General features: G+C 35.6%; 7 protein-coding genes and 1 long non-coding RNA gene across 12 annotated transcripts; 3 read left to right on the top strand and 5 right to left on the bottom strand.

The window, feature by feature from the left end:
* The first annotated feature begins 6871 nt into the window (after positions 1 to 6871).
* On the top strand, positions 6872 to 9277 carry LOC127096624 (nudix hydrolase 25). Its single transcript, XM_051035172.1, has 6 exons — positions 6872 to 7396; positions 7838 to 7888; positions 8029 to 8121; positions 8396 to 8490; positions 8575 to 8686; positions 8779 to 9277. The coding sequence occupies exons 1-6, from the start codon at positions 7331 to 7333 to the stop codon at positions 8881 to 8883; spliced, it is 522 nt and encodes a 173-aa protein (XP_050891129.1). The 5' UTR covers positions 6872 to 7330; the 3' UTR covers positions 8884 to 9277.
* A 6052-nt stretch (positions 9278 to 15329) lies between these two features.
* On the top strand, positions 15330 to 50042 carry LOC127092445 (ATP-dependent DNA helicase homolog RECG, chloroplastic). 2 transcript variants are annotated; one of them, XM_051031317.1, is made up of 17 exons: positions 15330 to 15479; positions 15648 to 15730; positions 15828 to 15957; positions 16558 to 17100; positions 17205 to 17317; positions 18506 to 18734; positions 20246 to 20409; positions 20698 to 20779; positions 33526 to 33615; positions 34264 to 34497; positions 45474 to 45545; positions 46125 to 46277; positions 46389 to 46532; positions 48089 to 48250; positions 48468 to 48551; positions 49093 to 49665; positions 49781 to 50042. In XM_051031317.1, exons 1-17 carry the CDS (start codon positions 15477 to 15479, stop codon positions 49871 to 49873), a joined length of 2952 nt encoding a protein of 983 aa, XP_050887274.1. In that variant the 5' UTR covers positions 15330 to 15476; the 3' UTR covers positions 49874 to 50042. The 2 variants fall into 2 exon arrangements, with proteins under 2 accessions (XP_050887274.1, XP_050887273.1); XM_051031316.1 differs by having other exon boundaries at positions 15331 to 15479; positions 15639 to 15730.
* Positions 50043 to 52125: 2083 nt separating this feature from the next.
* Positions 52126 to 75102, bottom strand: LOC127092448 (pentatricopeptide repeat-containing protein At1g62350). Its single transcript, XM_051031320.1, has 3 exons — positions 75063 to 75102; positions 54256 to 54553; positions 52126 to 53070 (listed from the first exon to the last, which is right to left on the bottom strand). The coding sequence occupies exons 2-3, from the start codon at positions 54547 to 54549 to the stop codon at positions 52645 to 52647; spliced, it is 720 nt and encodes a 239-aa protein (XP_050887277.1). The 5' UTR covers positions 54550 to 54553; positions 75063 to 75102; the 3' UTR covers positions 52126 to 52644.
* On the top strand, positions 53966 to 75143 carry LOC127092449 (uncharacterized). Its single transcript, XR_007792182.1, has 2 exons — positions 53966 to 54369; positions 74879 to 75143. It is a non-coding gene; the product is annotated as an uncharacterized LOC127092449 (long non-coding RNA).
* Positions 57298 to 64103, bottom strand: LOC127092443 (protein HUA2-LIKE 2). Its single transcript, XM_051031314.1, has 9 exons — positions 62258 to 64103; positions 61429 to 61882; positions 59915 to 60023; positions 59689 to 59801; positions 59392 to 59576; positions 58798 to 59284; positions 58195 to 58645; positions 57903 to 58070; positions 57298 to 57791 (listed from the first exon to the last, which is right to left on the bottom strand). Exons 1-9 carry the CDS (start codon positions 63967 to 63969, stop codon positions 57766 to 57768), a joined length of 3705 nt encoding a protein of 1234 aa, XP_050887271.1. The 5' UTR covers positions 63970 to 64103; the 3' UTR covers positions 57298 to 57765.
* LOC127092447 (pentatricopeptide repeat-containing protein At1g62350) lies at positions 64184 to 93965 on the bottom strand. 4 transcript variants are annotated; one of them, XR_007792180.1, is made up of 5 exons: positions 86245 to 86633; positions 84421 to 85052; positions 72081 to 72177; positions 71415 to 71491; positions 64184 to 64246 (listed from the first exon to the last, which is right to left on the bottom strand). XR_007792180.1 is itself a non-coding variant. In XM_051031318.1 (3 exons), exons 2-3 carry the CDS (start codon positions 86536 to 86538, stop codon positions 84621 to 84623), a joined length of 726 nt encoding a protein of 241 aa, XP_050887275.1. In that variant the 5' UTR covers positions 86539 to 86542; positions 93877 to 93965; the 3' UTR covers positions 84115 to 84620. The 4 variants fall into 4 exon arrangements, 2 of the variants coding, with proteins under 2 accessions (XP_050887275.1, XP_050887276.1); XR_007792181.1 differs by lacking the exons at positions 64184 to 64246; positions 71415 to 71491 and adding an exon at positions 71857 to 71952; XM_051031318.1 differs by lacking the exons at positions 64184 to 64246; positions 71415 to 71491; positions 72081 to 72177 and adding an exon at positions 93877 to 93965 and having other exon boundaries at positions 84115 to 85052; positions 86245 to 86542.
* Positions 77799 to 84418, bottom strand: LOC127092444 (protein HUA2-LIKE 2). The gene is made up of 11 exons (XM_051031315.1): positions 84274 to 84418; positions 82706 to 83813; positions 81877 to 82330; positions 80382 to 80490; positions 80156 to 80268; positions 79859 to 80043; positions 79265 to 79751; positions 78674 to 79112; positions 78382 to 78549; positions 78222 to 78270; positions 77799 to 78139 (listed from the first exon to the last, which is right to left on the bottom strand). Exons 1-10 carry the CDS (start codon positions 84305 to 84307, stop codon positions 78245 to 78247), a joined length of 3123 nt encoding a protein of 1040 aa, XP_050887272.1. The 5' UTR covers positions 84308 to 84418; the 3' UTR covers positions 77799 to 78139; positions 78222 to 78244.
* On the bottom strand, positions 91500 to 92582 carry LOC127091242 (pentatricopeptide repeat-containing protein At1g62350). Its single transcript, XM_051029823.1, has 2 exons — positions 92547 to 92582; positions 91500 to 92390 (listed from the first exon to the last, which is right to left on the bottom strand). Exons 1-2 carry the CDS (start codon positions 92580 to 92582, stop codon positions 91935 to 91937), a joined length of 492 nt encoding a protein of 163 aa, XP_050885780.1. The 3' UTR covers positions 91500 to 91934.
* Positions 93966 to 114758: the final 20793 nt, after the last annotated feature.

Here is a 114758-nt window from a genome sequence, read left to right as displayed (position 1 = left end):
TAATGACAAATCAATTGGAGCTTCCCGACTGACATCTTGAGATAGTTTGGAAGAATATCAATAGCATATATTGAGAATTAGTTTGAAGGAGTCTCAAGAACAGACTTTAGTAATTACTCGACACCATATCGAGGAATGGTCTTCTAACAGACTCTAAATACTTAGAAGATTGAGGAAACTAAAGATGGAAGAGACTCGGTTCTTTTAGTAACTATATTCAACGAACAAGCAGTTAGAGGACGTGAGATAATTGTTTCAGCAATTCCAAAGCCTTTACGACGTGGCAAGATGTTGGAACAGGAGTTGCATGTATTTGAATGACGTGTCAATTTATGTAAATGTAAATTGTCGAAGGCAGTTATTATTAGTTTAGTATATATAGTAGACTCGTGTATTGTAATAATAGTCACCAATTTTCACATACATTCTCTATAGAACTGAAGTACTCAAGCCAAAGAACAAAATAATTTGTGAGAATTTATGTGAGCATGCGTCCCTTTTTCTTTGTACTTTTTATGTTTTCGTAAATGAAACACCTTTAATTTTTGTCATTTATTGTATTTCATTTAATGTTGTTTATTTCAAGTTATATTTACTTTAATTTAAGTTTTATTGTCATTAATGTCTACTTTCATAGTGTCTGCAACCAGACATTTCTAGTTACGATTTACACTTATGTCATACTAAAAGTTTTTGTACAAAACTGATTCCGAGATTTTTTTAGTTAATCTCAAAGACTTTCAAACTCGTGATTGCTCGCTAAAGTCACCTACAAAAAAAATTGGCACGCCCAATGAGACTTACGTGTTTTTGTGTGAAAAATCATTTTTCTTTTTTTGAAGAAATTGTCGTAGTATTTACTCTGTTATCATTTTCAATGTCCGTTAATGTATACGGTTAAGGAGTGGTAAGATTTTTAATGTCTGGGGTCACACTCGTATGAGGAGTGGTATGATTTTAGCAATAATGGTAAACCCAAAGAATATTTCTTGAGCCCGAAATGATATTCCAGAGTTTGAACCACCAGTTACTACGACTATTAGTACGACAGAGACAATGAACAATAATAGAGTCATGGGCCCTATTTTAACTCCGGTTCTGACTTCAACATCGCTGCCATGAGTGGTGGTTACTTTACCACCGGTAACAACGTACGAACCTCTCCCAAACCTACTACGAGAGTTATTGGGGATAATAACCCCTCATATGTCCCAAGTTTTACTATGTCTCTAGTTACTAGGGACTACCCTTATGGCATGCTAACTACCATGATGAAGGGCTTACACAACCATGCTTTGACGTTTGCAGACAATGCTGCAACAATAACGTTACCACTTAATCTATATTTGGTGTCAGGATCTATCATAAGCAACCATGGTCGCATAGGGAAACAACAAGGGGGATTCTAATATGCCCATCCCATAATGGCAGCTTTTACTACCGATTCTTTAGCGACCATGAGGAAACAAATGGATGAAAGTAACCATGACATGTTAAATATGCTGATACAACAAATAGGTATGGTGTTTAATCCTTTAATCCAAAACACCATATAAACTTACCAAATGTTAGTCCATCAAATGGGCATGATTGAAGACTTTTTTGAGGCGCCACCAGCGCCAGTTATGCCACCATATGTTAACCATGTTCCAGTAAAGCAACCTCCACCGGAGATAGTCGAAAGGAACCAGGCCCAGAATGGTCTTGAAATACTTTTGGTGCCCAGAAACCAGGATGCCGACCAAGTACTGAGAAATGTCCACCAAATTAATTTTGAGGGGCAGAATCATATAACGAACGTGGTCGAATAGATTTTGGCCCAAAATGGCCTTATCATTGGTCTTCATATGCCTAGTTACATATTCCCATTGGCAGAATATGTTCGACAAATAGAACTCCCCATGGGTTAGAAAGTCCCCAAATTTATTAAGTGTTTTGGTGAGATGAACGAGTCAACAGTCGATCATGTTGCTATACTAGACTGAGGCGGGGGATATAGATAATAATGAGAATTTAAAGATGAAATGTTTTCCAAATTCTCTTGCAAAAAATCTTTTTACGTGGTTCATAACACTCCCAGCTAATTCCATACATACCTGGAGTCAATTAGAGAGAGTGTTTCATGAACAATTTTTCATGGGCCAGTCAAAAATTAGCCTTAAGGAATTGGTCAATGTTATGCGTAAAATGCCTGAATCGATTGATGATTATTTGAACAGATTTAGACTTCTTAAGACAAGTTGTTTTACGCAAGTCCCTGAACATGAGTTGGTTGAAATGGTTGATTGAGGTATAGACTATTCCATTAGGAATAAGTTAAATACTCAATACATAAGGGGTGTGGTCCAATTATAAGATAGGGTACTAACACTTTGACATTATAAAACACATGTTGTTAAAAACCAATTCTACAAAGTAGAATAGGAAAATGGGATTTGTCCCTAATGGAATATTCTTTAACATATGCACCGTTAAGAGACATGAAAGGCCAATTCGTTGTAAATTTCATGGTAGATCACTCAATAGCAAAAGTAGCACAAAATCATGTCGAGCAATTGGCATGTAAGCTATATTTTGACGGTTTCAGTCACACTAAAGGAACCAGTGTTGGAATCCTAATTATCTCCCCTCAGGGGATCCCAATTAAGTATAAATTCAAAAGTAATGGTCGTTGCTTCAATAATGAGGCTGAATATGAAGCCTTAATAATTAACATTTCTATCTTGTTAGAACTGGGGGCAACAAGAGTCAAGATTAAGGGGGATTTAGAACCAGTGGTGACACAATTTACAAAAGAATATAAATGAATTAATGATAACTTACTAATGTATTTTGTGAAGCCAAACTCATTCTTGAAGAAGTTCTGAATGGTTGACATTAAACATGTGCCAAGAATTGAAAATCAAGAGGCCAGTGATTCTGCCCATTTTCTTTAGGGTATCGAGTATCAAAAGAAAGATTGGAAGAATTGATTGAGGTTAGAGACAAGTTAATCTCGAATAATGTATTATCTCCAGAATTGTCACACAAAAAACCGATGGGGGTAGAAGAACTAGGAGACCTAAATCCTTAAATTTTGAAACTTTCGCCATTGGCAATTTGTCAAATGACGATTGGAGGAAGTGAATGATAGAGTTCCTAAAGGATCCAACAGGAACAATAGATTGGAAGATTAGATACAAGGCGTTAAGCTACGTGATAATGGTAATTGAGTTGTTCAAAAAGACTCTTGAAGGAGTTTTGCTTAAATGCCTTAGCGAAAGTGAAACCTACCTAGCAATATTTAGTGCACATAACGAATCATGTGATGCTCATCAAGAAAACCACAATTGAAGTGTTTATTATTTAAACAAGGAGTCTATTGGCCTACCATATTAAAATACTGCATAGAATTTGCAAAGGGTGCTAGGAATGTCAAAAGAACGTAGGAATTCAGCATGTTCCAGCCAGTGACCTACGTGCAATAATTAAACCTTGGTCATTCAGAGGTTGGGCTTTTGATTTGATAGGTGAGATTAGACTGGCATCGTCTAAGGCTCACAAGAACAATTTGGTAAGCATAACTTATTTTACCAAGTGGGTTGAGGGGGTACCTTTGGTAAATGTTGACCAAGTTGAGGTGATCAATTTCATCTGAAGTAATATAATCTATAGATTCGGGATCCTTGAAACCATAACCACATATCAAGGATTGTTATTTACCGGAAGAAAGATGGTCGAGTTTACCTCAGGATCAGGGATCAAACTATTAACCTCTACCCTTTATTATGGTCAAGAAAATAACCAGGTTGAGGCTACAAACAAGGTTATAGTTAGCCTAATTAAGAAGCATGTAGGCCAAAAGCCAAAGAATTAGCATAAGACATTAGATCAGACACTTTGGGCTTATCGAACATCTCCTAAAGAGGCAACTAATGCCATATCTTTTAGGTTATCCTTTGGGCATGACACGATGTTATCTGCAGAGATACATTTGCAGTCAGTAAGAATTCAAAGGCAATGAGAAATCTCTGCAAATCATTATTGGAGCATAATGATGGATGAGCTAGTCGACCTAGACGAGGAAAGGTTAACCACATTAGATATTTTGATTATACAAAAAGAGTGTGTTGCTAAAGCTAATAATAAAAAGGTCAAATCAAAAGTCTTTTCGGTCGAAGATTATGTATGGAAAGTAATATTACATATGAATTGGAGAGACCATTTAAAAGTAATCAGACGTTTTCAAATAATGCATATGAAATTGAGGAGTTAAGTTCTGATGGTTGAATATTACGAGTAAATGGAAAATACTTAAAAAAAGTATAATCACATGTTGTAGGAAGTAAAGATATCGACATAAAATGTAAAAAAAGGTAGCCAAATTGGTATATTAGTAATGCCAAAAATAAGGCAGACCTTACAAAACTTAAGAGTGTATACAAATTATAAAACATTAATAGGCAACATCAAATAGAGGACTTCAGCTTCTCCCTCGACTCTTCAAAGCGTAGCTTTGTATGCTCGAGCTTTCTATCAATCTGGCGATCAATAGCCTTTAACTTCACCATTTTGGCTTCTAGTATTCTAACAGCCTTTGCTCATCCCATGCCTGTGTTGGCAGCCTCAACAAGCTTTTGATTGACAAAGTCCAGGTCAAAAGGCTTCAATTTCTCTCTCTCTTTCTTTGTTGCCTAAATTTTCAATTGCAACTAGTTTATTTGTTGAGTCCATGTTAAGATGCCAACCTCCAAGGTTGCTAATTTATCCTTGGCTTTAGCCTTTTCTTCTAACGCATCAAATTGAGCTTGAGAATCAGAAACCAAACCTCAGTGTTCATGCATAACACCGCTCATAGCTCGACACGGCTGCCACTTTCTTGTTTCCGCCTTACCACTTGGACATCTTGCTCAAGTAGAGGTTCAAGATCCAAGACAACATTAGCAATGAGGCTTGGTACTTCAGGCTTGCTCAGTTTCAAAACCAACCCCTGAGTCTCGAACAGGGTGAGGAGATCATCTTTGATAGTTTAGAGGAAATCTATGTCGACAAGTTTATACTTCAATTGCCCAAACAGTTCTCAAAATCATCGGGTTGACCACCAAGTAAGTTGAGAGATAAATCATATAAACCCTTTTGGAGGTCGACGAGTCTCTTAAAATCCTTGACGGGGTCCTCTTGATTATTAGCAGTTGTAGAGTCATTCAAGGTGGAGGCAGACACTTCACTAAAACTTTATAGGGAGCGAGACCCTAGGGTAGGGGAAGAATGAGTGTGCTCCTGAAAGCCATCATGAGCAAGAAACCCTACAAGTGGGTGCACTTGGTTAGGCGCGACAACATCATAAGCCTTCTCAACATGAGGACCCATACATGTTCCTTATTGAGGATTGGTTCTCATAAGAGCCTCCGACATCAGAATCTTAGCTTGTTAGTTTGAGGGAGAGGGTATAGTTATGTTTCGATTTTGTCTTTCAACTGAAGACTTAGTGGTTGGGTTATTAGAATTCACCATAATTTATTCTAGAATCCAACCACCAACTGACCTTTCCTAGTCGATTACCCCACCATTACCAGCGTCGTTGCACAAATTGTCAGAAAGGGTGGTCGACGAAGGTGTAGTCTATTTGATGCTTGAATCTTCAGATGATTGTTGGGTTCAGTTGGATGAGGTTGAGGGCCTTCAGGGTTAGTGTCGACCAGTTGTCAAAAACAAGTTGAATCAGTATGGATCAATATTAAAAAATGAAGAGTAAAAAGGTAAAGTTACATGTTGAGTTTTAGGTTGAGGATTTGAAGGCGTTGTTTCAGCTTCTTGAATGGGTTGTTGGGAGGTTTTTCTACTCTTTTTCTTTTTATTCAGAGGTGGCAGTACACTCTCTTCAGTATCATTATCTTTGAAAACTATTACAACCTCAGTCCTTACTCTCTTCTTCTTCTTCTTCTTCCCGACAGAAGCTTCACATGGAGTGGTGTTCACCTATGGTGGTGTAGCACTGACCTTAGCAGTGTGGATGCCCACATTTGTTGGTTGTGATGGCGGAATGTGAGGATTTTGTTGGCCATCACTAATGTCGAACTTGCTCTCTTTCTGGGGAGACTAACGAGGTTTGATAATATTAGTAAAGAATAAACTTAGTTAAAACAAATGATAGAGTAAAGAGTACAAACCAAAATTTCTTCATCTGAGAAATCGTCAACGTAAATCTCGGCCTCGATGGCCTTGCAAAAAGAAAATAAAAGCAGGTTTGGATCAGTAATGTCGACGAAAAAGAAAACATAAAAAAAAACTAAAGAAATGGTTTATCTTTTTACCCTTAAGCCCTTGAAGTATTGGTGTCTTAAGAGTTGGTGTCTTAAGAGTCCGTCGTGGAAGCCATTGGATTAGGTGGAATACCTTAAAAGGAACATAAAGAATGTGTTAGTCAAAAAAGATCCAAAGTAAGTAACAAATCATTTCAAGTTAATTTAGATGAAAAGATAAAATTAAAGATTTTGATTTTATAAGATATACATTTTGTGCACCATAAAATCATGCGTGACATTCATTAACTCAAAATTACTTTTTGATTGAACTGATATATAACTTCACAAAAAATTTAATTTAATGATTTCACCTTAAAATTTCCCATATTAAACTCAATATTGAACAGATGTATGACTTCACAAAAAAAATTAATTTAATGATTTCACCTTAAAATTTCCCATCTTAAAGTCTTGTACTTATTATAGTTAGAATTATTTAGGAGTCTTCTAGTTATTACTATATCTTGAAAATTTTCTTCACCGACGTGCATCACTCATTCACTCTCAATCTACTAGTGCTACACAGGAGCAGGTAAACTTTGTAGCCTTAAAAATGAAAGAGGCGTGTATCATACGCGCTGGAGTTGAACTTGAATGAACAACACACCTGACTTTCTTTCTTTATTGTACTAGTACTATACTGCGCTCGCTCGGTACCCACCCACTGTAAAGAGAAGAAGAAGAAAAAAACTGAAACTTTACTTTTCTTCTTTCTTGGATCTGACTCCATAAATAAATAATGTGATCAATCACAGATGTACAGAAAGTCAACTCCTAATATGGTGGACCCCATTGAAGCAGTTTTGTTGGTTAGTGGCATTTGTGGCGTAAAGCTCGCAAAACTCCACTCTCCCGTGTCTCTATAACTCAACTCAAATTATAGTCATTATCACAATTGCCTCCTTCTTTTCTTATTATTATTATTCTCAAACGCCAATTCCTCAACGCACTTTCACATTACAATAATAATCCTATACCACTTGCTTCCGTTTCTTCTATTCTTTCTTCATCTTCATCACTACTCCATCTCCTTCTCCTAACCGAAAATGGAGGATCTTCCACGAGGCTACCGTCCTAACGTTGGCGTCTGTCTCATCAACTCCGATGATCAGGTTTCTCTTCTCCTCTCTGTTTTGTTTTTTTTAACGCTAAAATATTAATGTAGTTAGTGTGTTTGTACTTTATTGTTGTTGTTTGTTGATTTTTGGTTCTGTTAAAGCTGAAAAATTACTTAGTTTTTGTTAATTTTGTAGTGTTTTGTTGGTTTTCTATTTTCGGATGTTAACTAGTTGGTATTTTTTGTTTCACTGGAGTGCATAATTGGTAATTCTTTTCGGTTTTCTGTTTTTGTATAATGTACACTAGAGTGCTTAATAGATCCAAATTTACTAGGCTTAAAGTAGGAATCCACTTCAAGTTAATTGTTTAAAAAGCAAAGTGTTTTTCTTGTCTAGATTTGGTAAGTAATATGGTAAAAGTTTATCATAAATGGGTTTGGTAGTAACTATTTTGTATGAGGAAGGGGAATCATGATTTGAATTTTGTTTTTCCAGATATTTGTGGCTTCTAGATTGAATGTTCCAGGAGCATGGCAAATGCCTCAGGTGACCTCACATTATGTACTATATGTATTCAAATTAGTTTGATAAACTTATAACTAAAAGGATTGGTTAAGTTGAAATAACCTTAATTATAAGAAAACTGTGGAAATCAAATTTTTTTACTGTACTTTTGGGATTCTCAGGGAGGTATTGAAGACGGTGAAGAACCCAAATCGGCTGCGATTAGAGAGCTTCGAGAAGAAACTGGAATAGTATCAGCCGTGATAATCGCCGAGGTTCGTGACAAACCTTTTCTTTTCTGGATTTAGTTTATTTAGTTTCTTATGCAAGAACAACAGTTGCAATACATATAGAGCTATAGATCAATGAGAGAGACACGTCTCTTTGAGTGTACCGTAAAAGGACTTCATAAAATATTTGTCAGTTTAAACCGTAGTTAACCTACATATAGTCTCCAAAAACTTACTAGACCTGAGAAATGAAATCTTCTAGAATTCACTAGGCGGATGTTAAGCTTTGTGAATGTTTGACAAAGTTTGTGCATTACAGGTTGGTAAATGGTTGACATATGACTTCCCTCCTGCTGTGAAGGCTAAGGTCAATCGCCTCTGGGGAGGCGAATGGCACGGACAGGCACAGAAATGGTGAGAGTTTTATTTTTATTTTCATTTCTCTTTCAGTCCGGTCATTTCAGTTGTTTTTCTGCTTCTGATTATGAACATTTATAGGTTTCTCATGAGATTAACAAAAGATGAAGGTGAAATCAACTTAGCTACCGGTGAAGCAGACCCGGAATTCGCAGAGTGGAAATGGGCAAATCCTGAAGAAGTTATTGAGCAGGTTTGTTACAAAAATGTGACTCGTAAATCGTAATGAGTATTTTGTTTTTCTTCATTTGTAAGACTAATCGTGAGGCCAATAACTGATTACAGGCTGTGGACTATAAAAGACCAACTTATGAAGAAGTTGTAAGAACCTTCAAGCCTTACTTTCAAGGAAATGCAACATCAGCGAAATGTAAATCGACGAAGTGGTGAATTTTATGAGTGTGCATTGTAGTTTAATCCATTTTCTTATCTAATTTTACTTGGATTTGGATTTGGATTTGCTTCAATAACAAATTTCGCGCATTCACGCAGTTACTCATCGATGAATCATCTGGTCTCGATCCAACCGTCATCGATGTGCTGACTACATGAATGCGCGAATTTGTAACCGCTGCAAATTCAAATTCATTTCACTTACTGAGGTTGGATATAACACTCAGCTATTTGTAAATGGATAGTAGTTAGAACTTGTCTTCTTGTAACAATAAGATGTGTGCAAATGCCATTTTTATTTTCTAAACATGGATGTGATGTGAGGATAATTGTGAATGTGCATAGATTTGTTTAGTAAAGTTGAAAGAATCATGCTGTATAATAGTGATAATGAGTTGGTGCCTAAGTAGAAAGGAGCAATTTTGTTGATGACTTTGTGTCTAAGTAAAAGGAGCAATTTTTAGGAGAAAGATTGATTGTGTGTCTAAAAGGCCTCTTAATAGAATCTTTGAAAAGACATTATGTTTGAGAAATTTCAACCCTATGTTATATGCTGTTTTTATAATGTTGAAAATTTGAAACTTAATACTTACTTTAGAATAAGATTCTTGACGACATTGCAGCAAAGTACTTGGATTTAAATTGTTTATTTATTTGCCTTTGTGTATTTGAAATGTATTATTAAATAACAAGTAAGATTATGGAATCAATTAAAGTGTGATATTAATTATTAAAAAAATAGAAATATTTTATTTTATTTTATTTTGAAAACTTTTACATAAATATAAATAGCATGTTTTGTTAAAGAAACCTTATTTAGGCAAACAAATATTAGTAATAATTAATGTTAGTTTCAAAATTTGACTTTCTAAAACTTTTTTGGTCTCTTTAAGATAACCACCTAGCTACCTAGATGAAGAAATATTTGTGTCTTAAAAAATAGGTAATAGAAACGGAAATAAGGGAGAGTGAGAGTTATGGTGATTAATTTGTTTGCGCATTACTTTTCCTTAAAAAATGAAAGACCATAAATGACATTTTGTGAGTTAAATGTATCAATTCCTACTCTATTTTGTGACTTTACAAGATGGCTCGAAAGCTAACTTAAGTAAATCTGAATTAGTTTCTAAGCAATAATTTTATGAATCTATGTGTTTGTATGTGTTTGTAGGTATAAGTGTCTACAATTGTCAAATAATTTTGGTAATTTTGATAATGACAACCCCTAATGTCAAACGAACGTTTGTTGAAGTCCATGATGATCTATGGTCCAACCACCCCTGATGATGACATATATCAAAGAAGTTATATCAAGTCTCGTCAATTAAAAGAATCAAGTCTCACATGAAGTGTTAAATTAAAGATGAATCAAGTCTCACATGAAGTGTTAAATTAATGATGAATCAAGCAAGATATTTTGAATGTTTATGGTTGTGAAAGAGAGAAAGTGTGAAAACTCGTTTGTTCTTGTGGATGCGTGATCAGTTAAAATGTAAAAGTATAAGAGTAACTCTTAAGATACTAAGCCCCCCCCCCCCCCCCTACGAGACTTTGATTCCTCTATGTCAAAACTTCGTCCGAGACCCTCATGAAAGAATTTTAAGATAAGTCTCTCGGGCCATAATTTGGTCGAGTCTCTTAGGCGAGACCTTGGCTAAACCTTATTTAAGAAGACTCTAAATCCCTCAGGCGAGACAGTTAGATGAACCTGTTTGATAGGACTTTAAGTCTTTCAGGAAAGATTATATGTTGAGCCTGTTCGGTGAAACTTCAAGTCTCTCAGGCAAGACTTTGATTGAGACTCTCATGTAAGACTTTAAGTTAAGTTTCTCAGACCAAACTTTAGTTTAGTCCCTTAGGTGGGACCTTAGGCTAGATCTTGTTTGAAGAGACTCTAAGTCCCTCGGACGAGGCAGTTAGACGAACATGTTTGATAGGTATCTAAGTCCTTTAGGCGAGACTATATGTTGAGCCTGTCTGATGAGACTTCAAGCCTCCCGGGCAAGACTTCGGTCGAGACCCTCAAGCAAGACTATTAAGTTAGGTCTCTCAAGAAAAACTCCAATTAAGTCCTTTAGGCGAGACATTAGGTTAAAACTCGTAAAAAAGGGAGATTCTAAGTCCCACATACGAGATTATGAACCTTTTTTATGCGGGCAATAAGTCCCTTAAGCGAGGCATTTGAGACTTTCAAGTAAGACTTTGTTCAAGACCCTCAGGCAAGAATTTAAAGTTAAGTATCTCATATCATGCTTTGGTCAAGTCCTTATAGCGAGACCTTAGGTTAAAAGTCGTTTGAGGCGATTCAAAGTCCCTCAGGCGAGACCTTAGGTTGGAACTCATATTAGAAGATTCTAAGTCTCTCAAGCAAGACCCTAGATTAAACCTCGTATGAGGAGATTCTAAGTCCCTCATATGAGACCTTAGATTAAAACTCATTTGAGGAGATTCTAAGTTCCTCAGGAGAGATCTTAGGTTAAAATTCGTCTGATGGGATTCTAAGTCCCTCAGGCGGGGCATTTAGATGAGGTAACCCATTTGTATTACCCTTGAGGGAGATAATGATATTTCTGTGGAACTCCCTCGTATTCATATTACCATGGGAGGCAGAAAGAATCTTCATGTAGAAGTATAATGTATTTGTATCGCATTGGGAGGTGACAATGATATTCTTGTGGAAGTTTAGCGTACTTGTGTTGCGTTAAGAGGCGACAAGGATCTTTATGTGAAAGTTCAACGTATTTAAGTCCCATGTACATAACAACAAAAGCTAAAATATTATCCTTGATCATAAATATTTAAAAATTTGTACATAGGTAGGTGTTATGACCCATTTGAAAATTCATAAATAACTTAACTGTAATAATATTTTAGGCGGATGAAATTTCAAGTCATAAAGATGATTCACCCATCCAATTCTTGCAACTTGTAGACTTCGTATGGCAGTTTTTGGAATATGCGACATGGTACTTCCCAGTTGTGTTTCAAATTTCCATGCTATGCAGGAAAAACCATTTGTCTTAGCACTAAGTCGCCCTTATGCATTTCTCTTGGAATTACCTTTGAGTTGTATATTCTACTCGCTCTTTGCTTAGTTGTGATCTTGAATGTGGGCGACATCTCTTACTTCTTCGATCAAATCAATAACGCACATGAGCCCCACATCATTTACTTCCTTCCAAAACTAATAGTGGCTGGATTGTGGCAATGCAAGAAAAACTGAATCAATTTTAAAGGAATGATATTTGGGATCTGGTATCCAAACCTCACTAGAAGAACATCATTATAACAAAATGGGTATTCAGAAACAAGCTTAATGAGCAAAGAGAAGTGGTAAGAAATAAAGTTAGACTTGTAGCTTAAGGCTATAGTCAACAAGAATGTATATATTTCTTTGAAACCTTTGGACGTGTTGCAATGGTGGAGGAAATCAAATTACTTCTCTCTTATGTTATTAATCATAATATTATTTTATATCAAATGGATGTTAAGAGTGCATTTTTAAAATGTGTGATTTTTGAAGAAGTATATGTCACACAATCACCTGGATCTGAGGATTCAATCCACCTAGATCAAGTGTTCAAACTTAAGAAATCACTCTATGGCCTCATATAACCTCCTAGAGCTTGGTATGAGAGACTGAGTAATTTTCTATTAGAAAATAGATTTCAAAAAGGGAAAGTTGACAGTACACTATTCAAAAAGAATTTGAAAATGATATCTTAATTGTCCAAGTGTATGTTGATGATATTATTTTTGGTTCAACTAATGCTACTTTTTACAAAGAGTTTTCTAAGTCAATGCAACCTGAGTTTGAAATGATTATGATGGGAGAACTGAGGTTTTTTCTTGGAATTCAAATCAACCAATGCAAGGATGGAGTCTATATTCATCATTCAGAACAAAGGTATTGCCTTTGAATAGTTTTTTTCCACTAGTGGTAAAGATGTCATTTGTTTGGGCAGTACTTGGTTTAGTTAGAAGTTTGAGTCTAGATGTTGAGCAGATAGATGTGAAGATTATATTTCTACATCGTGGTTTAGACGAATAAATTTACATGGAGCAACCATACGAGTTTAAAGTTAAAGGCAATGAAGATTTAGTTTGTTAGTTGAAAAAGAGTTTGTATGGACTTAAGAAAGCATCATGTTAATGGTACAATAAATCTGATTCCTTCATGATTGAACATGGATACCGAAGGACTACTTATGATTACTATGTGTGTATGAAAATATTTATTGATGGTGAGTTCATCATACTACTTTTGTATGCTGATGATATGTTGATCTTAAGTTAAAATATGAGAAGATCAAAAAGTTGAAGAGTGAAATGAAAAATATTTTGCTATGAAATACTTGGGACTCGCACAACATATTAATGGCATATCCATCCTTCAAGATCGAAAGGAAGGAAATGTGTGATTATCACAAGAAAAATATACCGAGAAAATATTAAAGTGGTTTCACATGGAGAAAACAAGGCCACATGCCACTCCTTTTGCCAATCACTTTATTCTTAGTTCTAAACAGAGTCCTACACGTAAATTTGAAAAGGAGGAGATGCAAAAGGTTCCATGTGCCTTAACTTTTGAAAGCTTAATGTATGTAATGGTATGCACACAAACAAATATAATATGAGTAGCTAGTATTATTAGCAGTTTTGTGGATTAACCAGGAAAATAACATTGGAATGTTGTGAAGTGAAACCTAAGATATCTTAGAGGAACCTTCAAAATGATTTTATGCTTTGGAATTAGAAGACCTAAACTATACACATTTGATAATATGACTAGAGACATTAATTCTAGAAAATAAACTTCTAGATTAATAATTACATTTTCAAAAGGGGTTGTATTGTGGTAGTCAAAGCTACAAACTGTGTTGCTTTGTCTAACAAAGAGGCATAATTCATTACAATAACATAAGCTTGCAAATAAATTTTATGAATGAAGTGATTCTTACATAAATTAGGGTAAGAACAATAAAAGTACACGTGCATGGTGATAGTAAGAGTAAATCCACTTAAGCAAAAACTTGAGTTTTCACTTGACGTCAAAACACATTGATGTCATATATAACTAGATACATGATATATTGGAATTCAAGAAATTATAACTTGAGAAAATTCATACTTAGAACAATTGTTCATATATGATGATCAAAATTTTACCTACAGAAAAATATGAATTATGCAGGAGAGCTGTTGAAGCTTCAACGTAAATCGAAAGAGGGGATTGACAAATTTTTTCTCTTTAAAATGATAAGAAATAAATTTTTAATAAATAAAAATCATTAAATATAACTAAATGAAACACCAATGCAAAAGAAAAAATCAGTATAAACTAAAATCGTTATTCAATATTTTTCCTTGTTATAAAAGTCATCATCTTTCTTCCTTTTATAATAACGCACAGAAAAAAAATCCTTTTAAAAAAAAATCTATACGAGAGTTTTAATCACAAATTTAAAAATTCACGTGAAGATTCACTTAATATTGTATCCTCACATAATCTCATATTTAGCCTCTCATAGGATTGAATACTATTGCAAGTTGATTGACAAAGTCTATTCATGGACATCCTATATTGCAAACATATCCATGAAGAGTATTGGACAATTTTTTTTCATGAACATGTTCTAACTAAATGCAAGCCATATAATGGTGAATAGGAGTATAGATAAGAAATTTTCAGTACCTCTTGATGTCTAGTAGGGAAGAGCGGTACATGACAAAAGAAGTAGAAATTAGGAGTGATAAGAAGTTGAAATGGGAACCATAAAAGAAGTGGAAACGGAGTGCTTGTTGAAGAAAAGAAAGAAAAATGATAATGGTAAGATCTGAATCACATTATGAAGTGCTTTGAAGAAAGGAAAGAAAATGATAATAGTAAGTTTTAAATCATATTGTCACATCTCAATAATATAAATCCGAAAAATGATAATCGTAAATTTTGAATTACATTATTACGTTGCGAGTTACCTATTTCATCTTATTAATGTAATTAATTATATTAGAAAAGAGCAAATTAATGTAATTAATTAAATCAGAAAAGAGCAAATCGATATCGGTAATGTGTTAAAATCTTCGAGTAAGTGATTTTTAAAATAGAGTGACATGACTCTAATAAAAAAGAGAGATCATTAGATAAAATCATCTTAATATTTTTTTATATGATAAATTTATACCGAATTATAATATTTTAGTATTTATTTTAAAATTAAATATATGATCATAATTTATTATCAATATGTAAAAATATTTTATATCATCGCATTTTTTTAATAAAATTTAAATTATTTTTTGAGATTAATTAATATACATCATAAATATAAAAAATTTTAAACTATCAATTCATCATGATTTAAATAAAAATTATAATTTTATGTATTACAATTAAATTCTTTATAAAAAATAAATTTTAGAGGATTAAAAACAAAACAATAAGAACACCACACAAAACCAAACTATTCTCCGACTAACAACCGCTCTCTCCGTCTCTGATTCTCTCACTCTCCGATCATCCCTACCACCACCACGCCCGACACTCACCTCACCGCCGCATCACTTTCAACGCCTACAGCAACATTACAATGGTAACTTCTTAACCAACTTCATTATTAACTAACCTAGATTAGATTATTTTCATGCAATGATTGATTATACTGTGTTGCTCAATTTGAGCTAGATGGTGTATTTACATACTTTCCCTCTCCATTTCAATGTTGTTCATATTTCCTGAAGTGAATCTTCAGTCTTTTCAGTGTGTGAGTTGCAAACAACTGAGAAGTGTTATAGTATTTCAAGGGAAGAGTGGTTATTCGAACATTTTCAACAGAGAAATGAGGTATAATGCATATTCTTCTTTTTTCATGCTTAATCTTATTATGTATTATTTAAGTGATGATAGTGAAAGTTGAAATGGAAAATATGTTTTATTTCAGGTGTTGTAATTTTCTCCCTTTTAAATTTTCGAAAATGTGTTACCGGATGAAGCATAAGGTTACGGATAAGAAGTTTATGGAAATAGATCAACATGGTGGAAAGAGCGCGATGAAGTTGCGTAAAAAGAAGGTAAACGAATGCTTTTGTGTATGATAGAAAACTGATGTAAGGGCCAAACTTTGAACACTTGCTTAGCTTATTCTTAGACTACGCTTTTCTATTGTTAATACTTACATGGATGATTTATCATTGTTCACAATTTACAATAGTACATTATGACGTAGTTAGTTGTTGTCGAGCCATATAGTTGACCCTAGCCAATGGGAAAGGATTTTGTTTTGTTGTTCCGTACTCAAATTTCTTGTATGAATGCATGAAGAAAAGTAACATTGACCTATATGTTAATGTAGGATTTAAGTTGACCGTGGATTGTTCTGGTTTACCTGGTTTATGAGTTAGTGTTCTAGTTTAGACCAGGATTGCCTCCTAATCTGTGTAGAGACTGATATTGTGCTTGACTTCTGATCCGGTAATAGTGTAGGAGTTGTGATTCAAGGATGAACGTTAAGTATTTGTAGTAAGATTGGCTCCAATGCAGCTTATAGCAGATTCATTGTGCTTCTCAATTGAGTTTGTGAAGTATGGAGAAATTTGTTTTGATATTTCTTTATTAATGCTTATAATTGCCCATATTAAGGTAATATTGATTGACGCTTATTTTACTTACAGGCATTTCCTCTTATGGATTATAACATCCCTGACCTAATTGGAAATAGAAGCGGTGAAATAAAATCTAAAATGAATCTGGAAGAGGGAGAGATCTCCTCGATATGTAAGCAATTTTCATCAATTTCTTTGGGTAGTGCTCCTAAATTGGATTTGTATGATGAGACTGCATCATATTCTGAAGCAACAATCAATTCGGCAACGAAAGATTTTGAACAGCCTTTTTATGATTCTTCAGAATTAAGGGAGGTGCAAAATACTCTCTCTGAAGCTCGGCCTTCTCTACCTGTCGATCTTTCTAGTCTAACAAACTTCACATTAAAAAAAGATGATTCTCTTCCTTGTCCTTTAACACCTCAATCAGTGTCTTCAATATATGAAGAAAAATTGGATCAAGTAGCTAGGGAGGATTCTCAAAAGAAAGTGGGGCTGCAATCACAATCAAACCTTACACTTAATGAGTTATTTCTTGACAAATCTGTCAATTACATTCCTGGATTAACTAAGAAGCAGTACGAGCAACTAGATAACTGTGGGTTTCACACGGTGGGTACCAAAACTGTGGCCTTTTGGAAAATATGTACTTCTTTGGATTTTCAGATTTAAAAAGATGGTTTGGATTCCACATTAATCCGATTCTTTACGTGTAGTTACGGAAATTGCTTCACCATTTTCCGCGATCATACACCAATCTACAGAATGCACATTCTAAAATTGATGACGGACAGTATATGATTTTTGTTGGAGAAGTCTTATCTTCAAGGTGCTATCCTGTGTATTATTTGTTTACATGTTTCTATCCTTTTATCTTGGTATATGCACTCTTTTACATTTACTTTTTCACTTGAATGAGGCTGCTGATAATATACTTCTAGGCACTGAATTTGCCATTTCCAACCTTTGCTATGTTACAAAACTGATATTACTGCTGCATTATATGGTTTATAAAGGATCACAAGTAATGGTAATCTTACGAAGCCTATAATGAGGCAAACTTAGGTACTTAATGTTCTCACTTTGAAAGATAAGGATGTCCCTACCCAACATATATTCGTCATTATCCATGTTTTTTGTATATTGTCATTGCAGAAGGTTAGGAACCATTCATTCACATCTCCCTCAATGCATGTTCTACATAAGTGGCTTATGCTTCTTCATACCTCTAAAATACCATTGCTTTCATTGCCTTTTTTTAGAAATAGAGAGATGTGTTAAGAGTTTCACATTGGATGAGATAAGATAAGGCTTGTAAAAGAGTTGATAATTGGGGACGATTTTTACCTTATAAGTTAGTTTTGTAAAGGTTGAGTTAGAACCAACCCAAATTGTAAGATAATACAAGAGCTTATCTGAGATTCATTGGGCTACCCGCTATCGAGTCACGCTTAAAATGTTCATTCCTGGGCATGAAAAGGGAGGGTGGTCGGTTTGTGTTAAAAGTCTCACGTTTGGTGAAATGAAATAAGGTTTGAAAAAGAGTTTATAAGTGAGAGCAATTCTCCCCTTATAAGCTAATTTTTGCAAGGGTTGAGTTAGGTACAACCTAAATTCTAAGAAGATGCAATATAACCATTTCTATGTTGTACCTAACAACATAAGCATTTTGGATTGGACTGTTGGTTCATATACAGTATTGAAGCCTCCTTGAACAAGTGGTTAAGTATTTGATCCTTGCCACTCCAGTCTTTATAATGATTTAATTTCAGCATAAGGTAAAAATGAGGTAGTAAATTGTCTATGCTTCAAGCCCCATGGTTTTTATGTGAGTGTGTGTTAGAGATATAGTAAAGCCATTCATGTGACATTCCCTAATAGCTTAAACTTTTGGGATAGTTGGTTCATGGCATTATTGGGCTTTGATGTAGATGTCACAATGTGTAGAATTACATTTTGCTGAAATCTTTTAAAACTAGGTAATTTATCATACCTTATTTTAGTATTTTTGTTGCAGGGGAGTCAAAGCTAGTTGTTCATTTTCATTTCTTGAGGTGATTATTGGTTGTCAAATTATAGACAGGGAATCAGCTAATGAGCATGTGGCCAACAAAGTTGAGGAAAAGAAGACAATTTATTTGCATTTGAAGAGATTTTTCCGTGGCACACGCTTTACTTTTAAACCTTTCCTTAATAGTATTGCAACCAAGTATCATTTGGGAGACATAGCATGTGTGAGTGGCAAGGTGAGTTTATGTTACTTCCCTTCCCCAACCCATTTTTATGTTGTACTGCAAGTTTTCATGTGGATGAATTGATTTTAACTCAAGTTCATAGATACTAGCCTAAATACGAGTGTTGAAGGCAATGACAGGCCTGCAACATAAATGAACTATGTGAACTAAGAAGCTGTGCTCCATTCGTAATGTGAAACCGAGTTTGAGCCAAATAAGAAACTTGCGTGCGGAGCCTTGATATTTTTATTATTTAGGTACCCTTCGAACTAATTGAACCACTAGAGAATGAATGAGCTAGACTTTTGCATAGTGGTCCAATTAGTTCAGTATTCTTAGCTATATTGGCTGTTGAATTGAACATGGCATCACCAAGTAATCAATCTGATAACCCAATTGTAAGGGGGGTGTTTTGATTCCAACGTTAAAGAGAGAAGAATGTTGAGGTATCCCAACTTCTCTCTAGTGCAAAATATCTAAAGCAAATTTCACACCACTATTGTATGTTCAAACAGGCTTTAGTAGTTGTGAGTGAGACTGCAAAGAATGTTGACATAATTGATTGGTTTACTTATTGTGCTTAATTAATAGAAGACTTTGGGGAGGGGATGTTGTTCCAGGTCAGGGCATGCTACAGTTCTTGCTAAAAACATTTGCATGTGCTTATAATGGTAATAAAATGACCTACAAATGAAATCCTGTCAAGAAGTCTTTGTTTCTAATAGTGAAGTAGTGCTAGTAGTAGTATAACTGTATAAGGACCTAAACTTAGAGTAATTTCATTCAATGCCTTCAGCTTTGGTTTGTAGCGATCAAGGACATTTAAATCTTCAATGCTAGTAAGATCTTTGATTTTGGACTTTAATCAGTCTCATAAAACCAATTCGTAAGATGATGATTGCCCAAGCTCTATTAAGGCCACATCTCCAGGCGATACAAAGCTTTGAGTTTTTCTCCAATACACTCTTCACAGCGAGGTTTATTGGGACTGGTTCGTGAACAATACAGGTGGCTCAACAACAAATCTAGGATCAGGTCTAACACCATCTTAGATTTTACCCCGAATTCAACCCCACAAAGTCAGGTTTTCTGCTTTATAAGCTCTATTTAGGCTATATCGCAATGTGGGACTATATATATATAGCTAATCACATTTTAAGGGAATTTATCCTTAAATACAAAGTTAATAATTGGTATCTTTTCACGATAAGATAAAATCCCTCAGAATAAGGTTCAAATAAGATAAGGTCCCTATAATTAAGGAAGCACAATTATCCCTGCCTAATAACATAAATTATGTTAATCTATTAGCCATTCTCTCCTTGTAAAATAATTTGAAGGTATTCTATTTGTTCGATGTTTGAAACTTTTATTTTATTTGTATTATTTAGTTTGTTTTGCTTCTTTCATACTTGATTCATGATTATACTAAGATAAACCATCCGCGCCTCATGTTATGCCTGAATATTCTTTTTTAATCTAAGAATTTTGTAACTGTACATGATTTTTGCTTTTTGAAGTAGGTTAGGACTATGCGTGCTATAGATCACTATGAGATGAGAGAATATAACATTGATGTGCTTGAAGATGGGAAAGATTTGTCACTCTGTGCTAAAGAGAGGCCATATTGTATCTACCCTTCAAAAGGGGGCTTAAACGCAACATTTCTTCGGGACATTATTGCAAGGTTTGTGCTTCCAAATTCTCGTGAGTCAAAATCTTATTTGTAAAACTAATCTTGAGAAAAAATTTATAGTTTAGGAACAGATCACGAGTAGCTACTCAATCAAATCAACTATTTGATTGGTTAGTTGTTCTCAAATTATATACAAATCATATAATATCTTGATGTTATGCACATTTACAAAATATAATGTAAATCATGTATGTGCTATTATCATCAAGTAATAATGTTCAATAAATTTCTTTCAAATCATGTAACAATTTATTAAATATATTATTTTATTTCTTCTAGAGCATTACATACCTTGCCAAACAACGTTGATCCAATTCCTAGGGATATTACAGAGGAATTTGGACTCTTAAGTCTTCATGATGTGAGTATCTCTTTTGAACTATTTATTCTATCGGTGAAGCCTACTTGCCGTATGAAACCTGACCATTGTCACATAATTGGTTGTATAAACTTTAACTATTGTGTGTGATATACGGCTGTATAAACTTTAATTATTGTGTGAGTTTACTATTTAGCCATTGTTTTTGTTTGAGTTTTCTCAGAATTTGGGTTGGGCCTAACTCATTTCTATTAAACCGGTTTGTACGGTGAGGATTATTAAAGATGTATGTAGAAATATATTGTATATTTCCTTATGTTTTATGAGAATTACAAATGCTGTATTTATAGACTGCATAAGGCAGGATTTGAATCAGGGGAATTAATTTCCCATGAATGCTAATTCTAATTACAGAAAAGAACAGGAAATAATAGCTAATTAATTACATTAATCCTAATCCTTAATGAGCTGTACAAACAGAATCATTTGATTCTGTATTGATTATTCCATACTCCCCCTCAATCTGGGTGGTAGATGTCTATCATACCCAGATTGGATCTGATATTCTCGTATATGTTCCTTGGAAGGGCTTTTGTTAGAATGTCTGCAGTTTGCTGGCATGATGGAATATGATTAACACTTATAATTTCATGATCAATTTTCTCCTTGATGAAGTGTCGGTCTATCTCCACCTGCTTTGTTCTATCATGCTGTACCGGGTTCTTAGCAATGCTAATAGCAGCCTTGTTATCACATAATATCTTCATGGGGTGATTGGTAGGAATTTTGATCTCATCTAGCATTCGCTTAAGCCAAATTCCTTCACAAATACCTTGTGACATAGCTCTGAATTCTGCTTCTGCGCTACTCCTAGCCACAACAGATTGTTTCTTGCTTCTCCAAGTTACCATATTACCCCATACAAATGTGCAGTAGCCTGTAGTTGATTTCCTGTCAGATAAACATCCTGCCCAATCAGAATCGGTGTAGACTTCAATGCCTCTGTTTGAGTTCTTTTGAAAATAAAGTCCTCGGCCTGGCGTACCTTTCAGGTACTGGAGAATTCTGTTCACATTTCTCATGTCAGTTTCAGTTGGATTTGACATATAACGACTAGCCATGCTTACAGCAAAACCAATGTCTGGTCTGGTGTGAGTTAGATAGATTAGTTTTCCGACTAGACTTTGATATCTATCTTTATTAGCTGGTACATTCTCATCTTCACTTCTTTTTACTTGTTCTATGGGAGTATTGGCAGCTTTGCATCCAAGCATACCCGTTTCTTGAAGTAAATCCAGAGTGTACTTCCTTTGAGAAACTGAAATACCATTCTTTGTTCGTGCAATTTCCATCCCTAGAAAATACTTGAGTTGTCCCAAGTCTTTGACTTCAAATTCGTTTGCTAGAAGTTTCTTTAACTGGTTGACCTGTTCATCATCGTCTCCCGTAATAACGATATCATCAACATAGACAATAAACAAAGCTATCTTCCCATCCAAAGAGTGCTTGACAAACATGGTATGGTCTGTTTGACATTGAACAAAACCATCTTGCTTGACAACTTTTGTTAGTCTATCAAACCATGCCCTTGGTGATTGTTTGAGGCCATATAGAGATTTGCGAAGTCGACACACCATGTTGGCAGTTTCAGGTGATTCAAGCCCCGGAGGAATTTGCATATATACCTCTTCTTCTAACTCTCCATTTAGAAATGCATTCTTTATGTCTAGTTGGTGTAGGGGCCAATCTAGATTTGCTGCCAGAGATAGTAGAACCCGGACAGAATTGAGCTTCGCAACAGGAGCAAAAGTCTCCTCATAATCCACCCCATATGATTGTGTGAACCCCTTTGCAACCAACCGAGCTTTGTACCTGTTTATACTCCCATCAGCATTGTGTTTAATTGAAAATATCCACTTGCATCCTACTGCTTTCTTCCCTTCTGGTATAGCAGTGATCTCCCATGTGCCATTTCTTACAAGTGCTTGAACTTCTTCTGTTACAGCTGCTGCCCATTCAGGTTTCTGCAATGCTTCTTGAATATTATTTGGAATTTCTATGTTGTCAACAGCTGCTACAAAGGCCCTGTAACTTTGTGATAGTTTTCCATAGGAGATATATTTTTCAATAGGGTGTTTAGTGCAAGTTCTAACCCCTTTTCTCATAGCAATAGGAATATCAATATCTATTGTATCAAGATGTTCAGAGTTAGGAAGAATATTACCTGTGGGAACTTCATTTTCTAGAGTTTGGTTTGACTCATGGCCTTGCATTGGAGCTTTGCTTGACTCTACCTCCTTCCTTTTATAACAAAAACCCTTCCACTTGCCTGTTTTTGGATCACAATCCTGTTGAGATGTGGTTGAAACTATAATTGGTTCTGTTTCCGTCACAACTTCTGTTGTCCTTTCACTCGGCTGAATGTTTGAGGTCTGGTCTGGTAATTTTTCAGCTGGTTTAGGCATAGGTTCGGCTGATTGAGTGTTGCCGGTTTGGTTTGGTAAGATTTTGTCATGTTCGGTTAGTTCAAGAGGCAAAAGTCGGTATTCTGAATTTTCTATATGCTCCCCCTGAATACCAGTTTTGGTGTAATAGGGTTGATTTTCAAAGAAGGTTACATCCATAGTGTGGTAAAATTTTTTGGTATGGGGAGAGTAACACCTATATCCCTTTTGGTGAGGAGAGTAACCAAGAAAAATGCATTTGATGGATTTTGGGTCTAATTTGCTTCGGTGAGGGTTGAGGTTATGGACAAAAGTTGAGCATCCAAATATTTTTAATGGAATAGAGGAAAAGATTTTGCTGGTTGGAAATAGGTTTTGAAGTGTGGAGAGTGGGGTCTTAAAGTTAAGGATACGTGAGGGTGTTCGATTTATAAGGTGAGTTGCTGAAAGGACAGCTTCTCCCCAAAAGTGTTGTGGGACATTTGTGGCTAACATGATTGATCTGGTCACTTCCAAAAGGTGTCTATTCTTCCTTTCCGCAACTCCATTTTGTTGGGGAGTGTCCACACACGAGCTTTGGTGAACAATTCCAACCTTTTGAAGATAGGAATTTAGAGCAAGGTTGTAATACTCACGGCCATTGTCAGTTCTGAGTATCTGAATATTGCTTTGGAATTGTGTTTGTACCATCTTATGATAAATTTCAAATATTCTCCCTACTTCTGATTTTTCCTTCATTAGAAACACCCAGGTAACACGTGTGTGATCATCAATAAAGGTGACAAACCATCTCGAGCCTGTAATGTTGTGGACTCGTGATGGTCCCCATACATCACTATGAATTAATGAAAAAGGTTTTGAGGGTTTATAAGATTGGGGTGAGTAATGGTTTCGAGTATGTTTAGACAATTGGCAAATTTCACATTGAAAATGTTCCTTGTTTTTATTGAATAAAGAGGGAAACATTTTTTCCAAGTATATGAAATTTGGGTGGCCTAATCTATAGTGCCACATCATTACAGGATTATTATCACTTGAAACTGCAGCTGCAACATGACAATTATTCTTGAGTTTTTCTTCTGATTTTTCCACTTGAAGGAGGTAGAGTCCAGCACACTCTTCAGCATTGCCAATCGTCTTCCCCGACTCCAAAGTCTGAAATTCACACAAGTTAGGGAAGAATTTAGTAACACATTTCAAATCTCTTGTAATCTTGCTAATAGACAGCAAGTTACAATCCAGTTTAGGCACATACAAAACAGAGTCAAGTGTAATATTTGGTGTATATAAAATATACTTGATATAGGTTCTATTCTGTACAGTAACAAACTAGCTTAGCTGTCAATTAGTTTGTTACACGTGCCTTATATATAGTTACCTATTATATTATCAATATTCAAGGAATACAAACAAGATTCTTTCATCTCTCTTCTTTTCTTTCTTTCCTTTATTCTAACATGGTATCTAGAGCTCTTTTCTCGACCTAGCGCTTCCATGGCGTCTCCGTTCAATTCTAAGGGCGTGTTTCCCTCATCTCACGTCAAACTCACATCTAATCTCAGTTAAACTGGATGATAAGAATTTCAAACAACGGAAACAACACATAGACGGCGTAACTCGCGACCACAAACTTCAGCGCTTTGTTACGGTGCCTCTTGTTCCTCCGCGCCTTCTTCCCGGTGCCGATCCCGTTGTCGGTGGTGAGAATCCAGTGTTTCTCGACTGAGAGCAACAGGATGCGCTCATCTGCACCTGACTTCTCTCTACGATCTCCGGTTCTCTTCTTCCGAAACTCGTCGATTGCACGTATTCATGGCAAGTGTGGTCTAAAGTTCACCGTTACTTCAACACCTTGCTCACCACCAAGGCGCGACAACTCCGATCTGAGTTACGAAGTTTGACGAAATGATCGCGCACGATTGCTGATTTTATTGTCCGTGTTCGCGAAATCAATGAATCTTTGGTTTTGATTGGAGATCCGATTCCTCTTCGTAACCTAATTGAAGTTGTTCTCGATGCTCTCCAGGAGGAATATGATCCAATTGTTGTTGCGATGAACAATAAAGAGGATTTGTGTTCGTTGGATGAACTCGAATCGAGTCTTCTTGCACATGAATCGTGACTTGAGAAGAATCGCAAAGCTGTACTCACTGAACCTGTGTCCGTGAATCTCACACAAGCTCCGTCGTCATCTGCACCGCTCTCGACTGAGATCTCAGATGCTGATTCGAACCCTAATTTTCCTGTTAGAACAAGTCATGTGATTGCAAATGTTGAAAATCATGGCTATGGTTCACGCGGTGGTCTATCTGGTCGGGATGGTGGCCGTTTTGGTCGTGGTGGTGGCCGCTTTGGGAAGGTTTCATGTCAGATTTGCCATAAGTCTGAACATGATGCTTTTGTATGCTATCACATATACTTTTACTCAGGTGCACTTTCTTTTCCCTCACCACGAGCTCCCTTCAATCCCTACATGGTGGCTCCACACCCGTCCTATCCTCCCTCATTTGGATACTCAGCTGCTCAAAGGCCAACGCCATCCAAGCATCTTCAACCACAAGCGTTTCTCACAGGTCCAGATCCAGGTTTCAACAACCAGTGGTGGTATCCTGATTCAGGTGTGTCTCACCATGTCACGTCTGAGGCTTCAAACTTGTCTGATTCTTCTTCACTGTCTGGAGCTGAACAAGTGTTTATGGGAAACGACCAAGGTTTGTCCATTAACTCTGTAGGTTCCATGAATTTTCCTTTATCCAATCATCCTAATTCATCTCTAACTCTACACAATTGTCTTCTTGTCTCTCACATCACTAAAAACCTCATAAGTGTCAGTAAATTCGCACAAGATAATCATGTATTCTTTGAGTTTCATCCTCAGACATGTCTTGTAAAATCGCAGGATTCTTCTGAAGTCCTTCTTTGTGGCACTGTTGGAGCTGATGGTCTTTACAGATTTGCCAATCCTGCCTCATCCATGTCCAAGTTTCATAGTCATAGTGTTTGTAATAATCTCAGTTCAACTTGTAACTCAGTTGCTACTTGCAACTGTATCTCCCTTTGTAATTCTGTTTCACATATTAATAAAAATGTTCATGATTCTAGTTGTCAATCTCATCCTACTGCACATGTTTTTACCATTAAAGTGCCTAATTCATATCAAAATATGCCGTGTCCAAATTCCATATCTAATAGCAAATATGCTTTATGGCACACAAGACTTGGACACTCTCATCACCATGCCCTTACATAAGTTCTCAAACTATGCAACATTCCCATCCCTCATAAACCTCCTACTAACTTATGTTCTGCTGGTTGCTTGGGCAAGTCTCATAGACTCCCAACTTCTCTATCTACCACTGTCTACCATCATCCCTTTGAACTTGTTGTGTGTGACTTGTGGGGCCCGACACCAGTTCATTCTTCAGGTGGTTACACTTATTTTCTCACCTGTGTTGATGCATTTTCCAGATTTGTCTGGGTTTTCCCTCTAAGGTTAAAATCCGACACTCTAACTCAATTCATTCACTTCAATACCATGGTTGAACTCCAATTTAATTGCAGAATTAAAGGGGTTCAAAGTGATGGAGGTGGTGAATTCAAACCTTTCATCAAGTACCTTACTGAATTAGGAATTCTCCATCGGTTTACTTGTCCCTATACCCATCATCAAAACGGTGTAGTTGAACGAAAGCATCGACACATAGTTGAAACAGGTTTGGCCTTACTTGCTCATTCCAAGTTGCCTCTTAAGTATTGGGATCATGCTTTTGTTAGTGCAACCTATCTTATCAATAGGCTGCCCAGTTCCTCCCTCAAAAACCAGTCCTCTTACTCTATTTTACTGCACAAACCTCCTGATTATTCTTGTCTCCGCGTGTTCGGTTGTGCATGCTTCCCTTTCCTTTATCCCTATAATTCTCATAACCTTGCTTTTAGATCCCAAGAGTGTGTCTTCTTAGGTTACTCAACTATTCACAAAGGTTACAAGTGCCTTGCAGCTGATGGACACATATATATATATATATATATATATATATATATATATATATATATATATGTATATATATATATATATATATATGTATATGTACATATACATATGTATATGTATATGTACATATACATATGTATATGTATATGTACATATACATATGTATATGTATATGTACATATACATATGTATATGTATATGTATATATACATATACATATATATATATATATATATATATATATATATATATATATATATATATATATATAAGGATGTGCTTTTTCATGAGTCCAGGTATCCTTATCTGGACCTTTTTCCCACCTTTACCTCTACTTCTTCTCCCTCTGCCATGTCTTGGTTTTCATCTGCTGCTTCTTCATCATCTCTTCCTATTCATCATGTTCCTCCTCTATAACATGTTAGTTCTGCTGTTTCTCCCACTGACAGGCAGTCTCCTTCCACCCCTGCCCATTCTTTAGCCGCAGCTACTCCCAACTCAAATATACCAAGTCCTTTGTCTATCTCTCAGTTCAACTCTCCTTCACCTAATTCTGCCTTTTCTGACTTAGCTGAAGCCAACACTATTTCCCCATCTTCCCTACCAGATTCTGTCACAAATAACAATCCTAATTCCAATTTTGTTCCAACTTCCAGTTCTGGTTCAATTCCTCCTATTCTCATTCCTCTTAATGTTCATCCAATGCAAACTAGAGCCAAGAGTGGGATTATTCAACCTAGGCTTCATCCCACACTTCTCGTAACTCATATGGAACCTACATCTGTTAAGCAGGCCTTGGCTACTCCTTACTGGTTTCAGGCAATGCAAGAGGAATATCAGGTTATTTTGAAGAACCAGAAATGGACTTTGGTGTCTCCATCTGCTACTAAAAAGCCCATTGGCTGCAAATGGGTTTTTCGGGTAAAGGAGAATCATGATGGCTCTATAAACAGGTACTACTCCGGTCTGGTTTATAAGCAAAAGAGACAAGTTTCACGTTTATTAAGAAATATAGTTAAGTGCATTTAAGTTTCTTGATTTCATGTGAGAGAGACAATGCAATTACTAGTATACCCTCAATTAAATTGTCTTCTACTAACAATATTAAGTAATTAATGCAGGGATATTTTTGGAATAAATGCATTAAATGCACCTAGATTTGTTCACATTTGCTTATATTTAAGGTCAAAAAATTTAGAAGACTTTTGCTTATAAATAAGACCGAAGGGAGTACAAGGCAAGACTTGTTGCCAAAGGGTTTCATCAGTAAGTTGGTAGTGATTTCACTGAGACATTTTCTCCTGTTGTTAAGCCTGTTACTGTCAGAACTGTTCTAACACTTGCAGTCACAAATAGGTGGTCAATTCAGCAAATCGATGTGAACAATGCCTTCCTCAATGGGCTTCTTGAGGAAGAGGTTTACATGATTCAACCCCCTGGGTTTGAAGCTACTGACAGGTCCCTTGTTTGTAGGCTTAACAAAGCTTTATATCGGCTAAAATAGGCCCCCAAGGCCTGGTTTGATAGGCTCAAAAGTTCCTTACTGCAGCATGGTTTTCAAGTTAGCAAGTGTGACCCTAGCTTATTCTTTCTCCATACCAGCAACTTAACTATTATGATCCTGATTTATGTGGACGATATCATCATCACTGGGAGTTCTCAATTGTTCATTGCTAACCTTATCAAGAATCTCAACACAAAGTTTGCACTCAAGGATCTATGTCAGCTGGACTATTTCCTAGGGATTGAGGTTACTCACTTATCCAATGGCTCTTTACCTCTCTCTCAAACAAATTGGCTCTTTCCTTCTCTCTCAAACAAAATATGTGAGTGACTTGCTTGCAAAAGTGAATATGTCTACAGCTAATGGAATGCATACTCCCATGGTCTCTAGCAGCAAACTGTCAAAAATTGGTTCTGACAGAGTTTCAGATCCAACTCAGTTTCGATCTATTGTTGGTGCCTTTCAATATGCTACCTTGACTAGGCCTGAGTTATCTTTTTCTGTCAATAAAATGTGTCAGTTTTTGTCCAATCCTTTGGAGGAGTATTGGAAAGCAGTGAAAAGAATCCTCGGTTATTTAAGTGGCACACTTCACTATGGATTACTCCTTCAATCTGCTCCTAGGCATCAACCCCTGTCCCTTCTAGGCTTCTGTGATGCTGACTGGGCAACAAACCCTGATGACAGGAGGTCCACCTAAGGGGCTTGTGTGTTTCTAGGTAAAGAATCCTCGGGTATTTAAGTGGCACACTTCACTATGGATTACTCCTTCAATCTGCTCCTAGGCATCAACCCCTGTCCCTTCTAGGCTTCTGTGATGCTGACTGGGCAACAAACCCTGATGACAGGAGGTCCACCTAAGGGGCTTGTGTGTTTCTAGGTCCTAACATTATATCTTGGTGGTCAAAGAAGCAACAACTGGTAGCAAGATCCAATGCAGAAGCAGAATACAAGAGCATGACTCAACTGGCTGCAGAAACGCTGTGGATTCAGTCCCTCCTCACTGAACTTCACTGCCAGTTTCAGACCCCAAAAATTCGGTGTGATAATCTCAGTACAGTGACATTGGCTCATAATCTTGTTCTTCATAACAGAACAAAGCACATGGAGTTGGACATTTTCTTTATGAGAGATATACTTGATATAGGTTCTATTCTGTAGAGTAACAAACTAACTTAGCGGTTTGTTACACGTGCCTTATATATATATTTACCTATTGTACTATCAATATTCAAGGAATATAAACATAATTCTTTCATCTCTCTTCTTTTCTTTCTTTCCTTTATTCTAACAAGGATTGCCTCCACTTATAAACATAACACATACCATATCTCTAAGCAATGTGGGACTAAATTCACCCCTTCAAAGCCAACACAATGAAGGTGTTAGGGGCTGCAATGAGGCAAGCCAAAGTGCCGCAATTAAGGCGACTAGGGGGGACAACAATTAAGGCGGAAAGTCCAACCACCCCCTCACGCTTGGGCCTCAATGAGTCCGAAGCGTCGACGATGCGGGAAGCCCAACAATGGATCTAGGATAGGCTCTGATACCATCTTAGAATTTGGGTTGAGCCTAACTCATCCATACAAAACCGGCTTGTACGGTGAGGATTGCCTCCACTTATAAACATAACACATACCATATCTCTAAGCAATGTGGGACTAAATTCACCCCTTCAAAGCCAACACAATGAAGGTGTTAGGGGCTGCAATGAGGCAAGCCAAAGTGCCGCAATTAAGGCGACTAGGGGGGACCACAATTAAGGCGGAAAGTCCAACAAGTTTATTTTTGTTATGAAAAGCCCGAACGAAAGGAGAAGGTTGTGTAGGCAGTCGACAACTTATACAAATTTTTGTCAAATTTCTATGACAGATCAAATATATAATAATGTGAATATTAGATCGTTGTCTGGAAGCAACGCGCTATATAGCTCGAGTGCAATGTCAAATAAGTAAGGGCTATTGTATCGCCGCTTGAATACATTGAAAAATAAGTAAGAGTGTCCATATTTTTATGAACAGGTGTGACTGAAGAAGTTAGTTCATAAGAGTATGATTCACTTTAGATGATGGAATATAAACACTTTTACCGGGAAATTTATGGAAATAGTAGACACTATGGTTTAGGAGAAAGATGATTTTATGTGTCTATAAGAAACTAAGTGGGTGAGTGAAAAGGAAAAAGAATTGGACACCTTAGGATTCAAGCTTTGGTACATTGGTAAAGTTAGGTACAAAAATGAGGTAGGAGTTCTTGTTGACAAGGAGTTGAAAAAGGATATTGTGGATGTAAAAAGGATAGGAGATTGAATCATAGTCATTAAATTTATTTTATAGTGTAATAAGATACCTTTAATGTTATTAGTGGTTACACATTTTAGGTTGGGTTAACAAAATTCCTTTAAGAAAAACTTTGGAAGGATTTAAAAAGCTTATTTCAGGATATACCAAAAGGAGAAAATATTTTTTAAGGAGGGGATCTAAATGGACATGTTGGGAGTGTATTGAGAGGTTTTGAGGGCGTGCACAAGAGGTATGACCTCTAGGTGGTAAATGTGAAAGGTAAATTTGTCTTAGATTTTTTGTCGGTTTTTTATCTTACTATAGCTAATACGTGCTTTAAGAAAAGAAATGAGCATCTTATCACATATAAAAGTGGAGTAATATGTTCTCAGATAGATTTCTCTCTTATCATGAAATCAAATAAGAAGATTTGTTCGGACTCTAAAGTGATATCATGAGAGAGCTTGACTACTCAACATAGAATTTTGAATATGAATGTAAGGGTTAAGAGAATAGCAAAGAGAAGAAGTCATAGGGGGTTCCACAGATCAAATAGTGGCATTTGAAGGGTGAAAAACAAATGATTTTATAACACAATCTGCGAGGGAGACTTGAGGGAGACTTTAGACTGCCATAAGGAAGTATAAATGATATGCGGGACAAGATAGTACATGGGATTAAAAAAATAGCAACAAAAGACGTTGGGAGAAATAAAAAAGTTTTGGACCTAGGGTAAAGAATTTTGGTGGTGGACACGAAAGTGTTTTGAGTAAAGTTAGAATCAAAAGAGAATGTTTTAAAGATTGGTCTAGGTGTAAAAATGTTGAAGATTAGGAAAATTATAATAAAGTTAAGAAAGAGACCAAGAGAGCGTTGATCGAAGCAAAAACTCAATTTTTTTTTACGGATTATACCAATCCTTAGGAACCAAGAAGAGAGGAAAATCTATGTATAAGCTTGCTAAGGGAAGAGAAAAAAAGACAAGAGACTTGGATCAAATGAAGTGTATTAAAGATGAAGTAGAAAGTTTTGGTTTAGGAAAAAGTATAAATGATAGATAGAAAAAATATTTCCACAAGTTATTTAATGTAGGATATGAGATATTACCGGACTCAAATAGCCTAGACATTAACGAAGAAGATCGAAATTATAACTACTATCGTTGAATTCAAAAATATGAGGTCAAAAAGCATTCAAATAGATGAATAATTGCAAGACAGTTCGACGAGACAATGTACCTGTTGAAATGTGCAAAAAGTCTTGAAGATAGAAGTATTGAGTGGCTTGCCAAACTTTTTAACAAGATTATGAGGTCAAACACAGATGTCAGATGAATGAAGAAGTACTTTAATTCCGATTTATTAGAACAAATGGGATATATAAAGTTGTGCAAATTATAGGAGGATTAAATTTATGAGTCATATCATGAAGTTATAAGAAATAATGATCGGACGAAAACTACAAAAAGAGACTCCAATTGTTGATAATCAATTTGGTTTTATGTGGTCCACCATGGAAGTAATCTATTTGGAAGTTATATCATATCATAAATTGCGAGGTTTAAATGTCTTGAGTCCGTAATATAAAACAACGAAGAAATAGAAAGAGATTTAAACCATCGAATTCAAGTTGGGTAGTTGAAATTGAGGAAGGCCTGAGGGTTTTATGTGATATGAAAGTACCACTCAAATTGAAGTGAAAATTTCATCTGACAACTGTAAGACCGACAATGTTGTACGGGACAAAATATTAGGCTATAAAGAACCAACAAGAAAATAAATTTGTAACGAGATGAAGATGCCGTGTTGGATGTGTGGTAAAATTAGATGCGATTGGATTAGAAATGACAATTTTAGAGATTAGAAATGACAATTTTAGAGAGAGAGTTAGGGTAACAACTTTAATAGAAAAGATGGTGGAAATTAGGCTTAGGCGGTTTGGAGGTCTAAAGAGAAGACCGGTAGATTATGTAATAAGTAGATTAGATGAAGAGTAGTCAAATCACTATAGTTAAAAGAAAACTTAGAAAAATTATAAAAGAAACTATTAAAAAAAATCTTAAAGATTGATGAGTTGGATAAAAATATGATTTTTTATAGAACATTATAGTGTACTTTGATCCGTGTAGTCAGCTTAATAATTGCTGTTAGTTTTTTTTTCCTATTTACTTCTTATTTGTGGGAAAGGCATTGCTTTATTGTAACAAGCTGAAAACTTAGTAAATAGGGGAATGTTATAAAATCTTAGAAATGTAATATTATTTTTATTTTATTTTATATTTTAGAGTATCCCCAGTCCTAGATAATTTTTTAGAATTTATTTTATTTAAATTTTATTATTTGTTTCACTTTAATCAGGATCTTTTAAATTATTAGACATATTATATAGGAATATAATCACTATTTTTATTTGTATTTATTGCATTAAGCCCTTTCTTCACTTTCTACATGTGCTATGGTCTCTATGCCTAAGAAAAAATTATTGACTTATTCAGTCTGAATTTTCACTGTCATCTGCTTCTGCATACTTTAACTAAAATTTTAGATTCTTCAATGCTAAAAATTCAGGCATATTTTGGAATTCACAAACCGAAGGATCTTAGTGAAGCTGATCTGGCACGCAAGAGACTTATATTTGATGAATTTTTTTACCTGCAGGTGAGGTTATCATTTTATTCACATTTAGTTTGTTCTATCAGCTGTGGACATTTCTAATCTTTTTCTTTTAACTTGCTACCATTATCAAGCCTATGTTTGGGTGAATGATGTCATGCGTAAAGTCATTTCTTTTAGTTATCTATTTGAAAGTAACTAATGACCATTGTCCTAGGTGTGAGTATTTCTTGTTACTTTACTGTTAACAACTGCTGTTTAAGAGGTGTTTGGAAGAGCTTATTTAGAACTTATTTGTGCTCATCTCATAAGATATAAGATAAGTACTTGCAATTTTTTTTTGAATAGCAAATTGATAGTGTGAGTGTGTGTAGGTTAGCGCGGACTTAGATGCAGTTGAGCATACATTTGCGCGTGCTCGTGACCTTAACTTAGATGTGTTCGTGCATGCGCGCACAAACCTTAACTTAGATGCAGTTGAGCATACATGTGCGCGTGCGTGCTAACCTTAACTTAGATGCAGTTGTGCATACATTTTTCTGGTGCTATGTTTGTGCAGCAATTGTTCGATCTTTTCACCAATTATTTTGAGCTTTATCATCTTTCATTGTAGTAATTTATTGTTCTTGTTACATACTTAAATCTTTTTTTTATTTTATTTAACCCAACTCTATATGTACTATCTTTTGTCAGTTAGGACGATTATTCCAAATGCTCGATGGTCTTGGTACACAAATAGAAAAGGATGGATTGCTAGATAAGTATAGAAGACCTAAAGATAACAGTGTGTGTATTGAGGAATGGTCCTGTCTCACCAAGAAGGTTTTGGAGCTCCTTCCCTACACTCTTACTCCTGGTCAACTGCAAGCTGTTTCAGAAATTATTTGGGATTTAAAGAGGCCAGTTCCAATGAATCGGCTACTGCAGGTTTTGGTTTTTCTTGTCAATATTGTTTTACTATTTCCATGTCTATACATTATTCCATCCACTTCTTGCTTCAAAAATGTACTAACATAGGAAAAGTAATATTAGTAATTGAGTGATATGAAACAATCTCCTCAAGCATGCAAACACAATTTCGATTAAAGTTTTTCCAACAACTTTCATGTGTGAATTAAAACATCAGCCCCCAAGTCTAAACTTCAAACCTTTCAAGATGATCTTCTGGATTAGAATAGCCAATCATTTTTGTTTCTTTGAGGATAAAGAGCAATTTGATTAAGATAAAAAAAAAGTAGAAAATTCCTGAGAAATCGGGAGGGTAAAAATCTTCTTCCCAAAAGGAATCATCAATAAAACATACCCACACACGAATCATGTCGTTTAATGTAAAAATCATCATCATATTATAACTACTTGCTCCGTTCTAATCCGCAGACATGTGCTTTTTTAATTTTTTGGGGATACTGCTCTTATTTGCTTGTATTCCTCGACACCTCATGTCTTTAGGTCTGTTCTCTTTTTTCCAAAATCTTACTCTTGGTATTAATAAAATGTTTGCAAAGTTTCTCAAATGTGTCTTTTTGGGTTACACTCTATATCAAAAAGGTAATCATTGTATATTTCCTGAAGTAGTCTCAGCTGATGTTACCTTTGAATCTGTACCCTTCTTTGGACTTTCTTCCACAATTGAGTCTATCACGAACACTATGACAATTTATGGTATAGTTCAAACTTCAATCATGGTATAGTTCAAACTTCAATCACAAAACCAAACCGAACCTTAAAAAAATCTAAAAGAACCACACCGAACCGTTTAAGTTCTCCACAACCAAACTGAACTGAATTATTAGTTCGGTGCACCGGTTCTGAATTTCAAACCGAACCGAATTGTTACTAAACTATTTTTTCAAACTGGAGTGTTTGTTATCGTGAAATGAACTATTATTATTTTTTAAATAAAAAAACCATTTTTGACTATATTTTTTACCATCTATTTTTGTTGATAAGTTTTTTTAAAATATATTTTCAAGCTAATTTTTTATCACTATTATGCAATGTAAGGGTGATTAAATTCAAAAGCGATCCACATCAAAATCACAAACCAATCAAAAATTTAAAACCATATAAAATTGAATATTGATAGAATCTGAGAAATCAGTTAGAATTCTGTTAGAATTTCATATATTGCATTCTGTCCGATTGAGATACAATGACTCTACTTATATAGAAAGAAGACTGTAACTAACTATTACAGTTGTCACTATTACATCTGTCACTAATTATTACAGCTCAGCATGCTGTCACTAACTATTACAACTCAGCACTGTAATAATACAGAATGCTAACTAATACATTCTATCATTCCCCCTTAGAAGTGGAGGGTGTGTCAATCAAGCTTTGCTTGTTGAATACCCTGAGCTTATCACGTAGATGAAGAAATTTCACTGCAGATAATGATTTAGTTAAAGCATCTGTCCACTGGTCCTGAGCAGGAACATGAGCCACAACAAGACTCTTGTTGAGCACCTTTTCTCTCACAATGAAGATATCCAACTCCATATGTTTAGTCCTATTATGCAAAATAGGATTATGAGCAAGTGTGACTGTACTGAGATTGTCACATCGAATCTTTGGAGTTTGAAACTCACAGTGTAGTTCTTTGAGAAAGGACTGCACCCAAAGTATTTCTACAGCAAATTGAGCCATACTTCTGTATTCTGCCTCAACACTTGATCTGGCAACCAACTGTTGCTTTTTAGACCACCAAGACACAATATTAGGACCAAGGAACACACAAGCCCCCGAAGTAGACCTTCTGTCATTAGGATCTGATGCCCAATCATCATCACAGAATCCAAGCCAAGACAGAGGTTGCCGAACTGATGCAGGCTGAATGATAAGACCCTGATGAAGAGTGCCACTTAGATACCTCAATATCCTCTTTACAGCCTTCCAGTGATCCTCCAATGGATTTGACAGAAACTGACAAAATTTATTCACAGAAAATGAGATTTTAGGCCTTGTCAATGTAGCATATTGCAAAGCACCAACAACATATCTAAACAGAGTAGAATCAGACATTACATCAGACCCAACTTTGGAGAGTTTGCTACTAGAAACCATTGGAGTAGGCATTCCATTGGCATTAGACATATTTACTTTGGCTAACAAATCACTTACATATTTGGTTTGAGAGAGAAGCAGGGAACCATTTGGTAAGTGAGTGACCTAAATTCCTAAGAAATAGTCTAACTTGCCCAACTGTTTAAGAGAGAAGGCAACATTAAGTTTCTTGATCAATTAAGTAATGAAAGTTGCAGAATTCCCAGTGATGATTATATCATCAACATAGACCAAGACCATAATATTGAGACTCCTAGTGTGAAGTAGAAACAGACTGGGATCACATCTGCTGGCCTGAAACCCATGTTGTAGTAAGGCACTTTTAAGTTTATCAAACCAGGCCCTGGGTGCCTGTTTAAGCCCATAGATAACCTTGTTTAATTTGCACACAAATGTCTTATCAGAAGCCTCAAACCCAGGAGGTTGCTGCATATAAACTTCCTCCTCTAGAGTACCATTGAGGAAAGCATTATTCACATCAATCTGCTGAATTGTCCACCTGTGTGTGACTGCAAGAGTCAAAACAATTCTGACTGTAAGATGCTTAAGAATTGGTGAGAAAGCTTCAGTAAAGTCATTGCCAGCTTGCTGATGAAACCCTTTGGCCACAAGTCTGGCCTTATATTTATTGATGGATCCATCAGGATTTTCCTTCACCCGAAAAACCCATTTACAACCAATGGGTTTTCTAGAACCAGATGGTGACACCAAAGTCCAGGTCTGATTATTCAAAAGGACCTGATACACCTTTTTCATAGCCTTAACCAATGGGGAGCAACCAAGGCCTAACCAACTGATGTAGGCTCCACGTGAGTGAGCAAAAGTGTAGGATTAAGTCTAGGTTGAGTGATAACACTCTTGGCTCTAGTTTGCATGGCATGTACATTGAGGGGATTAATTATAGATTGGGATGGGTTAAGAGGAACTGAAATAGGCCTAGCAGTAGATGTGGTGTCAGGGGAGGATGTAGGTGATATAGTACTGGCTTCAACTAAATCTGAAAGAATAAGACCAGGGGAAATATTTGAAGTGAAGGAGGGTGTTGTAGGGGAGTTAGATAAGTCAGGAGTCACAAGAGGATTTAGTGGACTGTGAGAAGAACTAGAGTCCGCAGTAGAATTGGCAGGAGGTGTAGAAGGAAGAGACGGAGAAGGAGTATGGCTGATATGATGAAGAGGAAGAGGAGATGATGAAACTGCTGGCATAAACCAGGAGGAAGAAGTGGGAGAGGAAGATGTAGTGCTGTTGGAAGAAGAAGAGGGAAACAATGTGGGGTAAGGAAATTTATATTCATGAAAAAGAACATCCTTAGAAATGTATATATGACCATTAGAAGCAAGACATTTATACCCTTTATGAATAGTGGAGTACCTTAGAAAGATGCACTCTTGAGACCTATAGTCAAGTTTATGAGAATTATAGGGACGAAGGAAAGGAAAACATGCGCAACCAAACACTCTAAGACATGTATAATCTGGGTTTTTGTTTAGAAGTTTGGAATAAGGAGAGTGGTTATGAAGAGTAAGACTAGGAAGTCTATTAATAAGATAGGCAGCTGTAACAAAGGCGTGATCCCAAAATTTTAAGGGCAGTGTGGATTGAGCAAGTAATGCTAAACCAGTTTCCACAATGTGACGATGTTTACGTTCAACAATACCATTTTGATGATGGGTATGTGGACACATAAACCTATGAATGATTCCTAACTCAGTGAGATATTTCGTGAAAGGTCTGAACTCACCCCCTCCATCACTCTGAACACCTTTAATTTTACAATTAAACTGAAGTTCAACCATGGTTTTGAAGTGAATAAACTGGGTGAGAGTGTCAGATTTTAGTCTAAGGGGAAAGACCCAAACAAACCTAGAATAGGCATCAACACAGGTCAGAAAATAGGTGTAGCCACCTGAAGATTGAACAGGAGCTGGACCCCATAAGTCACAGACAACCAGTTCAAAAGGATGGCTATACACAGTGGTGGATAATGAGGTAGGAAGCCGGTGAGACTTTCCTAAACAACAGGCAACACACAGTTCAGTTGGTGGTTTTGAAGGAATAGGTATGTGTCAGAGTTTTAGCACTTCAGCAAGAGCATGATGGTGAGGGTGTCCTAAACGTGTATGCCATAAAATATACTTATTATGAAATATGGAAGCAGGGGTATTAACATGCTGAGATGATTTAGAAATATTATGAGTGGCAACATTAACATTAGGAATATTATGCTAAGATGATTTAGAAATATTGTGAGTGGCAACATTAACATTAGGAATATTATGACAGGCTGAACCAATTTCATTCATATAGATGATTACAAGAGTTGCTGAGATTACAAGCTTCAGAAGATGAAGATACACGTGTATTAAGACTAGGAAAAGACGTGTATTAAGACTAGGAAAAGACTTGGACAGTTGTGAAGAAGGGTTGGGAAATTTGTATAAACCATCAGCTCCAACAACGCCGCGAAGAAGGATTTCAGACGAAGCCTGTGATTTGACAAGACAAAATTGAGGGTGAAACTCAAAGAAAACATGATTGTCTTGAGCAAATTTACTAACACTGATAAGGATTTTGGTGATGTGAGGCACAAGCAGTAAATTGTGCAGGGTGAGAGATATGTGAGGATAGTTTGGTAATGGAAATTGCATAGACCCTACAGAGTTGATAGACAAACCTTGACCATTTCCCATAAACACTTGCTCAGATCCAGGCAATGAAATAGAGTCAGATAGATTTGAAGCATCAGGTGTAACATGGTGAGACGCACCTGAATCCGGATACCACCATTAATTGTTGAAATTAGGATCTGAACCAGTGAGAAAAGCTCGAGGTAGAGGAGATCGAGGAGGAGCTGGCCTAAGAGCCCCATAACCAAATGAAGGTTGATACATAGGTCGTGCAATCATCATGAAAGGATTGAAGGAAGCTCTATAAGGCGAGAACGAAGGAGCATTGGAATTCGAATATCTGTGATAACAGATAGAGGCATCATATCCAGATTTGTGACAAACTTCTCCGCCACCTGAAAAGGTCCATAGAATCTTGCAGCAAGTTTCTGATGAATTCTTTTTACCACTGACTGTTGTCTATGGGGTCTAAGTTTCAGAAAAATCCATTCCCCTACTTCAAAACACAAATCTCTCCTCTTCTAGTTTTATATCAGTGGCTACTCAATCGTTACTACCCTAAATCAATTTTTTTTTCTATCGGTGGCTAGCATTAACCTGTGCAGAGCATGAGGTAAACCTAGTTTTATAGTTGATGATTCACATTTACTTATGAAGTGAACAAAATTTGATCTGAGTTGGAATTTGACTATTTTTCTTTTGATTTGTGTATTGAAACTGAAAGGTATGTTTTGTGATGTAGGCTAGAAGTTAGTCTTCATTCCCCAAGCTGATAACATTATATGTTTTGTTGTAGACAAAGAGAGGAATATCTTGGTTACCTTGGTTGCAGACATATAAAGTCGAATATCTTGGAATATCTTTTTTTCAGACCTATATATTTATTATATAGTATATAGGTTCTGAGGTTGTTGCAATGATATTTATTTCATTTCAACTACCTTAATTGATTGATGAATTGTTATAAATTTGCCATTATTATTTAAGCATCTAAAATCAATGGAATCAATAGCCTCAAACTCTCTATGTAAGAAGACGCTCTATGTAAAAAGAAGAAGAATTTATGTAAAAAGAAGAAGAAGGTATGGGTGGTTTTCTTTTTCTTTAGTTTTCTCTATAAGAAGGTATGATTTGTTCTCTTTTTCTTTACTTTTCATGCAAAAAGATAAACTTATGTTATATTTTTTTGTCAATAGTTCAAAATCCGACACTGAAGCATCGGAATCGTGCAATATTCAGCCCGCCAAACGCCCTAGAAAGGTGTGGTTTCAATCTCCTCTGATTTTTTACTGTATCTTTTTTATCATAGGTGACTATTCAGTTAAAAGTTAAACGTATAGAGATGGATGAAAAAGATCGAAAGATATGTATTAGTTGAATTAAATGTGTATAATTTAAAAAAATAAATGAAAAAAATAGTTATTTTAAAAATTGAGTTGAGAAAACGATTATTTAAAAAAGTTCAATTGAACTTTTTTTGTTTGTTTAAGTTAAGTTTAAGCTAAATTGTAAGTTTGTGTTAAAAAATTTAATGCACAATGATCCACTTAATTGTTATTCCTTTCATCGTATTAAATAAAAAAACAACAATGAGTAACTACTGAAACCATAAATATAAACAAAGTGTAAAACCGAAGGAAAAGAAAATAATTAAAAACCAATCAATCAAATTCAATGTTCAATCGCTCCTCTGTCTCTCTCCGATTTCTCCACCTCCATCGCCGAACCAGACCACCCTCTCCCCCAACACCAATCCAAATCCCAATCGATTCAATCGCCCCCAGACAGTTTGTATAGTCACCTATCCAAAATTGAATTTGAATTTGATTGATTGATTTTTAATTATTTTCTTTTTCTTTGGTTTTTCACTTTGTTTATATATATGGTTTCAGTTGTTACTCATTGTTGTTTTTTTATTTAATACGATGAAAGGAATAACAATTAAGTGGATCATTGTGCATTAAATTTTTTAACACAAACTTACCATTTAGCTTAAACTTAACTTAAACAAACAAAAAAAGTTCAATTGAACTTTTTTAAATAATCGTTTTCTCAACTCAATTTTTAAAATAACTATTTTTTTCATATATTTTTTTAAATTATACACATTTAATTCAACTAATACATATCTTTCGATCTTTTTCATCCATCTCTATACATTTAACTTTTAACTGAATAGTCACCTATGATAAAAAAGATGCAGTAAAAAATCAGAGGAGATTGAAACCACACCTTTCTAGGGCGTTTGGCGGGTTGAATACTGCACCATTCCGATGCTTCAGTGTCGGATTTTGAACTATTGACAAAAAAATATAACATAAGTTTATCTTTTTGCATGAAAAGTAAAGAAAAAGAGAACGAATCATACCTTCTTATAGAGAAAACTAAAGAAAAAGAAAACCACCCATACCTTCTTCTTCTTTTTACATAGAGCGAGCGTCTTCTTACATAGAGAGTTTGAGGCTATTGATTTTAGATGTTTAAATAATAATAGCAAATTTAAAACAATTCATCAATCAATCAAGATAGTTGAAATGAAATAAATATCATTGCAACAACGTCAGAACCTATAGACTATATCATAAATATATAGGTCTGAAAAAAGATATTTCAAGATATTCCACTTTATATGTCTGCAACCACGTTAACCAAGATATTGCTCTCTTTATCTGCAACAAAACATATAATGTTATCAGCTTGGGGACTGAAGTCTAACTTTTAGCCTACATCACAAAACATACATTTCAGTTTCAATACACAATTCAAAAGAAAAATAGTCAAATTCCAACTCAGATCAAATTTTGTTCACTTCATAGCGATTGAACATTGAGTTTGATTGATTGATTTTTAATTATTTTCTTTTTCTTTGGTTTTTCACTTTGTTTATATTTATGGTTTCAGTTGTTACTCATTGTTGTTTTTTTATTTAATACGATGAAAGGAATAACAATTAAGTGGATCATTGTGCATTAAACAGAAAATGTGAATCTGACATTGAGTTTTGCCAAAACGACCTCCTCCACGGCCAAATCTGCCACCGCCACGGCCAAAACGACCACCTCGAGTGATAACCATGATTCTCAGCGTTTGCAGTGACATGACTAGTTCCAAGAGGAAACGACTCCATACCAGCACCAGACTGATCAGTAGTGACCTGCGATGATGACAGCGGCCTGCGTCAAGTTCACCGACACTGGCTCAGTGAGAACAGCTTTCCGATGCTTCTCAAGTCTGGATTCATGCGCAAGGAGACACGATTCAAGCTCATCAAGAGAACCTAGATTCTCTTTACTGTTCACAGCTGCAACAATTGGATCGTACTCCTCAGGAAGCGCATCAAGCACGATTTCGATTAGGTTTCGAAGAGGAACGGGATCTCCAACCGAAATCAGTGAGTCACTGATTTCGTGAACACGAACCATAAATTCCTCTATCATAAGCGATCCTTTTGTGAGGCGACGCAATTCAGATTGGAGTTGACGCGCCTTGGTGGTGAGTAAGGTGTTGAAGTAACAATGAACTTCAGTCCAGATCTGCCATGAATGCCTGCAGTCAACGAGCTTTGGAAGTAGGGAGTCGGAAATGGTTGATAGAAGCCAGGTACAGATAAGCGCATCTTGTTGTTTCCAATCAAGATACGCAGAGTTAGCACCATTTAGAATAGAATCTGAACTGGCCGGAAACTGCTGAGGAATCGCCGGCACGGTGACAAATCGCTGAAGCTTGTGACCGCGAATGACGCCATCAATTTGTTGCTTCCACTGCTTGAAGTTCTTATCATCAAGCTTAACAGAGATGAGATGTGAAAGCTTAACATGCGAAGATGGAAACACACCGTCACTATGAAACGGAGAAGCCATGGTAGAGTTCTACTGGATCGAAAAAGAAGAAGCTCTAGATAGCACGATAGAATCTGAGAAATCAGTTAGAATTCTGTTAGAATTTCATATATTGCATTCTGTTCAAATGAGATACAATGACTCTACTTATATAGAAAGAATGCTGTAACTAACTATTACAGCTGTCACTAACTATTTCAGCTCAGCATGCTGTAACTAACTATTACAGCTGTCACTAACTATTACAGCTCAGCACTGTAATAATACTGAATGCTAACTAATACATTATTCTATCAAATATTATTGGATGTCCTATTGCTCAGATCGAATTTTGGATTAATTTTTCAAAACTAAATCAATAATTTGGTTCAGTACGTTAATTGCGGTTCAGTTTGGTTAACTACAGTTTAGTTTGGTTGTTGAACATTTTGGAAAACACTGGTTCAATTTTTTAACTAAAAGGAATGACTCTTATTTAACAACATTTTGGTTCGGGTTTGCGGTTCATTTCAATTCTATACTTTTTTGAACCGTCCTAATGGCCAAAACTTAACCTTTCCTTCGTCTTATTTAAGTGCGTTGCGCTGACAAGACACATCGCTTGCAGCTTTTGTGGACTCTCTAATTCCACCCTAGGAAGGACCTATGTGAAGGTGAGGTGTGCACTTGCACACCTTAAAAAAGTTGCTCTATTATTTTATACTCCCTCTGATCTAAATAACTGATCTAGTTGGACCAGTTCATACAGATTTCGAAAAGTGAAGTACCGTATCATGTTTTGGTTTATTCATTTTTACCGTAACTGACCTAGTTGATCAATTCAGACCTTAAAAGATTTGTCATTAGATTCAAAGTATATATACTAAAGATAGAGAAGAGTAATTTTACTTAAGTACCTTTATCGTGTATTGATTTATTGACTTTTACCGCAATTGCAAAGTGAAAGATATTGAATTGGGGTGATGCAAATAGTGTTAATTAGAGGGTACCATTGGAAAAAAGTAATAATTGTGTATTGGAAATTGAATGAATTTACTCATTTGGGACTATTTAAAAAAAATAGTAAGCAAATTAATGCAATTTTTTTTTTTGCACCTTCAAAGTAACACATTACTTCTCTTTCTTGCTTTTGCACACACTACACATACAATGAGTTGTATTGAAAAAGTTGTGTTCAAGAACATTACTCATGAGTTGATTATTCAATGGTTTTAATAGCATGAATTCAGAGGAAAATTATAAGATATGTTTAAACTTTGTTTAATGCATATATTTAATTTTAGGATTAAATATATTTTTTACCTCCAAAATTTCATACTACAGTTCAATACCTTTTTGTTTTCCAAATTTGAAAAAAGATGTGTTTTTGTTCCCCAACTACAAATGACATTTTTCATTGATCATTCATATTTATATTTTTATATAGATAAGTATTATTATTACTCGAAGTTAAATAACCTGCACTCTTTGACCCATTGTCCTAAATACACCTCTAATTCCACCACCCCGGCTTTTCTGGGAAACCTCCTGAAGTTGAAGTTCCCATGGAACTCTGGAAAGGTATACAGTCCACCAGTAATATTACTCCCCAAATGACTTCATTTGAAGCTCTTCAAATATCGGTGGTGCTACACAATGGCTAAAAAAGCATGTGCACTTTAGTGCAGTGGGACTTGGGACATTGTTTCTCTTCCCCTGGGGAAGTCAAGTGTTCCTTAGTCCAAGCCCAAAGCTGGTACGTAACCTTTAACAACAAGTGAGGTCCGAAGTTGTTCAACCTAAACATCAAGATCCTTAACAAAGAATATCCACCTCCATCCTACAACTAACTTCCTTGGAGTAGAGGGAATGAAGTCCCAAGTTCTAATGTTTTGAAGTGACCATATTTCTTCAACTGTTGCTTGTATCGAAATTATCTTATTATGTGATACCGTATTATGTGACTGTTGCAGTTATGGGTCTTAGATACATGAAGAATAATAATAAGTATAAATATGTAATATGATTAATAACAAAGTGATGGTATTTACATAAAAGATCAATGAAGAATGCAAACTATGTGCACTATTTTTATAATTGGTTTTGTTTTGGTAAAGAATGCAATTTTTTTATCATATCAAATATCATACAATCACCAAACATAGGTAATGATATTGTCTACAATACAATTTTGTACGATGTCACACTAAACTCATGAGAATATGTCACATTGTTCATCTATTAACTACAAGAGATCAATGAAAAAGCTTCAATTTCAAGTAAAACCTAAGGCCCTTTGGATAATCAAATAGTGTAAGGCCTATTTTTCTACGACATAATACATTTCAATACTGTGTCATGTTTATTTAATGTTGTTTTATGATACTCTCAGGGTGATGTTGGATGTGGGAAAACTATTGTTGCTTTTCTTGCATGCATGGAGGTTATTGGTTCTGGCTATCAGGTATTTCTTGACCCCCTTTTTATTTTGCATTCAGTTAATCTGTCAATTTATTCCTTTCATTCGTCATTTAATTGATGAATATTTATAGAAACCAAACAGAGATAGAAATATAAACTGACTTGAAGGAGAGAACTTATCGCAACCAGAGCCGACTAGTTTAACACAGAACTATAAACAAACAATTGACAATGGAATGGAACGAGATACTCCCAAAATTGTAATATAACAGAGTTAATAAACCAAACTGAGAACAAACGTGGTCCCTTATCAGTCTAACCAACCCAATACTATTCAATTCTTTCATGACTTTGCCATTCGGTTACACTCTTCAAACATACCCATCCCACTCGTCATGACACCTGAATCCCCCCTCTCCTCCTATACTGCCATGTGTCTGATTAAGTTATTTCCTCCTGCTTCCCTTTCTCCTCTTCAAGTGATCCTTCTATAGACTCGTCCATTGGGATTTTCATATGTATAGGATATCACACAACCAGTCTTACCGTTTTTTTTATGCATCTTCTAAATATTTGACATATTTATGCATATCAATAATTGATTCTCATGTCTAATTATTAGGCTGCTTTCATGGTTCCAACTGAGTTGCTTGCAATCCAGCATTATGAACACTTGCTTACCTTGCTTGAAAACTTGGGTGAGGCCGAGTTCAAGCCGACTGTTGCTTTACTCACTGGTTCAACCCCACTAAAACAATCGCGGATGATTCGTAAGGTATGATTACTTATTTTTCCGAGTGTCAGAACTCAAGTCATAACTATCCAGTTATATTTTTCTTGCACCATATAAAATTCTTATAGTTTTATTTAAGATATGATGTTGCAGGGTATCCAGACTGGAGAAATTTCAATGGCCATTGGAACCCACAGTTTGATAGCAGAAAGTGTGGAATTCTCAGCCTTACGTATTGCTGTGGTGGATGAGCAGCATCGCTTTGGTGTGATTCAAAGAGGAAGATTTAACAGTAAGGTGTGTTAAAATATTAAATATATTTTATATTATATTAGAGTATCCTATGCTTTTTCCTAAGATCAATTTATAATCTTAGAGTATGCCTTAGAGTTAGATTATATTTTACTCACTATTATTCTGATTTGTTCTTGATTTTCTATTTATTTAGGATTTGGTCTATGTATCCCTATAAATAGAGATTAATATTGAGTCCAGCATAAGAGGGAGTGTTGTAAATGACTTAGAATTAATGTTCAATGATATTCCATTTAGCTTTGATTCATTGTATATGTTAGGTACTAAGTTTGGGCCTAAGCCCAACGGATGTGTTGAATAGAAGAGTTGGTTACATTTGCTAATGTGGCTAGTTTGTTAGAGGGGAATGGTAGTTACATGAAGGAGATGGATAGCAAGAGGAAAAGACAATTAGTATCCGTTTGGTTAGAAACCTTTTGGGTTGGGCATGGTGAGAGTCATCTCTCTCTAAGGAGCACTTGCTCTGGGATTATTCTCTGTACTAGTTCTTATTTCAATCAATAAAACATTTTCTATTTATTGATTAGATCCATTGTAACCTATGAACATTAGTAAACAATACATTAACTCTAATGATAGTTGAAGGGAAATGAATATGTGACAAGCTGGATGGTTTTGATATCTGTGGTCCATCATAAGGCGGAGCGTTGGAAATATATTAAGAATTAATATTAACTAACGTGCCGTTTCCCTTCGCAAAGGATACACCCTTTTAGGTACAACTATCAAATGTACAAATTGACTCCCTCTATCCGGATTTTCCCAATTTTTAGTTCCTTGTAACCTATGAAGCACGGACACCTCTAGGCGTAGGTGTGTCGCGGTGTCCGACACGTGTCGGTGTCTAACACTTGTATGACACTCGTACGACACATGTCGAAAAAGTCAGTGTCGGAAAAGTCAAACAAGTGTCGTCAAATAAATGGTTTGTTTTATATACTTTGACACTTGTTGAGTCGGTGTCCGACACCCGTATGACACTCATACAACATGTGCCACACAATTCAGACAAGCTTTTCAAATAGGAATTGTTTTTCTTTTTGCTTCATCACATCTTATACATTTTTTTGCCAAATCTCATACACATCTAAAAGGGTTAAACATGTTTTGAAACGATGATATCAATGAAGAATTAAAAATATTAGTTTTGATTAGAATATTTTTAATTCTTTTAATGATAGAGGGATAAATGAAGCTCAAATAGTATCATATACATAGCTGTGTAGGTGTCCTATATTTTTACATTAACGGTGTCGGAGTGTCCGTATCCGTGTCAGAGTCTGTGCTTCATAACTTGTAACTAACTAACTAACCTAACTAATTCCAAGCTACCAACTACTTCAGCTCCACTTTATGATGCTTATAGTGGCAAACATTCATGTTATACTCTTAAGTTATATCTTCATTGCTACTGAACATTGAATCCTGCATAAGGCTCATGTTTCTTATTGCCAACAATGATGTCTTCATTGCTCTTTTTCCTTTTTATCTGATTTTATTTAATGATACTATGATTGTTGTCTTCTTATTTTTGTCAGTTATTTTATAAATCTACAATTTCGAGTATGGAAGATGATGCTATTACAGATGGGTCCTCAAAGAGTGATGATTATATGGCTCCACATGTTCTTGCCATGTCTGCTACTCCCATCCCAAGGACACTTGCGCTCGCTTTATATGGTGATATGTCACTGACACAGGTTCTTAATTTTTCCTGTTCATTATTTTAATGCAAGACTTCCCACTCCCACTACCTTTTGCTTGAATAAGTTTGAATTCAATGTGTAATAGAAAAAAGGAACACAGTTGCAACACTGACTTTTGTAGTTTTTGTTTCACGAAGTTTGTTACTAACTTTCACAATTTAGCACCTAAATTTATTTGCTGCTGCAAATGCTTACTCTTTTCCCATCACAGATAACCGATTTACCACCAGGAAGAATTCCTGTTCAAACATACACCATTGAAGGAAATGACAAAGGATTCGAGGAGGCCTACAAGGTGACAGTCCTTGGTGTTTAATGTTCCACTTTCTGGGTAATTGTACGGTGTGGTGATGGTGAATGGAGTTATTGAAAATTATTTCATATATAGTATATTACTCTCAATTTATACTCTTTGTTCCAAATTAGTAGTCATTTTAGCTAAAGTAAAAAATTCTAAAGTTAAGTTTCCTTTTGTTATTCAAATGCATCATTAATTATATCTTTTTAACTTTTCCCTCATTAATTATATGAAAGATATAATTTTCCCTCATTATTCCATTCATTTTATATGACAGATCTAGTCTAAAGGTATCATTTTGTATCACAATTGTTTGGACCAAATCAGGGAACTATAAATTTTTGTATTTCTTTTTTTTTTTTTTTTGCCATTTCAACCCAATCCCTAATATTTGTATAAGAAGAGTATGATACACAGTTATATGTGTCCACTATTTTACAATCATATGGGTTCCAAGTTAATTAATAAGATCGGAATAAGGATTTGATCTGTTCTTTTTTCCCTATGCTCTAATTGATATTAAATGTGTTTTTGACAGATGATGATGGATGAGTTGAAAGATGGTGGGAAAGTTTATCTTGTCTACCCAATTATCGAGCTTTCGGAGCAGTTACCTCAGCTTCGTGCTGCTTCTGCAGATCTCAAATCTATCTCAGACCGGTTTCCAGGATACAATTGTGGTTTATTACATGGAAGAATGAGAAGTGAAGAAAAAGAAGAAACGTTAGGGAAGTTTAGGACTGGAGAATTGCATATACTACTTGCCACTCAAGTAATTGAAATCGGTGTTGATGTTCCAGATGCATCGATGATGGTCGTGATGAACTCTGAGAGGTTTGGAATGGCCCAATTACACCAACTCAGGGGCCGAGTTGGACGTGGAACAAGGCAGTCAAAATGTATATTGATATCATCAACTGTCAGCGGCCTTAATCGTCTGAAAGTACTTGAGCAATCATCAGATGGGTTTCATCTCGCTAATATGGACCTATTATTACGTGGACCTGGTGACTTGCTTGGAAAGAAACAATCTGGGCATCTTCCTGAGTTTCCTATTACCAGATTGGAAGTGGATGGGAACATCTTACAGGATGCACATGTTGCTGCACTGGTAAATATTGTTTTAGTTATTGATAGGAGTTGTTTGCTAATTGATTTTATGATGATTCTTTTTACCTTTATTGCCTTAGTTATCCTGTTAATTTTCTGTAACTGATTGTGAACAGAAAATCTTAAGTGCCTCCCCTGATCTGGAGCAATTTCCTGCACTTAAACTGGAGCTTGGCATAAGACAGCCGCTGTGCCTGCTAGGCGATTGAGCAAGTCTTGATGGGGTATTAAAGAGTTGGCCTGTTTATTGTGATAATTTTGTAATGTAAATAGTTTAATAGGCCCTTCTTTGGTTATGTAGACAGATTTAATCTTTAGGCTGATGTTAATATCTTGGAAGTTCATTGTTATCTTTTTATCATGTTTTGGCTGTGATTCTTCTTCTTCTTCTTCCTTGTAACCATTGATGGCAGTCGCAGTTGAGCATATTCTCGAGAGATTCGATCTAACAAGGCCTCATTTTTGGAGGGCACCAATTTCTTTACCGGTTAATAGAAAATGACCTGCAACATATGTCACATTAGATTAAATTGTATGGCTTAATATTGAAAGTAATTTTTTTAAAGAACTTTGATATGTGGGTTATCAATGATTTTGTAATAAGAAGTGCAAGAAAGATCATAATTATACCGTTAATATCTTTGTAATACTGCGGTGTTATTTAAACAACAAAAATTGGATAATTTTATGAATACTGTCTAAGTGGTGTCTCATTTTAGAAATATGACGAGTTATGTCCAGTAGGTAGTATATAGATATATTTAATGTCAAAACCCAATAATCATAAGTATACAAGTGGTTAACCTAATTTTTAGGTGATCGAAAATGTGCAACCTTTTTAATAGAAACAGTTTAAAGATTTATGAATAGACATTGTAATTGCTATAATTTGTTGTGTAAAAAATGTTAAGACAGCGTCTTACCGCTCACAAGGATATCTAACTGTTATTGTGATTCCAAAATGTATAAAGGATGAGCCCTCACTCGTAAAAAAAAAGTTTTTATTTATTTTTAATTTCCTTAACCATATAGTTTTATGAGAAAGTGACTCTTATAATCTGATCTTCGTGGTGAATTGTTTGTGTAGTTGTGAAGTGGACCAAATATGGGTGGTTCTGATTGTTGTCATGGAGGGACGGTACATGTAAAGATTTTGACACTCAAGTTAGCTTTTATCAATATTTTATGTAAAAATGTAGGTTATTATTATGCATAGGTACGGATACGGTATCCAGTGCGGATAGTACTGATACGGAATATGGTATTTAAAAAAATCAAAGTACGGTTACGTTAATAAAAATTAAGATTTTTTTTATAAAATATATGAGTAGGGAATTAAATTATTAAATCCATAACAAAATACCACTATAAAAAATTGAAAAAACCAAAAATAATATTAAGATACAATGACAACTAAATTAAAACACATAAATATACTATATTGATATTTGAGAAAACCACAAATTTCATTCAAAATCGAATAATAAAAAAAAATGAAGTACCACGAATACAATACTAGTACCTGATACGAGTGCGTACCCAGTATCGATACTTCATCATTTTAGAAGTACCCATGCTTTAGAGAATGTATGTACTTTGATTTTGATTTGAAGTTTTACTCAAATTTTGAGGATCTAGAACTTTTCAACATAGACTCACTTTTCAAATAGTCAAGTATTAGAGTATAATTTGTTCTGTCATCTAATGATTTTCATTCAATTATTTGTTCATAACATGTGTTTTTCTATAGCAGAGAATCATGCTTGTTATATTATTAAGTTCAAATTTTAAAATGTCTAATAAAATAGAGGATAAACGGTCTGAAATGAACTTTGAAGAATATGAAAATGCATTTCAGTATAAACTCATCTAAAATTCTTTTCTGACTCAACGTAACTTTTTCAACTCAAAAATCAGATTAATGTGAACAATAAAGAATATACATGAACTTTATCTTAAATTCCAATATCTTTTATTCCTTTCAATGTACTGAAATACAAGAATGAAATTTTGGAGTTCAAACCTTGATTGAGAGTGGAATAATTTTTTTAAGGGGTTTGAAGGAAAATGTGTACTTAATTGTGAAGAAGACATGCATGATGTTGTTTTTATCAAATTTGCCTCTTGATACTTTTGGGAAAACACTTCTAGAATTATGACTAACATACAAATGTGACATTATTTCAAATTCCCGCTTTACAAAATCAAAAGTGTATTTTTATTTTTAGATTTGTCACTGAATTGATAAGTTAGAAAAATTCTTTATGGAATATGTCAAAAAATCATCTCTAAACTAAATTTTAGAAAAAATATGAAAAATGTCTCACTTAAAGACATGTTTTTATATAAAAAATGTGCGTCCAAGAATACCCTTATTACCCTTATTAGAGTGAGATAAACAATTCCCTAAAACATGCTTCCTTGGTTAAAAAGATTTTGAGCATATTGAACACGTTGCATAAAAACACAAACACTTGAAAAGTAATGAGATTTCCGCTTAACTTGAGAAGCATATCCAAATATTTTGATATAAACAATTCGAGCATGGGACCAAAATAAACACACTGAATATAATTATCAAAAGAAAACATTTGTGTATAGATATTTCCACTTGAACAACATCTATTTCTAACCTAAGAAATCAGGTAAAGTATCATCAATATTCATTCATCCTATCGAGTATAATTATGAAAAGAGCGAGACAGAGCCGTCTGAAAATCACAACGCCGGAATCATCACAGAAAAGCAAGAAAAAATGAGGTTACTCGAACATCAGCTACCTCGTTTCAACATTGCATGGCATCATGCTGCTTCATTGTATAAACATATGCCGCAAACTTCAATATCTCTATCAAAAGAATTTGTTACAGCATATTGCAGATGATGGTATCAGAAACTCTCTCATTCCCCGCATATTTTTGTTCATGCTCCAAGTATCAGATCCTTAATGCAAGGAGGTCCATTAAAATCCATCACCTCGTCAATAAATGTCAGTATTAGTACCATCCCTGTGCTTCTCATGATCTTCAAACAAGTCCTCAGGAGGATCATAGATGATCATATCCGGGAAAATCTCTAAAAAGTCGTCTTTTATTTTCTCTCTTAACACCGGATATGGAATGAGTCCTTTTAATATTACACGAAAAGGCAACGACAGAGGCGGCTCGGGAGATTGTCTCATTTCTTCATATATGTCCATAGCCTCTGAGGTCAATCCACTATCTAGATAGGCTCTAACAATGTCTCCAAATGTATGTTGATCAAATAAAACTCCCTCTCTTTTCAAATCTTCCCACACCCTCTTTGTTTCATCCACCCTTTTGTTTCTTGCAAGCATCATAAGCATGTCCCTGTAAAAGAACATGTCCGGCCGGTACCATATTTCTTTGCGAACTATATCGTACAACTGAGAAAGAAAAGATTTGTCAATAAACAACTAATGCATTTCAATATTTTAGACCAATTAACTAAAACAATGCAAACACCACAAATTGGATAACATTTTAACATTTTACCTTGTCCGTAATAAACACTAAATTGAAACTGAATATTCAGATTTTGCTTCCCCTACTCTATTCCGTCAGATACAAACATACAACAAAATAGAAACAGTTACAAACATATACATTTATAGACCTGGGCAGTTTACAAATGCAATCAGGTTGGCCCAACATTATTGTATTTGCATCTCACAGGGAAGAAACTTCGACCATTGCACCAAGGCTCCATTTCAAATAGATGACAGTTGCATGAAAATCTTTGATCAAAATTCGTCCTTTTTGAATAATTCAATTTAGTTCCTGAATTTGCAGTTCAAAACACTAATTTGATCGACAATTCACGAATTCGGAGTTCATATGGTTCAACCTTTTGAACCCTGAACCGACATTGTCTACAGTTTCTCTATTTGATCGCTTCAATTGTGCCTAAGCTGCTGATTGAGCGGTTCAACTTCGTTGAAACATGATTGAGAGTTATAGTTGGTTCTATAATTGGGTTTACAAAACATTGAAATTCACCCAACATTTTAAAATTTCTTTAGCTATGATTATGATTGGATATCATAAAATGAACGGAGCAGAATAAAAAGGAGCGGAGTGAAATGATGTGGAATGGGGCAAAGCAGAATAAAGATTCCATTCCATTGTTTGAAAATTTAGGACAGAACAAACTCAAGTTCTTCGTTCCACCCAAGTCAGAGAGGAAGAAATGTAGTGGTAAGTGATTTCATTTTCTTCCTCTCTGACTTGGGTGGAACGAAGAACTTGAGTTTGTTCTGTCCTAAATTTTAAGACTCTGCATCATATCACTCTGCATCATCTGAACAATTGAACACCACTTCATTCCATACCACTCTGCTACTCCCCACCCCACAATTTTAAGACTAAATTAGTGATAAGAATATTGAAAAAATAAAAGGATTTAATTTATATACACCAATATTTCTCTTTTCCACCTACATTTAATCAAATTACTTCATGATATAAATTTTATAATATCTACTTGCCATGAATTGAATGCATAGGTAAAAATAGTGCACAATGCATATAAATTAGGTTAAACTTTGAAAAAAGAAAGATAAAAACGGAACCTTCATGGAGAGGAAGACATTATCCTGTCTTTGGAATTCAAAGAGGACGGAGACGAGGTCGGACTTGAGCAAGCGAGAAACGTTGGACCGGACAAAGCGGTCGAGACGAACCGGGTCGGGTTGGAGTCTTTTGAGCTCTTTGGTAATGATGAGACCTTCTTTACCCAACTCTTTCTTCCGCCTCCATATTGATAGGCTCGGTTTAGAAGCCGAACCGAAAATGGACCGGGAAGAGGGTTTAACGACGGTGGATGTAGAAGTTGAAGAAACTCTTCGCAGTGCAAGTGGCAGCATTAAGGTATCGGTTTTCTCTAGGCTGTGACGGTGACTGTGTGTTGAATGGAAATGATTCAACCTTATCCATTTATTAAATGTTGAGAATTCTACTAACAGAGGAAAATGGTAAACTAAAAAAAAATTGGTTAGGCTCAATTTAAATAAATGGAAAAGCAGTACTAATCCATGTTAAATAAACTTTAAATATAAAATGGTTGATTGGTTAAAAAAGGACGTGTGTTGAGAGAATATTAATAAAAAATAGAGTTGATTTGTTTTTAATATGAATTATTTTTGTAATTTATATAATATCAAAATTAAAATTTGATTTGAGGTTATTGTCATTGAGGTTTTTTATTTAGATTTTATTTTTTTTAAAAAGCATTTGTGATAATTAAATTAAAAAAAAATCTGGTTTAGTTATTGACTTTAAAATTTATAATGGTCAAATTAAAAGTAAATTTTATATTGTGACTATATTTTGATTTTTGTTAAATTAAAATATGTTAAATTTAATATTTTATTAAATATTTAATTGTGATGATTAAACTAAAAGAAAATCTTACATAGCCATTTATTTTGAGATTTACACAATTAGTTAATTTTAGTCACTTATTATTATTCAAAAGTATTTGTGATGATCAAATAAAATAAAAGTTAAATTAATCATCGATTTAAAAATGAATTTGATAAAGCCACACGAAATTAAAATCAGGTTCTAATTGAATAGCATTTTCATTAAAATTCTTTTTTTAACATAATTCAAAATGAATTAAATAATAATGATAATAATAATAATAATAATAATAATAATAATAATAATAATAATAATAGTTTAAGTTTAATAGATTGATATTAAAATCTAATGTATATTTATTCAAAAATAGATTAAGCAAATTGAATAATAATAATAATAATAATAATAATAATATATTTGATAAAAATAATAACAATATAAATAAAAATAATAACAAAAGGGGGAAATTCAAAAGAAAATGGGATTATAGTTCTTTCTTTTTTATTTTATTTTTCATGGTTAAAGAATAATAAAAAAAGAATATTGTGGATGAAAACATGATCACAAGTAAAAGAGATGCCTTTGGCTTGTGATTTATTATTTATGGATTGTTTGAGAAGAAAATGTGAGTTTAGAAGAGGAAGATTCGCACGTACAATGACGACATCAGGGGCATGAACAGGAGCAGAGGTGTTTTGTCATTAGCCAGAGAAACATGTCCATGGGAAGACAATCTCTTAACAAACTGAGATGACTCTCCATCCACTCATAATGTTTTGACTCTCTTTGTACGCATTGAAGCTTGTTGAGACACCCGACCATATATGTATCTTGGTTGTTTGTCAACCATATCTCTATTAGCAAACACAATTAAAAAAAAAAGAATGATAAAAAAAATAACAAACATATAATTCATATTTTGTTTTCCGTATTAGGGTTTAGATTTTAAAATCTGAATTTTTAAAATTGTGTGGATTTTAGAATCTGAATTATCTCACATCAGGAGAAACCGCAACACACACCCTACAATCCAAATGCAAAAGGATTCAAACAAATGATGTAACTAAATGTGACTTAACTCGTTTCTATTGAATGTAACTTAATGGAGTTTAACTGAAATCATTTATAAAATTGTATTGCCTGCATCAAAAGCAGAAAAAACAAGAATGAAAAAATTATCAAAGAAAAAACAAGAATGAAAAAATTATCAAATATGAGAGATAAATATTTGCTTGAATGAAAAAGAGTAAAAGTTGATGAAAATGCTTGGTTTGAATGAGCAGGAGTAGATATTGCGAGAGAAGCTTGAAAAAAATGTGAGAATTGAATTTGATGCGAGATTTGTTTGTGTTCTTGAGAGAATTTTTTTCAAATGTAATAAAATGGATTAAAAAACATAAGATCCCATAACTAATATTTATATGATAATTTTATGTTGATAAATATTTTTTAAATAAATTGGATCAACAATTATGCAATCCGACCAATGATGTATCTGTCTTCCCATTAATCTAGTGTCTCGATCAGATTGACCATCTTTCTAATTTAAAACGTTGCATGATGCAAAGAAACAACCTACACATCAAACTCCATAGTGCCAATAATTCTCATCTCTTCTAGTAACTTTTGACAACTCTGAATATATCTGTATTTTTGTTGCTTACGCCCACACAAAAAGAACTTTGAACACTCATCTTCGTTAACAACTTGGCCCAACTCTGGTTCTAAAAGCCAAGTGCCTCGAAATTTCAATTGGTACATGTAATATTACTGATATTTAAAAAAGAGATTTTTTAATGTACCCTAAAACAACATAAAAATACTTAAATACCCCTAATTTTTAAAGATATATCCCCAAAATTTAAGGGAATTCAAATATTTTCAGGTGGTTCCTAAGTAATTTAATAAATCCCCTTAAAAAATACATGTACAAGAGTACTAGTTTTGAAGACTTGAAGAGAAGTATTTTTAGCTCCAAACACCAAAGTATAGTTGGCTAAAAAATCAAATTTCTTCCTACTATGTTTTCTAAGGCTGGCCCTGAGTACACACAAAGGTAGTGATGCACACAATGGAATAGTTTCTTTTCGATCAAAAGTTCAAGTTTGACAAGCATGCCATACCACTATACTTATGTAAGAACAGCAGAAGAATTGGCAACCACCTAACAGGCCATGGGCTGGCTTGTGTTGGCACTTGGCATATCAAATATATCAAAGTAAAACATGGAATGAGAGAATACAGTTGAGTTGGCAGAGAAGTTTTCCTCTATTAAGAACAATTCCAGGAAATATTCACTGAAATTTATATATATACTGATCTAAATTCTGTACGGGATATCATAAAATAAATTATAAAAACTTTGCAGGGAAAAATTTTGACACCACCTAAGTTAAAGTTACACCTCTCCCACAACTCTACAATGACTCTTCCTGCCCTGCATTTTGCAAAACAGGCTTAAATACATATGTACAACAAATCTAGTGATACATTCACAAGTCATGTGCAGATTATGTTGAATCCTCCTTCAAGGAGTCCTGCATGTACAGAATGATGGACCATAAACCCCTCCTAAACAAAGCCAGAGTTCGGGTTGAAAAAGACAGTTATACCTAGTAATCAAGGAGGGAAACATGAGTACCACAAACCCTATTGTTAGTTGAAGGACAACTCAACAGTTAATCGGAAGCATACCAGACTTGGATCCTTGGTTACTATCACCTAGGCCGCCAAAAGTTTGGACCTGACATGCAAACATAATTTTTCAGTAATCTCCAAAGTCAAAGGGTCCAAAAAGATCATCTAATAAAGAATTATCATAGGAGAGGAAAAATAGTGGTAAGAGGGGATGGACCTCTGTTTGTAACTGGAATTGAATCTTCAAAGGGTGGTCTAAATGGCATGGTGTTCCTGTGATTCATTGACCGAGGAGGAAATCTCCACCCATGACCTGGTACTCTAGGTGGTTCACATGGATGACACCCATATGGGGAAGGCATATCTTCGTCCGGATATCTAGGACCTACACAATAAAAAATACTATTTCAATATACAAATCAACAAAAAACCATTGCATGGTCAATCAACATGAATATTCGCTACAACGAAAACCATCAAAATACGTATATCTATTGTCCTAATCTTACCAGAATAAGGTGGGGGTACATCCCATCTCTCTCGGTAATCATATGGAGGCGGTTTTAATCTTTCATGATTATTATTATAGAAGTGCTCTCTCTCCAAGTTCTCCGCAAAGTGTTGCCTGTTGGAGTAAGGAGGTGGTGGTGGTGGTGGTGGTGGTGGTGGAACCTCCCTTTGATGTCTCACATGATGTTCCCCGTGAACAAAAGAAAATTGATTTGACGGCACATGACATGGTGGCCTTATAGAATATCCTCTATTATTCATAGCAACACCATCAGAATGTTGATAATTTACTGGTGGTACAGGGAAACTGTTGAAAGAGCAAGTAGACTCTGGCATGTGCACTTCTCTATATTCTGAGCCATGATAGTGTACTGCATCACTACTAGGATGGTTACTCCTTGGTGCAGCCGATGGCTGAGCCATGGGGTGAAGTGGATTGTCTTTCACACACTACAAAAGAACAGAGTAGAAAGGACACCATTAGTTATTACTTCTTGGTGCCATTGATTATTGTATGAGCTCTCGAGTTAAATACAGTACAATATGGATCAGAAGTAGATGAAACAAGGTGTGAAATCTTAAGAGAAAGTTGTGAAACATACCTGTGATTCTGCATGACCTCTTGAATTAAATACAGCACTACATGGATCAGAGCTAGATGCAACAAGGTGTGGCATAGGAAGGGGTGGTGGGGGAGGAGGTGGTGGGGGTGGTGGAGGTGGTGGGGGTGGTGGAGGGGCTGATGGTGGAAGTGGGGAAGATTGAGGCACAGGCTGAGGTAGAGGGGCAGCGGACAGGGAGATATTCTTCTCAAACTGTGAGGTATTTCCTCTTTCAACATTGCAAAATGAATTCATTTCAACATCATGAGTGGGAGCAACATCTTCCATTTCAAGTTCACCATCAACATCTTCTAAGATATGCCTGTGTTTATCAATTGTAGAAGTCATTTCATGTACTTCAGAAATATGCTCAGGTGTGACAGCCTCAAAATTCCCTCCATCGGAATCACTCTCTTCATTGTCATCTTCATCTTCGTCTTTGAGCATTCGGGGCATGCAAAATCCAGGTAGCTGCAAACTTGAGTTGCTACAAGATCAAATGAATGTTTAAGTACACTATCCTGATCACCCAAAAAAAAACTGCCAGCAGTGTATGCATATTAATAGAAAAAAATTCTACAAACAAAATCAAACCTTCCATATTCGTCAACATGCATACCCTCCATTTCTCTTATAGGGTCATCCATAGCCCTCTCTGTTTTTAATGATCGTCGTGAAAAGACACCTGCAGAAATTGAACTATACAAATCCAATTCCCGGATAAGGTGGCGAACCATGGGTTCTGGTAGGATTTTTCTCTCCAACCACAGCCTTAAAACCTATACAAAGTTAAAAGATAATATTAACAAAGAATGATAATAAAACATAGCCGTAACAAATAAAAGCATAGAGTTCTAACTCTATACTTAAAATGAACCTTAATTAACTTGCCTTAAGACATTGCCTACGGTTCTCTTGTGCAGCATTTCCAGGAGGAACAGCAGCGGATAATAGTCGAGGGAGGACTGCTTGGATAGCGGAGGAATAAACTAAACAAACATCACCTGGAAAAATCAGACATCTTAAATATCAATTATTTATTAACTGTTGGCTTCAATGTACTCTTTCTTCTCTTTTGGTCAACAAGACTCGGGCAGTAAAGCAATAAACAAGTTACCTTTTAAACCTCTAGAAAACTGTGCAATAGAGTCAACAAGAAAAAACAAATCTACCCTCCGATGCAGACTTGATTCATTTTCAAGATTGTGGGCAAGAATTTCCATGACCTGTAACACAGCCCAACATCTCAAAATATGCATATGGTATCAATAAAAGACATGGAAAATTTTATAAAATAAACAATTTTGCAAAGAAAATAACAGCAATGCCTATTCAATGACTTTAACTCCCATTGATGCCCAGACGCCAAAAGAATAATAACAGAACATACAACAATCAAGCCTTATCACACTAAGTGGGGGTCTGTCACATGGATCAAATACTGCCACAATATTCTATTCAGGACCATGTTTCTATCTAATTTGTTAATCTCGAGATCTTTCTTAATAACTTCTCTTAAAGTTTTTTAGGTCTTCCTCTACATCTAGCTGTTTGACTCCTCTCCATCTGATCTACTTTCCTTACCGCAGAATCTACAGGTCTTCCCTCTACATGCTCAAACCACCTAAGTCTATTTTTCACCATTTTTCTACTATATCTGTTACCTCAACACTCTTTAATTTCGTTATTTTTAATCTTATTCTGTCTAGTCTTACCACACAATCAAAAAGAGTAAATACATGCTCCATATTCTAAGTTACACTTTGACAAGCAAACTCAATAAACTCTAATGAGGTTAGAACCCAAGCTTTCTGTTAGACCTCTTAATAGTGTTAATATTATATATTATATTATATTATATTATATTATATTATATTATATTATATTATATTATATTATATTAGGCTTCAAGTATTACGTATTAGGTAACAGCCAGCAAGAGATCCAATGATAATATTGTAGAAAACTAACTATAATTAATTAATTAATTAAATAAAAAAATTCAATGAAAGCTTGTATTTTATGATTGGGGAGGTAAAAAAATGAAAAAACAGTGATGACTCAAGGCAACCCATTAAGCAATTGAATAAACAGTCTTCAAGAGACCTTCCCTCCAATTTATTGGTCTTGAAAAATCAAAATGATCCGCCCATAGAATCCATACCTAACTCATTTTCAATATTAAACTCAAGTATTAACAGTCCAACATTGGGATGCAGAAACAATTCCTAATCGCACCATTCACCTTGAGATCATTTTTAGAAGAGGTTAAAAATCAATTCATATTTAAGAACAAGGGCACATGAGACAACTGAATTTTACCATGCTTTTTGTAACAATATCCCCGCTCTTCCCCCTCAAAGTGGAAACACAACAGAACAAGAGGAATGTGACTATAAATGCAGACCATATAATCTTTGACTTGTTTCTTATAAAACGCACATGGAAGATTCAGATTGGATGGGGCTCAATGGTCACAAAAACTTCCAAAAAAATCATAAATAGACGAATTACAAGGATAAAAGTAGAGCTAATCTAAATCAACAAGTATTCACAATTCAGATTCAACAACAGAACATTTTCAGATTAGAGGTGAGGGAACTTTTTAAAAGAACGAGAAATTTGTATTACCTTAGCTGCAATGCCAAACTTTGCACAGTCAATAGCTATACGTGTTGCTCGGCCAATACTTTCCTTTGTCCTTTTCAATGTCCCAAGCATTGCTTCAAAATAAAGCAGAGCAGCCCGACCCGCTTCAGTTGACTTGCCCATTGATCTTGATTGTTGAGTTGCCTCAGATCCATACTTATTTTCATCAACGGGACCAGAAAAAGTTTGTTTCTGGTGTAAATGTACATCAGGACTACAACTTCCATTGTGAAGCATATTACTACTGTCTGATGTGGATACATTGCAAATTGACGTGTTTGGAGGTGATCCTTGTGGAAGGCAGTCTCCCCCATCTGTCAGGGATGTACTTGACCGAATGCCCGAAATAACCTTTTGACCCAGACAGTCAGATGTTGAAACAGAATTCAAATCCTCCTCTGGTCCTTTACACTTTACCTCTTTTATGACCTCACTCCTGAAATTGAGGTACAGTCACAGGACTATTCTAGAAATAAAAGAAATGGAGCACAAATAACTTTTACTCAATCATTGGTCTCATTTAATATTTAGCTAAAAATGTAACAAGAATAAAAGATATCAAGTCACTTCATAGGATTCCATCATAACAAACTTTCAATATGATCTAAATACAAAAATGGATATGATCTAAATGAGGAAAGCAAAAGTCTACCAAGGTAAATTCTATAACAAAATATCATAACAGACAAGAGAGATAAACAAAAAAAAAGTAATTTAAGACTATAAAGATTGTTCTTTTACTAATTTTGCTGTGAAGATTTGTATCAAAAAGATTAGGCCAAGAACTATAGAAAACCACAACTAAGCTTACATGTCATTTGCTCTGTCAACATCCACAACTACTGGCGTCAGACACTTCATATCCTCAGAAATAGCAACCTCATTCTGAGGCAGAGCAATATTATTTTGAGGGGAAATAACTTCTTTCTTAATCACATCTGCCACGGAAAGATGGCTTATTCCATTGTGCTCTGATGCATCAGATGTTGTATTTGAATGATTCGATGTTATAATATTGTCTTCACTAATTGGTGGTAATGACAGGTCAGGTAAATCTTGATTGCTTTCAACTTCATAACATTTTGAATCAAAATTTGGAGAAATTTCCCTATGAACCTGAATTTCCGAATCCGCATTAGTAGCATGACAAACCACAAAATCACTGAGTTCTTCAACTTTATCTGCAGCACCTGCGAGAACATCTGTGCCAGTTTTTTGTGGTTGGAACCTGGTTGACAGCTTATCCACTTGATTTGAATTAGCTGGCAAACTATGCACAATGATATGAGAAGAATCACCATCACAGGCATTGAACTTTTGCAGCTCTAAACTACCACCTTCATGATCATTAATAGTCATATTTTGGCTTGTCTTGATAGCAGATATACAGCATGTGCCAATTGATGTCATTCTGGAGGCTGATGATTCTATGCGAGCCTGACCTTCTTCCGCAGCATTAGCTGACATGGCTTCTAAAGCTCGATGAAGACGTTTAGATGGAGGTAAAGCAGCTTCACAATCCACAGAGCAGAATGTTTGATCTCTCTTATTATTACAAATCTGATTTTCAAAACATGGTGCAAAATTCTTTGAAGGAGAAAAACTTTCCACAGTTCCAATCAGGACGGATGAGCCTGCATCAAGAGAGCTTCCATTTTCACGATTCCAGGAATCTATCATCTGGGATGGTGGGCTAATACCTTCCTTAAAGCTTTTCCCTGGAGCATTGGTTCCATTTTCACAATTTGAGGAATCTATCATCTGGGATGGTGGGCTAATATCTTCCTTACAGCTTTTCCCTGGAGCATTGCTTCCATTTTCGGGATTTGAGGAATCTATCATCTGGGAAGGCGGGCTAATATCTTCCTTATAGCTTTTCACTGGAGCATGTAGAATGCTATTGAGTTCTCCCTCTGTGGAAGATGATTTACCCATTCTGACTCTTGCTCGTTTCACAAGGGGCAGGTGTTCATCTCCATCTTGCTCAAAGCATCTTTCTTCAGAATTTCTGCAAATATTCTGGGAACTTTGACTGGAATTCCGCAAACCAAGTTCCTCCTCAAGTCTAACGGTTGGCTTAGAAGACTCAATGGTTGGCTTGGTAGAATCATTGGTTGCCCTCTTCCTATTGTGGTTTCTTTTCTTCTTATTGACCACACCCTTTATTTTAAGATCAAGGCCTTTGTTCAGCTCATCTTCTTCAGGGCATTCAATAGTTTCCGTGTGTTTAAAATTTGAATCCATTGCACTATCCTCATTCAGGCTAAATTCATCAGAATCAATTGTAAGAATTTCAGAGCTGTTGCCTTTGTCCTCCATGTTATCATTCAAGACCAAAGCAGATGAATCAAAATCATTACAGCCAGCAAGATCAGGCGACTTCCTAAGACGTTTATTCCTTCGTACAGATGCACCCTGAGCTGCATTGGTTAATTGGCTGCCAGAATTTTTTCCACCATCATTACAGGGAAACATAATGGTTTGGACCCGCGATGAGCTTCTTCTATTCCTTCGAACTGGCATATGTCTATCTGTTATGAAGCCCTGTGGGCACAAGTCGCCAGCAGATTTCTTTCGAGAAGAGTAAGTAATGGGCTTAGGCGATTGTATAGAAGCAAAATTATCAGTAAGCTCCTTCTTTGATGCCTCACCAAGTTGTCTCTCTTTTTTTAATTTTTCATAGCTATCAACAATCTCCTTAACAGCACGAACAAAGTCAGCACCCTTTCCTTGACGTTTCACAAGAGACTGTTTTTTCTCCTCAGTAAATGCTTCAATATCAGCAGGATTGCAGAAAGCACTGCACACACAAAAAAAAGTAAGATCTTATGTGCAAGGGAGAAACTAGATGATAAAGAGAGAACAAAGAATTAAAATAAGTTCACTATTACTTTTATCAGGAAAAAAATGCTTTCAGTACTCAAATTACCTAGAAGTCTACATTGAAACAGAGTAACAATGGCCACTTTTTCAACCAGATAACCAATGAAGAAATAGACTTTCAAACTTCACGTTCTGATACTATCTTTTTACCCTATAAGGTTGGTTTAAATTACTTCATTCCCTCAAAAGAGCATTTATTCAAATGTATTCAAATCCAACTGTATTTATCATTGGAAAATGCTAATGATTGCTCTTGGGACATTGGTTAAGAAAACAAATAGCGAAATTGTGTAGCAAAATGGTGCATTCAACTTTTAAAAAGGTTTATATTGTTGTTTCCAATAAAAGCTTCCACTTTTGGCTTCTTTACTAGTGCTCTTAGGATACTTGTTAGCATAACCTTTAATCATCGGATGGCCAAAAATAAGGAGCAATTCTCAAATACATAAATAAACGGCTAGTTTCAAAAACAAAATGTGCCTCAACAATCTTCCAACAATCTGTTCAAAACCTCAAGTTTACATAACCAGATGTTCTTCAAGACAGGCCAATGCTATGTCACACAACCATTCTTCATAAACCTCAAGAAGTAATATTTGATATATTTAAAATTTATGAATCATGTATAAGACCTACTGTGTTGAAATGGACTATTCTAAACCTAATGGGCCAAATACAAGTTACTATTACTAAAAATTATAAAAAATATATTGTTAATCTCCCCCTCATGCTGGTGAATGAATATCTACCATTCTCAATTTGGAAACAATCCTTTTAAAGTTATTGTTGTTAGTCCCCTAAATTAGAAAATCTGCAAGGTTGCCTTGGAAAGAGATAGATGGACGACACTTTCTATTTTTCTTGGATTAAGTGTCTGGCAACTTCAATGTGTTTAGTTCTATTACACTGTATTGGATTTTGGACTATGCTAAAACAGATTAATTATCACAATAAAGTTCCATTGATTCATCTCACTTTATTCTCAAATCTACCAAGATGATCTTCAGTCATAGCTGTTTACATATATCATGTGTCATTGTCATAAACTCTGACACTGACACTGGATCTGGATGTTACACTTTGTTATTACTCTTTCAAGTCACAAGATTCCAACTAGGAATGTACAATATCATGTAGTTTTTATCCATAATTGAACATATATAGTTAGCATCAATATATGGTTCAAGCCCTGCACTTCCATTACGTTCGAAGAAAATTAATCTACTTTGGGTTCCTTTCAAATATTGCAAGGCTAGGAGTGCAACTAGTAAATAAATCTTCTTTGGTTTGTGCATGAATCGGATGGCTAAGCTTTCCTTCTAGAGCAGCATTAATTTGTCGACTAACCTTTTAGACATTTCCTTATCAATTGCAACAGCTTCTGCATTCCCCAACTTTATATCGGATCAATTGATGTAGTTGAAGGAAGGCTTGCGTGCTGCCCTGTCAGCCTCTTGAGGAAGATCAGTTATTTATTTTTGTTGGAATATGAAAGTTCCTTTGTTAGAGTGGGTCACTGCAATTCTCAAAAAACACTTCAATTTTTCCAAGGCCTTAACCTCGAGATCCTTGACTGAGTATTGGCCTGGCCGTAGTTGCTCCTCTTCATCATTATATGATCATCTACATAAACTAAAAACATGGTCTCTTAAATTTTGTTTGAAGCCCAAACCTACCATAACTTTAGTGAAACTTTCAAACCATGCTAGTGATGATTGTCTTAGCCCAAATAATACAATGGCAATTTATATCCAGGGGCAATTCCATGTAAATCTCATCCTCACGTTCTCTAGCAAATTGTTACAAGCTCCAACCACATTAGTTGCATAAGATAATTTCACCTTGACAATTGTCCATTTTTGCAATTAGAGCAAATATTTCCAAGTAACCCACTACATAGGTTTGAGTGAATTCTTCGGCTACCAATTTTGCATTGTACCTTGCAATAGATCCATCATCCTTATGTTCTACCATGGGTTTGCACCTACTGGTTTCTTTCAATTTGGTAGAGGAACAAATTCTCACGCATTGTTATTGTTCTTATCTCAGGCTTCCATTTCCTGCCAGACAATGCTTTATGTACAGGTGAGATCAGTTCAAAGCATAGATAGTAGGATAGGGGATAGAGTGGCTTAATGGTACATGTTCTAGTATCTTTCATAAGGACAGTTGGAAGATGTAGATCTCTAGTGCAACGGTGGAGCTGGATTTTGGTTCTTTTGTTTTACTAGGTTTGATTCTACCCCTTTTTGGATGGAAGAGTATCCTATAAATAAATATTTTAAGGCTCTGGAATCAAGATTCCATCTACCATCACTATGAACATGAACAAATGAAGTACACTTAAATATTCCGAGAATAAGATTACTAGAGGTCAACACATCAAGATAGAACGACTTATGAGATAAGATTCAGCAAAAACCGATTTCCCCCAAAATAGAGGCAAGTACACAAGGTGAACGACTTATGAGATAAGATTCAGCAAAAACCGATTTCCCCCAAAATTTCTTAGGGAATCTTATTTTGGAATAACATAGCTCTAGTTTGATCTAACGAGTGCCAATTTATTCCCTCAACAGTCCTAATTTGTTGAGGGGGTTTGGCGAGAAAAGAAGTTGTCATCAAGTAGATTAGGGGGAAGATTATAGTTATTCAAGTAAAAAAGGTCATTCCATTCTCTAACACTTCCTCTCCAAATTCTGGTAATAGATAACACAAGCATTGATATAAAAAAAATATATTACATGATAGGTTTTTGGTGAGAAGCAAGGAAATTGGGATGGTAGACACTTGAAATATGAAGGACATTTTGTAAAATTATAGATGTACTTATTTGGACATCTTCTTGACTTGTAGTTATACGGGTACATCAAATGTGGGGTATTTCCTTGTTAGTAGGACAAGGTGAATAAGTAAAAGAAGTGTGTCGGTAAAGGTGGCATGAGGTCAATGGCTCTAGAACCTAATACCAATACTATCTAATGTCGCTATTTCCTTGTCACTAGGCAATGTGAATAAGTAGGAGAAGTGTGTGGGTAATGCCATGAAGTTAGTGACTTGAAATCCAGTCAAAACGGATTTTTCCCGTCAAACTCAGGGTTGGTTCAGGTGGGTCCCAAGGGGTACGGGTTATGTTGTCATGCCTAATTGGTGGAAACTAAAGTATGTACTTAATATATAAAAGTAGCTATTGGATTAATGGGTCAAATACAAATTACTACAATTAAATATAAAAATACATTATTTACAACAATAAATCTCCAACCTAAAATGCAGCAGTTGAAACCCTCATCCACCTCACTCATCAAAAATACATATACAATACAAGCAATAATATACTAGTACTGACTCAATATACAATCACAACTATAGAAGTATTAATTTTTGTCAGTTAGTTGATGGAATAATAAAATTTGAGATCACAATCTTTTCTCCCAAATACTTTTCTACCACTGTAAACAACATTTACCCTTGAATTTTCATAACCATTTTCCCACCTATTGGGATTTCTAAGTTTCTGATAAACTATGCTATGCAATGATATATTCAGTTCCCATAAATTTAATACAGTTCCTGCAAATGAGCTTGATCCTGCGTCATCTTATCTGGAGTAGAACCCACAACACAAGGCTTGAGGAAGACTCTCAAATCATGTAGCATTTCAACATCTAATAAAACTTCCCTTAGTTGAGAAGGATGGCCTGATATACTAAGTACCCATCATGAGTAAATTTTGAAGAGTACTAAGGCTAAGATGGTCAAAACCTATGTTATGTTATCAATCTCGGATAGCTGTGAGACATGGCCATCCCCAAAAGTAGAATGGAACGAGAGCGGGGTGCGGAACGGCTGATATTTAGTCACGCGGACACTAATATAGTTAATACAACTAAACACAATTGTTAAAAACTAAAATAAATTAATCAAAATTCATGAAGTATTCATATTTAAAAATAAAAGCCACGAGTCTTTTAAACAAAACATATTTCAAAATGTCAATAAAATTCAATAAAATAACCTTGCTATCCTTAAAAATTTAAGGGTAATATCATATACAGCTGCGTGGCCGGAGCGACCAAGTCAGAGTGGCATCGTTCTGAATCCAATCTCATTATCGCAGTCGTTCAAGCCGAGTCACCCATCTGTGTCGGAACAGCACGGCCATGCCGAGATAACAGCCGAGTTTGATAACATAGAGTAAAATATATTACGCCACAGAAAACAAAGGGAAAGTGTGTGGAGTTAGTGTTAGTGAAAGTTACGTAAGGCAGCATAAGGCATGGAACCAGGTTATCACTTTGCCAAAGGCAGTAAATATGATAATTGAAAAGGCACCAAATAGTTGTTGTTCATCTCGGATAGCGCTCTGTAGCACAGATCCCCTAAAATGATATAGTGGTATAGTAGATCCCCTAAATCAGTGTACAAACAAAGTATACACAAATACTCGAATAAAATAAAATAAAAATACACAACATTAAAGAGACCATGATATTATCATACTTAATAGTTAAAGAACCTTAAGTGTAGAGCAATAAAACTTAAACAAAGAAGAACATAACTAAATTAAAAGTAGGAAGAAGAACAAAACAATTGTTTGTGAGCAAGAAAACGACACAATTGTTTGTGAGCAAGAACATAACAGAGTGAAGAATAGAACCCTTAAAAGAGTTTGGATTGAAATTTATAATCTTAAAAATACAATGTTTATAAAAAAAGAATTTGAAGAATTTATTCCCAAAACCCTAATGGTGGATGTGATAGTGGTTTGGGACCACAATTAACGGCCGCAACAACTTCTATTGCTGACGGCGGCTCACAAGCCAAAAGCGTTGAGCCGAACCCTACCACCGCCATACTATTGCGCTATAGCATACTATTGACAACATAACCAAATAACTCAGATGTCACATCAAAAGAAGTTAATAACACCACAGTGGAGCAAAGCATCCCATCAAAACCGATATCCCAGTATAGCAGAGTCTGTTGCAGACCCCACATTAAAAATTGAAAATAAACTCGAAAAACATTTATACTACCTTCGTCCCTAATTATAAGACACTCGTGAAATTTTTCTTTATCCCTTTTTATAAGACTCTCTTCAAATTTGAAAGTGCTTTAATTATTTCTTTACTCGTATACCTATAAATATATTACATTTTTTTCTGCAATATGCATTAAACACTCTTGCACAAACATTAAATAATTATCTCTCCTAAAAATAAACTTGTAAAATTTTACAAATAGTCAACAAACTTAATACTCCAACCAACTTTCTTAATTCTGGTGATTTACTCTAGGGGTCTTATATGCATCAAATACTGTTAACACAATTCTGATGATTTACTCTAGGGGTCTTATATGCATCAAATACTGTTAACACAAACACGTAACATAATTCTCTCTCATGGATAAACTTGAATAGTTAGATTGTGTCTAAGGAATTAAGTGTGAAAGGAGAGTTTCTGTGGGTTAGCCTTGAGTGCAAGGTTATCATCTTCGTTGTAAACATATTGTGTATTCACTTTTAATCTCTCAACACCAATTAAAAATCCTTGTATTGATTGGGAGAAACCAAGTTCTTGAATTTTTGAGACTCGAGACTCTCAAATTTCTTTGGAACCTGTTGTAATTTCATTTGTCTATGTAACATTTCAATTCTGTAACACTGTATGTAGGTATTTCGTCTGTAGGTATTCAATAAACTTCCGTTGTTATTCAGTATAGTATATATTCTTGATACTAGTTTCTCTTAGTTTCTTGCTCTTTTCTCTCTTGCATCAAATTCCAATATGGTAATCAGAGCTTGTGCAGCTTAGTTCCATGGCTCCAGATCCTCCTCTGTAATTTCCTCCTTTTAGGAGGAAAACATAGAGATTCCTCATGTCCTCCACCTGAAAATGAGCCAGCTTATTATCTAATGTTTCTGCCTTGCTTTGTGTCATCACTAGCAAACTAAGCTCCAATGAATGCTAGATTAAGTGAACATTCATAGTTGTTCTGGATTCTATTTGTGTTATGTTAGATATCTAATGCTTCTTCCGCCTTGCTTTGTGTCATCCCTGGCAAACTAAGCTCCAGTCTTGCTTTGTGTCATCCCTGGCAAACTAAGCTCCAGTGAATGCTAGATTAAGTGAACTTTAGCATTTTGTTCTAGATTCTATTGTAGGTGTAATGTTAGTTGTTCTGATTGGATACAGCTCAACACTCATAAGTACTGAGTCTAACTAATTCATTGTACCCTATAAGTATGAGTTTGCTTAACTTGTAGAATTAGAATAACTAATAGACAGTTTTTCCATTTCTCTCCGGTAGTAGTATCATATTCAAAGAATCAATACTCAAAAGGATAGTAGCAACATATTCTAATAATCAATACTCAAAAGGCATAGCTTAAAGACAAACTTGTATTAAATATTCAGCAACAGAGCATAAAGACAATCATTAATCTAAGGCAGAACTATTAAAAATAAGTCAGTAACAACAGTATGACATGGTTATAATAGGCAGAAGGATTAAGAATGAATGAGATAAGCTAAAATGAAGTTTAAAATAGTAAGATATTTATCATGCCCTACTAACATATTTAAATCTGGTCTAACTGTCCGACACGAACAACCAGAACAGACCTTAGTTAATAGTTGCTACTACTAAAAAATTTCAAAAAACATATCTGCCATGTAAACAAACATGGTCCCCTTATGTAGCCTATGATGGCTCAAGATTATAATCTTGTATTATGCTGAGATAAAACAACAAACATGTGTTCTCAAATAATACAATTGTGCAAACTAAAAAGGAGAATCAGCATTTCATGTAAATACCATAAATTATAAGATGCAAATCAGCCTAGTGTGAAGCAAGCTCCTAGAAATAATGATAGTAAAGAAGAGAAAGCTTAATATCGAAACCAAACTGAATACCCATAAGCTATCATAATACAATTGATATCATATGATTCTTAAACTAAGCTACCTTTTGTCAAAACAAAATATTTTAGTTGCCTCGATTACAAAATTTGAGAATGGTATATTTTCATTACTGAGTTTTTATATTTCTAAATCAGTTGTTATAAGCATACTTACATCTGTTGGGTGCCAAAAAAGTAAACAACCACTTTCTTCCAATCAGTAGAGTAACCCCACTTCTCCGGCTCACTGACCTGCCAGAAGCAATGAACTTGAACTGTCAAATGAAGTGTCAACAAACCAAGAAAATAAAAAATACAGACACACTTATGGTGCGCCAAATTGGAAGTTGAAGGATGAGAAGGAAAGATATTGAAATCGAAGATATAAAAACTACATTAGGGAGTAAAACCGTGTTTTTCCCACATTATTATGTTGTCTATGAGACAAGCATAGGATATATAGCAAATTAGCAATATTAAGCTTTTATCATAAAGGAAACTACTTCAATATTAACATAACTCCCTTAAATACTAAAAGGGAGCTTAAGTTTAGGGGATTTCTTCATTTTAGATGTTCATCTTCCTCCTAAACCTTCAAAATTATTCATTTCTAAGACAATTCCTCCATATCCTCCCATCGTGAGGCTATTGGGTTGAAAACGGGAGCTCTTCCATTCTTGGAACTAGTAGCTTCCTTCAGATTCAAGACAAGGCTGCCCGGCAGAAAGGGGAAAATAATATGAGATGGCCTAAAAGTATTTATTTTTACCAAACATTGTGAGAAATATAAGTTTTAGTCCATCAATATCAATTGATTACATAAAAAAATAAGATTATTTACCTAGCAGTCTTCAGTGTGTGTATTGAGGAATGGTCCTGTCTCACCAAGAAGGTTTTGGAGCTCCTTCCCTACACTCTTACTCCTGGTCAACTGCAAGCTGTTTCAGAAATTATTTGGGATTTAAAGAGGCCAGTTTCCAATGAATCGGCTACTGCAGGTTTTGGTTTTTCTTGTCAATATTGTTTTACTATTTCCATGTCTATACATTATTCCATCCACTTCTTGCTTCAAAAATGTACTAACATAGGAAAAGTAATATTAGTAATTGAGTGATATGAAACAATCTCCTCAAGCATGCAAACACAATTTCGATTAAAGTTTTTCCAACAACTTTCATGTGTGAATTAAAACATCAGCCCCTAAGTCTAAACTTCAAACCTTTCAAGATGATCTTCTGGATTAGAATAGCCAATCATTTTTGTTTCTTTGAGGATAAAGAGCAATTTGATTAAGATAAAAAAAAAGTAGAAAAATCCCTTACCCTTACCCTTATTAGAGTGAGATAAACAATTTCCCCTTACCCTTATTAGAGTGAGATAAACAATTCCCTAAAACATGCTTCCTTGGTTAAAAAGATTTTGAGCATATTGAACACGTTGCATAAAAACACAAACACTTGAAAAGTAATGAGATTTCCTCTTAACTTGAGAAGCATATCCAAATATTTCCACTTGAACAACATCTATTTCTAACCTAAGAAATCAGGTAATGTATCATCAATATTCATTCATCCTATCGAGTATAATGATGAAAAGAGCGAGACAGAGCCGTCTGAAAATCACAACGCCGGAATCATCACAGAAAAGCGAGAAAAAATGAGGTTACTCAAACATCAGCTACCTCGTTTCAACATTGCATGGCATCATGCTGCTTCATTGTATAAACATATGCCGCAAACTTCAATATCTCTATCAAAAGAATTTGTTACAGCATATTGCAGATGATGGTATCAGAAACTCTCTCATTCCCCGCATATTTTTGTTCATGCTCCAAGTGTCAGATCCTTAATGCAAGGAGGTCCATTAAAATCCATCACCTCGTCAATAAATGTCAGTATCAGTACCATCCCTGTGTTTCTCATGATCTTCAAACAAGTCCTCAGGAGGATCATAGATGATCATATCCGGGAAAATCTCTAAAAAGTCGTCTTTTATTTTCTCTCTTAACACCGGATATGGAATGAGTCCTTTTAATATTACACGAAAAGGCAACGACAGAGGCGGCTCGGGAGATTGTCTCATTTCTTCATATATGTCCATAGCCTCTGAGGTCAATCCACTATCTAGATAGGCTCTAACAATGTCTCCAAATGTATGTTGATCAAATAAAACTCCCTCTCTTTTCAAATCTTCCCACACCCTCTTTGTTTCATCCACCCTTTTGTTTCTTGCAAGCATCATAAGCATGTCCCTGTAAAAGAACATGTCCGGCCGGTACCATATTTCTTTGCGAACTATATCGTACAACTGAGAAAGAAAAGATTTGTCAATAAACAACTAATGCATTTCAATATTTTAGACCAATTAGCTAAAACAATGCAAACACCACAAATTGGATAACATTTTAACATTTTACCTTGTCCGTAATAAACACTAAATTGAAACTGAATATTCAGATTTTGCTTCCCCTACTCTATTCCATCAGATACAAACATACAACAAAATAGAAACAGTTACAAACATATACATTTATAGACCTAGGCAGTTTACAAATGCAATCAGGTTGGCCCAACATTATTGTATTTGCATCTCACAGGGAAGAAACTTCGACCATTGCACCAAGGCTCCATTTCAAATAGATGAGAGTTGCATGAAAATCTTTGATCAAAATTCGTCCTTTTTGAATAATTCAATTTAGTTCCTGAATTTGCATTTCAAAACACTAATTTGATCGACAATTCACGAATTCGGTGTTCATATGGTTCAACCTTTTGAACCGTGAACCGACATTGTGTACCGTTTCTCTATTTGATTGTTTCAATTGTGCCTAAGCTGCTGATTGAGCGGTTCAACTTCGTTGAAACATGATCGAGAGTTATAGTTGGTTCCATAATTGGGTTTACAAAACATTGAAATTCACCCAACGAACTTATTTAGTTATGATTGGATATCATAAAATGAAAGGAACAGAATAAAAAGGAGCAAAGTGAAATGATGCGGAATGGAGCAAAGCGGAAGGAAGATTCCATTCCATTGTTTGAAAATTTAGGACAGAACAAACTCAAGTTGTCAGAGAGGAAGAAATATAGTGGTAAGTGATAAAATGGAATGGAATCCATACCACTTCATTCTATGTTCCACTCCATTCGATTTTAAATGATCCAAACAATTGAACACCACTTCATTCTATGTTCCACTCCATTCAATTTTAAATGATCCAAACAATTGAACAGCACTTCATTCCATACCACTCTGATTCATCCCATTCCGTCAATCCAGACAAAGTCTTAATTTTATGAACTACCCACAATTTTAAGACTAAATTAGTGATAAGAATATTGAAAAAATAAAAGGATTTAATTTATATACACCAATATTTCTCTTTTACACATACATATAATCAAATTACTTCATGATATCAATTTTATACTATCTACTCGTCATGAATTGAATGCATATGTAAAAATAGTGCACAATGCATATAAATTACGTTAAACTTTGAAAAAAGAAAGATAAAAACGGAACCTTCATGGAGAGGAAGACATTATCCTGTCTTTGGAATTCAAAGAGGACGGAGACGAGGTCGGACTTGAGCAAGCGAGAAACGTTGGACCGGACAAAGCGGTCGAGACGAACCAGGTCGGGTTGGAGTCTTTTGAGTTCTTTGGTAATGATGAGACCTTCTTTACCCAACTCTTTCTTCCGCCTCCATATTGATAGGCTCGGTTTAGAAGCCGAACCGAAAATGGATCGGGAAGAGGGTTTAACGACGGTGGATGTAGAAGTTGAAGAAACTCTTCGCAGTGCAAGTCGCAGCATTAAGATATCGATTTTCTCTAGGCTATAGCAAGTGACGGTGACTGTGTCTTGAATGGAAATGATTCAAACTTATCCATTTATTAAATGTTGAGAATTCTACTAACAGAGGAAAATGGTAAACGTAAAAAAAAAATTGGTTAGGCTCAATTTAAATAAATGGAAAAGCAGTACTCATCCATGTTAAATAAACTTTAAATATAAAATGGTTGATTTGTTTAAAAAGGACGTGTGTTGAGAGAATATTAATAAAAAATAGAGTTGATTTGTTTTTAATATGAATTATTTTTGTAATTTATATAATATCAAAATTAAAATTTGATTTGAGGTTATTGTCATTGAGGTTTTTTATTTAGATTTTATTTTTTTTAAAAGCATTTGTGATAATTAAATTAAAAGAAAATCTGGTTTAGTTATTGACTTTAAAATTTATAATGGTCAAATTAAAAGTAAATTTTATATTGTAACTATATTTTGATTTTTGTTAAATTAAAATATGTTAAATTTAATATTTTATTAAATATTTAATTGTGATGATTAAACTAAAAGAAAATCTTACATAGCCATTTATTTTAAGATTTACACCATTAGTTAATTTTAGTCACTTATTATTATTCAAAAGTATTTGTGATGATCAAATAAAATAAAAGTTAAATTAATCACCGATTTAAAAATGAATTTGATAAAGCCACACGAAATTAAAATCAGGTTCTATTTGAATAGCATTTTCATTAAAATTCTTTTTTTAACATAATTCAAAATGAATTAAATAATAATAATGATAATAATAATAATAATAATAATAATAATAATAGTTTAAGTTTAATAGATTGATATTAAAATCTAATGTATATTTATTCAAAAATAGATTAAGCAAATTGAATAATAATAATAATAATAATAATAATAATATATTTGATAAAAATAATAACAATATAAATAAAAATAATAACAAAAGGGGGAAATTCAAAAGAAAATGGGATTATAGTTCTTTCTTTTTTATTTTTTTTATTTTATTTTTCATGGTTAAAGAAAAATAAAATAAAATGTCAAAATAAAAAAAGAATATTGTGGATGAAAACATGATCACAAGTAAAAGAGATGTCTTTGGCTTGTGATTTATTATTTATGGATTGTTTGAGAAGAAAATGTGAGTTTAGAAGAGGAAGATTCGCACGTACAACGACGACATCAGGGGCATGAACAGGAGCAGAGGTGTTTTGTCATTAGCCAGAGAAACATGTCCATGGGAAGACAATCTCTTAACAAGCTGAGATGACTCTGCATCCACTCATAATGTTTTGACTCTCTTTATACGCATTGAAGCTTGTTGAGACACCCGACCATATATGTATCTTGGTTGTTTGTCAACCATATCTCTATTAGCAAACACAATTAAAAAAAAAGAATGATAAAAAAAATAACAAACATATAATTCATATTTTGTTTTCCGTATTAGGGTTTAGATTTTAAAATCTGAATTTTTAAAATTGTGTGGATTTTAGAATCTGAATTATCTCGCATCAGAAGAAACCGCAACACACACCCTACAATCCAAATGCAAAAGGATTCAAACAAATGATGTAACTAAATGTGACTTAACTCGTTTCTATTGAATGTAACTTAATGGAGTTTAACTGAAATCATTTATAAAATTGTATTGCGTGCATCAAAAGCAGAAAAAACAAGAATGAAAAAATTATCAAAGAAAAAACAAGAATGAAAAAATTATCAAATATGAGAGATAAAAACTTGCTTGAATGAAAAAGAGTAAAAGTTGATGAAAATGCTTGGTTTGAATGAGCAGGAGTAGATATTGCGAGAGAAGCTTGAAAAAAATGTGAGAATTGAATTTGATGCGAGATTTGTTTGTGTTCTTGAGAGAATTTTTTTCAAATGTAATAAAATGGATTAAAAAAAATAAGATCCCATAACTAATATTTATATGATAATTTTATGTTGATAAATATTTTTTAAATAAATTGAATCAACAATTATGCAATCCGACCAATGATGTATCTGTCTTCCCATTAATCTAGTGTCTCGATCAGATTGACCATCTTTCTAATTTAAAACGTTGCATGATGCAAAGAAACAACCTACACATCAAACTCCATAGTGCCAATAATTCTCATCTCTTCTAGTAACTTTTGACAACTCTGAATATATCTGTATTTTTGTTGCTTACGCCCACACAAAAAGAACTTTGAACACTCATCTTCGTTAACAACATGTAATATTACTGATATTTAAAAAAGAGATTTTTTAATGTACCCTAAAACAACATAAAAATACTTAAATACCCCTAATTTTTAAAGATATATCCCCAAAATTTAAGGGAATTCAAATATTTTCAGGTGGTTCCTAAGTAATTTAATAAATCCCCTTAAAAAATACATGTACAAGAGTACTAGTTTTAAAGACTTGAAGAGAAGTATTTTTAGCTCCAAACACCAAAGTATAGTTGGCTAAAAAATCAAATTTCTTCCTACTATGTTTTCTAAGGCTGGCCCTGAGTACACACAAAGGTAGTGATGCACACAATGGAATAGTTTCTTTTCGATCAAAAGTTCAGGTTTGACAAGCATGCCATACCACTATACTTATGTAAGAACAGCAGAAGAATTGGCAACCACCTAACAGGCCATGGGCTGGCTTGTGTTGGCACTTGGCATATCAAATATATCAAAGTAAAACATGGAATGAGAGAATACAGTTGAGTTAGCAGAGAAGTTTTCCTCTATTAAGAACAATTCCAGGAAATATTCACTGAAATTTATATATATACTGATCTAAATTCTGTACGGGATATCATAAAATAAATTATAAAAACTTTGCAGGGAAAAATTTTGACACCACCTAAGTTAAAGTTACACCTCTCCCACAACTCTACAATGACTCTTCCTGCCCTGCATTTTGCAAAACAGGCTTAAATACATATGTACAACAAATCTAGTGATACATTCACAAGTCATGTGCAGATTATGTTGAATCCTCCTTCAAGGAGTCCTGCATGTACAGAATGATGGACCATAAACCCCTCCTAAACAAAGCCAGAGTTCGGGTTGAAAAAGACAGTTATACCTAGTAATCAAGGAGGGAAACATGAGTACCACAAACCCTATTGTTAGTTGAAGGACAACTCAACAGTTAATCGGAAGCATACCAGACTTGGATCCTTGGTTACTATCACCTAGGCCGCCAAAAGTTTGGACCTGACATGCAAACATAATTTTTCAGTAATCTCCAAAGTCAAAGGGTCCAAAAAGATCATCTAATAAAGAATTATCATAGGAGAGGAAAAATAGTGGTAAGAGGGGATGGACCTCTGTTTGTAACTGGAATTGAATCTTCAAAGGGTGGTCTAAATGGCATGGTGTTCCTGTGATTCATTGACCGAGGAGGAAATCTCCACCCATGACCTGGTACTCTAGGTGGTTCACATGGATGACACCCATATGGGGAAGGCATATCTTCGTCCGGATATCTAGGACCTACACAATAAAAAATACTATTTCAATATACAAATCAACAAAAAACCATTGCATGGTCAATCAACATGAATATTCGCTACAACGAAAACCATCAAAATACGTATATCTATTGTCCTAATCTTACCAGAATAAGGTGGGGGTACATCCCATCTCTCTCGGTAATCATATGGAGGCGGTTTTAATCTTTCATGATTATTATTATAGAAGTGCTCTCTCTCCAAGTTCTCCGCAAAGTGTTGCCTGTTGGAGTAAGGTGGTGGTGGTGGTGGTGGAACCTCCCTTTGATGTCTCACATGATGTTCCCCGTGAACAAAAGAAAATTGATTTGACGGCACATGACATGGTGGCCTTATAGAATATCCTCTATTATTCATAGCAACACCATCAGAATGTTGATAATTTACTGGTGGTACAGGGAAACTGTTGAAAGAGCAAGTAGACTCTGGCATGTGCACTTCTCTATATTCTGAGCCATGATAGTGTACTGCATCACTACTAGGATGGTTACTCCTTGGTGCAGCCGATGGCTGAGCCATGGGGTGAAGTGGGTTGTCTTTCACACACTACAAAAGAACAGAGTAGAAAGGACACCATTAGTTATTACTTCTTGGTGCCACTGATTATTGTATGAGCTCTCGAGTTAAATACAGTACAATATGGATCAGAAGTAGATGAAACAAGGTGTGAAATCTTAAGAGAAAGTTGTGAAACATACCTGTGATTCTGCATGACCTCTTGAATTAAATACAGCACTACATGGATCAGAGGTAGATGCAACAAGGTGTGGCACAGGAAGGGGTGGTGGGGGAGGAGGTGGTGGGGGTGGTGGAGGTGGTGGGGGTGGTGGAGGGGCTGATGGTGGAAGTGGGGAAGATTGAGGCACAGGCTGAGGTAGAGGGGCAGCGGACAGGGAGATATTCTTCTCAAACTGTGAGGTATTTCCTCTTTCAACATTGCAAAATGAATTCATTTCAACATCATGAGTGGGAGCAACATCTTCCATTTCAAGTTCACCATCAACATCTTCTAAGATATGCCTGTGTTTATCAATTGTAGAAGTCATTTCATGTACTTCAGAAATATGCTCAGGTGTGACAGCCTCAAAATTCCCTCCATCGGAATCACTCTCTTCATTGTCATCTTCATCTTCGTCTTTGAGCATTCGGGGCATGCAAAATCCAGGTAGCTGCAAACTTGAGTTGCTACAAGATCAAATGAATGTTTAAGTACACTATCCTGATCACCCCAAAAAAAACTGCCAGCAGTGTATGCATATTAATAGAAAAAAATTCTACAAACAAAATCAAACCTTCCATATTCGTCAACATGCATACCCTCCATTTCTCTTATAGGGTCATCCATAGCCCTCTCTATTTTTAATGATCGTCGTGAAAAGACACCTGCAGAAATTGAACTATACAAATCCAATTCCCGGATATGGTGGCGAACCATGGGTTCTGGTAGGATTTTTCTCTCCAACCACAGCCTTAAAACCTATACAAAGTTAAAAGATAATATTAACAAAGAATGATAATAAAACATAGCCGTAACAAATAAAAGCATAGAGTTCTAACTCTATACTCAAAATGAACCTTAATTAACTTGCCTTAAGACATTGCCTACGGTTCTCTTGTGCAGCATTTCCAGGAGGAACAGCAGCGGATAATAGTCGAGGGAGGACTGCTTGGATAGCGGAGGAATAAACTAAACAAACATCACCTGGAAAAATCAGACATCTTAAATATCAATTATTTATTAACTGTTGGCTTCAATGTACTCTTTCTTCTCTTTTGGTCAACAAGACTCGGGCAGTAAAGCAATAAACAAGTTACCTTTTAAACCTCTAGAAAACTGTGCAATAGAGTCAACAAGAAAAAACAAATCTACCCTCCGATGCAGACTTGATTCATTTTCAAGATTGTGGGCAAGAATTTCCATGACCTGTAACACAGCCCAACATCTCAAAATATGCAAATGGTATCAATAAAAGACATGGAAAATTTTATAAAATAAACAATTTTGCAAAGAAAATAACAGCAATGCCTATTCAATGACTTTAACTCCCATTGATGCCCAGACGCCAAAAGAATAATAACAGAACATACAACAATCAAGCCTTATCACACTAAGTGGGGGTCTGTCACATGGATCAAATACTGCCACAATATTCTATTCAGGACCATGTTTCTATCTAATTTGTTAATCTCGAGATCTTTCTTAATAACTTCTCTTAAAGTTTTTTAGGTCTTCCTCTACATCTAGCTGTTTGACTCCTCTCCATCTGATCTACTTTCCTTACCGCAGAATCTACAGGTCTTCCCTCTACATGCTCAAACCACCTAAGTCTATTTTTCACCATTTTTCTACTATATCTGTTACCTCAACACTCTTTAATTTCGTTATTTTTAATCTTATTCTGTCTAGTCTTACCACACAATCAAAAAGAGTAAATACATGCTCCATATTCTAAGTTACACTTTGACAAGCAAACTCAATAAACTCTAATGAGGTTAGAACCCAAGCTTTCTGTTAGACCTCTTAATAGTGTTAATATTATATATTATATTATATTATATTATATTATATTATATTATATTAGGCTTCAAGTATTACGTATTAGGTAACAGCCAGCAAGAGATCCAATGATAATATTGTAGAAAACTAACTATAATTAATTAATTAATTAAATAAAAAAATTCAATGAAAGCTTGTATTTTATGATTGGGGAGGTAAAAAAATGAAAAAACAGTGATGACTCAAGGCAACCCATTAAGCAATTGAATAAACAGTCTTCAAGAGACCTTCCCTCCAATTTATTGGTCTTGAAAAATCAAAATGATCCGCCCATAGAATCCATACCTAACTCATTGTCAATATTAAACTCAAGTATTAACAGTCCAACATTGGGATGCAGAAACAATTCCTAATCGCACCATTCACCTTGAGATCATTTTTAGAAGAGGTTAAAAATCAATTCATATTTAAGAACAAGGGCACATGAGACAACTGAATTTTACCATGCTTTTTGTAACAATATCCCCGCTCTTCCCCCTCAAAGTGGAAACACAACAGAACAAGAGGAATGTGACTATAAATGCAGACCATATAATCTTTGACTTGTTTCTTATAAAACGCACATGGAAGATTCAGATTGGATGGGGCTCAATGGTCACAAAAACTTCCAAAAAAAATCATAAATAGACGAATTACAAGGATAAAAGTAGAGCTAATCTAAATCAACAAGTATTCACAATTCAGATTCAACAACAGAACATTTTCAGATTAGAGGTGAGGGAACTTTTTAAAAGAACGAGAAATTTGTATTACCTTAGCTGCAATGCCAAACTTTGCACAGTCAATAGCTATACGTGTTGCTCGGCCAATACTTTCCTTTGTCCTTTTCAATGTCCCAAGCATTGCTTCAAAATAAAGCAGAGCAGCCCGACCCGCTTCAGTTGACTTGCCCATTGATCTTGATTGTTGAGTTGCCTCAGATCCATACTTATTTTCATCAACGGGACCAGAAAAAGTTTGTTTCTGGTGTAAATGTACATCAGGACTACAACTTCCATTGTGAAGCATATTACTACTGTCTGATGTGGATACATTGCAAATTGACGTGTTTGGAGGTGATCCTTGTGGAAGGCAGTCTCCCCCATCTGTCAGGGATGTACTTGACCGAATGCCCGAAATAACCTTTTGACCCAGACAGTCAGATGTTGAAACAGAATTCAAATCCTCCTCTGGTCCTTTACACTTTACCTCTTTTATGACCTCACTCCTGAAATTGAGGTACAGTCACAGGACTATTCTAGAAATAAAAGAAATGGAGCACAAATAACTTTTACTCAATCATTGGTCTCATTTAATATTTAGCTAAAAATTTAACAAGAATAAAAGATATCAAGTCACTTCATAGGATTCCATCATAACAAACTTTCAATATGATCTAAATACAAAAATGGATATGATCTAAATGAGGAAAGCAAAAGTCTACCAAGGTAAATTCTATAACAAAATATCATAACAGACAAGAGAGATAAACAAAAAAAAAGTAATTTAAGACTATAAAGATTGTTCTTTTACTAATTTTGCTGTGAAGATTTGTATCAAAAAGATTAGGCCAAGAACTATAGAAAACCACAACTAAGCTTACATGTCATTTGCTCTGTCAACATCCACAACTACTGGCGTCAGACACTTCATATCCTCAGAAATAGCAACCTCATTCTGAGGCAGAGCAATATTATTTTGAGGGGAAATAACTTCTTTCTTAATCACATCTGCCACGGAAAGATGGCTTATTCCATTGTGCTCTGATGCATCAGATGCTGTATTTGAATGATTCGATGTTATAATATTGTCTTCACTAATTGGTGGTAATGACAGGTCAGGTGAATCTTGATTGCTTTCAACTTCATAACACTTTGAATCAAAATTTGGAGAAATTTCCCTATGAACCTGAATTTCCGAATCCGCATTAGTAGCATGACAAACCACAAAATCACTGAGTTCTTCAACTTTATCTGCAGCACCTGCGAGAACATCTGTGCCAGTTTTTTGTGGTTGGAACCTGGTTGACAGCTTATCCACTTGATTTGAATTAGCTGGCAAACTATGCACAATGATATGAGAAGAATCACCATCACAGGCATTGAACTTTTGCAGCTCTAAACTACCACCTTCATGATCATTAATAGTCATATTTTGGCTTGTCTTGATAGCAGATATACAGCATGTGCCAATTGATGTCATTCTGGAGGCTGATGATTCTATGCGAGCCTGACCTTCTTCCGCAGCATTAGCTGACATGGCTTCTAAAGCTCGATGAAGACGTTTAGATGGAGGTAAAGCAGCTTCACAATCCACAGAGCAGAATGTTTGATCTCTCTTATTATTACAAATCTGATTTTCAAAACATGGTGCAAAATTCTTTGAAGGAGAAAAACTTTCCACAGTTCCAATCAGGACGGATGAGCCTGCATCAAGAGAGCTTCCATTTTCACGATTCCAGGAATCTATCATCTGGGATGGTGGGCTAATACCTTCCTTAAAGCTTTTCCCTGGAGCATTGGTTCCATTTTCACAATTTGAGGAATCTATCATCTGGGATGGTGGGCTAATATCTTCCTTACAGCTTTTCCCTGGAGCATTGCTTCCATTTTCGGGATTTGAGGAATCTATCATCTGGGATGGTGGGCTAATATCTTCCTTATAGCTTTTCACTGGAGCATGTAGAATGCTATTGAGTTCTCCCTCTATGACTAACATAACATATAAATGTCACATTATTTCCCGCTTTACAAAATCAGAAGTGTATTTTTAGATTCGTCACTGAGTTAATAAGTTAGAAAAATTGGGATGTGTCAAAAAATCATCTCCAAACTAAATTTTAGAAAAAATATGAAAAATGTCTCACTTAAAGACATGTTTTTATATAAAAAATGTGCGTCCAAGAATACAATTCTAAATTTTAAGAGCATTTTTGAAATTTCATAAGGTACTTTTCCCCTTTCCCCTTACCCTTATTAGAGTGAGATAAACATTGCATAAAAACACAAACACTTGAAAAGTAATGAGATTTGCTCTTAACTTGAGAAGCATATCCAAATATTTTGATATAAACAATTCGAGCATGGGACCAAAATAAACACACTGAATATAATTATCAAAAGAAAACATTTGTGTATAGATATTTCCACTTGAACAACATCTATTTCTAACCTAAGAAATCAGGTAATGTATCATCAATATTCATTCATCCTATCGAGTATAATGATGAAAAGAGCGGGACAGAGCCGTCTGAAAATCACAACGCCGGAATCATCACAGAAAAGCGAGAAAAAATGAGGTTACTCGAACATCAGCTACCTCGTTTCAACATTGCATGGCATCATGCTGCTTCATTGTATAAACATATGCCGCAAACTTCAATATCTCTATCAAAAGAATTTGTTACAGCATATTGCAGATGATGGTATCAGAAACTCTCTCATTCCCCGCATATTTTTGTTCATGCTCCAAGTGTCAGATCCTTAATGCAAGGAGGTCCATTAAAATCCATCACCTCGTCAATAAATGTCAGTATCAGTACCAGTACCATCCCTGTGTTTCTCATGATCTTCAAACAAGTCCTCAGGAGGATCATAGATGATCATATCCGGGAAAATCTCTAAAAAGTCGTCTTTTATTTTCTCTCTTAACACCGGATATGGAATGAGTCCTTTTAATATTACACGAAAAGGCAACGACAGAGGCGGCTCGGGAGATTGTCTCATTTCTTCATATATGTCCATAGCCTCTGAGGTCAATCCACTATCTAGATAGGCTCTAACAATGTCTCCAAATGTATGTTGATCAAATAAAACTCCCTCTCTTTTCAAATCTTCCCACACCCTCTTTGTTTCATCCACCCTTTTGTTTCTTGCAAGCATCATAAGCATGTCCCTGTAAAAGAACATGTCCGGCCGGTACCATATTTCTTTGCGAACTATATCGTACAACTGAGAAAGAAAAGATTTGTCAATAAACAACTAATGCATTTCAATATTTTAGACCAATTAGCTAAAACAATGCAAACGCCACAAATTGGATAACATTTTAACATTTTACCTTGTCCGTAATAAACACTAAATTGAAACTGAATATTCAGATTTTGCTTCCCCTACTCTATTCCGTCAGATACAAACATACAACAAAATAGAAACAGTTACAAACATATCATTTATAGACCTAGGCAGTTTACAAATGCAATCAGGTTGGCCCAACATTATTGTATTTGCATCTCACAGGGAAGAAACTTCGACCATTGCACCAAGGCTCCATTTCAAATAGATGAGAGTTGCATGAAAATCTTTGATCAAAATTCGTCCTTTTTGAATAATTCAATTTAGTTCCTGAATTTGCAGTTCAAAACACTAATTTGATCGACAATTCACGAATTCGGCGTTCATATGGTTCAACCTTTTGAACCCTGAACCGACATTGTCTACAGTTTCTCTATTTGATCGCTTCAATTGTGCCTAAGTTGCTGATTGAGCGGTTCAACTTCGTTAAAACATGATTGAGAGTTATAGTTGGTTCTATAATTGGGTTTACAAAACATTGAAATTCACCCAATATTTTAAAATTTCTTTAGCTATGATTATGATTGGATATCATAAAATGAACGGAGCAGAATAAAAAGGAGCGGAGTGAAATGATGTGGAATGGGGCGAAGCAGAATAAAGATTCCATTCCATTGTTTGAAAATTTAGGACAGAACAAACTCAAGTTCTTCGTTCCACCCAAGTCAGAGAGGAAGAAATGTAGTAAGTACTTACCACTACATTTCTTCCTCTCTGACTTGGGTGTAACGAAGAACTTGAGTTTGTTCTGTCCTAAATTTTAAGACTCTGCATCATATCACTCTGCATCATCTGAACAATTGAACACCACTTCATTCCATACCACTCTGCATCATCTGAACTACTCCCCACAATTTTAAGACTAAATTAGTGATAAGAATATTGAAAAATTAAAAGGATTTAATTTATATACACCAATATTTCTCTTTTCCACATACATTTAATCAAATTACTTCATGATATAAATTTTATAATATCTACTTGCCATGAATTGAATGCATAGGTAAAAATAGTGCACAATGCATATAAATTAGGTTAAACTTTGAAAAAAGAAAGATAAAAACGGAACCTTCATGGAGAGGAAGACATTATCCTGTCTTTGGAATTCAAAGAGTACGGAGACGAGGTCGGACTTGAGCAAGCGAGAAACGTTGGAGCGGACAAAGCGGTCGAGACGAACCGGGTCGGGTTGGAGTCTTTTGAGTTCTTTGGTAATGATGAGACCTTCTTTACCCAACTCTTTCTTCCGCCTCCATATTGACAGGCTCGGTTTAGAAGCCGAACCGAAAATGGACCGGGAAGAGGGTTTAACGACGGTGGATGTAGAAGTTGAAGAAACTCTTCGCAGTGCAAGTCGCAGCATTAAGGTATCGGTTTTCTCTAGGCTATAGCAAGTGACGGTGACTGTGTGTTGAATGGAAAGACGCGTGTTCTACATTTTTTTCACTTTAAATGTAAGCTATCAAATTATGAATATGTTTCAATTTCTTATATAGTTCATTTTTTAAAGCTTAAAAACAATTAGTTCTATCTCAGTCAAAATTTCTAACACCAAAACATCATTATTATATTTCATTATATTAAAAGTAACAAAAAAAAAAAAGCTGAAATTATATAAAATTCATTTATTTCATTTATAATTTTTTTGCATTAATGTGTTTTTTTAACTAAAAATATGAACGTCGAGTCCGGATAGTATCTCTGGACAATGTTTTGTGTGGTATATATATATATATATATATATATATATATATATATATATATATATATATATATATATATATATATATATATATATATATATATATATATATATATATATATATATATATATATATATATATATATATATATATATATATATATATATATATATTTCGAATTTGTCTGAAGGTTTGAGTTTTAAATTTGTTTTTCCGTTACTGGTAATATTAGATATGGTGCATCCGGATATGTTTCCCAAAACTATTATAGACATGATGTTAAATCGGATGAAGTGAAACATGATGGTAAATCAGATGATGTTAAACTGAGTGCTCGACCGGTTGTTGTCGAGGTAGATGTTCATGCACAATTTACAAGTAAACAAGAGTTTATTGTTAGTAAACGTATGCTACATTGGTCAAATCTGGTGTCGTAGTGGAAAAGATAATGGATGCATGAAATGGTATAATAAAATCTTCCACAAAAGAATTATATGCCGAATTCGTAATATATTTCAGGAGGGTGTGCACGAGATATCCAGATTTCCTGAAATATGTTGAGGGCACTATTTTGGACCAGGTCAAAGAAAAGATTGTTTATGCATGGATCGATCAGGTTAGGCACTTTAGCAATACAACAACTAACATAGTTGAATCTCCACATGCTAGACTAAAGAATTGGTTGAGAAACAGTAAATGTGATTTTTGCCGAGATTGGGACTCAGTGAACCAAATTCTCCAAAACCAACATAATAAGATACACGCATCTTTTAGTTGGAGCATTATTGTGTTAGAACACCGATTCAAATAAAACATCCTTTATGCACAGTTGGTTGGCAATGTGTCTCGTGCGACATTGAATTTTATTTTTCACGAAGTCAAGCGAGCAGATAAAATAGGTTCAGATAACTCAAAGCGTGGATGTACACTTCGGAAGATGTACGATATTCCATGTGCTTGTTTAATTCCAAAGAAGATGAAGCTTGGAAAACCAATACTTATGGATGAATTTTTTACTCACTTGTAAATGCTCCATTTTGATGATGATAATGTGATGAAGAATGATAAATCAAACATATATATCATGACCAAGTGAGAAATGATCCAAGAGATATACATGAAAGTTGATGACATCATAAAATTGCACATCAAATAGCAACTGAGGAAGATTGCCTATCCAGAAACAACAAATTTAAAACCACCGTCGGAACCAGTTAAAACAAATGGTTCACCTAAAAAGATCAAAATGACACAAAGTGCCAACTCCAAGAGACAATCTCCTTCATACTTTGAACATGTCGACTCATATTTTCTGGATTCTCTGACTGCAAAATCCCAAAAAGTGTTTTTAAGGATGCTCGCATTAGCAAACCATCTCATCCACCATCGTTACCAAAATTCATCAACCTTGAAGAGATATCGCTTTTTATACACAAATACATTTAGTGGATTGTAGATGTTAAAGGTGACGACAGTTGTGGTTTTCGAGTTGTTTCGGGTTTGTTGGGTAAAGAGATGAGGACCACAAACTAGTCCGCCTTCAGCTTATACAAGAGATGATGACACATAGGAAATCATACACAGAGCTATACGGGAAAAAAGAAAATTATGATGCAATTCTCAATGCTCTTGTTCCTTGTCTTAGTGGTCCGACACCATTTGTTAAATGGACGCTCTTCCCGGAAATGGGACATATTATAGCAAGTGCTTATGATAGAGTTCGAAGATGCATATCCGAACACACCTTTTAATTAAAAAAACAAAACATTGAACTATATGGATGTGCATTTATGTAAATATCTATCTCTGAAATATGTCATGATGAAAGGATATAGTTTCTATGGTCCAACTTGATCTACCACTTGTATAAATAGAGGTTCCTATTCCATTTTCTTTACAAAAACCAGAATGAATACATATCCCCATCCCGCCTTTGTGTATTTCAATGGTGAGAATTCATCACTTCAATTTAGGGTCTCCGAGGACATACTTCTCGTCGATCTGAAATCTAAATTGAATACTCCCCTGCAATATCCAGAAAATTGGTGAGTTACCAAACTCGAGTATCGCTCACTCTCGATTAACAACAAATGAAAGATATGATTCACCATTCTTAAATAGAATATGAATGATGATTTAAAGATTACATGGAATATATTTTATCGTTACTCAACAAAGGGTTCGAATAAAGTGGACGTGACTATTGTAATATCCACCAAATATATTATAAGGATGTTGCAACATCGTGAACCACTCATTTGTAATGACATGTAATGTTAAATCTATGTGAGCAGTGCATTTTCATGCACATTCTTTCACTATTATGTTGCAACAATTCTAGAGTGTCTTTTGTTATTTCTATTATTTTAGTGTGTTTCCTTATCTTAGTTTATTGTTACATTTATTTTAATTTCGTATGGTATTTTCTGAATAAACAACTATTTATACCCTCTCGCTTTGCAGGTTATAACTTGGGCTATGAGAATCAGACTAATGCGTTCTAATAGGCGTTGGAAAACTGAGAGGATAAACTAAATGTTTCATTTTGAAGTAAAAATTAGATTTGGAGTGTAGAAAACTTGAATAAATCTTTTTAGTTTCAGAGCTTAGAAAATAATTAGTCTTGGGCCAGTTTTGGGTCGGTTTTTATGTTTTCCGACCCGGTTGGAATTAGAACCTGAATTCCCTGTTTTGTTCAACCTAAGTCATCTGTGGTACAGTTCAATATCTTATTCACTATACACGAAATTAGACGGCCACTAAGATTTCATGGAGAACTAAACCACTTGTCCCCGAGAACTAAACCACTAATATCTTATTCAATTATTTGCTCATAAAATGTGTTTTTATAGAGCAGATTCATGCTTGTTCCCGAGATCCTAAAACCTTTTTTAGGACCTTATGTGACTCATCCTACATGTTCTTTCTTTTTATTCAACTACTTGTCAATTTCTCTTTCCTCACACGCACCTCCAACTAGGGATTGACAAATTTGAACCGCCTAATTGAAACCGACCGATTCATTGTATCTTTTGTGCAAACGAATTGGATCGAATTGATCTAATTGCTTAATTTGAATAGTATATGATTGATTCGATCGAGTTCAGACGATTATTTTGAATTCGTCGAAAATCGAACTCAAATAATATTTATTTTATTTATTTTTATTACTATATGACTAATCCACTATAAAAATGAAGTTCATAATGTTGTAGGTTATTATCATTTTTATAATTTAATAGTGATATTATTTACTCACTAGAATATAAGACATAACATATGCAATTTTGAGTGTTATCTACTTTGTGGTTTAAAAAGTATGATAATGACAAAATTAATATCAAATGATATTAGAAATATTATCAACTTTTTTTCAATAATAAAAGAAAATAGTTTTTCTTTAGATTACTCTAAAATTTTGATTTTTTTTTAAATTAAAAAATGAATGTACATGAATCTAATACAAGTCAAGCCAGTTTAACCCAATAAATATTAAATCGATCAAATTCATCTGATTTATCTGTTAAACAAATTTAGTTGAAATCGTCAAAAACCAAAACTTTATTGGTCAAAATTGGGCCTTTAGAATGAAATCGCATTTTATGCCGAATTTAAGTTTTGGGTCCGTATCAATCCAAATTGACCGATTGTATAATCCTGCCCTCATCTATCCCATTCAACCGATAGTTATTAGTGGAATTATCACAACGTCCCCTCTTCTAATTTCTCATGTACACCATCTCATAATTATCATATAAACCTTCAAAAGTTTGGGTTCTTACTTCACTCACCGTCTTCTTGGTCTCTCTCTTAGCCTTCTTATATTTCCTAACTTTCGATATTTTTACACTTGAACCATTCTTTAAAACACTCATTTTTTACCCTTGAAATTCACCCTCTCATCTAAAATTCTTTCTTGACTCAACGTAACTTTTTCAGCTCAAAAATCAGATTAATGTGAACAATAAAGAATATACATGAACTTTACCTTAAATTCAAACATCTTTTATTCCTTTCAATGTACTGAAATACAAGAATGAAATTTTGGAGTTCAAAATTTGATTGAGAGTGGAATAATTTTTTTAAGGGGTTTGAAGGAAAATGTGTACTTAATCATGAAGAAGACATGCATATGTTGTTTTTATCAAATTTTGCCTCTTGATACTTTTGGAAAAACACTTCTAGAATTGTGACTAACATACAAATGTGATATTATTTCAAATTTCCGCTTTACAAAATGAGAAGTGTATTTTTAGATTTGTTGATAAGTTAGAAAAATTCTTTATAGGATGTGTCAAAAAATCATCTCCAACCTAAATTTTAGAAAAAATATGAAAAATATCTTACTTAAAGACATGTTTTTATATAAAAAATGTGCGTCCAAGAATAAACTTCTAAATTTTGAGAGCATTTTTGAAATTTCATAGGGTGTTTTTCCCCTTTCCCCTTATTACTCTTGTTAGAGTGAGATAAACAATTCCCTAAAACATGCTTCCTTGGTTAAAAAGATTTTGAGCATATTGAACACGTTGCATAAAAACACAAACACTTGAAAAGTAATGAGATTTCCTCTTAACTTGAGAAGCATATCCAAAATATTTTGATATAAACAATTCGAGCATGGGACCAAAATAAACACACTGAATATAATTATCAAAAGAAAACATTTGTGTATAGATATTTCCACTTGAACAACATCTATTTCTAACCTAAGAAATCAGGTAATGTATCATCAATATTCATTCATCCTATCGAGTATAATGATGAAAAGAGCGAGACAGAGCCGTCTGAAAATCACAACGCCGGAATCATCACAGAAAAGCGAGAAAAAATGAGGTTACTCGAACATCAGCTACCTCGTTTCAACATTGCATGGCATCATGCTGCTTCATTGTATAAACATATGCCGCAAACTTCAATATCTCTATCAAAAGAATTTGTTACAGCATATTGCAGATGATGGTATCAGAAACTCTCTCATTCCCCGCATATTTTTGTTCATGCTCCAAGTGTCAGATCCTTAATGCAAGGAGGTCCATTAAAATCCATCACCTCGTCAATAAATGTCAGTATCAGTACCATCCCTGTGTTTCTCATGATCTTCAAACAAGTCCTCAGGAGGATCATAGATGATCATATCCGGGAAAATCTCTAAAAAGTCGTCTTTTATTTTCTCTCTTAACACCGGATATGGAATGAGTCCTTTTAATATTACACGAAAAGGCAACGACAGAGGCGGCTCGGGAGATTGTCTCATTTCTTCATATATGTCCATAGCCTCTGAGGTCAATCCACTATCTAGATAGGCTCTAACAATGTCTCCAAATGTATGTTGATCAAATAAAACTCCCTCTCTTTTCAAATCTTCCCACACCCTCTTTGTTTCATCCACCCTTTTGTTTCTTGCAAGCATCATAAGCATGTCCCTGTAAAAGAACATGTCCGGCCGGTACCATATTTCTTTGCGAACTATATTGTACAACTGAGAAAGAAAAGATTTGTCAATAAACAACTAATGCATTTCAATATTTTAGACCAATTAGCTAAAACAATGCAAACACCATAAATTGGATAACATTTTAACATTTTACCTTGTCCGTAATAAACACTAAATTGAAACTGAATATTCAGATTTTGCTTCCCCTACTCTATTCCATCAGATACAAACATACAACAAAATAGAAACAGTTACAAACATATACATTTATAGACCTAGGCAGTTTACAAATGCAATCAGGTTGGCCCAACATTATTGTATTTGCATCTCACAGGGAAGAAACTTCGACCATTGCACCAAGGCTCCATTTCAAATAGATGAGAGTTGCATGAAAATCTTTGATCAAAATTCGTCCTTTTTGAATAATTCAATTTAGTTCCTGAATTTGCATTTCAAAACACTAATTTGATCGACAATTCACGAATTCGGTGTTCATATGGTTCAACCTTTTGAACCGTGAACCGACATTGTGTACCGTTTCTCTATTTGATTGCTTCAATTGTGCCTAAGTTGCTGATTGAGCGGTTCAACTTCGTTGAAACATGATCGAGAGTTATAGTTGGTTCCATAATTGGGTTTACAAAACATTGAAATTCACCCAACGAACTTATTTAGTTATGATTGGATATCATAAAATGAAAGGATTAGAATAAAAAGGAGCAAAGTGAAATGATGCGGAATGGAGCAAAGCGGAAGGAAGATTCCATTCCATTGTTTGAAAATTTAGGACAGAACAAACTCAAGTTGTCAGAGAGGAAGAAATATAGTGGTAAGTGATAAAATGGAATGGAATCCATACCACTTCATTCTATGTTCCACTCCATTCGATTTTAAATGATCCAAACAATTGAACACCACTTCATTCTATGTTCCACTCCATTCAATTTTAAATGATCCAAACAATTAAACAGTACTTCATTCCATACCACTTTGATTCATCTCATTCCGTCAATCCAAACAAAATCTTAATTTTATGAACTACCCACAATTTTAAGACTAAATTAGTGATAAGAATATTGAAAAAATAAAAGGATTTAATTTATATACACCAATATTTCTCTTTTACACATACATATAATCAAATTACTTCATGATATCAATTTTATACTATCTACTTGTCATGAATTGAATGCATATGTAAAAATAGTGCACAATGCATATAAATTAGGTTAAACTTTGAAAAAAGAAAGATAAAAACGGAATCTTCATGGAGAGGAAGATATTATCCTGTCTTTGGAATTCAAAGAGGAACGAGACGAGGTCGGACTTGAGCAAGCGAGAAACGTTGGACCGGACAAAGCAGTCGAGACGAACCGGGTCGGGTTTGAGTCTTTTGAGTTCTTTGGTAATGATGAGACCTTCTTTACCCAACTCTTTCTTCCGCCTCCATATTGATTGGCTCGGTTTAGAAGCCGAACCGAAAATGGACCGGGAAGAGGGTTTAACGACGGTGGATGTAGAAGTTGAAGAAACTCTTCGCAGTGCAAGTCGCAGCATTAAGATATCGATTTTCTCTAGGCTATAGCAAGTGACGGTGACTGTGTGTTGAATGGAAAGACGCGTGTTCTATATTTTTTTCACAAGCTATCAAATTAGGAATATGTTTCAATTTCTTATATAGTTCATTTTTTAAAGCTTAAAAACAATTATTTCTATCTCACTCAAAATTTCAGGTTTTTTTATCCAAATAACCCACTTTTCAAGAAAATTCCCAAAATATTCCAGTTTCAATTTTTTTTTCAAAATACCTCACTTTTAGGAGAAGCCGTCAATTGAATTGGAGACTCCTCTTAAAACTTGAATGGAGGCGCCAATTGGATTGGCTAAGGCAGGTGCCCTAGCCAATCCAATTGGCGCCTCCATTAAGTTTTAAGAGGAGTCGTCAATTCAATTGGCGACTCCTCCTAAAAGCCTCAAATGATAAAACCTTCAACATAAAAGTTGTAGATCTTTTCAATACAATGAATTTGGACTTAAATTTTGCATCATTTGGATTTTTGATGAGAAAGTTATGAGCACTTGAAGTTGGACTTTTTCACATTTCAATGGCTTTGGTCCAAAGTGACCTATAGTGTTTTGTATTCTCACATGTATTTCTTTTAGAATTATGAAATTTTGTCCAACATAACAATTGAAGTAGACATCTTAAAATTTCCAATGCACTTAGTCCCACCTTAAAATCATAAAAAATGAGTGAGTTAGGTCCTTGGGAAGTTGACCCAAAATTAGGGTTTTAGTCAAAATGACTTATAATGTTTTGAAATAAATGACGACCTTCCAAGTTTCAAATGGATTTTTAATGAACATGAAAGTTGTTCATATGGTTCTTAAGAACATTTTTCTCTTAGGGTCATCTTCATTTGATAAACACATCAAAAGTGGGGTCATCTTCAATTGGAGATTCCTCCTAAAATGCATTTTTTTGTGTTTTATGGTATAAGTGAAAGATAAATTTGATATAATACGATTTGATATTAATAAAGTTTGGAGTTTACACAAAGAAACCTAATGGTGATGACCGGGATCACCTAACCGACCTCTGGTCCCACATCCTCTAGCTACCCTAACCCTTGATGGTCAATTTGTTGGTGGTGGTATGGGGTATGCTCTTGGTATTGGGGTTGGGGTGAATGGCATGTTTTGGTTGTATGTTTGTGTGTTTGTGGAAAGGAAAGTTTGACGGATAGGGGGTTGTGAGTAGTCGGGCTAAGAATGTTGTTGGGGGTTAGATGTTGATCCTTCTTGTGTGTAACTTGCCTGGCGTGGGTCGTATCGGTACATATCTTCGGCGATGAATTTGAAAACCAACCGATCTGTACCAAGCCATATAAGTACGACTTGGTTTTACCTCATTTGGTATGACTGCGTCAGTTAAGACATGGTCATGACGGTGCTTCCGTTTGCGACACTCTGATCTTGCGAAGTTTTGCCATGGATTGAAGTTCCATTGGTCGTTCACTTTACGCAGATGCCATTCTCCTAGGCTAGCTGGGGGATCTGGGATATTTTGGACCATACTGGACTGCAGCTTCACACGATCGGTGTTGTGCATCTCCACAGTTGTGAACCGTATTATCGGTGTGCATGTTGTCCATACGGCTGCGTCTTTAGCGTTGACCTCATGGTCATGATCCAAATTAAGGTATGGACGCCAAATGAACTGAAATGTTAAAGAAGATAGGATTATAACGAATGTAGAAAAAGTTAACAAAATATAACGAAATAATTAAGTTATTTTGCTTACGTCTGTCGGTCGAAGGTGATCCAACATGTTGCGATACTGAGTAATACAGTGTCTCGGACATCTGTTGTAACTCATACCACGTGCCGACCATCTACACCAAAAAGTTAAAAAAAATAGTTTGAGGTAATAAAATTTAAGGAAGTAAGTAAAGATATAGAAATTTAAACAACTTACTTTTGTGCATATGGAAAAGTGAAAGGGTTGTTATTGACCGGTGCTAGAGACGGTAGTCTTGACCAACCCCATGCTTGTAGCAAAATAGCACATCCAGAAAATGTAGATGTGTCTTTCAGAGAGTTTTTGCACAACGAGCTATAGAGATAGGCTAGACAAGCAGATCCCCAAATGTAACTTCCTATTCTATCTACATGTCTAAGTAGAGGTAAGTACATAATATGCATGCTAGAACCACTACCTTCGGGAAATAAAAAGGATCCTATTAACAACATAATGTAACACCTAGTTTTTATTATTTGAGCATCTTTGGTAGAATGCTCATCTAAGTATAAACTATTATAATATAACTTTAGGCGTGAGAGTAGTATACCTTGACCTCTAGCATTATCATCTAACAAATCAGTGTCTAAGAGCTCCATGCAAATTGAATTTGCATAGTTGGTTTTACCATTAATAGCCTTGCCTTCAATTGGTAGTCCTAAAAGCATGTAGACGTCTTCTAACGTCACGGTACACTCACCGGTTGGGAACCAAAATGTGTGTGTCTCTAGTCTCCATCTTTCGCATAAGGCTAGAATGAATTTGTTATCTATAGACCAAGACATAATCTTGCTAATATGACCAAAACCGGCGAGTTCAACATAAGGTTGAATCATCGGGTCCATATGGACATATTCGTGGACCCGAGTTCGAAACCTTGATACATCCTATAAAAGAAAGAATAAAACACTTGACTAAGTTGGTATGTCAAAATAAAATGGGGTTGGTGAATATGAAAGATAAAAAGTTAACAAAAGAAAAAACTTACATATGTTGCGATGTTTGCAACCGTTCCTCTATGTGTTTCGCCCATTGTGAGTAAAGACATTTTGTTGGGGGGTTGGTGTAGATGAAACTAGAAGATGTTGTTGAAGATGAAATTGTAAAAGAAGTATTGTAGAGGAAGTAGTGAGAGTGATGGTGTGGAAGAAGTGTTGAAGGAGTGGATGTATTTATAGGCAAATGGATGGGAGCATGAAAAGTTGTGCTTGCATGGTGTCTCCACATGAATTGGTGACCATGTACAAGCTTTAAGAGGGGCCGCCATTCAAATTGGCGCCTCCATAGGGACATGCATGCAAGACCTAGGTCTGAATGCTTGGTTTCGAGGTCTGAATGCATGGTGTCTCCACTTGAATTGGCGACCATGTACAAGGAATAAGTGGAGGCGCCAATCCATTTGGAGTGTGTGTCTGCATGTCTGACACGTGGCTGTCTTGTCTCCTGCATGCTGAACAAGTCACTTCTTGATGGCTTGCATGGTTGACACATCATCTCTGAGTATCTTACATGTCCGACACGTGGTTGTCTTGTCTCCTGCATGCTGAACAGTCACTTCTTAATAGCTTGCATGGTTGACACATCATCTCAGACTAGCTTGCATGACTGACACATCATCTCAGACTAGCTTGCATGTCCGACACGTCATCTCAGACTATCTTGCATGTCCGACACGTCACTCCGAACTAGCTAGCATGTGAGACACTGATACCATCTATTTAAGTGTCTTACTATCAACATCCAAGACACTTCACTCACATTTATCTGCAGTAAGAAAATAGTTTTCATCTGCACAATGTCATTTTCATCATTATACAGTGTCAACGTTCACTGCAACGGTGAAACATTCGAGTCTGAGCTACATGGTTTTTGTTTTCGAAACACTGATACCATTAGAATCACGATCAAGAGAAATGCAACCTTCTTGCATTTGTAAAAAAGAATACAATCCTTTATAGAATCGGGTGTTGTGTCAAAGATCACATATCAAAATCCAATATTTTTTTAGAATGGTCAATGCAAGTATTTCCCCCTTAAGGTACGAGACGATGAAGATGTTGAATACATGTTTGTTAGTCATGAACATTCATGCTGCAACTGTATCGAGTTGTACATTACTCTTCAACCATGTATACCATCTCAACAGTCTCAACTAACCGATCAGGATGAAGCTGGTGAAGATGATGCACAATGGTCAGATGAACTCAACCCAGAAGCAGAAGCAGAAGTCGATGTTGTTGATGAAGAAGAAGAGGAGACCGAGATACAGGTTGATCACATGCTGAACAACGACGATGAAGATGATGATCAACCACCACCAATACCTCATAGTCATGTCTACAATCTGCCTCAACATATGACAAATATGGATCTTCACGACGATGAAACATCCAACCATGTTTTCTATAATCCGTATCCGAGATCAGAAGGCGAATTAAAGGTGGGAGACATGCTTCGTACCAAAGAAGAATGTGTTCTGGCAATCAAAAAATTCCACATGAACAACTCTGCTGACTTTACAGTGAAACGCACTGATTCTAGAAGGTATGTTATCGAATGTCGTAACATGCTTTGTAAGTTTCGTTTGGCTGCGTCTTACAAGAAGAAAAACGACTCTTGGGAGATCGCTTCAATAGACCCACCGCACAGTTGCATTGCAACTAACGTTCAACAAGATCACCGTAAACTAAGCGCAGCTTTGATATGTCAAGACATTTTGCCATTGGTAAATAAAGACCCATCAGTGAAGGTGAGTATAATTATATCCCATATCAGAATAACGTATAATTATACTCCATCTTAGAAGAAAGCCTGGATTGCGAGGACAGAGGCTGTTGAACAGGTTTTCGGCAACTGGGAGGATTCATTCAAGGAATTGCCACGGTTTTTATGGGCACTAAAAACATATGTCTCAGGAACTGTGGCAATTATAGAGACAGTGCCAGCAATGATGCCAGACAGAACTTGTGCTACAGGTAATACAATATTTCACTGTCTCTTTTGGGCATTTGACCCGTGCATCAAAGGTTTCGCATTCTGCAAACCTATTATTCAAATTGATGGCACTTGGTTATACGAAAAATACAAGGGTACTTTGCTCATGGCGGTTGCACAATACGGTAACAACAATGTCTTTCCCATTGCCTTTGCTCTTGTTGAAGGTGAAACAGCTGGTGGATGGGGTTTCTTTCTTCGACATCCCAGAACGCATGTGGCTCCACAAGCCAATCTCTATTTGATTTCTGATAGACATGCTGCCATTGAGAGTGCCTACAACAACCATGACAACGGATGGCATGATCCTCCTTCTACACATGTCTACTGTATCAGACACATTGCACAAAACTTCATGCGTGCTATAAAAGATAAGAATCTTCACAAGAAGGTGGTGAATGCTGGGTATGCTTTAACTCAATCGTCATTTCAATATTATCATGATGAAATTAGACTGTCTAATGAAGACACAGGGAAATGGATAATAAACATACCAGTAGAGCAGTGGACAAGGGCATTTGACGGTGGTTGTCGATGGGGCCACATGAAAACAAACATTGTGGAATGCATGAACGGGGTTTTCAAAGGAATTTGAAATCTGCCGATAACCGCCTTGGTAAGATCAACCTATTATAGGTTGGCTTCTATGTTTGCAACCTGAGGTGAAAGATGGAGTGTAGTGTTAATGTTCGGGCAAGTATTCAGTGAGTGTTGCATGAAGGTCATGAAAGAGGAGAGCATCAAAGCTACCACACACGCTGTAACAGTCTTTGACCGTCATAGACAAAATTTCAGCGTCCAGGAAACAATGGGCAACAACGAGGGGAGACCAAATTCAGCCTACGCTGTTAGACTAAACAGAAGTTGGTGCGATTATGGAAAATTCCAGGCCTTCTGCATACCTTGCTCCCATGTCATTGCAGCATGTGCTTATACTCGTCAAGACGCTTACAACCATTTATCTGATGTGTACAAGGCCAACACCATCATGAATGTATATACTCAAAGCTTCTCAGTACTACCAATGGAGGATTATTGGCCTCCATATGAAGGAGATATTGTTTGGCACAATGATGAGATGCGTAGAAAGAAGAAAGGAAGGCCAAACAACACACGTATCAGAACAAAGATGGATTCCACAGATAAAATGATAAGATTATGTAGTATCTATCGTCAACCAGGACACAACAAAAACAACTGTCCCAATCGAGGAGCATCATCTAGGTCTTAAGCTTTTTGTAACATTGTATTTTTGTAACATTCAACCATTATATATCATTAAGTTCTTGTTACAACGAGTTTCACAACAAACATCAGTACAAAACATCTGAAAACATAAATATTTCTAACTGATTACAACAATCAAATTGATGTCGTCTCGACCGAACATCATTTCCCTAGCATCCTTATCAGTCTTCATTCGCACCCAACCAAAGATACTGTCAAGTCTCTCAATACTTATGATTTTTCCCCTTCTGGTATTTTCCCATCTAACCATCGAACCAACTCCCTCTTCAATTGATCGAACGTGGTGATGTTCCAATTCTTTACGCCGATACGGAAAGGATTCTACAAAAGAATTATATACCGAATTCGTAATATATTTCAGGAGGGTGTACGCGAGATATTTAGATTTCCTGAAATATGTTGAGGGCACTATTTTGGACCAGGTCAAAGAAAATATTGTTTATGCATGGATCGATCAGGTTAGGCACTTTAGCAATACAACAACTAACATAGTTGAATCTCCACATGCTAGACTAAAGAATTGGTTGAGAAACATTAAAGGTGATTTTTGCTGAGATTGGGACTCCGTGAACCAAATTCTCCAAAACCAACATAATAAGATACAAACATCTTTTAGTTGGAGCATTACTTGTAAGAACAAAAATTGTTCTTCAACAGATTCCATGATTTTGATGATAACAAAGGATGAAACCAAAAATGGCACCCTAACGAAAAGTTTCTAAGTGTGCAGGATTCTAAGAAAAGAATGAAGAGATCTGATCACGTCATCAGATACAGAATCATATCAGATACAAATTATTAGAAGATCAGAAGCATCTGAAGTATTAACGCGCTCAAGAAGTTCTGAGCCTGAGCAAATCAGCAGAATATCCGAAGCATCTGAGTAAGAAGTGCACTCTAGAAGTTCTGACTCTGAACAACGGCATGTCATTCCAGAAGCTCTAAGTGTCATCTGAAGACATCATCAGAACATCTATGAGATCAACATTAGAAGCTCTGAATCCCTCAGCAAGATTCCAAGATTCTCAGAGTCACGTAGACTTTAATAATGGATTTCCTAAAGCAGAAAGAGTAACGTAAACTTCAAATTCAAATGAAAAGGAACTATATTTGGAAAGAAGTTATTCAGGAAGACAAAGCTGTTTTGGCAAGAAACAATAGGAGTTATGGCATTAATCTACATTCAAGATAAATTATCTGCCATCTTTCTCAACGGTCTTTTCACTCCTATATAAAGGACAGCAATCAACATTGAGAGGCGCGCAAGAATACTGAAACTTTCAATCTATCTCTCTCTCTCATCTTTCACGAAGCTTTTGCTTAGAAAGTGAAACATCTTCTTGTTCTTACTTGTGTAATATTTGCTTATCCTAGAAGTACTCTAGATTACATAGCTTTTTGTCTATTGTTTTATTTCCTCAAGTGACTCTGTGCAGTCTGTATACTTGAGAGGACTAAGAGATCTTTCTCTTAGACGTTGGTTGTAAACAATCTTTCAAGATTAGTGGATTAAGTCCTTGTTGAAGGCGAAATCATCTTGGCCGGGTGGACTGGAGTAGCTTTGTGTTATAAGCGAACCAGTATAAATTCCTTGTGTGGTTTTTATTTTTAAAAGCGCTTATTTTCCAAAACAATTCAAACCCCCCCTTTCTTGTTTTTCTCACCTTCAATTGGTATCAGAGCTTCGACTCTGTTATTGATTTTCTAATCAAACACTTAACAGTGTAGAGAGATCCAGAACGAGAAAAACTATGGCCCACACAAATGAAAGAGACAGTTACAATGCTAAGCCCCCTGTCTTTGATGGAGAAAAATTTGACTACTGGAAAGATAGGATTGAGAGCTTCTTTCTAGGCTATGACGCTGATCTCTGGGACATTGTCACAGATGGATACAAACCTCCCGTCTCAGAAAATGGAGTTGAAGTTCCCAGAAGTAAGATGTCAGAAGATCAGAAGCGTGTCTTCAAAAATCATCACAAAGCCAGAACCATACTCCTCAATGCTATATCTTACAACGAGTATGAAAAGATCACCAACAGAGAAACAGCCAAAGACATACTTGACTCTCTGAGGATGACTCATGAAGGAAACTCTCAAGTCAAAGAGACAAAGGCTCTGGCGCTTATTCAGAAATATGAAGCTTTCAAAATGGAAGATGACGAAGCCATAGAGGTAATGTTCTCTAGATTCCAAACTCTAATTGCAGGTCTCAAGGTTCTAGACAAGGGATACACAACTGCAGACCACGTCAAAAAGATTGTCAGAAGTCTGCCAAAGAAGTGGAGACCCATGGTCACTGCCCTGAAGCTGTCAAAGGATCTGAACAATATCAGTCTTGAAGAGCTTGTCAGTTCCCTCAGAAGCCATGAGATAGAACTAGAGGAAGATGAGCCTCAGAAAAAGAACAAGTCTGTAGCATTAAAGTCCAGATCTGAAAGACGCAAATCTGACAGAACCAAAGCACTCCAGGCAGAAACCGAAGATGCTGATGACTCTGAACCAGAAGATTCTGATGATGAAGAAGAATTGTCCCTCCTGACCAGAAGAGTCAAACAACTCTGGAAAAAGAGGAACAACAACTTCAGAAGACCAAGACCCAGAGGGGATCGATCAGAATCAACCTCAAAAGGTAAAACTAACAAAGACATTACTTGTTATGAATGTAAAGAAACAGGTCACTACAGGAATGAATGCCCCAAGCTAAAGAAAGACAATTCCAGAAAAGAAAGTTTCAAGAAAAATACCTTCAAGACAAAGAAAGGACTAATGGCTACCTGGGATGATAGCGAATCTGGATCATCAGAATCTGACTCTGATGAACAAGCCAGTGTGGCATTTATGGCTACCACATCCAGAAACAGCTCAGATGAAGAATCTGAAGAGGTATTTTCTGAACTCTCTCGATCTGATCTAGAATCATGTTTGTCAGAAACTCTTAACTCATATCAGAAATTAAAACAAAAATTTAAAAATATAAAAGGCTGTCTTGAAGCAAAATTTGAAGAATGTGGCAAACTTGAGATGACAATTCTAAAACGAGAGGATGAAATCAGATCTTTAACATTACAAAGAGATGCAGCGAATAAAAATCGTTTAGAACTGGAAGAAGTGTTATCTCAAGCTCCACAGACTTCAAATACTATAACTTATAAATACGAAGAAGCCTTTCAAGAATTTCTGAAAAATGGGATAGGAAGGAGTGTTATGGCATCCATGATTTATGGAGTCAGTCAGAACAAAAGAAAAGGAATTAGGTATGATCCTATGGAAGATAAAACTTCTACTGGTGACCAACTTAAATCTCCATTTTCATATCACTATACGCACACACAAGAACAAAAATTTGAAAATGCTAGAAAACCCAAAGTTATAAGAAACTTTGGGAAAACTAATCAGAAAGGACCCAAGAAATTCTGGGTACCAAAAGATAAGATTGTTTATGTTGCAAATATCCTATGCAGCAAAGTTCAGACACCAATCATGGTACCTGGACTCTGGATGCTCGCGACACATGACGGGAAGAAAGTCTATGTTCCAAAGCCTGGAACTTAAGGACGCCAGATTCGTAGGCTTCGGAGGAGATCAGAAAGGAAGGATCAGAGGCTCCGGAACTATCGGTAATGGTACTCTTCCCTCTATATCTGATGTTCTTTACGTAGAAGGATTAATGCATAATTTGTTATCCATAAGTCAATTAAGTGATAACGGTTATGACGTGATCTTTAATCAAAAAACATGTAAAGCCATAAATCAAAACAATGGTTCAGTCCTATTCACAAGCAAGAGGAAAAACAATATTTATAAAATTAATCTTTCTGATTTAAAAGAACAAAATGTGAAATGTCTGATGTCTGTTCACGAAGAGCAATGGGTATGGCATAGACGCTTGGGCCACATTAGCATGAGAAAACTATCTCAGCTAAATAAACTCGAGTTAGTCAGAGGTCTACCTAAACTGAAGTTCTCTTCAGATGCTCTATGTGAGGCATGTCAGAAAGCAAAATTTTCAAAAACATCTTTCAAAAAGAAAACTATTGTTACTACCTCTAAGCCTCTGGAACTTCTTCACATTGATTTATTTGGTCCTGTGAAAACAGCATCAGTCAATGGAAAGAAGTATGGACTAGTCATTGTTGATGATTTCAGTCGCTGGACATAGGTGAAATTCCTAAAACACAAGAGTGAGTCTCACTCTGTATTCACTAGTTTCTGCTCCAAAGTGCAAAAAGAATTTGACTCTAAAATTATCAGAGTCAGAAGTGATCATGGTGGGGAATTTGAAAATAAATCCTTCGAAGAATTATTTGACTCTAATGGAATATCCCATGATTTCTCCTGCCCTAGAACTCCACAACAAAATGGAGTTGTAGAGAGGAAAAATAGGACACTCCAAGAGATGGCCAGAACCATGATCAATGAAACTAATGTGGCTAAGCACTTTTGGGCAGAAGCTGTAAATACAGCGTGCTACATTCAGAATAGAATCTCTATAAGACCTATTCTTGAAAAGACTCCCTATGAACTGTGTAAAGGAAGAAAACCAAACATTTAATATTTCCATCCATTTGGATGTTCTTGCTTTATTTTAAACACTAAAGATCATCTGAACAAGTTTGATTCCAAAGCACATAAAGGTATTATGTTAGGATACTCAGAACGCTCTAAAGGCTACAAAGTATACAATATAGAAACCAAAATTGTGGAAGAATCAATTCATGTCAGATTTGACGATAAGCTTGACCCTGAAAAGTCAAAGCTAGTTGAAAACTTTGCAGATTTAGAAATCACTCTTGCAGGATCTGATAAAGCTCCAGAAGCAACTGCCATTCAGAACTCTGAGGAAATTATCGCCCCAGTAATCCCAAAGAAAGCTAAAAGTCGTATCAACGTATCTGAAGAATTGATTCTGGGCAACAAGGACGAACCTGTCAGAACCAGATCTACCTTCAGGACCTCTGAAGATACTCCTCTGGGACTAGTCTCTCTGATCGAGCCTACGTCCTGTGATGAAGCACTTCAAGATAACGACTGGGTTTCAGCCATGCAAGAAGAATTAGATCAATTCACAAAGAATGATGTCTGGGATCTTGTTCCTAAGCCCAGAGGCACTCACGTCATCGGAACCAGATGGGTTTTCAGAAACAAGCTGAACGAGAAAGGAGAAGTCGTCAGAAACAAAGCTCGACTGGTAGCTCAAGGTTACAGTCAACAAGAAGGTATTGACTATAATGAAACCTTTGCTCCAGTCGCAAGGTTAGAATCTATTCGTCTTCTCGTATCTTTTGCCATTAATCATTCTATTAAATTATATCAAATGGATGTCAATAGCGCATTCCTTAATGGTTATATATCAGAATAAGTGTATGTCAACCAACCTCCAGGTTTTGAAAATCCAAATCATCCAGAACATGTTTTTAAACTTAAAAAATCTTTATATGGACTTAAACAAGCTCCCAAAGCTTGGTATGAACGGCTAAGTAATTTTCTTCTGGAACATAACTTTATCAGAGGGAAAGTTGACTCCACACTCTTCTGTAAGAACCTTAACAATGATCTCATGATATGTCAGATATATGTTGATGATATTATTTTTGGTTTTGCTAACGCATCTGTTTGTCAAGAATTTTCTAAGTTAATGCAGGCGGAATTTGAAATGAGCCTAATGCAAGAACTAAAGTTCTTTCTGGGAATTCAAATTAACCAAACTTCAGAAGTCACGTACGTTCATCAAAGCAAATACATTAAAGATGTTCTGAAGAAATTTGACATGGTCGAATGCAACTCTGCAAAGACTCCCATGCATCCTACATGCATTCTTGAAAAGGAAGAAGTCAGTAAAAAGATTTGTCAGAAGCTCTATCGTGGTATGATAGGCTCTCTTCTCTATCTGACTGCTACTCGACCTGATATTCTCTTTAGTGTCTGTCTATGTGCCAGATTCCAATCAGATCCTAGAGAGACTCACTTAACAGCAGTATAGAGAGTTCTCAAATATCTAAAAGGAACTCCTAACCTGGGCCTGATGTATGAGAAAACATCAGAGTATAGACTTTCGGGTTATTGTGATGCAGATTATGCAGGAGATAGATTGGAGCAAAAAAGCACATCTGGAAACTGTCAGCTCCTAGGAAGCAATCTGATATCCTGGGCCAGCAAAAGACAGTCAACTATCGCTCTATCAACTGCAGAAGCAGAATACATCTCAGCATCACTGTGCACAACTCAGATGCTCTGGATGAAGAATCAGTTAGAAGATCTACAAATCTTCGAGAGTAACATTCCTATCTTCTGTGATAATACTGCTGCCATTTGTCTAAGTAAGAGTCCCATTTTACACTCCAGAGCTAAGCACATTGAAATCAAACATCATTTTATCAGAGACTATGTTCAGAAAGGGATAGTAACATTGAAGTTCATTGATACAGATCATCAATGGGCAGATATCTTTACTAAGCCTTTAGCTGAAGATAGATTTCTTTTTATCTTAGAAAATCTGAACATTCAAAATTGCCCTGAATAAACTGTGCCTCTGAATGATGTAAAATGAGACTCTGACATAAACAAATGAGCTTCTGTTTCTGACTCTGATACTTCTACCAAGTTAAGAAGATATCTGAGTTAGAAATCTCTAGGATCCATTCGTTTGGTATTCCTGAAGATCAGATAAAGCAAACACGTGGAGTGAATTGCGTCTAACCTTGGAACTTCTAGACAGCTGTCCAGAAGAAATTCAAAGGGAAGACGTTTGAGATCTCCTCGAGCAGTGTGCATACTGTTGGGATTAGACATTCATTAATGAGCCTTAATCATTTCTCCCCCAAGCGTGCTAACTTGGTTTTTGTGCTAATGTTGAATGGTGTGTCGTTTTGCATGTGTTTTGTGTAGGGTATTTAAACACTTCTCTCACACTTCACACACTTTTCACTCTCACTCACTCTCAAACCTTCTCTGAAGCATTTCTGCAAGCAGTTCATCTTCACTCATACTCTTCAACAATGGATGCTCAACAGCAATCAATTTTCAATCTCTCACAACAAATGGAATCCAGCAACGCAGTCCAAAGCTCAAGCATTCCCACTCCAGTGGTTACAGGCGTAACCTTCACTCCAGTGTACAAGGAACCCCATGTTCTTGATCGTGAGCCTCATATCAACCTGGCAACTCCCTTTGAGGGACTGGAAGTTTTATGTGAATCTCTGGTAGACTTCAACAACATGAAGAGAAATGGAGTAGATCTTACTGAAGAACTCCGTCAACAAGGTTGGGAAAACTACTTCCAACGGCTCTATGGCCCTGTTTACCCAAACCTCATCAAAGAATTCTGGAGATTCGCTGACGCTGATGATCATTTCATCGTCTCCTACGTGTTGGGGGTCAAGATAGTGATTACTGAAAAGTCAATTGCTTCTTTACTGAACATGGAGAAAGATGGAGGAAGAAGGATCTACAACATCAATCCTAGGTCAAGGCGCATTGCTCAGGAAATCAATCCCACCATCTTCAAACTCAACACTGAAGGCAATCCATCAAAGAACAAAGAACTTCATCAGAACCTCAGAGTATGGCTCAAGATCATTCTGGGAACCATTCATCACCGCCCAGCATCAAACTCCTCTGACTACATCAATACAGATCAGAAGTGCATTCTGTATTGCATTCACAAGGGTTTGAAGCTCTGCCTCCCAGCACTACTCTTCAAGTATCTCAGAGACTCTGTACGGGAGACCAGAAACAACATGAAACCCAGAACCTACATCCCTCTGGGAAGACTTCTGTCTGATGTGTTGATCGAAAATGGGCTTGTAGATCATTTGGAGAAGAACAAGCTTATGGAAGATCTGGCGATAGATACTGGAAGGCCTCTGAACGCCAGAAATCTGAAGAGCATGGGAATTCTGAAGAAGATTCAATTCAAACCCACGTTGGACACCTCCTGGGACGCCTTGAAAAATCAGAGGAAGCTGCCACACGGTCTTGCAAGGTTCTACAAGAATGAACCCAGAGAGGCAATTCTCCTCTATCTCCAGCGTCTGAAGGATGAAGGAGTTGACATCTCTGAATTCAGACTAGACGATGCTCTAGATTCAGAAGAAGACTTCGTCAAGTTCAAAAGAGGTCCCTCTGAAAATAAGTCTTCAAAGGCAAAGAAAGCAAGGCTAGGAGAAACTTCTGAAACAAGATCACCAGCGCCTCTGCAAGTAACTACTGGTAAGTCTGCTCCCTCTATTCCCTCTGAACCTCTGTTGGTTTCCTCTACTCCTTCCTCAACACCTCTACCCAAACCCATCTACACATCATCTGACGCCCCACCTTCTACAACCAGATCCCCACAACTTAAATTTAATCTGGCCCGTACAACCCTACCTATATCTGAAGCTGAAGAAATGAACCAAACCACTTCATCTTCCACAGCTCCAGAATCACCTCCCTACTTCATTCTCTCCTCTGACCCAGAACCATCTGATCCTCCTTCTCCCACTATAGCCCACCTCAATTCTCTAAACCATAACACACAACAACCACAACAACCTCCACCAGAACCTGAAGTAACTTCACCACCCACACAGCAACCAACAAACACACCCTCTGAAGCTCAACCCTCTGACCTCCACACCTCTGATATCACCCCTCCAAACACTTTCGCTGAACCTGAACCTCAAACACTAAACCTCAGCCCTCCAACCTCTCCACCTCAAACCTCTAAACCTGACCTTTCCATGCCTACCCTTGAGGAAGCCATCATGCTGTTCGTAGGGGCTTCAGCACAAAAGGTCAAGTCTCTGACCATTAACTCTGGCATCAGTGATGATCCTGATTCTGTAAGGACACACTGGAACAGAGTCATTGGTTGGATGACCTCTGAGGCTTTCAAACTGAAGCACATCTCTGAGCAAGTCAGAAACGACTTCATCAGAGATGCTGAGGCAAGACTACAGGAGAGACTTGCCAGAGAAGCTGAAGAAGAAGCCAGGAGGCAAGAGGAAGAAAGAGCTCGTCAAGCAGAAATCCAAAGAGCAAAGGAAGCTGAAGCCAAAGCTCTGGCCGATGTTGCTGCTGCTGCTGAAGCTGAAGCGAAGGACGCTGCTGAAGCACAGCAGGCTCTGACTCAGGGGGAGTCCTCCTCTATTGTTCCTATGGTTCTCTAGACGCTTGAAGAACTGAAGAAAGACTAGAAGGAACTCCGTGCCAGAATGGATAAACAGGACACCGTCAACGACAACATTCAGAACATGCTGGCTCAACTGCTTCAGAGAATGCCTCCGCCTCCCAACCCTTAGGCACTTAAGATTATTTGCTTGTTGCTCTGCTTTCCTTGTTTCTGATGTTTGCTTGTCTGTTTTTTTATTGCCATTGTCTCTGTTGCTCTTTATCTGAATATAATGTTTTGTTGTTCTTCTTAATTATCCTTTTGCTAAGTCTTTTTGATTCTAACAAAAAGGGGGAGAAATCAAATATAGCTCTGATGAAAAATTGTCTAAAACCTTAAGCACCCTGCAACATACTTTTCTTAAAAATAAATTATTCATCTAACTTTGGACTTAAGAAATTGCAGAAGGTATCGAAACTTCATTGCTTGGAAGCTCTGGTAAGAACTTCTGAACTCCCTAGCTCATCTCAGGGGGAGCTCTCAATCTGATATTTCTTAATGTTTCATCTGCTAATTGAGTTTGTTTTGTCATCATCAAAAAGGGGAGATTGTAAGAACAAAAATTGTTCTTCAACAGATTCCATGATTTTGATGATAACAAAGGATGAAACAAAAAATGGCACCCTAACGAAAAGCTTCTAGGTGTGCAGGATTCTAAGAAAAGAAGGAAGAGATCTGATGACGTCATCAGATACAGAATCATATCAGATACAAATTATCAGAAGATCAGAAGCATCTGAAGTATTAACGCGCTCAAGAAGTTCTGAGCCTGAGCAAATCAGCATAATATCCGAAGCATCTGAGTAAGAAGTGCACTCTAGAAGTTCTGACTCTGAACAACGGCATGTCATTCCAGAAGCTCTAAGCGTCATCTAAAGACATCATCAGAACATCTATGAGATCAACATCAGAAGCTCCGAATCCCTCAGCAAGATTCCAAGATTCTCAGAGTCACGTAGACTTTAATAATGGATTTCCTAAAGCAGAAAGAGTAACGTAAACTTAAAATTCAAATGAAAAGGAACTATATTTGGAAAGAAGTTATTCAGGGAGACAAAGCTGTTTTGGCAAGAAACAATAGGAGTTATGGCATTAATCTACATTCAAGACAAATTATCTGCCATCTTTCTCAACGGTCTTTTCACTCCTATATAAAGGACAACAATCAACATTGATAGGCGCGCAAGAATACTGAAACATTCAATCTATCTCTCTCTCTCATCTTTCACAAAGCTTTTGCTTAGAAAGTGAAACATCTTCTTGTTCTTACTTGTGTAATATTTGCTTATCATAGAAGCACTCTAGATTACATAGCTTTTTGTCTATTGTTTTATTTCCTCAAGTGACTCTGCGCAGTCTGTATACTTGAGAAGACTAAGAGATCTTTCTCTTAGACGTTGGTTGTAAACAATCTTTCAAGATTAGTGGAATAAGTCCTTGTTGAAGGCGAAATCACCTTGGCCGGGTGGACTGGAGTAGCTTTGTGTTATAAGCGAACCAGTATAAATTCCTTGTGTGGTTTTTATTTTTAAAAGCGCTTATTTTCCAAAACAATTCAAACCCCCCCTTTCTTGTTTTTCTCACCATCATTATTGTGTTAGAACACCGATTCAAATAAAAATCCTTTATACACAGTTGGTTGGCAATGTGTCTCGTGCGACATTGAATTTTATTTTTCACGAAGTCAAGTGAGCAGATAAAATAGGTTCAGATAACTCAAAGCGTGGATGTACACTTCGGAAGATGTACGATATTCCATGTGCTTGTTTAATTCCAAAGAAGATGAAGCTTGGAAAACCAATACTTATGGATGAATTTTTTACTCACCTGTAAATGCTCCATTTTGATGATGATAATGTGATGAAGAATGATAAATCAAACATATCTATCATGACCCAGTGAGAAATGATCCAAGAGATATACATGAAAGCTGATGACATCATGAAATTGCACATCAAATAGCAACTGAGGAAGATTGTCCATCCAGAAACAACAAATTTGAAACCATCGTCGAAACCAGTTAAAACAAATGGTTCACCTAAAAAGATCAAAATGACACAAAGTGCCAACTCCATAAGACAATCTCCTTCATACTTTGAACATGTCGACTCATATTTTCTGGATTCTCTGACTGCAAAATCCCAAAAAGTGTTTTTAAGGGTGCTCGCATTAGCAAACCATCTCATCCACCATCGTTACCAAAATTCATCCACCTTGAAGAGATATCGCTTTTTATACACAAATACATTGAGTGGATTGTAGATGTTAAAGGTGACGACAATTGTGGTTTTCGAGTTGTTTCGGGTTTGTTGGGTAAAGAGATGAGGACCACAAACTAGTCCGCCTTCAGCTTATACAAGAGATGATGACACATAGGAAATCATACACAGAGCTATACGGGAAAAAAGAAAATTACGATGCAATTCTCAATGCTCTTGTTCCTTGTCTTAGTGGTCTGACACCATTTGATAAATGGACGCTCTTCCCGGAAATGGGACATATTATAGCAAGTGCTTATGATAGAGTTCGGAGATGCATATTCGGACACACCTTTTAATTAAAAAAACAAAACATTGGACTATATGTATGTGCATTTATGTAAATATATATATCTGAAATATGTCATGATGAAAGGATATAGTTTCTATGGTCCAACTTGATCTACCACTTGTATAAATAGAGGTTCCTATTCCATTTTCTTTACAAAAACCAGAATGAATACATATCCCCATCCCGCCTTTGTGCATTTCAATGGTGAGAGTTCATCACTTCAATTTAGGGTCTCCTAAGACATACTTCTCGTCGATCTGAAATCTAAATTGAATACTCCCCTGCAATATCCAGAAAATTGGTGAGTTACCAAACTCGAGTATCGTTCACTCTCGATTGACAACAAAGGAAAGCTATGATTCACCATTCTTAAACAGAATATGAATGATGATTTAAAGATTACATGGAATATATTTTATCGTTACTCAACAAATGGTTCGAATAAAATGGACGTGACTATTGCAATATCCACCAAATATATTATAAGGATGTTGCAACGTCGTGAACCACTCGTTTGTAATGACATGTAATGTTAAATCTATGTGAGCAGTGCATTTTCATGCATATTCTTTCACTATTATGTTGCAATAATTATAGAGTGTCTTTTGTTATTTCTATTATTTTAGTGTGTTTCCTTATCTTAGTTTATTGTTACATTTATTTTAATTTCGTATGGTATTTTCTGAATAAACAACTATTTATACCCTCTCGCTTTGCAGGTTATAACTTGGGCTATGAGAATCAGATTAATGCGTTCTACTAGGCGTTGAAAAGCTGAGAGGATAAACTAAATGTTTCATTTTGAAGTAAAAATTAGATTTGGAGTGTAGAAGACTCGAATAAATCGCTTTAGTTTCAGAGTTTAGAAAATAATTAGTCTTGAGCCAGTTTTTATGTTTTCCGACGCGGTTGGAATTAGAACCTGAATTCCTTGTTTTGTTCAACCTAAGTCATTCGTGGTACTGTTCACTATCCTATTCACTATACACGAAATTAGACGGCCACTAAGATTTCATGGAGAACTAAACCACTTTGAAGTTGATCTGCTGTATTCAGGTTCCACAACCTTTAGATTATTATAACTTTGCAATATAATTTCTATTACCTTCAATTCTGTTGTATGATTATCGTTTTCTTATCTGATTTGCCATAGAATAGTTTTGTTTGGTTCTATTGATATATGTTCCCCAATTTTAATTGCGTTTAACTCAACTTATTTGTTAACTCGCTTTATCTCTAACTGATTGTTTAATTGGGCAAACAAGAACATAATTCTTTTAATATCGTTAGCGCTTGTTGATTGATATTGTGATCGAACAGGAATAAATGATTCACTTAGGGATATTAATCTTAAGATTAAGAACATAATTCTTAATCTTAATCAAAACTGAAACTCCTCATTGTTCTTTTAGTTGGTAAAAATCAATCCAAGAGTCCTTGTGATACGACTCTCGAGCGTCGCTTCCCTAAACTACAGTTTTTAAATACTTGTTTTTTATCCTTGCGCGACATAGGATCACTATGTTAACGTTAACAATTATCTATGCAATGTTTAATTTGATGTTAATTTAGATTGTTTTTCAATTCTGCCATCATTCCTGGTTGTTTCTGGTTTGAATTAACAGAGCATATTTCGGAGATGGATCTTAAAAAAACTCACCGATATTGAACTAAGGGTGTTACGGAGACGCATCTCCGGATTAACCTTTTATGCATACAAAGATGCATTTTCAGACTAAATTTTAATAGAATAAGGGTTTCTCAATAATTCCATCTGAAGCGTGTGCGAAAAAGGTGCGTCCATCAATTGTGACTTTTCACGGAGCCGAGGGAGCAACCATAAGGGTCGAAAAAATAATGCCTTCAAATAAAAGGAAATGACAGGTTCTAAATAGTTGGGTGGGTTATGCGGATAGCCCATTCCATTTCACTTGGATTCGGTTTGTGGTGGATAGGAATTGAACCGTCTAAATTTGAATTCACCTGATATTAATATTTTTTAGTTGTTTTTTCCTAGGCCACTTTTTGAATTATTTTTTATTAAATAAACTAACCCGATCTACACTAACTATTAACTCTTTCTATCATCCATTTCTCTCACCCACCAAAAAGCCTTAGCCGTTTTCACTTTCACCAATGGTAAACGTTTTCACTCATATTCACCATTGTGTCCTTCATCATCCACCCACTCCATCTCTTCATCTTTTTTTTCTCACACTCACATATTTTCATATTATACCCACTCATTCAATTCATTTATCTATCAATGTCTCGTATTTTATTATCGCCATATGCTTTTTTTTATGAGTGCATGGGAAAGAGAAAGTTTACGATTGAAGTGTTGTGGTTGCAAATTAACCCATGTAAATCACATATGACAATATCTTCAAATAGTAGATGTATATTTTTCCAGACCTATTATTCAAGGAATATATTTATGTTTTTCTCTTTATTTTGTTGTTGTAAATTTCAAGTCAAGTTTGTATATTTACTTAGTTTGTGTTCCACAATGGAACTAGAGGTGATCAAAATTGAGGATGCAAAGCTTGTTGCGCTGGTTTAGAGCTTCCGATGCAGTGGAGAAACGACTAACCTCCAAGGTTAGCACTCCAACACTTAAGTCAATATGAGAGTGAAAAGTGGAGTTTGAATGAGATAAGATTTGAATACATGAGAATTTGCATGCTTTCATCTTTAAATAGGAGAAGTGATTATCAACTGAACATGCATGGTAAGGGTGGGATGCATTATGTTTTTGGATTTATATGGACAATTAGCTTGATGCTCGCGTGGGGGATTACCTGCTCAATAGGAGAAAAGAGTCTACATGTTTTATACTAAAGGCTTTGTTGATTCATTATTAGGGTTTTGTCTTTTGATTCCTTCTAGACGACCCATAACAGTTGCTCCCAAACATTTGTTTCTACTTTGCAGAGCAAGGTTTGTGACATGTATCATTACTCAGCCACAAAATCTGTGGACGTGGAAGCCTTCGGTGGGACATTTTCATTCTTTGGAATAGGCACGTTAGATTCCTTTCTCACAAGAGGTAACATTTTGTTGGGAATGACTGACACATCTCCTACACTAGTCAGTAATGATGTTTCTTTTTCTTTAGAGTACTTGAGTGTTTTTTTGAACAGTTTTTAGGAAATCTTAACCATTGGTGGTGAGCAGTGGTTCGAATTATCCTCAATGTT

This window comes from Lathyrus oleraceus, chromosome 6 (genome assembly GCF_024323335.1).
Source record: "Lathyrus oleraceus cultivar Zhongwan6 chromosome 6, CAAS_Psat_ZW6_1.0, whole genome shotgun sequence".
In the NCBI taxonomy this organism is placed as follows: domain Eukaryota; kingdom Viridiplantae; phylum Streptophyta; class Magnoliopsida; order Fabales; family Fabaceae; genus Lathyrus; species Lathyrus oleraceus.
The sequence above is the reverse complement of the archived record's forward strand: the minus strand, read 5'-3'. Positions and strand labels throughout refer to the sequence as shown.

Bases quoted from the DNA above. Each gene is read 5' to 3' on its own strand.
- LOC127096624 (XM_051035172.1), top strand. From the start codon at position 7,331: ATGGAGGATCTTCCACGAGGCTACCGTCCTAACGTTGGCGTCTGTCTC. The intron at 7,397-7,837 runs GTTTCTCTTCTC...TTGTTTTTCCAG, and splicing joins TCATCAACTCCGATGATCAG to ATATTTGTGGCTTCTAGATT. The intron at 8,491-8,574 runs GTGAGAGTTTTA...GAACATTTATAG, and splicing joins CACGGACAGGCACAGAAATG to GTTTCTCATGAGATTAACAA.
- LOC127092447 (XM_051031318.1), bottom strand. From the start codon at position 86,538: ATGCTGCGACTTGCACTGCGAAGAGTTTCTTCAACTTCTACATCCACC. The intron at 85,053-86,244 runs GTTCCGTTTTTA...TTTCTTTCTCAG, and splicing joins ATGTCTTCCTCTCCATGAAG to TTGTACGATATAGTTCGCAA.
- LOC127092443 (XM_051031314.1), bottom strand. From the start codon at position 63,969: ATGCCAGTTCGAAGGAATAGAAGAAGCTCATCGCGGGTCCAAACCATT. The intron at 59,802-59,914 runs GTAACTTGTTTA...TGATTTTTCCAG, and splicing joins GTTTTCTAGAGGTTTAAAAG to GTGATGTTTGTTTAGTTTAT. The intron at 57,792-57,902 runs GTCCATCCCCTC...TTTGCATGTCAG, and splicing joins AATTCCAGTTACAAACAGAG to GTCCAAACTTTTGGCGGCCT.
- LOC127091242 (XM_051029823.1), bottom strand. From the start codon at position 92,582: ATGTATATGTTTGTAACTGTTTCTATTTTGTTGTAT. The intron at 92,391-92,546 runs GTTTGTATCTGA...GAAATGCATTAG, and splicing joins CTGTTTCTATTTTGTTGTAT to TTGTTTATTGACAAATCTTT.
- LOC127092448 (XM_051031320.1), bottom strand. From the start codon at position 54,549: ATGCTGCCACTTGCACTGCGAAGAGTTTCTTCAACTTCTACATCCACC. The intron at 53,071-54,255 runs GTTCCGTTTTTA...TTTCTTTCTCAG, and splicing joins ATGTCTTCCTCTCCATGAAG to TTGTACGATATAGTTCGCAA.
- LOC127092445 (XM_051031316.1), top strand. The intron at 15,731-15,827 runs GTATAATGCATA...GTTTTATTTCAG, and splicing joins ATTTTCAACAGAGAAATGAG to GTGTTGTAATTTTCTCCCTT. The intron at 15,958-16,557 runs GTAAACGAATGC...TTTTACTTACAG, and splicing joins TGAAGTTGCGTAAAAAGAAG to GCATTTCCTCTTATGGATTA.
- LOC127092444 (XM_051031315.1), bottom strand. From the start codon at position 84,307: ATGAATATTGATGATACATTACCTGATTTCTTAG. The intron at 83,814-84,273 runs GTTAGAAATAGA...ATGTTATGTTAG, and splicing joins TACATTACCTGATTTCTTAG to TCATAGAGGGAGAACTCAAT. The intron at 78,550-78,673 runs GTAAGATTAGGA...TTTATTGTGTAG, and splicing joins TGTACCCCCACCTTATTCTG to GTCCTAGATATCCGGACGAA.